This window comes from Anas acuta, chromosome 4 (genome assembly GCF_963932015.1).
Source record: "Anas acuta chromosome 4, bAnaAcu1.1, whole genome shotgun sequence".
NCBI classification, from domain to species: Eukaryota; Metazoa; Chordata; class Aves; order Anseriformes; family Anatidae; genus Anas; species Anas acuta.
Genome location: NC_088982.1, coordinates 33,187,443 through 33,330,342, shown reverse-complemented (window position 1 = coordinate 33,330,342; position 142,900 = coordinate 33,187,443). Strand labels below are relative to the sequence as shown.

At 40.3% G+C, this 142,900-nt stretch overlaps 5 protein-coding genes, 1 long non-coding RNA gene and 1 other non-coding gene across 10 annotated transcripts in view; 4 read left to right on the top strand and 3 right to left on the bottom strand.

The window, feature by feature from the left end:
- Positions 1-35,622, bottom strand: part of BLTP1 (bridge-like lipid transfer protein family member 1) — a 112,972-nt gene extending 77,350 nt beyond the window's left edge. Inside the window, exons 1-18 of the mRNA XM_068679357.1 lie at positions 35,466-35,622; positions 27,534-27,663; positions 23,866-23,982; positions 21,951-22,029; positions 21,203-21,267; positions 17,853-18,039; positions 16,598-16,679; positions 15,875-16,068; positions 10,292-10,371; positions 8,810-8,960; positions 6,899-7,055; positions 6,150-6,228; positions 5,168-5,259; positions 4,407-4,524; positions 3,116-3,271; positions 2,308-2,405; positions 1,120-1,298; positions 871-977 (exon numbers count right to left, since the gene is read on the bottom strand). Coding sequence (XP_068535458.1) covers positions 871-977; positions 1,120-1,298; positions 2,308-2,405; positions 3,116-3,271; positions 4,407-4,524; positions 5,168-5,259; positions 6,150-6,228; positions 6,899-7,055; positions 8,810-8,960; positions 10,292-10,371; positions 15,875-16,068; positions 16,598-16,679; positions 17,853-18,039; positions 21,203-21,267; positions 21,951-22,029; positions 23,866-23,982; positions 27,534-27,630 — 2,038 coding nt within the window. The 5' untranslated portion in view covers positions 27,631-27,663; positions 35,466-35,622. The remainder of the gene's footprint in view (positions 1-870; positions 978-1,119; positions 1,299-2,307; positions 2,406-3,115; positions 3,272-4,406; positions 4,525-5,167; positions 5,260-6,149; positions 6,229-6,898; positions 7,056-8,809; positions 8,961-10,291; positions 10,372-15,874; positions 16,069-16,597; positions 16,680-17,852; positions 18,040-21,202; positions 21,268-21,950; positions 22,030-23,865; positions 23,983-27,533; positions 27,664-35,465) is intronic.
- A 350-nt stretch (positions 35,623-35,972) lies between these two features.
- On the bottom strand, positions 35,973-46,560 carry LOC137855938 (uncharacterized). Its single transcript, XR_011096055.1, has 3 exons — positions 46,298-46,560; positions 42,176-42,404; positions 35,973-39,496 (listed from the first exon to the last, which is right to left on the bottom strand). It is a non-coding gene; the product is annotated as an uncharacterized lncRNA (long non-coding RNA).
- Positions 46,561-70,252: 23,692 nt separating this feature from the next.
- On the top strand, positions 70,253-111,170 carry TRPC3 (transient receptor potential cation channel subfamily C member 3). 4 transcript variants are annotated; one of them, XM_068680646.1, is made up of 13 exons: positions 70,253-70,881; positions 79,293-80,064; positions 89,478-89,663; positions 96,323-96,487; positions 98,034-98,250; positions 99,962-100,195; positions 101,670-101,934; positions 103,561-103,756; positions 105,556-105,765; positions 107,891-107,974; positions 109,088-109,163; positions 110,147-110,182; positions 110,619-110,752. In XM_068680646.1, the coding sequence occupies exons 1-12, from the start codon at positions 70,634-70,636 to the stop codon at positions 110,155-110,157; spliced, it is 2,664 nt and encodes an 887-aa protein (XP_068536747.1). In that variant the 5' UTR covers positions 70,253-70,633; the 3' UTR covers positions 110,158-110,182; positions 110,619-110,752. The 4 variants fall into 4 exon arrangements, with proteins under 4 accessions (XP_068536747.1, XP_068536746.1, XP_068536750.1 ...); XM_068680645.1 differs by lacking the exon at positions 110,147-110,182 and having other exon boundaries at positions 70,254-70,881; positions 110,619-111,170; XM_068680649.1 differs by lacking the exons at positions 70,253-70,881; positions 110,147-110,182 and adding an exon at positions 77,809-77,892 and having other exon boundaries at positions 110,619-111,170.
- Positions 100,297-100,459, top strand: LOC137856577 (U1 spliceosomal RNA). The gene has a single exon (XR_011096597.1). It is a non-coding gene; the product is annotated as a U1 spliceosomal RNA (small nuclear RNA).
- A 139-nt stretch (positions 111,171-111,309) lies between the features above and the next one.
- On the top strand, positions 111,310-129,935 carry BBS7 (Bardet-Biedl syndrome 7). The gene is made up of 19 exons (XM_068680650.1): positions 111,310-111,664; positions 111,765-111,830; positions 111,908-111,970; positions 112,525-112,700; positions 113,331-113,517; positions 114,125-114,197; positions 115,575-115,691; positions 116,985-117,115; positions 117,877-117,961; positions 119,469-119,571; positions 119,783-119,975; positions 121,477-121,551; positions 122,614-122,679; positions 124,774-124,913; positions 125,906-126,070; positions 127,164-127,273; positions 127,358-127,461; positions 128,818-128,941; positions 129,795-129,935. Exons 1-19 carry the CDS (start codon positions 111,629-111,631, stop codon positions 129,929-129,931), a joined length of 2,151 nt encoding a protein of 716 aa, XP_068536751.1. The 5' UTR covers positions 111,310-111,628; the 3' UTR covers positions 129,932-129,935.
- Positions 129,936-130,188: 253 nt separating this feature from the next.
- CCNA2 (cyclin A2) lies at positions 130,189-135,649 on the top strand. The gene is made up of 7 exons (XM_068680652.1): positions 130,189-130,657; positions 130,901-131,016; positions 131,340-131,563; positions 132,148-132,352; positions 133,347-133,460; positions 133,960-134,093; positions 134,542-135,649. The coding sequence occupies exons 1-7, from the start codon at positions 130,192-130,194 to the stop codon at positions 134,591-134,593; spliced, it is 1,311 nt and encodes a 436-aa protein (XP_068536753.1). The 5' UTR covers positions 130,189-130,191; the 3' UTR covers positions 134,594-135,649.
- Positions 135,650-137,357: 1,708 nt separating this feature from the next.
- Positions 137,358-142,629, bottom strand: EXOSC9 (exosome component 9). Its single transcript, XM_068680651.1, has 12 exons — positions 142,460-142,629; positions 142,211-142,305; positions 141,916-142,035; positions 141,711-141,813; positions 141,134-141,271; positions 140,633-140,715; positions 140,222-140,354; positions 139,693-139,781; positions 139,366-139,512; positions 138,969-139,156; positions 138,587-138,665; positions 137,358-138,050 (listed from the first exon to the last, which is right to left on the bottom strand). The coding sequence occupies exons 1-12, from the start codon at positions 142,523-142,525 to the stop codon at positions 137,969-137,971; spliced, it is 1,323 nt and encodes a 440-aa protein (XP_068536752.1). The 5' UTR covers positions 142,526-142,629; the 3' UTR covers positions 137,358-137,968.
- Between the last annotated feature and the right edge of the window lie 271 nt (positions 142,630-142,900).

Genomic DNA, 142,900 nt, shown 5'->3' with positions numbered 1-142,900 from the left:
AACCCTGTTTAATCTCATCTTCTAACACCTGCTCATTGAGGTGTTCAAATTAGCTCTCATTATTATTAGAAAATACCTCTCTCCTTCCTCAGTTCTTCTTTCTTTATTCTCAACCTGAAAGACTTTTATACAACCCCATAACTTCCTGCATACCTCCCTCTCCTGCACTTAAAATACTTGAACACAGAGATGAAAGTAAGGTATTCTGTAGCTTTTTTTTTTTTTCTGCAAGCACATATACATATGTATTTCACCTCTACAACTTCTAAACAAGCATTTTCAAAATTTAAATTTAAATTTTGAATTTTGAAATTACTGTTAGACTCACTAGTCTAACACTCCTACCTGCCTGCCACGGTTCACTTCAACGTTGCTAGCTACAATGAAATCTCAGAGCTCCATATACATAAATGTAACATGATGTTACTGTATCTCATACTTATAGAGAGTTTTTAATATTAGAATGGTAAGACAAATGCCATAATATTCAGGAGGAAAAAAGCTTAGAAAGTTTAAGTATTATAATACTGCCAAAAATGCCATACTTCATATTTAATACACTAAGTGATACTTTATGCAGTAACCCATTTAAGAGATGTACTTTGCTAAGGACAAGGAGAAATTAACTACAGACAGTATCCTCTTTTTCCACAGGGAACTGGGACACTTTCTGAAATTCTGCATTGAAAGAGATGTTGACAGGTTTTAAATCAAAACTAGTGCATTCTAAAGATTAGCATTCTCCCATTTGGAAAAAGAACAGTACAGTTCAAAATCAATTTCTGTAAATTTAAGCAGTTAAACCCAACCCAACAAAGTTGCAGCGCTTCCTGAAATGCAACATGCTAAGAAGAAGGTATTGGCACTTACAGGATTGTTTTAACTGCTCATCTGCCTTTTGAGGATAAATTGGGTGCCATGAGTAGTCAATTGTAAACACAACACTCGGGACTGTCCAGCATTCAACCCATCCAGCCCTTTCAAGGAGAAACAGCATACTTTTATTTGAAGTACAAATAATTTCCCATCAACATGAGGTTGTTTCTTCTACTAACAAAATAAAAAATAACTACGACAAGCCAATATAGATACATAAACATATATCAAAATAAAACTCACTCTTCTTGAGTGATGTTGCGCCACTTGGGTTTGCCTGTTTTCTGACCACTCTGACATTCAGCAGAAATGCAAGATTCGGGATTTATTTTATTAGGCTGACAATCTTTCACCAGCATAAAAAGGGAATATTTACTAGGATGACAATCTGGTAGATACAAGCGAAGATCAACATCTTCTCCCTAAAAGCAAACATTAATAACAGAAGAGTTTATTCACTTTACGTATAATGCTGCTCATGCTATTTGCATGCTCACATGTACCATCATCTTCACTTTAACAGGCAAAGTGATGCACAAATCTCAGTTTTCATATGATTGCTGACTACAGCTCCCTCCAATCTGTAATAAAAACCTAAGAGCTTTGTAGTTCTTAGCAGTTTCAAGTCCAGTAACTTGAACGTAAGAACACATCATAAGCTGTAAAACACAGGTGCATGGCTCTCAGGGATTCTTGTTCTTCTGTTGTTCAACTCATAATGCAAAGTTAGTGACTGGCACAAGACCATCCCTCATCTTAAATAAACCACACTTTTTTTTTTTTCCCTTTCCTTTCTTTCAGAAATAACCTCGCTTACTTTGCTATCAAATTATACAAACTTAACAACATCACCTTCAAATAGTTTTTATTGTTAGTAACCCCACACTGCTTTTATTTTAGGGAAAGCAAATCAAGAATTATAGTGTTCCAAAGAATTTGTTGTGTACGTAAAAAAAACTGTGAAATATCTTGAGGACATCTTTCCAAAATAGCTTCAGTTATCTATTCCAGAATTTTGTTTTTATCTTTAAACATGTGTTGGACTTTCAATCTCTAATGAGAACAGACTTCCAAGTGATAAAATACATATATACATAGACACCCACAATCTAACTATATATAATAAATATACATACTGTATGTGTGTATATATTATATATAAATATTGCATGCATATATATGTGTTTGTATTTTACATGTGTAAAATGAAAAAAAATAAAACAGCCTATAACTGGATGCTTCATGTAATCAAGGCTAACATATTTACTTCTGGGTTAGTTACAGAAAAATTCTATGAACAGAAAGTGAAAGGTACTATTTTTCTTTCAGGAAAGAGTTTACGCAAAAGTTCCTAGCTGAAGAAGAAAAGGAAGTGAAACTATTTCACATTTAAAAGACAATGGGGCTGGGCAATGAGGGAAGAGAACTTACCTTTAAAGAGAATCTAGTATTGCATGTAGTTGGAACAAAGTCAGTGAAAGGCAGAGAGAAAACAATGTTTAATGTTTCTCCACAAGCTGCTAGATAAACTGGGAGAGAAGAAAAACAAGCAAAACACTGTTAGAATCACTCCCTATTTTGTTCTCAGGCAAATTATCAAACAGAGAGGTAAAAAATAAGGAAAAAACTGTTTCTGAACTCATGACAAAGGAAACTGCTATGCATTTAGAGTATAAATTACTATGTTACTATGAAAGTATTTACCCGCCACACCTTGTCCCTTATAAAAGGGACAACGAAACTGTAAGCAGAAGAAAGTCAACTGCAACTAATATCTCATCACTTTCTTTATTGCTTCACACACTGGTTCTTGGACAAAAACAGAATACAAAAAAACAACAAAATACAGGGCAAGTTCCAGGCTTCTGATAAAGTAGTGAGCCATACTTTTAACAATAAGACAAAAATATGCTTTTTTATGCTTTCAGCTGTCTTACTGAAAATGTCAAGATCTCATGGTTTCTGTTTACAAGCCATCTGCTCTATTAAGTCAAATATTCAAAGTGTCCTCAAAAATGAATGCTAAAATGTGATCTAGAACTACATTCCAAGAAAAGCTATATATTTGTACAAAATGCACAAAATAAGTGAGGACATGCAGCAGTAGAAGGATGGATGGCTTATGCATAACAACAGTAGCAAAATGAGTGGGTATCACTAAATGTGTTTCATAGCAAATATCCTACCATTTTCATCACTTGTACATACACTTATTTCAAATTTAAAAAATTGACCTCACCATTTTCTTGTTGTTTGGTGGAACAGTCAATCCAGTTGTGCTGATTTGCTGCCCAAATCATTTCAAATTGATGAAACATGACTTTGAAGTTCCACATATAAGGAACAAATGAAAAAATGTCAGGTGCACTATCACTGGACCAGTCTTGGATCAAATCTGAAATTACATAAAGTAGTAAAGGTAAGTTAGTAGCAATCATGTGAAAAATTTCTTCTTCTAGTTAACCCAGCTTTTCATAAATTTTAAATCTTAACCATTTGTCCCTTTATAGAAAAAGGAAATTCTGTGAAAATTAATATAACTATATGCAGCATCACACCCATTTCTCATGCAGATATTCCATCAACACTTGCTCTGAATCCATCTCTTATTTCTCCCTTGCTTTATAAGCTAGAATGCCATAGGTTTAATTGTGCTTTCTAGTTCACCTTTACTCAGTAGCAGTTACACATTTACCTATAAGCACTGGACTACCAAATAATTTCCTCTGGTTTTCCCCTCAGATACTACGAACATGTACATGTACAGAAGTCATACATCCCTACCACCAGGTCTAATACAGCAAACAATGTTGCTGCAGAAGCTCAGGGATTTGCTCTGCACGTCTTGGTAGACTACACTGTGTACTACAGCACTTTACAAAGGACAACTCTGGCCCAACTAGGAGGATAACTTTATTAGCATGGCACTATGCCTGCACTAATTAATCCTCCATCCAGCAGGGCTAATTAGCACAGGTAGTGCCACATCAATGGGGATATATTCTTTCTGTTACTGCAGCTGGAACATTCAGCATAGTTTGGTGATACAGGGCTGCCTTGAGTACGTGTATTCTTCTTCACAGCCAAAATCCTAAGCAGCAAATTACTTTCCCTCATCATTTTTCAGCCACATCGACATGACCTAAAGCCTGAATAGTTGAAACTCAGTCAACCAAAGAAGAGAAATATCAGAGAAATCAACATCCTTGGTGACAATTATTAAACAAATCAATAGCTCTGGTAAGATAAATTAATTTGAAATTTAGGATCACTTAACAAAACTGCAGATCAAATTTAGTTTAGATGTTAAAAATTAAATTATTCAGTATCTCTATTCATATATATGATTACTGTGCAATTAGACAATAATAGCCCACAAAAGACATCAGGAACTTTGCCCTCAGAAATAATCTGTTGTCCTAAATATGTGAAAACACATCACCTGCCTTTGCATACCTTTGTAAAATTTGAAGAAATTGTAAAGAAATTATATTTAATTTCATCTATAACTTATTTAATACAGCACATACCTGTGAAGAAGCTTTTCTGAGCAAAGATAAAATGATATGTTGCTTTATAAACCTCAAGTTCGCATTGCCATGTCTGTGGCATGTTCCATATCCGGGGATAACTGGCATTAATATGAAACTGTGAACAAGATATTAAAGCATCAGAATTATTTGAAAACATGACAATGCCTGACCCTGTGGCTCAGCAGTTTTCACACATGTACTCTGCTGAATAATTAAAACACTTTTGCTGCTGGGATGAACAGAATGCCTCTCCAGTTCCTTAATAATTTAATCTCACTCTGTCTTTCTGTGTTTGAAGGTCAAGTGTTAGTGTATTCATTTATGTGGAAAGGTATGCTACAAACTTCTGATGCTGCTCAACAAATATACCATCTGTTACTTTAGATGTACCCAACAAATGATATGATGCTCAAAAATTAAACATTAAATTCATTACTTTAGTAAAGTCATTTAAAAACTATTAATAGAAATAATAAATATACAAAACAAGTGATGTGGAACACAATTGCTCACCCCCTACTGACCAATGCTCCACCAGCCCCAAGCAGTGGCTGCTCCCCCAGTTACGTGTATATATATATATACATATATATATATATATAAAGTTCCTTAGATATCAAAGTCTTGTAAAATAAATTTAAAAGGCTTATTTCTGCACTGCCTATGATCCTGAGGAACTTCTCTATAGACAGAAAAACATGCTCTTTATTAAAAATTCTTTGAAGGCTGAAGCTTTGAGCTTAATAATGCAAACTTACAGCTAGCATTTCAGCTTCTAAGAGAGTCCGGTACTGCATGCTGCTGGTCGCATCAACATGTAGAAGCTGTCCTTTAATTGTAGGTGAATAGCCTAGTAGATAAAAAATATAAAATAAATATTCCAATGTAACAGTTACACACATTTTAAGAAATGATAACCAGTGATTTCAACAGTCCCCTAACAAAACTAAAAAATACCACGGTGGAAATTAGCACTGTGATAACTCTATCCTCTAACTTTAGTCAATCAAGAGCTTAACATGTTCTATCTGCATATAGGAGGGATGACAGAAGTCTCGCTGGGTCTGGAAAGGCTTGGATTCTGGAGATCTCGGCTTAAATTGCAGAATGCATGAATGAAAACCAAATATATAAATATACTCTCAATCAAGAGAACAAACACTTCAGCAAAAGGGCTTCAAACCAGCACAAAAAAATGAATAAATCCAAAAACACACCATTAACTTTACATTTATCTTATCTTCATCTCCAACTTTGGAATTTGATTTATTTAAAAAAAACATACTGCTATATTATTAGTATGCATATCTCAGCATGATTCAACAACTACACTAATCCTACGCAAGATGTCTTCCTGCTTTGATTTGACATTGTATATGTAACCTGCTTCAACACACACAGTTTAATTACCAATTTTCTATTAATTACAAATTTTCTTTTGGCTTTCTTAACCCAAATAAATAATGAAAGTGACTTAATTATTTAAATACATAAATGATTTAATGACTTGCAGTGAAACATACAAGGAAATTCTTCTTGTTTCGTTAATTCTATGCATATATTTATATGTGCATATAAATATATTTCTTTGTATATGTATGAATTATACATAACTTACATAAGAACATATGTATCTTACAGTTAAAGGTAAAAAACTGCAAGATGCTCACACTTAGATGAATTAACACAACTGCTCAGGAAAAACATTAAGAAAACAAATTACACTTAGCCTTAACTCACCATTTTCACCTACTGTCATGGGAATGTTTATCTCCAAATATGATCCTGCACCAACATTTACATGTACAGCGTTAGTTTCCTACATGGTTAAAAATAAAAAAAAAAAAAAGAAAAAAAGAAAGAAAAAAGTCTAAGCGTTATTTCTAGGCCATCAATATGAACCAGTGTGTACTTTATGCCTCTAGCTATCATTATCCACACCAAGATTAAAGAACCTGATGACTGAAGTCTTTCTTGTCTGCTGAAAAATTACCAATGAACTAACTATGTGCAATGAAACCAGACTAAAAAGTCACACTAAACCCTATTTATAAGAATTGCAACAAGGAAAAAATTCAACCCCACCACAAATATGCACTTTTTGTTTCCCCCTGTATTCTGTCTCTCCAGTGATATCAGGTATTCATCCAATATCGGAAAAGATAATGTCTTCATCAGTGTGAGCTCCATCCTAATGGACAATTGCACAGGAAACATCCAGATGAAATATTTCCATGACCGTAGGAGCTAGCATAGCTTAAGATATAGGTTCAAGGCATAAAAGAAGCTTATAATAAGCCAACAAACATTGATGCCTTTCAGCCAGTATTTCTCTTTGAAGGGTTTACACCTAATCACAGAAGATTAGTACAATCTCTACCAGGTTTTAAAACATAAACACCTGAGACAACTAAAAATATGTACAGCCAAAAAGCACACTGTAATCACAGTAGAAAAAATGATTTTTCAGACAAGACTTCATTACTCACCCTATTTTTGGTAAAAAGCAAATCAATGGTGGCATCTGCAATTATATTCATCCGCAGCTCAAAAGCAAGAATCTGTCTTGGTTTCCCAGGCTGAGCAATTTCAGAAACTTTCATAACTTGGTAGTCTGGCGGGAAGAAAAATTTCCACAAGCAATCCCTAGTGGGAAAAAAAAACAGTCGTTTTTATTCACAGCAGAAACGCATATACATTTTTGTATTTATTTGGTTCACTTAATGATTTTCCACTTAGTTATGCTGCTGAGTCTTAAGACAAACAGTAGATACTGTTAAAGGGCTGCTTGTTTGGAAGACTTCCTGATGATGAGGCTAACTCATTACCAAAATAAAACTCCAAAAATTCCAAATAGTAAGAAATGCCTATTGGATGAAAGCCATAAGTCACACCTTAAAAAATTTAGAACAAAAATATCCTAACTCAGATGGCAAACTATGGCTTTCTTCTTACCCCTAATCTTTGGTTTACAAATCTACTACAGAAAAAAAAAACATAGTAAGTAATCTGTTTATGATTTGTTTTTTGCACAAATAATCAATGTACTGTCAGAAATAAACAAAACATTAAGATGTTTGGGATTTCATAATGGGAATGAAATGAAGCCTACACTTCCACAGACTCATATCTGAACATGTAATTACATGAAAGAAAAGCCACAGTGATGTAGTACAGACAGCTTAGCTTCTTTGGTTCTCAAGGGGGAGGAAGCAAGTCTTTGAACAGTTTCTGTGCACTCAGCACCTGACCACTAAAGTAATATAAACGTTAAACAACAAAAAACAAACAATACAACACATGCACACAGTCAAATCTAAAATAGTGACGCCTGCCCAGGGAAACCCAACTCATTATCACATGAAATAACAAAAATAAATATTTCTAGAAGCCCTTCTATGAACTGAGAGAACAAAGTCCACAGAATCTCTACAGATTAGTGCTTCTTAAAAGTTCAGGCACTTTCCAAATTTATCTTCTATCCATGTCACAATGACAAAGTTTTCCCAGGTATGTACCTATGAATTATATGCACATGACACAGGCACCAAACTGCCTTTTGGCTAGCCTTTTAAAATCATAAAAATCATATCATCAAAGATCCAGCTTTCTTGGTACTGCTTATTAAAAATATCGGTAATGATTCACTGACTTCATGTTCCTAGCAAAGCACTCCTTCTAGAAATTACAGTTTTCTCTTAAGTTCAGTAAGACACTGTTGTATCTAATGACTTCTCTTTGGTCTGCCATCTTCACACTCCTAAGAGACAGTTAATCAAAATAGTTTCACAAGAGAATTAACAAGGTCAAGAGAAGTATTAATCTGTAATTAGTAAGGGAAAAAAAGGGAAGGCACTGATTATGCCACTTTTACTTAATAGTCCTTTACTCTCCCAGCAATCCTACTGTCTTCAACAGAAATATTCATGTGCGAAATAGAGAAGGTTGAGTGAAGAATAGTAATAGAGCTCTGGCCTAGTATTCTATCACTAAAATATCTAGATAATAAATACTTTGGAGACTGCATCAAGTAGTTGATTCTCCCAAGCAGTAATAAATGATCACACCTCATTTTCATAGCCAGATTATTACTTTCAATTACAAGATTAAACCCTTAAGTATGTAACACTTGATAGCTAATAAAATAAAAATATGAACATTTATAATAATAATATATTAATAATTAATAATACAAATTCACTGGCTTTAGAAGGACAACATCCTAAACAACAATGAATCTATTAATCCTAAACCACCGTGGCAAAACTCTTCTTTTAGGCTCCCTAGCCAAACCCCTACAAATTCCAAGACGAAGCAATCGCATACTGGAAACTCTGGAATGTTTCCTAATAATAAGAGATATTAAGGATTACAATTGAAGATATAAATCATCATAATACCTCTGTCTATCAGCCCAAGGTCCATAGTTGAAGTCTGTTCCTTTTCCACAAACAATGTCCAAACCCCAGCATGGTGGCAGATCCTGTAATTTGCTATCTTCGTTGTTTGCTTCTCCATCATTACTTTCCTCTGTCTCCTCTGGTACAAGACCTGTATTACATAATATAATAAACAGATTATCAAAGGAAGCTGCTTCAAGTTAGCATGAAAAATGTTCGCTAAGCACAATACAATTAAAGTATTCTGATGTCAGTTTTATTTGAGACCACTATAGCACAGAGTTATCAAGCCACAATTCAATACCAACTCACATGGGAAGAGCAAGAAATGACCGAAAATACTTGGGATTTTCTGAAGTACTGCTCACTACTGTCAGTGAAATGCTGGCATAAACAGCAGTTTTATCTGGTAAGTTTCCTTTTTACAGGTACAGGCTTTCGTGTAGCCACATTCTGTTCCCAGTCCTACTTAAAAACCAAGTTTTGATGACCAAGTAAAAATAATTTCCACAGACAATGTGGAAAATTAAAAGAAAAAACATACTACAGTAGACCAGGAATCACTAGTAAAAATTCAAGTAGTTTTTCAGCAATTATCCGAAGTAGCCTCCTATCCTCTACCAATAAACATCATTACTGAATGATTTACTTTTTATTTTATTGAATGTTTTGATTTTATTTGTTTTATTGAATCTGTTCAAGATTCAGAAAATGCTTTAAGTGGATTCACAGTAAAAGCTTTTGCAAAAAAAAAAAAAAAAAACCTGCAAAATAAAGTGGTAACATAATGCACTGGATTTAAAGTGAAAAAGACAGAGACCACAACATTCAGAAAGAAAGGCATCAAATAACCTTTAAAAAAACAAACAAAACAAAAAAAAAATCAAAATATAGGAATAGGCATTAACAATAAACTGCCCTGATCTACAAAATATTTTTGGAAACCTGCATCATTTAAGTTTACAGCTTCAAAAAAACACTTGTTTTAAGTATCAATATTCATTGCTGCACACGGCATATAAACTCAAGAAAGGCACTACTGACAGAGTGCCTACATCTATATAAAAATACTCGTCAATAAAACCATTAGTTCTATATGTAGTTATTTCACCCTTGGAATTCCCCAGGCCTCCTAGATGGACCAGTCTATACACTGACAAAAAACAAACAAACAAACAAACAAACAAAAACAAACAAACAAAGAAAAAAACATGAAAAAGAAAATGTTTCAAAATCTCACAGTCTCCTAATTATGAAATGCACCAGTCTCCCATTTGTTTCAGATAAATTTGGGAAGGTGGGGGATTTATTTTTAAATTTACAAAAAAAATTAAGTACAAACCTAGGTAGTAATACTTACGAATGCTTTTATTCACTTCAAAACATTACAGTAACTGTTTCAGTATGAAAAGAAATTATCTAGCAAGTGCAGATAATTAAATAAACAACCTTCACATCCCTTAAAACTTTAACAGAACGTACCTGGTTCATCCATATAATAATAGATATCAACATCATTGGACTGCATTACCACAAAACCTTCACCCATCAGCCTCGGTGGTCTGTAACGGAAAAAAGCACAAAGATTAAAAATAAAAACACTGAGATTCACTTTTATAAATGCAAATAATATTAAATGTATAAAGTTAAACATAATGGAAGAAACAACATAGGTCGGATTCACTTGTAACTTGCATGTAGTACATATTTAAGTATCACCAATAAAACTGCTAGCTGCATCAAACAAGCCATTCTAAACAAATATTGTACTGAGACTATCTGTATAGACTTACACAAGTCTAATACAACTATTATTTTTAAAACTGAGAAGGTACAAAGGTTTGTGGAAAACCTCTTAGTGATCAATTCCTCCAGGGTCTTTCAATTCAGTGGAATGTCACTGCAGGCCATGTTGCATACGTTTCTGCCTAGTAATGCCAATTTAAAAAAAAAAAAAAATCAAAGATTCCAAAGTATTTTACAGGCTTGAACAAACTGAATGCCAATGCTAACCCACAAGCAACATGTCATACACTTGGAAAAGCCTTCTGATTCCAAGAGATTTCAGCAGCCATGCTAAAAAAGCCACATCATATGTCTACAAAGAACAGAAGGGGCTATACTATGTGTAGTTCTACATCCTCGTGGCAAGTACAAGCACTTGTGCAGTTTTGTCCACATATGAGCAGGTTGAAGAAAAGCCAAATCCAAGCAGGAAACCACAAAGACACATCAAAACCTATTTTCAGAAGTCACCTACGTGCAACTTGCCTTTATTGCTGAACCTCTGACACCCACCAATTACATTTGCTGAACAAAAAGGCCTGCAGCACTGGAGATACACCGTATGCGGTATCCAGGAAAGTTGTGTGTGAAGGACTCCAGTTTGATGCCATCCCAAGGCAGCAGCTCCATGCATCTATGCCACTCTTGGCAGCAGCCTGACTTTAGGGTGACTACAAGAGCCAGAGCTACCTTATCTGCTAGGCTTTGGTGCCAAGGCATGACCAGAAGGGTAGGTGTAGCATGTGGAGGGGCCCAGCCCAGCCGGGGCACACACCACAGGCTGTCTGGATGCAGTTGTTTGGGAGCCCATTCTAAGTGCAGGTTATAATTTCAGTTACTCTCTTTCCCTCCCTATCACTGCTGCTTTTCAGGTCTATGTGCTACCTAAATTAAACGGGCTTCTGAAAATAAACGGTGAACACTCAGTTGGGTCTCAAGTCTCCCCTCAACAAAGGTTGCTGCCACATTGCTGGGTGGTGTCTACCCCAAACTGCAGGAACTATTTGATCATTACATTATTATTACTACATAAAATAGCCTAGAGGTTTAGTTAACTCATGCATTAAAATCACAGGTTCCTCTCTGCACACAGACATTTCTCAAGCGTCGTAACCCACAATCAGCTACTGAAGTTCTACTTTCACTGTTTCTTCTTCATCAAGAGTTCCTTTCTCCTTGTCCTACAACACGTTCTTTCACCTGCTAATTGTTTTCTTACTAAAATAGCACTCAGAACCAGAGGGACAAGCCATCTTCAGTAATTAGACCATTAGTTAAGAGGGGGAAAAAAAAACCTCTCTTCTTCCTTAATAACATTTCTCTCATAACATAAAAGGACCTGAATGCTACAAGCTAATAAATCAAACACTTTCCCTACCACTAGTATGCTAGCCGTACTACGACACATTTCTCACAGTATTACAACATATACACACTTATACATTATATTTTACACTCCTAATAAAAATATTATAAAGTGAAAATTATATTTTCAGTGCAAGACAGATCTTTCTCGCTTTTCAACCACTTCTATATGTTTGCATTTCTTATCAAAAAGAAGAAAACCTGATGACAAAAACAGTTGAAGACTGTGGCCTGCCAGACTGTGGCCTGGCTCATCGCACCGTACCTCATCTCAAAGGCAGGAGAGCTCGGGGAACAAGGCAGGCAGCAGACGCAGAGCCCACGTACTGCCGCTGCTTCATAGGCAGCTGAGTGAGAAAGTCTAAATCAATTTTACTGTAAATGGCAGCAGCGAGAGATGAAATACTTCCTATTCATTTTAATTTTCCAATTAGTTGTTTTTCCTGTGTAAAATTGAATTGGCCTCCCCAATGAGATGCAAATATAGCGAGATCTGGAAAAACAATTGTTTAGCAGTTCCTGAATAGAACAGGGAAGAAAAGTACTTAGAGATTTATAATAATAGCAGTTTATGAGGGGAGCTCAGTTCATGCTGCCTGTGCTCCATAACGCACACGCTCGGGCCAGCAAGGCCAAAAACCTCACGGCTGCTCAGCAGCACCAGGCGGTCACTTCTGCCTCACAAATTTCAAGGAAGCCACTCTGCTTTGTAATGCAGGAGAGAAGAAGCTCACGGGGTAACAGCTGCCTGCCTCTGCCACACAACTAACTCCTCTGAGCAATGCCACAGCTGCTGTTGTCTAGCTGTACCACCTCAGCAGGGCACCTTTTGTCAGGCAAAGTTTGTGTCTTATGTAAGAAACTTCATTTCACCACAAACGTCAACCAGCTGCTGTGTGAGGTGGCCTGTGTACACTGCTAAATTTTACCTTTCTGCTCGATCTGGTACGTATTTTGTTCTGTAAAGTACAGAATAATACACCCCTCTCACATGAAGTGTGCTCCCCACTCTGACAGCACAGAGTGAGTATTTTCATACCACACACATTTACTTCAGACTATACAAATACATTGGAGAAATCACATTCCTGTTTTAACAAACCCAGGTGTAGTTGTACGATATGAATGCACACAGCACACCAAACAACTGTTTACTTCTGCCTTCCCAACAGCGTTCACCTATATAGACTTCGTGTTGAGTTTACAGCTTACAACAAAATTGTTAAGGTTTTATATAGAATTATATATAAAGATTTCGAGCTAAGCTTTCTTCAACACAATCTGAATTCACCAAGTCCACGGCCTACCAGCCACTGCCACTCAGCTGTAGGAGAAGTGGGAAGTGCTGACAGGAAAGCCCTAGCAGCTGAGAGAAGGGCCAAACCCTCCCGTCAGAGACCTGGCCTCAAGCCATCCTCTTCACCTTTGCACTGCTCCACTTCCAGCATAACACCGCTGAGCTCTTACGCTAAACAGGAGTGGAGGAGGAGACGCGATTAGCACATGGTAACTGGACACCTTCCTCGGTCCTCCTCCTCCTCACATTCTTCTAGAGCGTATGTTTACTGGGTCTACATACTCAATTAAACCCTTTTCCTCCTTGCTCTTGTTTTGATCTGTCTGAACTCATTACACTTGTAAACAAAACAAAACAAACAAACAAACAAAACACCTTTTTGCCTGTTCAATATGTTTCTTACAAGCCTTGTTTGTACACAAATAGGAAAGTTCAATTCTGTACTGTGGTGTGTCCATGGTTTGATTCTCTGAAGGATACTATGAAAATACACAGAAGGTAACTCAAGCAGCTTATCATTTTACATTACCAAGAAGTCAGCGGCCACAGCAAACAACACAGTAGCCAAGAAAACCAGTCTTTTCTTTCATAATACCTTTGCTTATGCCAGTCCTAAGAAGTCCTAAGATGGTTAGGGTGACAAGTGACAGGTAGTGAACCCAGAACTGATTCAGATTTAAGACCAACATGCATTTTTCTTAACAAAGATGAATTCCCTCATCACTGTTCACTGCACAGCCACGCAAACAAGACAACAGCACTGCTTCCTCTGGCAGTATTCTCAGCCTAAAGCACACCTGAAACTATCTGCAAATAACTTGGGAGAGGAAGACCTAATGAGGCCATCTGACCTGTTCTCTTCTCCTCCCTCAGCAGGAATAGTTAGTTACACCTCGCCTGAATGAGGTGGCAGAACCCTAAAAACCCCACCACAGGCCATTCACAAAGATGGGTTAGATAACCATCTCCTCCACTGTCATTACCATCATCATCCAAGACTATTTCCTAATACCTACCTGAAGCCTCTGCTTTGAGCATGCTGACTTAGTCACAGATCTCCAAACTCATACTGACCTGCTTTTCCTAGCACTTTTCTTTAACTTGTGTTTCAGAGTATTTATTTGCAAAAAGTGATGGAGGTGTTGAGGTTTCCTTTATAAATCACTGCTCTCAAGCCTGCTTTTTGATGTTTGTATTGATTAGTTGGTGTGCTACAAATTTCACTGTCACTTAACTGTTTTCTATACATATATTGCCTGCAGGAATTTCTGAAAGTTAAGACACGCGGCTTAATTTTTAAGCCAAAGAAGCACAAGAGGGCAGGCTCTCAGGATTCAAAAGCATTCCCATTTTTCAGTGAACTGGGTCATTTGTTGAATCTGCAGTAAATTAGGGCACATGTTTTCTGCGCACATTATCCTTCAGCCATCAGGAGCTGTAGGGATGGTAATAGCATAAAAGGAAAATACTTAGCGGAAGCACGAGAAAAAGCTAATAGTTTCAGTATCTTAATCCTATTTTGTTTTAATGTTGTTAGCTTGTTTTCATTATTAGTTGGAGAAGTTTGCTTTGTCGTCATGTTTGAAGAGTGAGATTCTGTATATAGCCACTGAGTATTATTTAAAACTGAAAAAATATAAAGGTATTTTATAGGTGACAGGATTTGGCTGATACAAATCCAACTAAGGTAAAGTCAAATGAAGCACAGTTTATTTTGAAGCATCATAATTAATTCTCTGATACTGTTGCTTAGAAGCTATACAGATAGATAAAACCATTTAACATGAATGCATACATGCAATTGTCCAAGGATAGTATGCATTATTTACCTTTTGTCGACCAAATAATACCTGTGAAAGACTTTGAAATTTAGCAGCTTTGTCCAAATTATCTGTTGAATATATAATTTTATAAGCATTGAATAAGATGATGCAGAAAATTCTGGCTATGAAATTCATACCGTATCGAGAGTATTAATATAGTATGTACATGAATGTCTATCTGGTTCAAGTGTAATAAAACCTGAAACCCAGTGTCAAAATACATCACGCAAGCACCCCATTTTTTTGGTTGCTTGTGTTAGCTTTATTTAGTTTGTTAAAGCCTCATAAACTTGGCTGTCTAGGAACAGAATATGAAGAGGTAAAAGGATCAGCAATCTGCCTTCAGAAGATAACCTCATTTCTACTACATCACATGTTGTGCTGTTTTTCCCTTTTTTCTTTTTCTTTTTTTTTTTATCATTTTCCAAACTATATGCAAATCACCTCTACAGAACTAAACACCTTAAATCTTGCGTAAATCCTAAACTTCTACTGTTGTCAAAGCCTGCATATAGCTATAATATCCAAGAGAAGGAATATAATAACTAAATACGGAATACTAATCATACAGCATAATAAACAAAAAAAATCTGCAGTGACAGAAAGCCAACTCTTTTTTTCATGAACAGTTTCAAAGATCCAACATTTAATAACTTTAGGGTGTTAAAAATGCCAGCCATCTAAACCCACTAAGAAAAATAAAGTCACAGAAACACAATCAACTTTGTCTTGATTTTCTTAAAATAAATTATGAAATAGGGAATCTAAGCAATAACAAAAAACAACAAAACTTACTCATCATTTTGAAGACCAACGTATCTTGGACTTGGAACCAGCATGACTCTAACATTTTCCAATTTTCCTTTCACGATATGCATAAACTGATCAAGGTGGCTCGAAGGTGGTTTTGTGGTATATGTCAAAAAAGCATCATCAAAATTAATACAAAGTGTTTGTGGCTGATAATGATTCCCAAACGCCAAGCGACCCTAAATTAAAAAGAAGACCCAATCAATTGTAATACACTGCTTATTGCATATATGTATAGATAATTCACTTATAATAATACAGTTTAACCATCCCTATGCAAAGATTAGGGACCAAAATCTTGTACATAACTTGCGCATAACTAAAATACTACCTTGCACAAAATTCCAGGATTTTATATCCTATTATGTCAGTAACAGTGTCCCTGTTTTTGTGAGGCAGCATTAACTCTTAAGCAAAATGGCCAAATACCCCTATTAAAAGATGTATGGAAACAAACAAACAAAAAAATGTGTAACACCCATTACCTAGCTTAATTACGTGATATTCTTGAAATAATTACAAGCCTAAGAAACAAGTACTTCCCAAAATAGAGAACATAACTTTGTTTCTATGAGCACCAAAACTATTATAAATCATGACTGAAAACAAAAATGAAATAGAATGTAAAAGAAAAATGAGGCACAAGCCTGATTTTTATGAGTATTTTTGATGAGATTTTTACGAGTATCAGGGACTTGTTTGACTTACCGTGCTCACATTGACTTTAATGACAGGAATAAGCGATCTCCATGAAGAAGAAGGGTCTTGAGATTCTGTTTTTACTTTAACACTACGGAAAAAATTGTTTTTATTATTTTCTCTTTTCTGCAGAAGAACTAACCAAGCTTCTTTTTTTCTAGGGATCTGCAGTGCACAGCTCTTGGGGAATACTTTTACCCATGAGAGTGCCTCCTCTCAGGGACCTGCTAGCAGCCTAGAGACTCAGAGCCTGGAAGCATGTCCAGTTACACTTTGGTGCTGGTGTATCGTGAGCTAACACAGGTAGAAAACAAGCATGCCATGTTTTAACACAGAGCAAGTTAAATACATCTTCCTAAGGGGAACTTGGTCTGTTCTAAAAACACGTCAAATACTCATTTTGAGTCTCTGGTGAAGGATCTGTCACTTCGCAAAGGGGGAAGTCCTTCATGCACGTGTTGGTAAGGGTGTTAAAAGAGTTATGAAGAGATTGGCTCGAAGGCACAGCCCCTACCCAGATTCAGGACTGCCACAGCATGCTGCAAGCAGCCTACTACATAATTTAGTAACACATACTGGCCTGGCCAGCAGCATTGGAAGGACTCAAGTCTCATTAGAACTTCTGTCCCCTTGCCAATAAATCAGTGTGAGGTGATTCTGCCCATAAAGCAGTGATTGAATAGTGATTGAATACCTGACACCACTACAAATAAGCTAAATAGAGAAACTCTCTACATCCACACCATGCTTTATGGGGTACCCAGAAAGAGGAAAAAAATAATTAAGTTTGTGTATTTACACAGGCAATCATACACCACTAAAAACGTAATGCAAATCAGCCTGAGTGTAACGCTCAAAAACCATTTAGTCCTCACAACACCATATGGATCCTCACATTTTGTCTATTCAGTGTCCTGAGGGACCGTTACTTCTACTGAGCAATGCCGTTATTATTCTGCAAGCATAATCCTTTTCAACACCTCCTCCCTTTCTACAGAGTGCTTCAAATAGATTTTTCAACCTTTCTCTGATCATTAAGCAAGGGGTATTTGGTTTGTTCAGTTGTTTTTTTTTTAATTGTTGTGGTAGGAAGTCTGAGGGAAGGAAAAATATTCAGACTGTCAGGCCTGTCAATGCAATTTCTCTCTCCACTGTGCTTCAACCATTTGGCCTCCAGAGCATATGTTAACAAAACATTACCCAATTAGTTCAGCACTTCGCAGAACAAAGCATCAACAAAATAGCAAAGTGAATAATAATTTACCTTTCAAGATTGGCATGTGTTCTTTGCCTTCCGTTCACTTGTGCTTTTTCATCATCTTTCTTTGCTGGAATTATTGTGGGATCCAAGCCAAATAATTCTTGAAGTTGTCCATAAAGATCAGAACGGTTGTACACATGAAATTCAAAGTCGTTCACCATAATATACAGTCTTGTTTCTGCCTTTGGATCTAAATGAACAGTAGGAAAAGAGTTCCTAATTCTACCCCAACATTTCCTTTAAGTATTTACAGTTTTACAGATGCGTACATTTTGCAAAAAACTGTCTACATGGTACATGATAGTTAACAGCTGCCAAACAACATATTAAGAAACAGTTACAAAAAAAAAATTATGCCATTCCAAGCAAATCAATGAAACTTTGCAAACAAAGCAGTTGTATACAAAGCATAAAACCCGAAGGGAATTTCACCCTTCGGTCACAATGCAAAAATAAATCCAGAAGGGAGCTGCACAAAATGGTAAATGAGGGTTATTCAGTCTCACATATAAAACAAAACAAACAAACAAAAAAAATCACTTGATGCGCAGCACTGAATCCTCAGTGCCAAACCAAGAAGCATCTTTGTTTTATAGAGAAACAGAAAGTATAAATACGGAGAACTAACAAGAAGCATACTTATTTCATGTAGTCAAGCCACATTTTCATGAATTTAAAATTTTAACTGTAGTAGCAACGTGGCTCTTTAATACAGAAAAGTGAGTTTAACACCTGCTGGTTACATACAGAGCTGTTTGAGACATACTTTCACCTTGGATAGTGCGACCTAATTATGTAGTTAATGTGAGGAAAATGCTCACACAACTCCCCCCTGATTACCTAGTTGAAAGAGTGCCCACTACACATTTACTCAGGAGATCTGAGTTGCTCTAAAATCTGATCTGGTCTCTCTAAGCCAAACACACCTTCGGAAACTGAAGCATCAATGGCTATGACAGCAGTCACCAATCTGTAACTCACAGGGATTAAACTGAAGGCAATGTTCCCCACAGACACTAGAAATGAGCACGCCGGAGCTACCACCGCTGCTGTGGTCAGGAGCAAGAGAAGGAACCCAGCAGCCCATTGTGTATCTACCCAAGAGCCAATATTTAGAGATCTTGACTGTACTTGTCAGAGAAAGGGAACAACAGGAACATCATGCAGCTCATCAAGGAGAAGTGCAAAGTCCTGCACCTGGGGAGGAACAGTCCCATAACCAGTACGTGCTGGGAGCCACCCAGATGTAATGCCTTAGGGAGGTCTATGAGTACTTCAGGATCCTTCACTAGCCTTCTCTGAATAAGTAACAACAAAACCCCACCTTGGCCAACATCCTTAAATTTGTTAAAATGAAAACAGACTGAGGTCACACCGTTTTTATACTAACAAGACCAAGTTTATCGCTGCTATCAACAAATTCCCATTCCTGCTCCATTCCTCATTGCACCACCCAGCACTTCAGGTGCAAAACTCCAAAACCAAGATAAAACAGAAAACCATGAACTAATCTTTACTGCTCACACTTAAGCCTTCAAAAGATGTACTTTTTCCAAGCAAAAATTTTAGAAGACTTAAGGTTTGTGTTTTTATAAGAATCTGGTGGCATTTTTAAATACTTAATAGGCCAGTTTCAGTCTATGCATTTTCCTATAGGAACATTTCATGTCTATTTTGTTTTTCCTTTTATGAGGGATCTGAAACAAAGGTATGCATCAGTAATGTCTAGCTACAACAGGTTTTCCAAACACTCTGTGACAGCTGCAAGAGTAATCCTCAAAGAAACCAGAGAAATCCTTAGGATGCAATTTAGCAGCAGCCTTAGTGATTTGGTCAGGTATCCGGGTTGTGATGAAGCAGATTAAAAAGTATGGGGAAGAATATACTACAACGGGCTAAGAATTTCTGAAGATTTAATTTTCCTTTTAAAAATGAAATAATCTCTGATAAATAGTTGCAATGTAAAGTAAGCAGGGTTATTTTTCCTAAGAGAAAGCAATTATTAAAGAGAGCACTTTATTCACATTATTTTGTTGTCAGACCTATAGACCTCTAATCTTCTCAATTACTTGGATTATTTGTCTCCTAATTATGCAGTCCTAAATGCCAGCAGAAATGGTTAAAGTTTTGGAACACTGCCAAGCAAAAACACCACCAAAGACAGACACAGCTATCCTTACTGCAATAAGTTCAATTCGTTTTTCATTCTGTAAGCCACTAGAGAAATATGTTTTAACTAGCAGATGGAAAAAAATTCTATGAAAACCTGCTGGATGATAACCTGTGGTTACGAGAATGTAATTAACTTTAAGACTGGCTTCTACTTCCTGAATTAGTCTTCTTACAACGTAAAGAATTTGTATTGTGCAATGTCTCGATTAAAAACAAAAACGCGGGCAACCTTCCCCATTTTACCTCAGTATTTTGAAAGGTGTCTCATATCTACCTGCATAATGTGTATGCAGTACTCTTACCACTGCTGAGCTGGTACTGAAAAAGCAACAACTGTGTAAGCTTCCTGGCAAATCTAAGAGGCATCATGCAATCAGAGGCCATTCCAAGGGAGAGAGGCATAGCGAGGGGAAAGAAGGCCCTCCAAAGTTCAGTCACCTTCTCAATTAGTGCCCTCCTCAAGCGGCATACAAATGCCACCTCTGGACCTCCCTGAATTAGCAATGGAACTGTGACACTTGAAAAGTCAAGAGAGGCAGCCCTTGAGACACTCATCCAACTAGATTCTAATCCTATAAATGTCTAAGCACACATCACAACGTTATTTATGTTTTCTCAAAGTGTTTTCTGCAGATACAATTAATCTCTTGTATCCAGTATTACACCTCCTTCTTCAGCCATAGATAAGGAAGAAAAATAAATGAGTTTTTCCCCACTTCTGCACTTTTATGACGACAGATGTCATCACGACACAGGGTTATCAAATAGTAAAGAATATCCCTTATTGTAACACTTCTGCTAAAATACTGACAGAACAGCAAACCTGAAAACTAAAATCCAGTTTCAGAACCTCAGAAGTCTCTATTTGTCATGGTTATAAACTTCAATACTGAGTCAATTATGCTCAGACTACAGCTAATGAAGGCTACTATTAAGATTAATAGCGTTGTCTTGAGAAGGCCTTGAGTCCCTGACTATAAATCCTTTATTTATTTCATTGTGTTGTTCTAATCCACTAACGTAGGTGAACTGGTTAAAAGAACTCTTACCTTCTGATGTTTTGATGTACTTCGGGTACATAATAACAATTGAACTACATGCACGCAATTGTGCAGGAAATATTTTTATGTAGATTACCTGTAAACTTAATTTAAAATTTTAAGCTTTTTTAAGATGCCTACCATGCTGCTTCTGCTTAGGGTTGTACATCTTCCACCAGCGAAATATGATAAATCCATCCTGGATTCTAAATTAAATAAATTAGATAAAACAGAAGTTAAAAGATTAATAATCCAAAATCTGTGTGTAGCTGCATGGTGTGCTGCCTTATGCACTGCAGAGATCTGCAGTTTCAACAGTGTACAAGCAATAGTAAGGCACGGAGAAATGTGAGTCTCATAGTACAGTATGATACAATTACCACATTATCTGAACTTGTATAGAACCTACATGTATATCCATTGTCTACTCAGCGTTGTACAACTTTTATTATAGGAATCAAAGTTATAAACTATTTGCTAGTTTGCAGTTCATGAAACAAATTATTCTCACTTCTGGGATACAAATGCCAAACTACTTGGCCCAAGCAAATCTTCAAGACTTAAGCTCAAGAGTGTGGACTGAAAGCCACTAATTAAAAACAGTTCTCCTTTAAACTCTAAAATGTTTTATTTTACACATATTAAGGGCCACTAGAATCTTATTCAGTACTCACTTCCAATTGATAATGCTCAAACAGCAGATCAGCTAACAAAACGTGCATCTCTAAGAATGTCAAAACACTTTAATCAAAATAGTTTATTTTTAACATATATGAGTATACGTACTACTCATTTGTAAAATGGCACTTGGGTATGTGTTACTTCGACATACACATTTCCTGTATTTAACATCAGTATTTAGAACAGTGCCTCCCTTGGAAATCCATACCTGATAGACATGTCTTCTGTGATGAAATAGATTTCTCGAACCATGACTTTTCCAGACAGCACAGAGAACGAAAAGGAACCTAATTTGAGAGAATTTACAGGGTGTCAGCCTGAAATTGTTGATGCTTTAACTTCTGAACAGGAAGAATACAGTGGTCAATTATCTGAAATATGTTTACTTGGTATCTTGAGCTTCAAAAACACATTGACATTCAGAAGAGAAAGGAAGTCAGAGGTTTAGAACACACATGACAAGTACACGGCTCTAAGAGGTGTCAGGTTTAGCATCATCCAACAACACAACTGACCGTCTGAGAAACACAAGTCACTCAGGAACACCCAGGTACCTTGCAAACCTTGTGGGACGACCTAGGGAAGCTATTTTGAACAATTTTCCTATCAAGCTATTGTATGCAAGAACTATGTTAGAGAAATATAGATTCCTGATTGAAGAATTTTTCAAATTTTAAATAGCTATGAAGTTTTCAGTGCAATTGTTTTGACAAATCGTGTTTACAGCAGGAAGGGATTAATGAGTATGAAAAGATCAGCAGGTAGTGCAATAGCCCATAATTTTCCTAATGCTTTTCATTTCACTCGCAAAGTTAAGTAAACCATGATTTGTTAAAGCAAAAAACCACCACTAATCGATTGAAGCCAAGCTGTTAATCATGGGATTTAATTAATGTTACGTTCTTCTTACTGATTAAGTTGATAAAGAACACCATATATTTGGCTAGCTACGTCCAGCTGTCTTAACTTAATAGCAGTTTCTCATAGAAATTATAATAAAAGCCTATAGATCAAGTGTAGCAGCCAGTACGATTTTCAGCTACACTGCTGTTCAAAAAGCTGGATTTGAAGCTAGTTTGGATTACAGTTCTTAAATTCTTGAGGACATATGTAAATTAATGCAGGGGTCTCTTTGGTAGGTGGGTATGGCTGAGGTTTTGTTTTTTGTGTGTTTGTTTTAAAGTTAACACTCCATTTACGATCAATAGTTGCAGAAAAAGTCCAGAAGTAGTAGCCATTCTGGAAAGCAGAGAGAGGAAGGCATGCAAGAATAAATGAAAGTCAGAAGTGCAGTCAGAGTGAGGTTGTGGGATACAGCCCTCTGTGACTCAACATCAGATATTTTTGTAATGTGGGTGAGTGCCCAAGTGATTTGTACTGACCTGTTTTATTCAAAAGTGTTTTAAAATTATAAAAAAAAAAAAAAAAAGAAAGAAAAAAAAGGAAAAAAAAAGGTAATGGATTTTGATGGAAATGTTCTAGCCAGTATAAATTCAACATATCACATTGCCGGTACGGACTAACATCATTAGTTGTCCTGACAGCTTATTTAGAAAGCAAGGACACTGCTATAACAAGGAGCCAAGCCTTGAGACGCCACCATGCTCCTTTGAGCCCAACCAAACTGTTTCTCCGCCTGCTTCAGATGCCATATAACCAGCCCCAGAGGTGTGGGGAGTGGGAAGCTGTGCCCCTGAACACCAAATCACCAGGCAAAGTCAAGCAGCTCATGTAGGCTCCTTGGGACCAACCTTCTCCTTTTAGGAGGCAGACCATTAATGATATAGGGCTTTGAGAAGGTAATGGGAAACATACGGGCTTTACATACATAAGTATAAAGAGTAAACAGAAAAAAGTACACCTGACAATAAAAATCCATCAAGTGAACTTTAATACAAAACAATTAGACAATGAAAAAGAGGGCATTTTCCTACCTACACCAGAAATCATTTCCTGAAGCATGTCATTGAACTTGTTTCTTTCTTGAATTAAAACCATACTGATCATTTCCAAATTACTGTAACAAGGGAATGTGGATTTTACCTCCACTTGGTTTTCAGCAAATCAAAGTTTAATAAAAAACAGTAGGTAAAAGCAACAGTGTTACAGCAGTCTTCACTTACCAATATGGATGTAGCCATGCTTATATAGCCTGTTCAGAACCAATGTTAGAATGAGTCCAATGTTCCGGGAATTATAATAAGTTAGGTAGATAATCCATCCACAAGACAATATTGTTGCTGTTGAAAGATTACAATGAATTAAAATATTTTTAAAGCATTCTGACCTAGATAAAAGCCTTACCTATTAAGACTATAAAACCCTTATTAAAATTATAAAGCATAATGTTCTTCCCACTCTCAAAAAAAAAAAAAAAAAAAGAAACTGATGAGGCATTTCAATGGATGTTTTCAGAAAGAGGGTATGAGAAAGGTGTGAAAAGGGGAAAAAAGCAAAATGCAAAGTTCAGAAAAGTACAGTCTTCTATTCCCCAATTTGAAAAACAGGCCTACCGAGGGCAGGAGACAGGCACCATACATTTCACTGTCATCTCCTATCACCCAAGCTCTTAAATTTCACAGATCAAATGGTAGCAAGCATTATGCCACACAATCATTTTATTTCAAAATACCTGAAGAAAATATGATCTACAGAAGTCAAACTACATTCCTTCTCCATTTTTCTCCAAACCACGAACTGTAACTTAAATTTCCTGAACACAGAAAATTTTACTCTCACACCTGAAACTATTTCCTAAGCTGCTGGACCCCGAGAGAAACAGCCCAGTCTTTGGGATAGCAGAAAACTGTCAACAGTTGGAACATGGAAAGAGGAAAAAGCAATCTCATGAAAAACATGCTAAAAAAAAAAAAAATTAGGTCTGCTAATCCCCAAAGTAATTTTCACTTTAGTTGATTAAGAGCTGGTAACCTATTTCTAACTACAAGGGTTCTCAAAGATTCTAGAAGGACAAACCCAAAAGCAATGGGGCTGCCAGGGAATGGACTACTTCTAACTCTCACTCAATAAATTATCAACCTGCTTAATCCAGAGCTGAATAGGGAATAATGTGATTTTTGTATTTAAGGTACCTCTGTTTGTTATATTAACTGACCTTTATAGCAAAAGTTTTCCTTTTATATCTACTTTATACTTAAAAAACTCAGATTTATTGTGCTTTTTATGGGAAAACTGAAGTGCAGAAAAACACACAGGTATGATGTCTTCACTCTGCAGAGATTTCAGGTAATTGATAAGTTTTACTAAAACAAAAGACTTGTTCATTTACTAGAAACTTAAAATTTTTGCAGTCATCTGTTCCACCACAGTGCCTGCACTTTGTTGAAAGACGAGGAAGAGAAGGGAGAAGAGAAAGACTCGTATGACTTTGTGTTTTTGTTACTGGAAAAGGGATCCAATCTGATCAAAATTGAAGTAGCACATGCACCTGGGCAAGTAAGCTGCTTGCTGTGTAAAACAAATCAAATCTTAGGTCAAAGCTCTGCACGGGTGGTGATTCCACAGGAACAAGGCATGGAGGGTTAAAACTAAACCCCAGAAAAGAAAGTGCTGCTGGCATTCAGAGAAGGCACGCTGCAAGGGCAGCATTTACCTCACCTTGCTTTTAGATGAGTAAGCTGCTCTATCAGTGAAGGAGAAAGGTGGCATGACTCACACTCAAAGGGTCTCATTCCAGTCGTAAAACTTAATTTGAGATTAAAGTTCATCTAGGCACTTAACCTAAAGCCAAGAAGGTCTCCTCTCAAGGTGACATTCTGAAGAAAATCAGCAAACCAATACACTTTCCAGGCACCACGGTCCTATCCACTGCCTATATAAACTTTTCTCACATCTGCCCTAAATTTTACCCTTTTTTTTTCCCCCACTCACCAAATTTGGTCTCCACTACTAAATGACAGATCCTATAAATTCTATTAATCTCATTATTATATTCCTTGATGTTAAAAGCCTCTTCACTGCAATTACATTTTTTGAAATTATATTTGAAACATTTCACTACATGTGATTTTTTTAAAACTGATTGTGCTAGAATTGTGCAACAACTCTTTGAAGAGCATGTTCATTTCTGAAATTCATCACCTCTTACTTAAATCAATATTTAGCTGTTTCAGGATTAAACAGAAGATAAACTGTTAACATCTTTTTTGTTCTCTTTTAACAGGATGCCATAGGTCAGCAGATGAAAGCAGGGAATGAACGATTGGTTGAAACTAGGTCAAGATTAATAAACATTACTTTAATGCCCTTGTATCCATACTTCATAATAACAGGAGGCTACCCAGAATTTTCTGTTTGTGTCATTGTTTTTAGAATACCAGGCACCTTCTTACAAATGAAGAGATCAGCAGCTCCCCAAAACTGCATAGATGTACATAGATCAATCTACCCTTAGAAAAAAGGAACAGACTAGATTATGTCTTGAAGTTCCACCCACTCTTCCTTGGAACATAAATTTGTACATTTAATATGCTCAAGCAAATAAGAAAGCTAAGCAAAGCCTTTGGTTTGATTTATAGTTGTTAAATGGAATTGCTTACGTCCTACATACTTCCCAAGTAGTATTAGTAATTGTTTGTTCTGTGAATCCAGTGCAGAAAGTGAAAACCAGAGGAAGAAAAAAAATCTGCAGACTGCCATTTGACACTTTTATTCTTTGGTGAAAGACCTGAACACCCCTAGGTCTTAATTCAAAGCTTCCAGAGTCAGAATTTGCAGATCTGTTCCATGTCCTTTCCATATTTAATCACGAGCAACTACTGGCACGGTGACTTCTCTTATTTTCATCTGGATTACACTTAAAATTTACGTTGCGTGCAAATTTTCCACTTCAACATATTAAAAGTGAAAATTAATAATACTCTGGAAGCAGCCTCAGCTATCTGCCTATATCCATTTCATTCAACTTGGCCCACTGAAAAATAATTGCAGTGCACCAGTAGCCAACACATACACACCCAATTCTCAAAAGTCAAAAATGAAACTTTTTTCCTCTGCTGCCCTTTGCTCTGGGTCCAGGAATCAAGGCTGAAAAGCAGGTATTGCTTATTCTTGGAAAAGTCACAGTTCAACATACGTCTAACGCCTTCATTCAGACCTGAATGTAACTCAATTGTTACCCACTCGTTCATGTATTCAGGAAATAAGAGTTCCTACACACAAATACAAACAACTGCACCAGTGTTATGAAGAATAACATAAATCTAACTAAGGTACATTTACAAGAACTACCTATAACTGAGCACCCTGTGCCTAAAGGCTTATTGTGACACAGTTTGGTGTAAAAGTTATGTCATTTAACACAAGTGTCTTTATACCATGATTCAAATGATGCATGCTGTATTAAATATCTGTAGAGTGAAGTTACTGTATCTGCCTGTCATGTGCTACAATGCCAATCCTGTCATTGTATTACTGTTAATCAACAGCTTATTCTGGTGTTAAAATAAACTTATTTTGCAGAGTTCTCCCTGGGCTCTTATTTTGCAGAGCAGCAGTTGCAGAGCATCATCCTCTGCACACTGGACTTCACTCCCAAGCGACCCAGCAATATTAGTATTGGAAACAATACTGTATTTTCTTTCTGAATTACTTAAATAGCATTGTTGTACATCACTAAGCAGTTATATGGCAAGTAAAAATCTGTTTCCAATGCTTTGATGTCTTTTGGCAAGAATTTCTCTATTGGTATATAACGTTTTGAGAAGCGTGTTTAAAAGTACACACAAACAAAAGAACAACACTTACCCAAAACAGAATAAATTCACCTTACCTACTAACAGCCAAACAACATTGGAGTCATGTTCTGTTAGGAAGTCCTCCAGCTGTGTGATACTTGGGACAAAACTATCATTTTTCCTTTGATCCATTGCTAAACTGTTGTTGTGTCAGCACCTATAGAACTGAAGGGAAAAAAAAAAAGAGTAGTAAGTACAGCATGGTGTGGAGAACATTAGGAATGTTTAACGTGGTGTAACAGTCTGCTTCACACAAATACAAATACATTTTATTCCTTCAATAGCATCTTTATTATTGTCAGCTACCCTTTTTTCTCCTCTAGAGCAGAAATGTTTCCACCCAGAGCAGAACACTCCTATCTGCTGAAACGAAGTTTCCAGGCACGTGCTTCCCTAAAACAGTGCAGATCAACAAAATCCCAGACTATGCTCTCTAAATTTAGTCCTCCAACTGCCCTGTGCAGCAAATAATAGCAAACAAGTTTAAAAAGCTGGTGTACCATAGCACTGAGTTAAAAGGCAACTGAACATAGAAGTAAAATTGTTAAACTTTCTAAAAATGTAACAGGAGACTAAGTGCACACTGTGTTCGCTTAGTAGAGGTTTGTTCCGTAAGATGTTCCTTTCAGAGCAGCATTAATTGCAGTTTATTTCAAGATAATTGCTCTATTGCGCTTGCGAATTAAGAATCTCTCGACTCCGTGCTGTAACTTAATCCCCCAGTAACTCACGTCTTTTCTACCACTTCTTACATGCAGGATGGCAAACGGATCATTTGAAAACAAAAAGGACACATGCTATTTCTTGCACAGATGCACCACTCCCTAAAGGTCATTTCTGTTCAAATCTCTGTTCATGTACCACTGCATTTCTTAACCAGCTGCGTAATTCCTGTTTTTTTCCCCCGAGTGCTTACATATGAACTTTTCTCCTCATTTTAACGGGTGACACTGGAGAGAAAAGGCGGCAGGGCAGTTCTTCGTACCAACAAAGGGGCAAAAATCCTAGCCCAGGACAACGATTCAGAAGTTCAGGTTTTAATTCCTAAGGGAACAGAGACCTATGGAAGTATTTGTTCACATCTGATGGTTTCTTTAAGCAACTGAGTGAGGAAACCTGATTTCACAGAAATTTACTAGGATGGAAGAGACCTCCAAGACCATCTAGTCCATTTGTTTCTGTAGGGGAGGAAAGCAGTACATACATGTAAATATCTCAGACTCTGGGGGCTGCAGACTGTTTATGGATATATGCAGATGCCCAGGAGTTGAAAGGTAGTTAAACCTGGTACAAAGCTTTCACTCCCCATTTGTGAACTGCACTAAACCAACGTTTAATTCACAAAACAGAACAAAAACAAAAAGTTGAATCCCTTGGCTTGAAACCATCCCAGAGCAGTACAGCTCGCTCAGCAGAGCAGCAGCAGCCACACACAGCAGCCACGCAGCCCCCTGACCACACACCCTCTCCCCATGCACGCCGTAAAACTCAGGGATGATAAATTCGGCTGCCTTCAGGTATCGCTGCTTAACGCAGCACAAGGTTGCCCTCAGGCATTGCTGCCTGAGGCAGCTCTGGGGCTTTGCTCCAGCCATCCCACTGCCATCCCACACCCCACAGCCACTTCTTTGCATGCTGGGGCCCGCGGCGCAGCCCCCTGCATCCCTGGAAGGCAAAGCTCAAGGGTGCACGGCCAGGCAGCCTTCAAGAGCAATGAAATATTTCCATAACCTCTTAATCCGGCATGCCCATTAATTCCCTCGCTTTGCGATGGATTTGCATCGGCTTATAAAAACTGGCTACATCATGTCACTGGTACAGGGAGAGTAGAAACCCAGTCCTTCTGATCTCACGCGCTTATTCAAAACAGCCACAAATCATCTCACAACTGGGTTATATTAATTAAGTGTGATTAACAGGGAGTAGCTCAATTCCATAACATTCATAATCATCCAGCGCTATTTTACTTGCATTACTTTCATTTGAAGTTTTCTCCCTTGGATATCATCTGTCAAGCCTTCTTACAAGGAGATCATTCTGCTTTCTTTCTTTTTTTCTTTTTCTCTTCCCCTCCTTTTTCTTTTTTTAAACACCTTCCAGCTCTGGCAGCCTGCCTGGCTGTCAGCCATCAGCCCTCAAACAAATCCAGGTAGGTTTTGTTTCCTTTCCTTGTCAAGTCTCTGACACTCTCCATCAGATGGGGAACACAAAACTGAATGTCATCGACAAGATGTTGGGTTTTGAGCAGCATGAGCATTCAGCTCAGTGATATGGTTTAGGGGGGGACTTGTTAGTGTTAGGTCGGAGGTTGGACTTGGTGATTTTGGAGGTCACTTCCAACCTAGCTGATTCTGTGATAACATTTCCAAAATAGTCCCTATTTCTAAGCGTTAGCAAAGGAACTAATATTTACCCAGTTCTTCCTGTAATAAATAAACCCGTGCCATCTCTCACAACTGTAACTTGATAAGAAAGCATGGAAGAGAAGCTGAAAAAAACTGGCCTTTAATGCATTTGTCTCTCCTGCCTCTGGGTAAGTAGTACCTTGAATTAGGAGCCCGTGTTTTGAAGTAAAACAAGCGCAGCCCCACTAACAAGCACTAGCGATCTGCTCCCTACCTCTTCTGATAAGAGAGAACAGAATGGGGAGGAAAGATGAGGAAAGTACTAAGCAAAACACAAAACTACAAAAGAAAAACCACCAGGCACTGCCTCCAGGAGTGGTGACAAAGCAGCCGCTACGGTAGCTCCCCTACCAGCAGGACTAAGCAGCATGACACACACATATTTTTTAAGAGTAAGTCCTTGTTTTAAAGGGACGTTACAATGGCAAATTAAATTATGTAATGGTACGGTGATTTGCTTTAAGACATTCTCAATACCCTAATAAAAAACCCACATGCCAGTTTGTATTACAAAGTAGATGATGCTCCGCAGGCAGCCTCTAGGAGCTTTTAACCTGGGAATGGCAGAGGAACCGGGGAAACTGAGACACCAGCCAGTCAGCACAACAGGGGGAGTGTGTTTCTTCCCTTCAAGAGAAAAATCAAACCCTCCTTTTGTGATCACAACCACTGTGGAAGTGTTGCCAAGTGGTCAGGATCACCTCAGCGAACAACACGAACAACCCTAAGAAAGCAACTTGTGATTTTCCTAGAAATTTATCTATTCCTAAGAAATTATCATCAAAATTCCTATCAATTTAGAAAATTACACGTTTCCTAACTTCCTAAGAAATAAGCTAGTGTTATACAACACTGAGGCAGGAAACTGAGTGCTGTTACGGCTCTGTAGGACTGTGGCAAGACAAGACCACGAGCGATGGGATGCTGATACTGACCGGCTGAAACAAAGGCTGCGTTCATCACTTTTTGCCACCACTAGCCCAACCACAAGATGGATATCCTTGGAAGTTTTCTGGAATACTTTTGCTATTCACACACTAATAAACAAGGGCATCGCGCATCAGACAACGTTTGGAAGTTTTGGAGCTCCACCAGGGATCCTTTGAGGCCTGGGCCCGCTGATGGCACCCCCTGCCCTCGACTGAGGCACCTGAGAAGCAGGAGGCAGAGGATGGGAGCCTAAGCTTGCAGGAACAGGCAGCACTACCACCTGCACTGGGTGCACATCTGTCTCAGAGGGCACAGGTGCTTAATCACAGGTGCTTTTGATTATGAAACACCTCGAAGATTTAGGGCAACAGATGGCCACTGCAGGCAGAGACTTCAGCAGGACGAGCTACCGATGTCGTCCTTGGGCATTTACACAGTGTGGAGGATGGAGGGGCAGGATCAGCAGTGTTAGAAGGCAGAGATGCAGCCTTTCCAGTACAGCCATGAGCTACTTTCTGTTGATAGTCCTGCTCCTACCTGCCTCCACCCTCTGTACCCTCTGCACTGTGCACGTGGCCCAGCTCCCTCCACGCAACCTTGCTCACCCCAAGGACAAAGCTCCTCTGCAGTCCGCAGAATCATCTAGGTTGGAAGAGACCTCCAAGATCACCGAGTCCAACCTCTGACCTAGCACCAACAAGTCCTCCACTAAGCCATATCCCTAAGCTCTACATCTAAACGCCTTTTAAAGACCTCCAGGGATGGTGACTCCACCACCTCCCTGGGCAGCCCGTTCCAATGCCTCACAACCCTTTCAGTAAAGAAGTTCTTCCTAACATCTAACCTAAAACTCCCCTTGTGCAACTTTAGCCCATTCCCCCTCGTCCTGTCACCAGGCATGTGGGAGAACAGGCCAACCCCCACCTCCCTACAGCCTCCTTTAAGGTATCTGTAGAGAGTGATAAGGTCGCCCCTGAGCCTCCTCTTCTCCAGGCTGAACAAGCCCAGCTCCCTCAGCCGCTCCCTGTAGGACTTGTTCTCCAGACCCACCAGACAGGTGCCCCACAGGTCTGTCTCCCACTCGCACTCCCTGATGGAGCTCAGGGAGGAGGTGGAGAGGTTGAGGGCCGCCCCCAGGCTGAGCAGGCCGCCCCCAGCTCCCACCTCACACACTCGGTGTCTCCGCCGCCCTCAGGGGCAGCAACACAACACCAGGCAGGCACTCTGCAGGGACGCTGACCGGTGGCTTGGTGTGCCTGTGGGTTCAAAGCAAGCTGCCAGTGTGTTCTTCTGAAGGAACAGCACGCTTGGCAAGTCTTAGGGGTGTCCTCTGGAAAGCGCATGAGTGGACAGGAAGCTGACCCTTACCAGCACACAGAGCACACATCAGTGGGGAAGAGAAACTCAGAAACCCACGTGCATCTCTGCACTTTTTTTACAGTATGTTCTCAACGTCTCTACTGGTTTGTGATGATGATCCCAGAAAACAAGCCAGAACACAGTCCAGATATATAATGACCACTTTTTTTTTTTTTTTATAAAGAACATCTTTACTATTCTGAATGTCACTTGTAGCTTTTATGAGCTGCCTGGCACACTACCACAGAAAGTTGTGTGACTTCTCCTGAGAGGAAGAAAGGAGAAGCAGCAGATTTTGGGGCACTGCAGTGACAGAATCACACCACTCATTTATTTTCACCTCATTCTTTTAAGGCATTGCCGCAAATGAGAGTAAGGAGAAATAGGAGGCCCAGCCCTCGGTTTGTGATGCCCACACAAAATACTTGGGGCCTGCTTTCCAGGTGCATGTTTGGATTGAATTGAAGATGTGAGGGTTCAACGTTACCTAGACTTGCTCCTCCCGGTCAGACAGGCATTCTTTAGAGGAGAAACACACACTTAACAGAAAATGTAAAAGTTTTAATTACTTGACTCATGTATTATTCAAATTTTATCAGTACTAAAAGGATGTAATTGATGGAAAATGAGGGAAGTCATCTGACAGTCCTGGGGGATGTGCTTTATTTCCAGCCTGCTCCCAGTATTCCAACCTGGACCAGGCTCTCAGCAAACACTCTATTCCTGAAAATGCCACTCACTCAGAAGTACCTACATCAAGCTTTTGTAAATACATTTCAGTTACATCAAATACATAAACTAGTGTTAACGTCAGCCTGAAGTGCTAACACTTAGCTTGAGGGAAAAAAAAAAAGCCCTGCTGGAACAAAATAATAAAAAGTTACAGAAGGCACGCATATATAAAAGGGGTTACAACCCCAAAAAAATAAAACAGAAGCCCATCTGAAAGGTGGATGGCCAACACACAACACCGCCGCAGATCCCATATCATGCTTTGGCTTCGTTCAGGCGGCTGGCTGGGCAAAGCCCCAGCACGTGAAGCTGTGCAGAGGCAGGGCAGGAAGATGAGGAGCCGGCGGACCCGCCGCCAGCAGAGGCCTTCCAACATCCCCTCCACCTGGCAGAGAGCTGAAGCCAAGGGAACAGCAACGTGGCCGCGAGGGCTCTGTCCTACACCTGCAACTGGAGACGAAAGCAACAGGTATTTTACTCAGTGCCTGGGAACGTCACAGTAATATCGGTCTTGGGCTGATAGAAAAGGAGAGGAAAAAAGGAAATGCCTTTTTAATCCCATCCTATAGAATACTCTTTTCTTCCGGCACACCTTGCAGAGATGGCTGACCAAAACAGTATCCAAAGATGTGAAAAGAAACTAAAATTTCATAAGGCTCAGGGGAAAAAAAACTGTATACGGTTATGAAGCAAGTAGTGAAATAAAGAATGCTGCCAATCCCCCTAATCTTCTGACTAGAATTTATGGGGGGTGAAATAAATGGGAGTGAAAGTTTACCAGGGACATTCCTCAGAGTTTCAGTTCAGAAAAATCAAGTGTTTACCAAGTATTTGTTAATTGGAAAGCAAAGCAAAATCTGCTTTCTAAAATAATGTCCACATTTCATTCCTTAAAAGTTAACTTCCAGTCGGAGGACACAACTCCCAGTTTCTACAGCGTTTACAAGACAGCGGAGTGCCCAAGACAGAAGATTAAAGCAGAGGAGGTAAACTCCCCTAGTCCAAACAAATCAACTCTGATAACACACACAGATGCTTCACATCACTACGGGAGCCATGCCCACAACAGGTCCTTGAGGCAAAGAAAAGGCATTTCCCTGCCCTACCCACTTGGTCACTTTCTTTCAAAGGGTCTCCAGCAAGAGCTGGTACCAAGTCGGAGCCTCACGTAATTCAGCGATGTTCGAAGGCAGTCTCACAAATGCAAACACAACTCAGCTGAGCTTCCCTCTGAGGGCACACGATGTTATCAGCACCTAGGTGCACATTCAGCGCATTTTACAAAACAAGAAGCTGCCAACCTTGGCGTCTCTCCCAAAATATTCCGGCTAGGTCTGGAGACTTCAAGCCGGTCCCAGACAGCGTAGGAAGCTCGGTGAAGTCCTTAATCAACAAGTATGGTGAAGGGGAAGGAAGAGAAGTTGTTCTCAAAGCATGCACACACACAGAATAAGCTACGGGATAGCACTTACACAGCAATTCTGCTATCTGAAGCGCTGCATGTGCTTCACATTCTACAGCTGACTGAAGGCTGCCATCATTTGCAGCAGAAGAACTGAGATTCGGGCCCAAGCTCCTACCCCTCAGCCAGTGCTTGAAGCAACGGTAGTGGGAAACTGTAAACAAGCTGAACGACTGCGTTAATTGCACTAATGAGGTCCTGCTCAAGCGGACACAGCCCAAGTCCAGGCAGAGCAGAGCTGGGAGCCAGCCCTGTCACGCTGCTGCCTGGGCAGCACCACTCACACCGCATCTGTGCCAAGGGGGCCTGCCTTCGTGAGCAATGTGTGTGCTTAGAAAAGGAGGTAAAATTAAAGGCTTTCTTCAAAGAAGCTGTGAGATGCAGAAGTGATTCTTGCAGCAGCCTACCTGATGGGATGTTTTATCTAACAGAGAAATAACAACTACTAGAAAAGCATCCACATTGCAAATACATATAACGCTCCTTGAGGAGGAGGAAAAAAAGCTAGTTTGAGTGGTTTAGACAGGTACCACTACCCAAAAGGAGTAATAAAACCTTTCACATCTACTGATTCAGGCTCCAAACAACCCAGTGATGCATTTTATCCCAAACCTTTATGAAAACACTGATGCTCCAAGTACTTCAACATTATAATAAAGAAAAAGAAGTTACTGTGATAGGTTATATCCCCTCCTTCCCCCCAAAAATAAAAGAAGGGACCAGTTTTGATCATTTATTTGCCAAAGCGCAGGGCTCGAGTCCCAGCACAGCGGACCCGAAGGGATTCCTGGTGTGGAAGCAGCGCCCAGCCGCGCTCCGGCAGCCGCTTCCTTTACTTTTACCCCAAATTTTACAAAATACACAAAATCGCCCAGCCACGTGTCCCGGCTTCCTCACGGGAGGGGGCTGCTCTGCTGCTAACGCTGCCCGGTTTGGGCTGCTGAGGAGGAAAACCCCCGCGGAGCCGCGCCAGCCCCTCAGGGCTCCTCGCAGCCCGCCCGCGGCCGCCATCACGGCCCCGCCGCCCTCACGGCCCCCCCCGCGCCCCCTCCCCCCCCCCCCCCGCGCCCCGCACTTACGCCATTTTCCTCCGCCGCGGCTCCCCCACGGACCCGGAAGCGGCGGCGGCCCGGGCCTTCCCGCACCTCCCGGTGGGCACCGCCCCCGCCCCGGCCGCAGCGCCGCCGCAGCCAATAGGGAAGCGCCGCCGGGAGGTAGGGCCAACGGGATGGGAGGAGGCGCGGGGCGGGGGGGTGGAAAGAGCCAATCGCGAGGCGCGGGTGGAAGAGTGGGTGGGTGTGTGTGGGGGAGACCACGCCCTTCTTCCGCCCGGCTGTGGGAAGTGTTGCGCATGCGCAGAGTCGGGGGTGACTCCGTGAGGGGGCTGGGAGAGGGCGGGGCTGGGGCTGAGGGAGGGCGGGGAGGGGAGGGGGAAAGGGGAAGGGAGGGAGATGGGGGAAAGGAGAAGGGAAAGGGAAAGGGAAAGGAGAAGGGAAAGGGAGAATGATACGGGAAAGGGAAGAGAACAAGGGAAAGGGATAAGAGAAAGGGAAAAAGGAAGAGAAAAAGGAAAAGCAAGACCAAAATTTGTTCTTAAGCACTTTAATTTCCAGGGCGCAGCGTGTCCCGCAGAGCCACGAACAGCTGGGGCTGGAGGGACCCCCACGCACACCCAGCCCCAGTTCCTCTGAGCGAGGAATTTCCTCCTCAGATCCAATCCAAACCTGCCCTCTTTCAGCTTGAAGCCGTTCCCCCTCATCCTGTCAGTACCCGATGGAGCCAAGAGCTGCTCTCCATCTTTTTTGTGAGTCCCCTTCAAGTGCCGAAAGGCCGCGGTGCGGTCTGTTTTCACAGAAAGGCCAGCCCAAGTCCAACATGCCACTGAGTTTATGTAACGAGTGAACACACGTGTGTATTTATAGCACAGCCTCTCTAACAGCACGCTTCCTTTCGCCTTAGGATGGCCAGCACTACTTCAGTATCAAACATCTTTGGTCCTTTGCTCGTTGCAGCAGCAGTAGGAACTATTTCCAAAACTGACAACAGGAGCAGTTTTGCAGTCAGAGGCAACAGCCTCATTTCATGTTCAGGTTTGTGTGTCTTGGAGCCCATCATTTGGCCCCTACCGCTTCCACACCTGAGAGGCTGGTGCTTTTTTGCCAGCATCCTTGGGCCAGGGGTGGACAAACGCTGTCCCTGCGGGCTCTCTTCTTGCCCAGGTGGGCGCCTGGGGCTGCGCTGACACCCCTTGCACCACAGAGCCGGGTGGCTGTCCTATTTTAGCACTGACTGGAGGTTTGTGGATTCTCACAGCACCCCTGCCTGATGGCCTGCTGCTTTTTTGAAGATTGCATTTTTTTGGATGTTTGTCTGCGTTGCTGATTTCCATCAACAGTTTCATTCCTTCCATTGCCTCCCCTGACCTTTCGGGGGAGTGTCCACAAATGAGCTCCTGATATTTTCCTCCAGCTTTCTGTTTCTTCTCTCTCTCCTTTAAAGAATTTTCCCGTAATTTTCTTCCCCATAAGTAATGATGCTGGATTGCTTCTTTCACCTTTTCCTCCTACATGCTGATGCTAAATGATAAAATATACCTGACATTTGAAATTTATTTGTAGAAATTACATTTGAAAGGGTACACGAATAACCAAAGGTTCAAGATGTGTTATTTGCATAAACAAAAACTCTTGGGTAAGAGAAGGAAGGAGCTGATTAATTGACTTTGCCTTTTATAACCCAGTCAATGAGTCAATGATTCACATCCGAAGCACCAAGAGAGCTTCTCCTGACACATCCAGCCATCCTCAAGGTGCCTGTAGGCTAAGAGATGAAATACACAATGCACTGTAATACAGTTCAATACCTTAGAAGTCGTGCAACAGGGTGATCATCACACCTAGATTCAAATTTCCATGGAGGGGAGGTAGTTCAGGGGGTTCTCTCACCACATGCTCTCTGGGCTGTACCGGAGGCTCAGCTGCTTTGTAGGGGAAGCAGACAGCTTGCAATGGCATCGCGTGCACGCACGCAGCACGATCGGCCCCGGCTTGAACACTGTCCCTGGGGCATAACTTTTCAAGCTTGCCCAGATTTTTCTCATGGTCTAGGAAACAGCGAATCATTCATGCTTCATTCTTTTCAGCGAATGATGCTGCATCTCCGGTTATCAGCATGGGAATTGACAAGAGGTTTTATAAATGTTGTCTCATCATATAACTTTCAAGTTGAGGAAAATTATAACCCTGTCCTCTACTCTTGAACTTATTCTAAATGAGGTGGCATTCCCATTTGCCTCAGAATGTTTATTTTTATGCCTAAGACTCCAAGTTTTTTTTTCGTTTGTTTCTGTTTTGATTTTTTTTTCCACTTTTTTTTTTTGGTTGGTTGTATTTGTTTTTTCTTGAAAGAGGGGTGGTTGAGCGAAAGCACCGTCTCTAAATTATCTGTATCTCTTCTGTTTTTCAACCAAAGACATTTCTCCAAACATTGTTCTGAATGCTGCCAAGTCTGTTAATTCACATTTTGTCTTTGGTTGATGCCACTCAAGGGTCAAAGTCAAGCTAATTTTGAAGTTGTCAGAATGTATTTATACAAAAACAGAAGATCCTGGGTACATGACACTATTTAACAACAGCAAAAATGTGACTGGAAACTTTAATTCCCATTTCTTGGACTTAGAATTTACCTTTTTAAGGCAGCTGGGTACTGCCACCATTTCCAGGGGAAGCGAGCAGCCACTGCTGCAGCTGACGTGACCCTGCAGCCCGCAGGAACAGCTCCTCTAAGGATCAGCACTGGGCACATCAGTACTCCTCCAACAGAAACATGACAGAAAGTCAAAAAGAAAACAAGCAAGCAACACTTCATTGAGCTTCCGTATGCAACTGCTTGAGCAGCTAGGATCTTGAGCCCACTAATCCCGGAGGTATTTTCCCCACAATCCAGGACCCTCTCCCCAAGCAGCGGGCAGAGCAGGCAGGGAGCCAGCCCAAAACACAGCTGCAGAGCCTCCAGTCCATGCATCCTCCTGCCCCAACCACCACCACAACCCCTCCTCACCCCAAAAAACATCAGGGGCCTACACAAGTCCCCTGCCAGCAGGGTGAGCAGGATCACGCACCTGTGGTTGAGGAGCTAGAAGGTGATTCATTGTCATCAGTCGGTTTAAGAGACAATTCATTTAATCAGGAAACTGTAAAGAGCTTTCACAGTCTCTATCAGATTGAAAAGCCTTTGTCAGGCAATCCTCTTGCACTGAGCTCTCTAATGATATATGGTTGGGAAATTGTTTTCCTGATGCTGTGCTCAATATCACAAGAGGCTGCTGAAGTGCAGATGCGGGCATCTCACATCTTGGGTTGGGCTCACTTGGACTGAGAGCAGCATGGTAACCAGCTCAGAATTTCAAACATTTCCTTCCCCCAGCTCTGAGAAAATTATCACAGATCGGTAGGGAAAAAGCAGGAACTGTGCTTTATGAAACTACATTCTTTCTCCAGTTGTGCTTCAGCGAGTGCTTTGAAGCCGATGGAGCAGTGAGTGTATGAACAGAAGTGCTGCTTGGTTTGTGCTATCTCTAAAGGACACCAGTGTTTACTGTACGAGTTCATTCTCAATTGCATTCAAAACAAACACTGAGCTCAGGCATAAATATTGTATAAGTTGTATAAATACGTATCCAACTCCTTTGTACAAAATACTTGAGATGCTGCCTATAGCATAAGCCAAAAGCCAGCAGCCAGTGGCCCAGAAACACACCCATGCCTTAGCTTAGTGGCAAAATCTTAAATTCTTTGGTTCTTTTCATTCAAGGATGAGATCACAGACACTCATTTCAACAAAACAACGAATATTAATACTTTGCATTAAGTACATAATTTGCCAGAGCTGGAAGTCGCTTGTTACCAATTACAGAATTAACTTAGTTTATACTTGACCTTCATCAGTACCTTGCAGGGTTTTTATTTTATTGCGAAGTCGCTTCATTCAAGTAGCTTCACTGAAGGTTGTCTGTCTTTCAGTGGAAGTTGTCAGTCTCCTGTTGTATCTGAAAACTGATTCCAAAACAGATTTCCTTGGAAGAAATCCTCCTAGCTCTGTGCTCCCAGATCTTAAATGAATATAGGAAACACAGTGAAGGTTAAAGCTATTCTTCAATAAATGGCTAAAAAAAAATCTGTAAGAAAATATTATTTACTCCACAGGCTGCCATGTTCCTCTAAACTAAATAATGTAGTTTTAAAGTCAATCAGCAGTAAGTGTGGTGTATTAAAGTTGCTAACAACACATGGCTATTTTACTTTCTTCAAAGAATCATTTTAGCAAACTTTTTCCTTCCAACGTCATTAGTGAGTGTGATTGTAAACCAACACCTATAATAAAAATCTGTATGTTAGACAGGTGCTGTTCAGCAAAATGTGCAGAAAAGATCTCATGCATCTCATTCAGACCTCTGTTGTGCAGATTATTCTGTGAGGAACCAGGCGTCAAACCCTCTAAAATGAACATTGATTTCAGCCACTCCAGGAATTAGCTTGCAGAAGCCAAAAACCATTACCTACAACTTGTTAAAATTCTTCTATCAAAACCATTTTCAGACAGCATTAGAAATCATATACCCATGAAGAAACTGTTACTTTTAATTTCAGAAAATAAAAGACAGGTGAAAACATGCAAACATATAAAGATCCCATCAAACCTGTCACCATGTCTTGGCAATTATTAAAACACACTTGAGTGTCCTTATGTGGCACCTGTACAGGTTTTTCCCCAAATCCTTCATGTGGTATGTTAAAAGCCCTTCTTCCTCAGCTTTCCCCCACATCACTTGCTAGGCATGCACACAGGAAGCTTAATGGTGCTCCAGCTTCCCTTTTTTGGTGCAGATTACAACTTCCTTACTATTAAGGAGATTGTTGCTATTAAGGAAGTTATTGCTGTTATTACGGTCCCTGAGACTTCCTTCATCCCATTGCCTTTTCCTGCAATCTGTCCTCTGAACCCATTACAAACCTGTGTCCGGCTTTGGGTGTGTGTTTGGATGGTACACCGTCTCTCTGCTCCTTGGCATGGCCACCAGCACCACTACGTGCAGTGCAGGCGACATCAGTGTCCAGCGCTGTGGAGTTATGCCTTGAGCCTTTCTCCTCATTTTTGTTTCTGGCTAGCTGTGTTATTGGTTTAGATGGGATTTTATTGGGTGCCTGTAGCCCTACCAGTACTTGTTGGGGAACTATAAGCAGTTCTTTCTTTCACTGTTCACATATCACAGCTCCACATGTCACTTTATTATCAACACATTCTTACTTTGAATATGAAAAGTGGTCTACAGAAATCTACAAACTAGAAGGCCTTCCAGGGGCAAATTATGGCTAGATCTAGCACCTGCTCTAGAGGAAAGGTTATTGATCATTCCCTTTCCAGACCACAGAGCCAGGACACCCCAAGAGAACGTGGAGCACAATTCGGACACCTCTCCCAGCAGAAAGGCATTGGGCTTGCCTGGTTGTGTAGCTCCCGCTGCAATACTTACAGGACCTGGCTCACAGCAGCACAGAAGAGAGCAAAGCATTTGGTCCCTGCTAAAACGGGACCACATGCAGAGAATACAAAGGGAGGAAAGGGAGGAATTTGTTACATAAAAGAAAGAAAAAAGTTGCCTAGAAAGTTGTCTCGAGTACAACTGACAGTGCAGCTGTGTCTTGCTGATTATGTTTTATGCTGTTCTGCTGGTAATAAATTTCATGAGATTGTAGGTTAGCTCTAGTTTTTGTTTTTGCATTTCACTTATTTTTAGTATTTTTCTGCTCTCAAAAGAAGTGCATTGTACCAAAACACACCATTAGAAGTCTTTTTGTGCTAGATGTATAGGCAAATTGTATATGTTTTTTGTCTAAGTAATCTAAAACCTAGTTTGAACATATAATAATCATTCACGAAGTAAAGTTTCTTTTTTAAACTGGAGCCTCCATTACTGGCCTCACTAGTTATCAGGAAGAATGAACTGGCACACAGCAAGTGGGTGTAACACTGTGTTGCCAGAGAAAGAGGAGAAAGCACAGGCTTTTTAGTTGTTCATGATTATTTTTAACTTCAATTTCCTTTGTAATTATTTCCTTTCCTGGATTCATAAATCTGCAGTAGCCTGTTACATAAATCTCATCTATCCCATGTTTACAAATAATTCTGACTTAGACTCTGTGCCTTTTGCACTTTGGAAATTCCCACAGACTTGGAGTTTGGGTGTACAAAGACGTATGCAGGATACCACCCCATGTTTAATACTAGCTCTATACAATAAGCCTTTTGTAAGAACAAATACCCACCTACATTTTTTTTCAACCTCCTCTAGCGTTTTTGTTGGAGAAGCTACATTTCACTTGCTGTCTTAAAGACTGCTGTGTCGCAGGATAATACTGAGACTTTGTGGGGGTTTATTCCTCTCAATGCTTGTTCATTTTTGTTTTTAAGAAAAGAGGAAGGGGTGGGGGAATCCAACAGTGAATTCTTCACGCACAAATATACCATGGATTTTAAGGGGTGATGTACTTGTGCAAATGAGGGAATAATCACATTTAAGTGCAGTTGTTATGAAAATGAGTTAGAGGGGAAAGAAGAGACAAAGAGGAAAAAATAAAACATATACTGGAAGGAGAAGAAAGGTATCTGTGTGAAGGCAATAATCACGGCACTAAGAACCAGACCAGAGGTTCTCAGAATGATGCTCACAGAGAACACGTGAGGCAGTAGATAGTCAGCTGTGCAACAAATTATAGTGCATACAACTTACCCACATTCAGTGCTTGAAATCCTTGTGCCCTGTGTAGCCAGTGGCTTTGGAAATTGCCCGGGAGATCCTCTGACACGCCGTACATTGGTAGTGTCATCTGTTCCTCGTCCCCTGGGACAGCTGCCTGTGCAGTATTGGCAGCGAACACGCTCAGGTAGAGCAGTGCCTGCTCCTGTCCATGGGGGAAGCAATGACCACGCAGGCATTTTCCAGGTCTTCTGACAATCTTCTGGGATAAAAGGGAGAAATAATGGTGAAACATGGTCAAAAGTGTGAGAGCAGTGTCTTAAATTCAGTGTGGGTACCTCCACAAACAAGGGCAGTGGCACTGGATTGGAAAGATAGAGCAGGTCATAGCAGCCACGCCTCTCTGCCCCTCGGAAAGCTTCACGCAGGGTGTAGAGCTTCTCACCTTCAGGGCTTACGGCACCTAAGAATGAGCAAGCTGACTTTCAAAATGCAACTGAAACAGCAAGCAGTGACAGAAATAGAAGAGGAATAGGATGAAGACCCCCTGTGATCGGTGAACTCACTGACCCAGCAGTGCTGGGTGAGGAGAGCGGAGCAGCTGGGGCAGGGCCTGCTCCTGCTCTCGGCAAAGGCCCCGCCAGGTCTGGCCATGAGCTGAGGCAGGGCGCAGGCCCCTCATGTTCCCCGGGCCAAGCACATTGACAGGATCACTGTGTAACCAGACCAGATCCCCACTAACCCCACGTAGTTCATAAAGCAGTCCAAAGAAATATGTTGTTGGTAATACGATGAAAACCGGCCAGTGGTAATGTTTAATAATAATAATCTGTCAACCAGTGCTAACGCTCAGCTCACAACCCTAGGCACACCTAATTTTGAGGATTTTAACTAATAAATGCTTCACAAATTGTGTTTACAAGCAATAAACAATTTATAAATAAGCAACTTCTCAGGTTTGCTTTTGTTAAACTGTCTAGCTTCCCTGCTTGTACCCTGAGCATTGTATTGCACCCTGAATTGTGGTGGTTGCCACTGTGCAAGGCTGGGTTGCTTTTGCTTTAAATAAGGCTTTTTTGCCTTTTGCTCTCTTCATTTTATTTTCCTCACATGTAACTGGAAAACGATAGCTCAACATTTTCTGTTTGCACACTGTGTCCTCTCTGCCTACCTGAAGGTCCTAAGCCATCCTTGAAAACAGCTCTCACCAGCAAGTATCCCTGAACTAAGGGTGAAAGTTATTTAAACTGCCAGTGTTAAAAAGACAAAACTGATAACTGGTTCTGTGCTGTTTCAAAAGCTGTTATCTCAAATCCCGGATGCTTCTTCTGACAGTGGTGAAAACAGTTTTCCCCCTGTTATGACAGCAGGTTTCAGCTCAGGGTGAAAGGGAACCTTTCCGATCACAGGCTAATTCCCCAGCGCTGGAAGAACATAAAACAAAATCGAACAGCAAGCTAACTACATTTATTTGAGAGAGCAAAAGACAGCACAGCTGATCTGCTTGGATTGGGCTCTGTCCAGCATTTCAAACATTCCCACATTTCCAGGTCTCTGAGCAATGCAGCACAGGAGCAACACATCGATGCTGGCTCTGGGGAGGCAGTGAAGTGCTGCCTATCTCCTAGCTAAAGGAGCTGCACCATTTCCCTTTCAGCCTGTGGTTAGCCTCCTTCCCAGGGGTCAACAAGTGCACAGGAAAAAAAGAGTTTGTCTGTACACTTACCCATTGCCCGGGATGCAAAGAAAGCCTTATTTTTAAGCAAGGAAAGAGTCAGTAACACTCTGGGAACTGGTTATCTCTAGGGTGCACTTTCAGGAAATGTTTATGCTTTTTTCCAAGCAGTATATATATAAAAATGTGTTAGGAAACCACCACAGCACTGATCCAGAGAGTTTATAAAGGAGGAGATCCACAAGTTGTTTGCTTTCACCTCTGTTCCAGTGTCCTTCCTGTTTCTTAAGGGTTCTTCACAAACATCTGTAAATTCTCACAGAAATAAATCATATTATTCTTTCCAGAGAGATGTTTTTTTGTACTTTAGATAACACTGTGTTGTGAAAAATGTGACAACAATGTGTCAAACATTAACACATTTTCCCTTAGATGCCCAATAGGTAGCTAAAGAAACAGCCTTTTACTATTTTGTCAGTCAACAAAACAAATCTAGGCTTTTCACACAAGTGCCAACAAATACCAGGTTTGCCACGACTCAAAAAAATAGTATAAAACTGGTAAAAAGTCTGAAGATTCACTTCCTAGCCATTGTGTATTTCTTTAGTGAACTTCCCTTAGAGATGCTACTAGAAGACAAGAGGTGACATGAAGTTTCAGGGAACATAGGAGGTTTTCAGATTTCTGCTTTGAATCCTTTTTGCAGAGTTTACATTTTATTATTATTAAATTTACATTTGCAAGGGACAGGGAAGGAGAGCAACTGAAAAGCAAACTTATTATGGAAACTGTTTCCATTATTAACTGTGCAGTATAAACAACCCTTCTTGTACCAAATTTTACAAGTGCGACTTAAAATTCTTTAGAATTATGCTTGTGCTAAATTGACAGCATTCCTCTGATTTTGACCATATTGGTCGCTAGTTCTGCACACTTAGCAAGAAGAAGAACTGCTTACTTTAGCACCAGCACTTCCACTAAACAGCAAACCTTCTCAATTTTGGCTTCGGTGCACTGTATATGCCAAGTTCATATTTCAATCCAGAATGAACATTTGTGTCAGTCCAGAGTCAGCTCTTGCTGGCAGGGAGCAGCCCTGTCAAAGCTTTACATCAAATGGTCACCCCCCAGATGTATTTGTCTTTGTCACTGTCACCCACAGACACTTCCTCTGAAAGCCAATGGCCCGGCAGCGATGCAGCTGACTGCTGAGCAGGGTACATCATTCAGGCATTAAGATGGTGTTTGACTGGCAGAGCCCCTAGAATCGCCGCTGTTTTTAAGCAGCGCTTTCAATACTTCATATTGATTCTGGGCCTAGCCCCAAACCCACTGAAATCGATAGGGATAGGCTCTGACAGGGTCTGATGACAAATGATGGAAGTGATGGATTTGGTACAACTATCTGAAATCATGTAACCCTCCTGAGGGCTGGGTTTGTTTCTTTTTTAAATTTGTACTCCATTTTCTTCACAGTGTTGTTCTTTGTCACCTACTGCTCTGTCTCTTACCACCTCATCCCCAGCTCCAGAGCCCTGCACATCTGTGGACATAGGCAAGTTTGGGATGGAGGAGGTTGATGATGCTCAGGGAGTGGAAAGATGCAGTGGGAGTAGGGGTGAGGTTTGCCAGCTGCATTGTTGGTTTGTATTGCAAACAATCCTAGCCTGGCACCCTGACATGGCCTTTTAGGGGCATCAAGAGCCTTTCTGCACTCAGGACACACTTTCTTCAAACTAGGTCTACCCAGGACATATGGGTGAAGTCTACCCTGCCTAGCAGCTACGTGTGGTGAGAACCTCCAGCACTAATCTACCAGGCGCAACTAATAAAAGCTGCTAACATCTGTAGAAAACAGCAAAATTCAGTACCTTTGAATGGCTGCTGTTGGGCCCTCTTCATGCAATACCACAAGGTTTGTAGGGCTATATTTTTCTGAGGGATGCAGTGGGGGTGTTTGCATTTTGGGCTCACAAGAGTTTCTGCAACCAAAGTGGATTTTTTTTCTGTGCTGTTTTGCTTTTCTTGCCTTAACTACCAAGCTGTGCATTTTAGATTCAGAAAGTAGAAAGCTCCAGCAGGTACTTCAAAAGGTTATCATACATCTGATGCTAAAACACATTCTTTTACATTCTGTGTAAACCTCTTAAAAACAAACAACAACCACGACAAAAAGAGCAACTCTCTGGCCTGTGCAAGTTCTTCCTCTGTTCTCTTAGCTTGGTTCAAGTAACAAAGTGACTACAACAGCCCTCCTTCCATTCAGCTAGCAGCTTCCAGATGACCTTAAGAAAACTTTGTCAGCACTTTACTCTTGCATAATTCCTGTAAAAGACAAATGCAATACTAAACTACATATATTTATTTTTCCTTCTCAGGTGCAAATGCCAAAGGGCACACTCAGACAAACTGTTTTGCATAATTTCATAGACTGTTTCAGTAAAAGCTTTCATAAAGAATCACAGTATCTGCTGAGTTACCTTGCCTCAAACATCAGCTGTATGCTTCTCAAGCATTTAAGTTGCTGCTTCTGTAAAGTCTCTTTCTTTATCCAGACTGATAAGGCCTCTTTATAGCAACTGCTATTGATTCCAGTCTGCTGAAGGTAGCACCAGCAGCAGCATTAGGCCACCATCACACAACCTATCTTCTCTCCTATTTGTTAGCAGCTATCTGCAGACAGTCATATCCTCACAGTTCAGCCAGGGAACAGAATATATGAGCTCTCCTCACCCACTCCAGCACAAAATCAGCTGAGTTACTTGACACAGCCACGGCATCAGTTTCAATTAGATCAGCTGACTTCTGCAAAGCTGTTGATGAGGAGCACTCAAGTGATTTGTTCCATGAGCTGAACTGTATGGGTAATTCTTGGCAAAGGAGGAACAAGCAGCTGTGGATAGCTATGTCTTAAGCTACCTCCATCTTTCCAGCAATGATTGTCAGTTCACAGCTTTAGTATAGGAAATGCTTAAATTACTGTTGGGAGTTAAAACACAGTACCATTTTTTCAGGAGGACATGATAATATCATGGTTTACCAGAGGTTTCCAGAGCCTTCTCTGACCATACCTTGTAGGTTCATCTCATTTTCTCTGTGGTGTGTGAAAGAGAAAAGCACATGCAGATTTCCACATTTGCTGTGCCCCTGAACTTGTGAATTCACTGGCCTTTTTGAATTGATTTGTTAGTTACTGAAAGTTCAGAACAAATAAAAACTAGAGACAGAAAAAAAAAGAAGAAAAACATTTTTCCACCTTTGTAAGATTCTTAAAAGTTAATTACCAGTTGAAATTTAAAATTAGGAAGAAGAAGGCCAAATAGACTTTTGTTCTTATTGAACCATATACAAAGACCGAATTTTATTATGATACAAAAGGAAAGAATTTGTCATCATTAACTGTAATGTTTTTGGGAAGGAGGTTAGATAGGAGACTTAGCATCATTAGATGTTTTTATCTAAAGATTTCCTGCCTCAAGTAATTGTTCTGAAGAAGTAAACACACAGAGATTATGCGATTTATTCTCTTTAATGAAGTTCTATGATATGTGTTGTTTTGTAAGCTCATTTGAAGAATTTTAACAGAATCTCTGGGTTTTTATTTATGTATTTATTTCACAGATGCTTTGCAAAACTGTGACCAAATAATATGTTTAATGTTCACTGTGTTGCTACTAGCTTAGTTCTTTGAAATCAAATGAAGCCCCAGGTTAAGTGATTTCTTTCCATATTTACCAGTGGCACAACACCACACAACACTGACACAACAAACATGGTTACAAATATATGTTAACTAACAGCAACACCATCCAACAATTCTTGTCAGAAAAGTCAATTTTCTTTTTTTTTTCATTTTTCAACCAAATTCTATTAAATTTGAATTCTCAAAATAGAACCATTGAATCATTAAGGTTTGAAAAGACCTTTAAGAACATCTGGTCCAACCATCACCCTACTACCGGCACTTAGCCATATTGAACCTCATCCCATTGGCCTCTGCCCATCAACCCAACCTGTCCAGGTCCCTCTGCAGGGCCTTCCTGCCCTCCGGCAGATTGACACTTCCCCCCAGCTTGGTGTCATCTGCAAACTTACTGAGGGTGTACTCAATTCCCTCATCCAAGTCATCAATAAAGATATTAAAGAGGATGGGCCCCAACACCTTTTTCTTTGGAAAGTTCTAGTTGTCTCCCCATCCTGCTGCCTAAGGGCTTAAATTTGCCTGGAGATTAGTCTTTGTGTCACTGATGAGCCGTCTGCTTTCTACATTAAAAAAAGAGCCAGATCTCACTGCGTATGAAGGTTTCTCTGGCTGCCCCCAGGCCTGCCACCAGCACGTGTGCCAGCCCTACAGCCCGCTCCCCTCAGGCCTTGTAACAAGCCCTTTGGCAGGGATCCCATCCAGCACCCCAGTATACGACGCCCGTCTCTTCCAAATATTGCAGCTGAGTAGCAGAGACTCTTTCCTTCAACATTTGGAATGTGTTTTCAACTTCTATGGGAAACCATGAAGAAATTTCTGTAGGTACCCTTCCTGTCAGCTGAACTGACAAAAGTGCTTTTATCTTTCTCTTTTTATCTGGTTGTACAAAATTCTATTTTTGAATGCAATTTTAAAGAGTTTTTCCAAACAGATTTATCCTCACATCCTTTAATAAGATGTTTCTCTAAAGGATTCTTATCAGAACTTCTTATCTGTTCTTGTATGGCAAGCATGGCCTATTAGAAATTAATTTTAAACTTATTTTCCTGATTGAAGCAGCATTTTAGCTTTATTGTTAGCTTTATTGGTGCAAGTAGCATTCTGTCACCAATGAATTGGCTGGTTACAGAATTTGGGATGTTCACAACTGGAAAAAAATCACAAATGCTGGAAGGCATGCACCGCTGATGGTCTCAAAACTTGTCTGCCCCAACCACTTGCCCTCCAGAAATCTCTCTGATTAAAGACCACAACATTTGGACAAGTTCTTTCTGTACACACAGAGGCTTTTTCTGCTGAGGAGATAATCTGTCTTGTGAGGGACTAAATAACAAGAGTTTCACGATCATTATCTGTATTTCCTGCTGTTCTTTGTTCTTGTGGTATTAATACTTTCCAATATCTTCTGATAATTTACCTTCCTCAGCTTCCCCTGCTCACTATGAGATCTGAGTACCTTGCAGGGGCTTTCAATCTCCGTGTTCTGATCTGTTTTTCAGCGTGCTTCTTTGCTTTTGGTATGGTTAACCTTTGGTCAATAAATTAAATTTGTTTTGTTTTCTACCTTAAGTGTAGAATCTGATCCTCTACCAGTGATTTAACCTTTGCTATTCTGCCGAGCAAAATGAGACTAGTTTTGACTGTCTTTATGATGATATTACTTTTCACCTGTAGCTCTCAGCACAGTTTAGCAGCGTGAAAAGTGAGGGGAAGTAATCTGCCATTTTCTTTCTCACTAGAAGATTTAAATACTGTTTGCTCTTCTGAAGAGTCGCAGTGGAACTGCTGGTAAGGACTCTGTAATGATTTGCCAATGATTTTTCAAATGCTTCCATCTTCTTTAAATTTTCCTTGAATACTTTTTCTTTTTCCACACTTACGTATGTGGAAAACAGAAGAAAAGAAAAAAAACACAACACTTTTTATAACTTAGGAAAGTATTTGTTTTCTAGTATGCTACTCATTTGAAAATAAATTCTTGCTAAATTTAAAAAATAAAAATAAACATATCCTTTTGCTAGAAATCAGTGTGATACAGCTCAGCACAAAGAACTTTCTTTTTCTCCTATAACTTTATACACATCTTAGGGGGATAACACCAGAATATGACTTTCTTAACCATTTTTCAGCTGATTCTGCAGGAAATATATGAGGGCTCATGCAATGCAATACACAGAAACCGATGCCTTCTGGAGATTCCTAGTCTCACTGAAATGGTATGAGCAGTGAAGGTTTAATGCACAGCATACAAATGCTTGCTGGCCTGGCAATGAAATTCAGTGACTGCCATTTATGCTCCTGCTCCAAAGTGTCTTGTGTAGGACCTGCACTACTCCATGAGTGTGGACTACATGGGAGAAACTTGCACAAGGGTGGCCAAAGAAGCTGTACAGCAAAAGCTATATTCATTCCTCCCTTCTGAAGAGCATAGGGCTCTCTGCTCCAGTTTGCCTCCTTCATTGTTCTCAAAGGCATCTTAGAGAAGAGGGAACATTTGTTCTGTGTCTTTCTGAACAATGAGCAATCCTTTCTATTATCTGTTTAGTGCTTACCAGATAAGTACTTATCTGTAAGATAGCAGATGGTGTGTTTTGGGACAGCTACTCTCAACTTTTGCATCTGGGCATGTGAAGGACAGTAATGGTGGTTCCGAGCACAAGCATCCTCAAGATAAAAACAATTGCTTGTGCAGTGTCTTGAGATTACGTTTGCAGGATCCAAAGTAATACAGTTCCCTGATCTCTGAGGTAAGACTGCTTTGGAAAAATACAATACTTTGAGTTGTTTTGTTAATAGCATCCAAGCACGCAGGTGGGATGTAGCTCTCCTCCTACAAAGCAAAAATACACGAATGATTAATAAAGGGTCTAGAATTCAGGGGATTATTCTGCCTGTGACTTAAGCCTGAGGAGGATCATTATCACCAGCCAGCAGAGGATCTAAAAATAACCCATGGAGCTGAGTTTAAAGCATTAGTTTAGCCTTTCAGTAAAATTCAGTGCATTCTGTTAGTGTGGTTAGAGGCAAATATTATCTTAAAGCAACTTATTGTTTTCTTCACAGCAGCAAGGAAATAAGCATTTCTTATTATCGGGATGACTGACGTTATTTCAGCCCATCCCTAAGACTTGTGGCAGAACAGGAAGAAAGAACAAGGCAAAGCTGCAATTCCCCAGCAAGCATTTTTTCTCAGAAATGTGAAGGAGTGGATGTGTTAATTCTTGAAAAACCTGACTAAAAGTTCCGGAAATCGATTCACACTGGTGAATTGATTCATGGGCAGGTAGAGTAGAAGCAGCAGTACTGCTGAGACCTGCCAGCAAGTTTCCAAGCTGCCTGGAGGTCGTACTGGGAGAAGATCTCATGCTCCAAGTCACTCAGCTACTGCCCCAGGGTTGCTAACAGAGCTGTAGGGTAGGACAGGACTGGGATCTTCGTGAAGTGGGTATTTGCCTGCAGAGAACTAACTAAGCTAACTACCAGCTAGTTTTGAACAGGGGATTCAACAACCATTAGGTGGTAACAACTTCTTGTCACCGAAGTCTTCAGCCAAACTGGAGCAGGTGACAGCCCTCGTGCACTTCCACTTCTAGGTATATGGCGTTCGAGGCAGGCAGTCTCTTCTTCTACTCCAGATTCTGAAGGAAAGGTTTTTTAATAAAAGCTTCTTTTATATGCTTCTGTAAAGGGCCCGCACATATTCTATTTGGCTAAGTATTTTGCATCTCCTTCAGCTAGTTGGTTAGCTAGCTTGTGAGCTTTATCAGATGGTAGAGTTACACTGTTGATCTCCGTGCATTCAACCCCATGCCTGGTAATACAGGTCCTTACATTGTTAGTGAAAAATGTTTCCTGCCTGCCAATGAAAAAATACCATATTTCTCTTGCTAAAACAGTGATATTAGCCTCAAAAATTTGATAAATGCATATGCTAAGGCAAAGCAGTCCAATACCAAGCTGCTAGGACTGCATTCATTTGAAAATAATGCTTTAATAGACTAAATCTTCTGACTTACCAATTCAATCATTATTTACTTATTACTAATGGCTAAACAAATTGTTTCACTGTTCTTAGGAACACTTAAAATCTTTCTGTTTGTATTACTTGTCTAGAGATAGTGAGGCAGCCTGATACTTCCCTACTGCAAGCAAGATGTAAATGAAAAAACAAAACAAAACAAAACAAACAAACAACAACAACAACAAAAACAGAGCTAAGGGAAGAGACTTAAAAACACTTTTTAAGTGTAAAAAGACATATCACTGTCCTTAGATAATAACAGTATAATAGTCCATCCAGTATGAATGTAATTATATATATACCAGCCTATTCAAATATGGGAAGGTGGATAAGAATGAGGCTGTGCCTGAGCCCTGGAGGACTGGGCCCAAGTCGGCGAGTGACCACCCTGCTGGTTTTGTGGTCACCCCTTAGTTTCTGGTTCACCGTCCTTTCTGCTGCTCCTCAGATATTACTTAATATTCGCTGGAGACAGCTCAGGAGAATAGGACTGGAGGAATTACACACCAGTCAGTGGGACTCTGATAAGGGAACAAATTATAAAGCACTCACTCTCCATTCATCCAGAGGACAATAAGGGGATAAAATCAGCCAACATGGACTCATCCAATACAGGTCAAGCCAGGCTTGGAACACCTCATCTAATAGATAAGGGTTAACCTGTAAGCATGCTGTAACTTCACTTTAATTAAGACCATTGGCACAGTCTTACATGTTTAGGTGAGTGTTGAAAGCTCACATTCAAAAGAGTTCCAAAGCTGGGTCTTGACCGTGTCAGACCTGGATGTGGGCTTATTTAATGTTTTAATTAATAACCTAAAAGCATAGGGAGTGCATTTATGTAACACTCTTTCCAAAGAAAAACAGAAGTTTCTCCATGTTTCAGAAGAAACATAGCATGTAAGTGAGATACTCCATTGTACTCGGAACTTGACATGACCTAATTCAGAGCACAATACTTCCACATTTGAGTACCAATCTCAGTCTCAAAAAAGGTTAGGACAAATTGGACTGGTGAATGAGTGGTGAGAGGTTTAGAAAATAAGGGCTACAAAGGAGAGTTGAGAAAACTGATTTATTTTTTTTTTCACAGGAAAGTGAAGATTTGGAGAAAGAAAGGCGACACCAGATGGATAAAAAGTAGTTAAAAGAGCATGGTGACCGTCTGTTATTCTCTACGTCCTCAAGAATAGAGCAAGAATCAATCTGCTTTCTTTATGGCAAGGGAAAAATCCATTTCAAATATTAAGATTAACTTTCTAATTGTGTTTCAGCATTTAGCAAAGAGATTATTTACAGAATGTATGGAATCTGTATTAGTGGACATGCCTAAGAACAGACTACAGGCATCTGTGACAGTTACTACACTTGATCCCAGAAAAAGGAACTGACAGATTGGATTATACCTAGTACTACATTTCTAGGGTTTCTGAGACCTCTATTTAATGAATTAGACCTTAATTTAAATGTGGTATCTTGTATTGCACCTTCTAGCAATGTAGTGACCCACAGGTATCATCAGCTCCAGCTACACTAAATTATTACCTTAAAATGGTCATTGAACAGTTTTCTAGGTAAGAAAGTTTAATGCATAATTGATAAATATCTCGCACTCTAGTGATGGCTATATACTAACATGCATTTTCCGCAGTCTGACTGAGAAACTCTTATCACGTTTGTAAACCTAGTTACCTCACTGCCTAAAAACACAGGAGAGAAAATACATTTTAAAAGTGGCCAGCACTAAGTGGAGTGAAGTGCACACATTCAGTGTTTCATAATCTGAAGGACCAGTTGTATTTACTGTTATTGCAATTACAAGACAGAAACATATTCCCAGAAGTGTTCCCTGGAATAGAGCAGGGCCTGTTAATACAGCAGCAAGATGGCCAATCTGAATTCAGGGCAAAAGAAGTTGGGCAATGACCCAAATATATTTTTCCTGAGCTGTGAATTAGTGAACGAGAAATGAACATTTTGGTTGAGATCAGCTCTCACACGGAGTGCTTTATTTGCCTTATCCCCAGCCTGTCCTGATTTTAATTGTATGTCAGTTATTTTTTATCCTTGAAAATTAATGAAAATAATTTAATTTCTCATGGAGAGATAAAAACTTGTACATATTTTATAGCAACTAATATATATATCTTTGCCAGTGATTTATTTAAAAGCTCATAAAATTAATGGTTTTGTTCTAATAAACAGCAAAGAACAAGACATAAAGCCCTCGAGACCCCATATTCCCTGGCTGCACAGAACTGCACAGATGGCGGCAAGCCTCACATAAATTTCTGCAACCTGAAAGCTGTAGTAAACCTTAGGTTTCACTACAGTCTGGAAGATGGGAGAGGTTTGCAGGCATATGCAGCATCAAGGAATGTAATTCTGCTTACCCACAAGCTCCAACAAAAGAGATTCAAAATGCAGAAGGCATTAGGCCAGGCAATTTGAGAATCAACCTCTTCATGCAGCTGACTTGGCTTATTACCCACAATCATCTCTGTTATCCCACTTTGATCATCACAGTTTTCAGAAGCGACTCAAGTTTGTGCTCAAGACTTCTTTTTTAATTTTTTTATTTTTTCCTGTGGAGGGGATGATCTGTCCATAAACTTGTTATGAAATTAGATTTTGCTTAACATTTTGAATAGTGGGTGCATTGTAGGAATTATTAATGTTCTTTAAACTTTTTGAAAATATAAAGTATTCTGCAAGCATTAAAAATCTGTTTGTATGGCAATCCAACCATTCCCAAGCTAATTCTTGCACAGCATTGAAAGGCCTATAAGGAAAACATTTTTAAGCAGCAAAAATTTGGATACACTTAGGTCTCCTTTTTGTACTTTGCTCACAGGCCTGCAAGTGTTTGCCTTCCTAAGCAATGCCCATTCCTCCTGTCCATGTCATTCCTTGCAAGTGAAGATCTTTGCCTGAGTGTGGTATTAGCAGAACAGAGGGAGCTAAATCCTGCCAGCTTTGAATAGGAAGGAGGAGCAGCTTTGTACTTGGGGCCTGCTAGGAAGTCAGAAAAAAGATGAGAAATTGAATCCAAAATGATCTCTTGCACAATAAATAGATAAAGAAAATTAAAAAAAAAAAGTAAGGAGTAAGGAGTTTAGTTCTTGAAATGAAAGTAAGAGAAAGTGACTATTCATTTCAGTAATTCCAAATTTAACAGAGCATTTTTCTTTAAAGTCAGTCATCAGCAAACCCAGGTGTGATCCCTTTGCAGTCTCCGTGTCCTAAAACAGGTGATTACACAGGAATTAGCCTTGTGCAGATACAGATTTTAGTGGCTTTAAAGCAGATTTCATGCTCCAGACTTCTCCGGACAAGACTCAAATGTATCCCTTTAACACTTGAAGTGAGAATAAATCTTTTCTGCCATGTACAATGGTCTCACAATTAAGCAAAGCTGTGTTTTGTTGTCCCTATAGATATAAACTGTTGTTTATTTCCGTACATAAACACTGAGGACAGAAGTACTTTATCAATAAAAAATAGGATTTTGAAGCTAAGCTCATTGGACTGTCTCTGCATGCTGTGATGTTCAAATGAAAGATTTCTGGAAGTATAAGTCATTGCAAGTAGACCGTTGATACAGAAGGAAAGTACCTGGTGATTTTCTGGTTTTACCATTTTCATGGTGAACAAAAGTAATATTTAGGGTGAGAAGAGACAATTACTAAACATAAGTTACAATAACAAAAAAACACATCTGCCTTCCAGTACGTCAATATAGCTTAGGTGTTGGGTTGTTGTTTTGTTTGCTTATTTTTTGTGTTTGTTTGTTTGTTGTGGGATTATTTTGTTTTGTTTTGAGGACCCTGTAAAAGGAAGCTCTCAAAAGTTTTTCTCTACTACTTGGATATTAGAAGGAAAAGCTGTCAGCTGCTGCCCTGTAAAAGCTTCATCAACTAGATGACCTGAAGTGTCACGTACAGACTTAGCAGTGTTATACAAAGATCACTTCATACCACAGCCACTGCAGAAAAGCTTATGATGTTGGTATGCATTTTGTAGGGAACAGAATTGTTGCCATTGCATTCAGAGGAATATATTTCCAGTTCTCAAATGGTGATATGTAAAGTGATTTTTCTAACAGCAGTTGTTAAATCAGGGAAACATAAAGGCTCCATTTGTTGCCTCTCAGCTGGCTGCGAAACTCCTCTGTTTCTATCCTCATTCAACACCCTGGAATACCTGACAGCTACCGCCCTGAGTGAACACTGGCAGAACAATTCTATCAAGGCAATTTTCTCCTGCCTAAATGCCATCCAGCTCCACTATCTCTGCATCTCTGAACAGCAACAGAATGGTAACTAGTAGTTTAGACTGCATTTTTAAAATGTTCAGAAGAGAGGGGAGGTGTTTGAGTATGATTTTAGTTTGCAAACACACTGTATAATTTTATATTTGAAAGGAGCCACGTACTGAACCAACATCAACAACAAAACACTTCTGAGTGGTCTGATGAAAATTGCCACTTAAAGTGTATTCAAGCACTCTGGAGAGCTTATAAAATAGTATGACACCAGAATCTTCATGCAATTTCCAAACTGATCATTGGAACCTTGTTCTTGTTGTCAGATTTAACTGGAAGTAGCCAACGCCTTCTTGAATTTTCACTATCAAAAAAGAACATTGCGCATTCCATGCAGGGAACGTGATGCTGTGCAACTTCCCCTTACCTACAGCTGACAGATATCTTGCTCAGATGTAAATGTTGAACCAGACGCCACCAGCATTTTCCCGACATACCAGTCAGAAGATGGCTATCTCATTTTTTTATTATTATTATTATTATTATTATTATTATTATTATTATTATTATTATTAATAATAATAATAATAATAATAAATTATATATTATAATACATATAATATAATATAATAGTATTATAATTATATATTTATATATCATAATTATATATTATTATATATTAAAATATTTAGGTTAATAATATTAATAATAGAAATATTATTATTATTAATAGTAGTAATAATAATAATAGAACTAAGTTTGACCCCCCCCCAAAAAAAAAGAACAAGAATTTCCATAACAAGTTCCTCCCCTTCCTAGCAAGGACATGTGATACCAGCTCAGAGGCTGCCAGACAGAATTGTTCTTTTAAAGCCTCTGCATAATTATATATGTATATAATATCTATATATTTAAATCATATATATATACATATTTTTTTAAAGAATATGAGAAAGAGAAAGGAGGATAGCACGGAGGGAAAAGGAAGTATCAAGACTAGCATAAATGTTTGAGTTGCACTTCTTGTCATCTAAAAATAAAACATTTAGGAATAGATACCAAGTGTTTGGAAATTGAGCTCTGGACCCAAATAATTCCCATAGTGTTTCAGTTCTGGCTTTAATTCTGTCGATGTTTCAAGATTTCAAAATATGATTTATTAGTAAAAAGGACCAGGGCACAATTGTAAATTGAGTGTTAACAGTTATATATTATAAGTAGTAGCTCTGTTATGATATCACATAAAATTCACATTAAAATACAGCGACTTTGGCACTTCTTTATTTCATAAAATTCTAGAATTCTTCCATCTCCATTTTTTGCTAATGAAAAGTTATATTCTCTGTCACAGTAAGACAGAGATTGTAAGATTTACAATTCCTTTAAGAGCTTCCACTTAGTCGCCACAATGCACCACCAAACTTTCAGGGACCAAGTGTAGGTGGCTAAATTGGAAAGCTCTTCTTAGATTCCCGAATGTGGACATCTAGAGTGAGCGTTTGGAGGAGACTCTCTTTCTTCCGCTGATATATAAAGAAGCTAGGAAGACAGACTCTTAATTCCTTAAAGTGGATACCAGAAGCTAGACAGTGTAACAGTCTCCTTTGCTCCTCTTACTGCTCACTGCAGGATGTCCACCCAAGCGCCAAAGTAATTTAATAATTATGATGTAAGCGACTTGGAGGCAGATGGATCCTAAAGGCTTTTTGCATTTATTACTATGATAGCTTTATAATTTGTGCCCTGAAAAAATGATGTGCAGGGATCAGCTGTACAGTGCTGTGTTACTGCATGGAGGTGCTGTAGTCACTAGACCACAATGATGGTGTTCAGCAGGGGACCAGCCATGGAAAATGAAATATTTGGGCAAAGGGTTAATATTCTGCAACAGCTTCCTAACAAAAGAGGAGAGAGAAGTGGGTAAAACACCTAACTATTTTCAAGACAGCTCCCTGTAAATTTAGGGAGAGGATTTGGTTGCACCATCTGGCAGGCAGGCAACCACACTAGATGCCCTGCCTTGTGCTTTCTCTAAGGGCACGGACCCGCCACAAAGTAGACAGTGGAGAATGACAGTTCTGAGATGTGTACCTAATCCAGCCCTGCCTTCACCTGCAGAAACATTTATATGTTTGGTGTTTTTTTTTTGTTTGTTTGTTTTGTTTTGTTTTTATTTATTATTATTATTATTTCTTAATGCTGGGTTAATTCTGAGAAGAGGCTTTATGGAAGTGAGCTAAGTAGGTTTGTGGCATTGTACTTCCTGAATGATAATAGAGACACGTGATCACTGAATTGTGTCTCATTTTTTACAGGGCAATTTAGAAGAGCGGCCTCCTCGCCCGATCTTGTTCTAGCGAAGCAGGCTCGAAATGTGACTTAAGTAAAATAACTCACTGGCATCACTTTTCCCTTTAAGATTTCCAAAGAGTTCTTTTTCTTCTCATTCAGTCTCATTAATAAATTATTGTTATTCTGAGGTCATCTGTAAACCAGACTGCAGCACTGAAACCACAAGGTTACACAGAATAAATATGCTTTAACACAAATCTCGCAATTTAAATATATGGAAGTTCAGAAGGACATATACACTTACTTTTAATACCAAATTTGAGCTTGGAACAATGCCCTCCTCCCGTCACTTTTAATAGGAACATGGAATCTGCCACGCTACGTTAAGCCAATGATCCATCAAGCCCCATATTCTCCACTCTGCTTGGCAAATGCAAGATGCTTCAAAGGAAGGCAAGGTGCCCATTGTGCACTTGGCCAATTTTTCAATTTGAGTAGGCCACTGTGCAAAAGCCACTCCGTTCTTCATGTCAAGTCCTTGTCCCATGTGGCTACAAATGTTAAAGTAATCAAGTGACATGAATGACTCAATGTACCATTTTAATAGTATTTAAGGTTACATTTATGCTCTGATCTGGTCTGTTTCTCTTGAACTGTCAACTGGTTTTGTGTCCAAAGCTCCTCTCATTCATTCTCTGTACATCTCCGCTTCCTACTACACCTCAATCCAGCAGCTAAGCAAATCAAGTGTGTTCACAAGTCCTTACAAATTTACATCTACTAAAAAGTCGGCTATGATTTGTAAATAGCAATTAAGGGACATTTCTATTAGCTGCTCGGCATTACAAACCATTATGCAGCAATCAGAGCGTTACAGAAGTGCCCCACTGAAGTTCCTTGATCTGAATTATATTCTAATGCTGGACATGAGTGTCTTTTCATTTCCGAGGTGAGAAAAGGCTCAGTACTTCACAGTTATCACCTGTGCTAGTAAATTGCTGGCTAAGGGACATGTTGTGCTGTGACCTACTAGAAAACACAAGAGGTTTTCGTTATTTCTTTTGATTTTGCTTATTTCTCTATTTATCATTTTATAAACATTTTTTTTTCCATTCTTGTTCTCTGATGTTTACCTTCAGGATTTCGTTTACTGTTTTAGGACCTGGGACCTATTTTGCAATGTTTTCACTTTTCTTTTCCTCTCGCTGTCTTGGACTTTGGTTATAACTTAAGAATCGGGGTTTGTCAAGCCATCTCAGAGACATGTTGGTTAGGTCTACTCTCCTACAACAAGAGTATCTTATATTCTGGGCAACTCACAGGTATCAGAAGGCCATAAGCAGCACTCTAGCAAGTGGCACACTTTCTATCTATATATAGATTATACAAAATAAATTGAATTAATATAATTTATAAACTCTATTGTTGTGCTCTGACTGCATGCAATAGAGGAAAGTGATCGCTATGACATGATCACGGTGTATGCATTTAAAAAGCAGAAGCAAAAATCTTTCAAGATTAACTACATGAAAAGAGACAACAAACAGAAACAATAACAGATTATTATTTTTTTCTTATCTAGGCTAATTGGGGGTATAGCTTCTCTTGTTTAACACTGCTTGACAGAGTATCTGAGGGATCTGATAACTCTAAGGGAGACAAAAAATATAGGGGAGACAAATGAAGAAAAGCTTTATACAATACATGGAGTGGCTGAGAACACAGAAGAGAACAATCACAGCTTTGACTGGAGGCCAGCTAAACAATACATCAAATGCAGCAAGGACTGATCAAAATGCCCAGGTAACATTTCCCTTAGCATCTCCCTTCCCTGTTTCCAACAAAGCTCAAGGCAATGCCAGGTATTTGCTGCCAGGGCTTTGCTGCTGAAGTGAGCTTCAAATGCCTGGGCTACTAATAGTTGTTACTCTGCTGTGTGGGGATGGCAGGGTAGGGGGGAAGAGGAAAGGTGGGCAAAGTAAAGGAATGTAAGGAAGAAACTTACTTGGGTACGGGAAGCTTTTTTTGATTTTCTATGCAAAATTTCCCCCTTACTTTTCTCCTTCGAAGTTCCTGCAAAAATCAAAGACATGCTCGTGCCATTTATCTGGATATCATTTGTGGTTTTCACAAAACTGGATGCTGACTATTTAATTGGCTCAGCACAATCAGACAGTGGGGAATGTAATAGGGCTACAGGGAGGCACTATTAAGGAAAGTGTCCAGAAGCCCTTTCATGATCTAATGAGCTGCGTAGTGATAACTGGGGAGGTGGTTCATGAGGAAAAAAGGAAGAAAATGCCCAGACACTGATCCTTTCTTCCCTCCATTCCATCTCAATATCTACTTCATTTCTGTGGTGATGTCATCTCTGAAGATGACCGAACCGAATATTGCCTTCTCCACAAAATTATTTATTTTTTTCCTGTGCACCTCACTGGTTTTGGAAAAGTCACTGTATCATTGTAGAACTTTGCTTGTGTTCCCAATTATTTCACCCTCCCCTTTTTAAAATGCATTGGTTTATAATTTGGGGTCGTTTTTATCTGATACAAGTATTTTCATTACAAAGCATCAAGAAGAAAAAGCAGGTAAGTGAAGAAACATTTCTATCACTCATACATGACTGAGACACCATTTCTGTCAGATGGTCATGCACTGGTTTGCAGTCACTCCTTTCCATTTTTGAGTGTCATACAGAATGGGTAACACAACAGATTCACTCTTATTAAAAGGTTTGCTCAAATTATCCTGAATTATGTTCAGCTATGCCTGAATCTGAAAATAGACCGTTCTAAATGGACAAACCTAATAGCTGTTTTTAAGTGAAAGTGGTTTCACTGTTAAGAAGTTAAAGGATTCCCCTTTGATGGCTTATGATATAATTTCGAAAATAGGAAGTGTGAGGCTCTTGAAATTATTGCATCTAATACTACAGGTTAGTTATTTTTTGAAGATTGCACTTATAAAAGTGTTTTTTATTAATCTCAGAATCTGATTTAAGCTTTATTTTTATTTCTACCAGTTTTTCAAATAATCCTATATGTCCTTCAACATGGTATTTTTACACCCAGGATGTATATTTGCATGTGTGTTTTTAACAAGCCCTTGAAAAAGCCTTTGGATCTGTTCCATGGCTTTCACATGATGCCCACATCAAAGTCCAAATTACACAGATTCCCAGCTTCACAAAGTTTCTGACTTGCCATATGTTTCTATCAACAACCGTTTCATCTCATAAAGAAACCATTTGTACCACTTTTTGCTCGTAGACTGATATAGATGCTCAAATTCCAATTTTTCAGTGCTTGCCTCTTGCTATTAAGAGAAACTTTATTTGAGCTCTTCAGCAGTACCAAAAGCAGTCCCCTTTAGTTGAATTTAGAAGTCCTGGAGGGGGGCATTCCTAGACAAAGACTGCCTTGTTGCATTCAGTTCACACTCAACTGTTAGTGGGATGAAAAGTACTGAGGGAAGTGGAAATACCTCTACTGTGGACATAGAAATGCTTTCTACATGAAAGACATTTTCTTATGTCTGTCATGCTATTGCAAAATAGTTTGCATTCTACTGCTCTTTTGCTGAATAAGCATCTCTGGTTTCATTTTGAGTTTTAATGGGAACCGTAGTTGCTATTTACTCCTAAAAACCAGGACATAAGGCTCCTAAAAACCAGGACATGTGCCTTTTAAAAATTAATGTGATCTGCAGGGGTCTCCTGAGATTTACTTTTTCTCCTTGATTTGTCTGAGGTACCAGTCTGGTTGAATTTGGCTGTGTTCTAAAATCCTGGGGAAAATTCTTCCATTTTTTTTCATGAGCTTGGGTTACTGTTTTTATAAAAAGAAAAATAGGAAATTCAAACTCCATCGGAAGTGGCCGCAACATTGCCATTGAGCTGAACTCACCAAAAAGGTGACAACGTCCTTCCAGGTTTTCTTTCCTAAATAATTCCTGAAGTTTGAAAATGAAGTCCTAAGAATACCGGTAGGGGAAATGTGGCCTCCATCTCTCTGTGCCAGCACCTGGTCACACATGCGATGGGACACACAGACTGCTGGAAGGCAGCAGCACTGAGGTTCTCTAACCCGTCTCCTACCTTTCCAACCATCTTCCTCCCCAAAATATCTATTAATTGAATAGGACATCTACCTGTTACTGACAGCAGTGGAATTTTGCTAATTTTCATGGGAAAAGATATTGTATCGTCACTAGATTTTGGATAAGCTTCAGGGAATAATGTATAACTACAGTCGTATCTCTCTTTTCTCACACTTTCCCTGTTTGTTGCTTGGAAGACTCTTGCCAGCAAGTGAAGTCTGTTTGCACAGAAACCCGTTTCTTCATTTCTATTTTTTTTTCTGTGATTGAGCATTTCTGAGTTCCTAGAAACTTCGGTGTCTCCTCACTCCGTTTTCTGAAAAGTGTCTTCTCTTACATACAAGGAGGGAAGCTGTAATTAAGGTACATCTTATTTCATTTTATAGCACAGAACATGTACATGGGATCCCCAACCTTGTAGGACGCATGAACTTGGTGGGAGTTGTAGGTACTGTGTGCTACGCAAGAGCAGACAGCTGGCAGCTGGTGGCTGTTTTTATCAGACGTGTATGTAGCTTCATTGTCTCTCATATGGATTCTGATTACTTCCTATTCAACGTCTCAGAGCACATCTTACTTCTGAGATAAGACGTGCCCTCTTCATAATAAGCTTATCACCAGCAGGCTTAAGGCTAATCCACCAGTTGCCATCATCATCTCCTGGTCACTTGGGAGTGATGACATTCAGAGCGCTCTGTGCTTCCCCGTGCTCTGAGCAGCAAACCATTTCAAGAGTAAGAATTATCTGGGAGAGCTGGAAGCCTGATTTTTGCCACACCAGATACTTAACTATTTTCTCACTTAGCCACAAATGACTGGGGAGCTCTGCAGGAGGGTGTTTGCCCATTCACAGCACAGCTACGCTGCTTCATGGGATCTTCCTGCAGTCTATTCCCCTTGCAGTTAGCTGCCCGTTCCTCCAATGCAGAAACAAAGAGGCTCCGATGACCCACTGGGTTGCTGTTACTCACGTGGTTAGCAGCGGTGTGTTATCGCCTGTCCCGCAGCAGTGCATGGAAGGAAGGATTATATTTTCAATCAGCACACAGAACACTCTGCGCTGTGGTTTTTCCTTCTCTTCCAACAAGAGGAATCGAATGCTTTGAGGCACATCAAGTAGTTTGCACCATGTGGTATTCATCCAGGGGCTCTGATGTGATTTAAGAAAATTAGGCAGGAAACTATGACAGAATCAGGTAATCTTCCAATCCCAACCACCAGCCAGCCTGGGCAAAGGAGCTTTCAGTGGTGAAAACCGGGATGGAGGATTTTCTCCTTCTCAGGGAGCAATGCTTGTCACTCAGATTTGTCTTTTATAACAGTAAGCTGCTACTTAACTTTCTTTCTTTTAAGGTGTCACGAGAGTAAATGTGCTCACAAATTAAAATAAATTTCAGTATCAATTAAAAAAACAACTTGTAAAATCCACTTGCTTCTGAATCTAAAACCCATTGTGAACTGTTTTAGTTTGTTACGTGGCCTGTTTGTCACATGCTATTATTTTTATTATGCCCCGCTTCTCCTATTCTCATCCCCACAGTGACTCAGATCCTGCTCCCCCAATTAGAGAAAGATTGAATTGTGTCCAAATACATTCAGACTTAATTACTCGCACTGGACAGAAATCATTGCTAATTTGCTAAAATAGGAGCTACTCTGCACTCCATACATCCACCGTGACACTCAATCTCATTAGTTGTTTACTGATGTGTCCTGCAAACCTGGAGGGCAAGGGAAGCAGTAAGCAGAAGGGGCAGCCCTTGCTAGAGGTCCCTTGCTGAAATATGGCAAAACACGGCAGTGGCCAGGTTTCCCCAGCTGATGCCCTGCATGAGGTTGAAGCAACCACTTCCCGAAGGCAAATGTCTGTCTTCTTTACTGGTACCACAGCACGCTGGAGGGCAAGGTCTGGAAGCCAGAGGTGGATAGCAGACACTGGCTCTGAACCCCATTCCTCTTGGGTTTCAGGTAGGGCTGAATGCCTGACCGTGGTCTGTGCCTGCAGAGTGCTTCCTTAGGGTTGCACACAATAAATCAGTTGTTGTCAGAAGTGGTCCCTCCAGAGCAAGATAAAGTGGGAAGCACGGTGCTACTGCTTCCCAAACAGTGTCCCAAGGATTTCCATGAGACTTTGATTTGGGGCTGCCAATCTAGCACCTCTCCTCAGAAATCTGTGTGAAAAACAGGGTGTGTTCAGTTGTGACTTTCCCAGTGAGCCTTCCTTACTCACACAAAACTCAGGGGTTTTACACTGAGCAGTGATGAAGCGGAACAAAACCCAAGTATGACAGAGCCACCGGGCTGTGTACGTGTGCCTCCCGATAACAGTCTTCCCTGAGCTTATCCCTGCAAAATGCATCATCCTAGCAAAACTCCTGAACTTTACAATTCCTGATTTAACTTTCACATGGGGAGTGGTCTCATGATGCCAATACCAACAAAATTCTATGGGATCACAGCTTGTGCCTTGCCAGATCTACCCTTAATACCTGTATCTGGGGCTAATTTGAGGCATTCACTCAGTAATTCTCTTGTTCTATACTCAGCTCGATGACCTTGAAGAGGAAGGGATGCTAGTCCCACCCTGAGGGTCAGAACACATAATAAACTGAAACACCGAATACACACGTGATAAACTTTTCTCTGACAACTGGCAAGGGCGTAGTAGGATGCATTGTATTCACCCACCCATATTCGCGACACTGTCAAAAAAAAAAAAAAAACATGCAGTAGTTAGAGATGTTGTCCTGTGACAAAAATTTTACTTATCACTTGGTTGCCAGCATCCACTTAGCAACAGGGTAAGGTTCCTGTTTGCATTTGCAGGGAGTATTGAATGAGACAGGGACAGAGAAACTAATACAAGGAAGAAAATCCAGCCTCATATAAAAATGATAAGTAAAGCAATTCTTACTGCACAGAAAAGTGTACCTTGTCCAAGTTTATAAGCTATATACAGTTTTCGGGGCAATGTACAGATAAGGGAATTGGTTCTGCAGTCCCTTTCCTAGTAGCACATTCATTAACTTCCAATTTCTACTAGAATAAGTGAAAGAGAGGAATAAAACTACTCATGTAGGTTCAGGATCCTGTGGATTTGTTCAGATGTGTGCAAAGACATTGGATGTATTCAAAGAAGTATCTGGCTTGCCTTAGAAAAATGTAAATAACAGGTGCAAACATGTAAATGTACACACAGTTGCCACTTTATGTAAAAATAAATAAATAAACAAATAAGGATATTTGCACATTTTGTGCAGATAGACATTTTGCAGGCCTTAGGAAATGTAGCTAGTATCTGTCTAATGGTTTTATTGGCAGGAGACTTCAGTAGCCTTTTTAATATCATAAAGTAGACCACATAATACAACTGCAATACCCAGCTCTGAGAGCCTGGTTTCAAGTGGGTGATTTGACAGTATTTTATACCCCCCCCCCCCACACACACACACACATTGCCTGGGCCTGAACGGCTGCACAGTGTGCATGAAAATACAGGCTCAAGCCTCAGGAATTTATCTTTTCATCTAATTTTAAAACCTTAAATCATAATATTAGCTCTGAGGCTGAGATGTGCTTACAGATCAGTGACATCACATCACTCTTTCTTTTTTCTTCATGCTGATTAACCTGTTTAGACTTTCATAGAAGTCCTTGGTGTAGGAGCTAAATGTCCTTGAAAACACTGGGTTCTTGGCAAGTAGGCAAATTCCCAGTATGAGGCAAAGAAGGCCAATTTTGCTTTCATTACACTGTTGCTATTCCCACCAACTTCCCAATTTTCATGAAAGTAGTACACACACACGTTAGAGAAGGGTTCTGTGTACTGCACGACCTGGATTCTATTTCTAGCATTACCGTGAGTGTCTTTTTGCCTCTCTTTACCCATCTCTTCAAGCAAATAAAGAAACACCGTTTTGTCTCTTGAGAGAAGATACTCTGACTTCTTTATAAAGCTGCAAAACAATCATTTGACATAATCGTATGGCATACAAGGTTATTCTGCAAAGGAAATTGTTACTAGAGGTTTCTTGCATATTGCTGACTCTTAAATCTAAATCACTTTGCTTCAACAAGAAGGTTTTAATGTCAACAATCCACATCTCAACAAGCAGGGTAAATTTATCTTTGAATTAATGTTTTTTAAATGTACCTCGCAGAAAACTTCTGCCACGAGAAACCCCCTGAGCATATTCATTAAACGACCTTTTTTCCCCATTACCTGTCACAGCCCTGCTGATTTGCATCTCCACTCAGCTAGGTGCTTCACAGACCTGAAAAGCATTACTGCTATGCTAGTTTAGGCTAAAATCTGAATGTATTTCCTGATATGTCTGGCTCATGAATGCCAGCTGTGATACCTGTTATTGCATTTCAGATCTTTACGCCATTCATTTGCCTGCTTTAAAGAAACTGAAGGGAAAAAAAAAAAAGAAAAAAAAAAAAAAAAGAGAAAGATAAATTTGGAACTCATGTTTTCAACAGTGTTTCAAGGAAATTTATTACTGTCGGTTCTTTAGACACCTTACTTCTATTTAGAAATGCTGTTTTTGATGACACACTTCCAGCTGAAGAATACTACCAACAGAAATTTTTAAATCTGAATTGTATATTTTTCATAATGTTGAAAACAGAAAAATTCCAGCAGGGAGTAGCTGGTCCATGCAAACAAAACCCCATTCCAATCTGATTTCAACCTGTCTCGATCAAGCCACCCTGGTGAAAAGAACGAGGGCCTCTATTCTGGACTCATTACAATTTGAACATTAAATACTTATGGATTAATACTATGGATGTAATGTCCCCAACAAACAAAAGCATGAAGAATCATCTTGCAAACAGCACCTTTGATAATATTATATTGTATCTGTTGTGCTTCACTGTTTGCTGTAAATCTATCAGGCTTTTCTATCAGTGTCTGTCCTTACAGTAGTATGCTTTTTTTTTTTTTCTTCACTCTGTCTAAGCAACTTCCAGGAAACGTTTTTCTAAATTAAAATGACATCACTTCAAATTCAAGCCTGTAAATTCAAGTCAGTGTTCACAACTGCACAAGGCTGGCATTGACTGTACAGTCTTTAACCAGCTGAGCAACAGACGGCACAAGCCTTCCTGTGTTGGTCTGCCTGGTATTTCACTCACGTTTCATAGCTTGGTTGCACTGACATCTGATACTTTGATAACATCAAATATTTTGGGGAAGAATAATGATTTTGGAACATCGGGACTACTAACATTATTAACATTTTCAAAAATGTGTAAATGGCTCATGATCAAAAGTCCTTCTTCGAGAACATTTGGCCATGCCCTGAATTTTGAAGGTGCAGTTTCACTAGGCAGGTTGCTTGCTTGTTCTGGTGTTTCAAAAATGTAGCTTAATGCATCTTCTTTGTCTGAATCTGGCACTTTGACACAGCAATGATTCTTAAATTCTTACCATCAGGTAAAGGCAGCAATGGCTGAAGTCTAATCAAAGACTCTTATATCCCTGTCCTGATACTGTGTTCTAGTAGCAGCCTGATCCTTCAAACTGGGGTAAATTTTCTGTATATAATTTTAATATGCCTGAGGTTGTTTTCCTACACATTTCAGTTGAGAATACAAAATAATTCTAAGATTATAACCATACAAAGTGCATTTGAGATATATAATGCATTCTCTTCCCATCCTGATTAGTTTTTTGGGTAGGATTTCCTTCAAATAAACAAAGAGAAAACAATCTCCACTGTTATTGGGCAGGAGAGTTCACATGCAAGCAAGTTCTGGCCAAAACTGACCAGAAAGCAAGCAAAGCAGGAAGGGCAGGATGAAGAAGAGCACTTAATCTAAATGCACATTAGGAGCACTGCATTTTGGCTGGGCGGCTTTGGAACAGTATCATGAGAAAGATGATTTGCTCATTTTTTCTTGTATTATCCTTCTCCTTCAATATCGAGACAAAATGTTCCCCTCTATGAAAAACTTGACTGGCACTTCCCCTCTAACATGGGCATTGAGGAGAATAAACACAGTGATGGTGGTGAGGTGAAGTAGATTTGTCAGAAGTCCATGTTGCTAGGGTATTATGCTGTAAAAAAGTTACCAGACTTTGGAAACAGTTCAGGGGAAAGTTCTGTGGGATGAATTATATACTGTAATATGTAGCATTGTAATTGCTTGGAGAGTTATCAGCAATTTACCCCTTAAAAAGGAGGGATGCATCAAGAAGGCTGCTGCAAGGATCCCTTCCAAGTGCAGTATCTTAGTGGCTTGGATAATTGAATAGATAGTAGTCATTAACCTTCACTGTAGAAACAGCAAACCAATTTCTCTTTAGACAATACTCAGATCATGAAAAATACAGTCTGTGGAACACCTAATACAAATTAGTGATATGAAGCACAACAGACAAAGCAGCAGTGTGACTTTCTTACAGCAAAGAACCAATATTAAATAACCCTTTTATCTGTTTCTGAAAAGAAAAGAAAATAAACTGTGATATGTGGGAACCTCACTTTGAGTATATGTTTGGGAAGCAAGAGCATTTTTCATCTACTTTCAGCTCTACTTCTATATTTTGTTCTCAGGAGAAACTGTAGAGGCAATAGAAAGCACATTTGTGTAGCCCACTGTGAAAACAGGAAAACAGAATACAATATGGGCACTATCCTTGTGTAAGCCAAAGGGCCCCTGCCAGAACACAAAGCTTGATGCAAACAGATTGTTGCATGCCTATAGTCTATAATATGTAACACTTATTTGTTGTGTATAACTAGCCTAGACACCTAGACTGTCCTAAAGGAATAACCCCAAGTAGTTCAAAGTTATAGTAGCCGTATAATACATCAGTTCCACAGAAAGCAAAATTTCCTCTTTCCATACATACCATGCATGTCATTCCAGTGAAGCTAAATGGGCTTTTCATGAGACAAAAGACATAAAAACCCACCTCCATAAATAGTTTAAAATGCAAATTAATTACACTTACAAAAAAATCCAAAGCAGTTCTTTCCTCAAAGTTGTAGCAGACTAAATCATCTTAGTGAAAGTCATGGTTGTTTTTTCCTTTGCTTCATCAGTACAAATTTTCTATGTGTGGAAAACAATAAAGGCAAAAGCCTGGCTGATCCTGAAAAGCATACAGCGTGAGGTAGTGAGCATTTTGTACTGTGTCTATTTAGTGCGGCTCAGCAGTGAGAAATCCATCTACGCAGCTGCATTTGGATTTAAAGTCCACTTTCTCTGAAGCAATTGGAAAACCTGCATGAATTTCAATTTCACCGGGATCTGAGTTTTTGAATACAGGTTCATGCAAATTCACGCGGACGGCGACAGAGTGCTTTGAGAAAGTTTAAAGCGAGAGAAAAATGTCACCTCAGCAGTATGCAGGTAAAGCAATGGCTGAATTGTATATGTAAATCAACACATGTAGTTTCTGTGTACCTACTCTTCTGCATAACCCGTGTATGAAAATACCCACAGCCTGCCTTGAATTTAATGGGGTTGCAGTTTTGTGGTATTTTCCCTACTGCATAATGCACTGGAAATCTTGTAGAGATGTAACATCTCTGCACATGTGATGTCTCTGTACAGCAGGAACCTTCACGACGGGTGTCTGTGGAGCACAATTAGCGCTGATCGCATGCAACAGGCGTCCTCACACCTCGCACCGCTGCCGGCTTCACACCACGTAGCCTCAGATCGGTCACTCGGGATACTTTTGGAAAGCTGGACTCTCACCAGCGGCAAGCCCGTCAGAAATCCGCTATTTTCACCAGAAAATCTTCCTTCCACTACCCCTAGCGCGGGGCAAGACTGTTTCTGAGAGGAGCGAGTTAGCTTTTGGGGGATTTTTTATGGGCTGGGCACCGCTGTGGGGCGCGGGCCCCTGAGGCGCGGAGCACCGCGGCAGCCGCCGCCTCAGGGCGCCTCACGGCGTTCCCGCTCGCCCCTGGCTGAGGGGCCCCGGGGGTCCCCCCCAGGCTGTGGCCGCCTTCCAGGGCTCCCCAGAGGCTCGCATCCAGCCTCTTAAAGCCAGGGGAGCCGCTCGGTACCGGGCGGCTGCCGCCCCGCCCCGGGGCGGCCGCTGGGCGGGGGCGTTGCTGGTGGTGGCCGCAGGTGGCGGAGGCGGCCCCGGCCCCTCCTCGGCCGGTTGCCGGTGCCGCCGCCTCAGTAGCGATGGTGCCCTAGCGAGGGAGGATGCCAGGGGGAGGAGAGGGGCAGAGCCGCCGCCGCCGCCGGGAGCCCCGTCTCTCGCTCGCCTCCCCGCTCGCCGGCACGGAGGAGAGGGCAGAGGGGCGGCGGGGGGCTTGCGGGCAGGGTTTGTGCCCCTGCAGGTGCTGTGCCCGGCGCCGGGCAGGGCTTTCTGCCTCCGCCTCCTCCTCCTGCCGCCTTCCCCGGCGCTGCCCGGCGAGCGGCAGCGGCAGCAGCAGCAGCAGCAGCAGGGGCCACCGACCATGTCCAGCAAGAGCCGGAAGAGCAAGGAGCAGGGGAGAGTGACCTTCCCCCCGCAGCACCAGCAGCAGGACGAGGAGGAGGAGGAGGAGGAGGAGGAAGGGGCAGAGGAAGAGGAGCAGCAGCGCCGGCGCCGCGGCTGGAGAGGCGTCAACGGCGGGCTGGAGCCCCCTCCGCCACCTCAGCGCGCCGTCAAAACCCTCCGGGAGCCCTTCGGCTACTACCCGCCGCCGCCCTTCGCCAGCACCATGTAAGTGGGGCCGGGGGGCGGCTGAGCGGGGTGCCGGCCGCCCAAACCCCGGGGCAGCCCCGCTCAGCCCCGCCGAGCCCGGCACCGGCACCCGCACCCCGGCACCCCCGTGCCCCGGCCCCGCCGCGCCCCCTGGCGGCCATTTCGCGCCCCGCCCCTCACAGCGCGCTCCCCCGGCCCCTCTCGTCCTGAGGCGAGGGGCGCGGGTTAAACCCGCAGCCAGGCGCTTTCTCAAATTTTTCTGGCTGCTCGGGAGCCGTGTGGGGAAAGGGGGCTGTGAGCACGCTCGGTTTGCCTCGTGTCCGTGCGGTGGGTGTGTTACACAGCTCCTCCTGTGCTGGGAAAGCCAAATTTTTGTCATGGCAAAGGTCTACACGGCCTCACTCCCCTCCCAGTCCTGTCACGTTGCTTTTGTGTCTTTTAAAATAACTCGGATAAAGATGAACAGCTGACTCCTCACAGAAATCTAGGACGCCTGTGCTGGAAAACCTGTTTTTGAGATATTTTCTCCATCAACGTTTGATGTCTTAAAGAGTTTGAGTTCCTTGGTATTAAAGATGCAACCATATATATGAACAGCACCCACAACTAGGACTTGCTGTGAAAGGAATGAATTCAGTTTTACTAATAGGAACATTAACTTCCTTTTCTCTGATTTACTGAATGTTGCCTGCCTACGGGTTCACTCGTTTTGTGACACACTGCGGTTTGGTTAGGCTCCCCTCTGAGGTCTTGGGTATTTTACACTTGCAGGACAACATTTGATTCTTAATTAAATATCTTGATTAATAAATAACAAATGCTTTGGCTTGAATTTTAAGATAACGTAGTCAGCATGTATAGAAAGAGCCTTAAATAAAATCACCCTAGAGATGACTGTGAAGTACAGGAATAATTAGAGAAGGGTTGAGAGTGTGATAATCGCCAATAAAGTGGTTTCTGCCATGCTGGTGCAGAAATTCTGCACAAATGCCTTGTCCCCAGCAATCTAGACCTCACGCGAAGGAATCTTTCACCTGCGTGTAGCTGCCTGGAAGTTAGTTGTGCTCAAGTTGTTTGTCGAAGCTCCCTCTGTAGTCGAAGAGATGAGAGGAAATGGCAGTGGGCACACCAGCTGAGCCATTTTTCTTCTTCCTTGAGGTGCCTGTCTCTTCCCATTCACCATAATAGGAGCCTAGAAGATTAGTTCAGGCTTGGACACTCAATTTTTGTACAGCTGGAGCTGGGCAGACGAATTGTTAGCCTTCAGTCTTAACTTTCTGGATCTCTTTTTAGTTAGCATTGTCAGAACTGTTGGCATGTTCTTTTCCTTGACAAGTTGATGCCAACGAGGGCTGAACCTGGAGTTCAGATGTATACAGCTGTGTGTCCTCAGCCTGTAGTGAGCTGTGTCTGGTGGAGTTTCTTACCAGTTCATAACCCTTTTGAGCCTGTCCTGGGGGTTGTCACAGCAGTGGCAGCACGCTGCTGTCTTCTGGTTGATGAAACAGCTGTGGCTGAGCCATGCAGCGGAACTGGCAGGGCATTTATGAGAGACCCAGAGCTTATCACATCCCCAGGGTCATCCATGGTATAGCACTGGGCTTTTTCTTCCACGGTAACATTTTGCATTTGCTGCTAAAGCCTAAAAATGTCTGTAAATAGGATGAATGAGCACCAGTTTGCTTGTGATGTGCTCAGATTGATGCGTGTAAGGCTTTGGTGTGTGCAGAGTATAAGAGTCCTAGACTGGAAGAATTTGTGATCTAAATATTCAGAACTGACAAGTGGAAGGAGGCAAGAAGATATGAAGCAGTTTGCGCGGGGAGATACACTTAGATGATGTTTGAAATGTCTTCACTCTGAAAGCTTGTAACTTGTGCAAGGTACCTGTCAATGTACATTGGCTCCCTCCTGTGCCAAATATTGCTGGAAAAAGTAATTAACCTTGGATTTCCACCAAGACTGCAGACTGGATGTAATGCTTCTGTTACACGTGGTACGTTATGTCCCAGAGAGAAAAACGTGGACAAAAATTGCAAATGAAGTGTAGTGGGCATCTCACGCCTGACTTCCTGAGACTCTCTCAAAACCATAGCGAAGTTTTCCTGAGCAGAATGAGGGAACACAAATGAAGGACAGCGTAAAAGTGGCTTTAAAATTGTGTGCTGCCGCAGCCCTGTTTGCTTGGTTCTTTCCTGCTGAGGCCTCTTTGCCTTTTTTGATATGCACGCGGATGCACTCCTCTCACCAAAATGCAGAACTTTTATTTCCACAGGAGTTCAGACAAGTGTTTTTTTTTTTTTTTTTGAGTAATTAGTGGTGAGCAATGGTAGGAAAAAGCTCCACATAGTTTGGGGAGTGGGGGGAAGGAACAAATTAAGTGTTGGGTATACCTCCTCCCGATATCTCATAGGGCTTTGTTCCATTTTTGACTGTAGCTCTTTCCAGTTCTGAGCCACAACCTCTGCAAGCTGACATGAGGGTGTTTTGGATGATGGATTATGTCATTTCGGAGCAGTGGGAGCACATAGGCTGGGGTCAGATTTTGCAGCTGGCCTGATTTATGTTCTGTTCTTCAGCTGAATTACCCTGTCTCTTGCAGACTACTGCCTGGGCTGCCCAGAAGGGAGAAAAAAGCTGTCATTTAATACATTTCACGTTTGGTGTGGAGATTCCCAAATTGTGTGAAACACATGCAAGCTTCTTCAGTATGCAAAGATGTAGGAATGTGGCACCATTGTTACTGGTGGAAAAAAAAAAATAACCAACAGCCTCATTTGGCACGTAACTGTGGCGGGGTTTGGAGGGATGGCCAAGGCCTCGTTTGAGTGAGGCAGTGGTCTGGAGGGATTGCCCATCTAATGCAGCCTGAGGCACTGCATGTGGAGCAGCACAGCCTCTTTGTGGGGGTAGCCAAGCACATGTTTGAGATCTTGTAGTTTAAAAGATCTCTGGAGTAAGGAGCAAAAACGTTGCTCGTGCATATGTGCATGTCTGAACACTTGGTTCTGGGAGTAAGGCAGTTACCCATCTTCAGTCTTAAAGCTGGGATCTCAGAGGTTACTTGTGGCAGAACGAGAGGCACAGTCTGTGTCTGCTGTGTGGCAGGTGACAGTGTATTGCTTCTGAACGCGTGCGTGCGTTGCTGTCTGAGTGATGTGCTCATCTGAGCTGCCTGTAACCGCTGGCTTGTGCTTCCTTTTCAGGGCTAGAACAGAACCAAGACTGCTCGTGTTGTACCGCAGGTTAGCAGTGGGGTAAAAGGCTTCTAAGTCACTGATGCCAGCTTTTATTGCATTTAATAATTCAGGTAGAATAACAGCTTGTTCTTCTGCGTAAATGTTGTAAACTTGCTCTTTAGGTTTGGGAAGGCCCAGAATGAAACTTCTTTCTCTGACTTCTCTTTTTTTTTTTTTTTTTTTTTTTAATGGCTTATACAGTTTGCAGCATTAAAAAGTAGACTTGGAAACGTGATTATAGGTCTTCTCAATTGCTGTTCGTAAGATAAACAGCAGAACACAGGCGAACGTCATCTGTCCCATATTTCTATCCTGCTACAATTCTGAAAGCTTGGAAGTGAAAGGAGATGGGTAAGATGAACAGAGTAGAAATCAGTGACTGAAATAATCCTTGGTAGAAGCAGAGGAATCATAATGCTTCCTGAGTCCTTAGTGTGCTACTCAGGTTTCTACTACTGCACTTCAGAAATAACTACATCCAGAGGAAAAAATAACCAATTTCAGGCATGCTGAACCAGTATCAGGCAACACTACAATGCAGTATGAAGTTGTAGTGAATGTGATGCATGCAAGGCACAAGAGACAGAGAGGTCATTGCTTGCTTAGTGGGGAAAAGAAATGTTTTTTGTTTTTGTTTTATTGCACATATAAAGGTCAGGCTTTTTAGACAAAACCTTTGAGGTAAACTTAAATGTATTAGATACAGGATAGTTAAAGAACTAAAACCTGCAAGAACATCCTTGTTTTATTCTGATAACTGAAAGATTGTGAAGTTTTCAGTACAGTTACTGGAGTTCTTCATCTTGCCAGTGAAGCCATTTGGCTCCTCAGAACAGCAGCAGAGCTGGTGCATGCTTAGGGCCAAGGGAAACATGCCCTGATGGGGGTGAAACTGGTGTGCTTCAGTTAACATCACTGCTTTTTTCCAATTCCATCCTTCTTATTTGTGCTGAGCAGCAAACAAAGGCTTGAGGCTTTATAGACCCCTTTTCTTGCAGTGAAATGTGAAAAACACGGGTGGAGAAAAAATGGGGGGGTTCAGCTGCTGCTTCATGTCAGCAAATGGAGGCTGAACTCTGCTTTTTTTTTTTTTTTTTTTTACCGTTGTGCTCCATAGTATGTAGCATAATCACACAGCCTGGGTGCTAGGACTGGAATTCACGTAATGCTGTGGTGCATCTCTGGTGAAGGATTAAGGTACAATAATTGGACACTTCTCTTGCTTGGTGTTCTGTTCTTGTTTGCCACAGATTCTTATTTTTGTTGTTGTTTTTTTGTTGTTTGTTTGTTTTCAACTACTGGCATCAGGCAGGAAGAACATCATGCTCTCCATCTCTTCTTTCTTTTGATATGAGTTGTCACATCCTTACAGAGTCAGGGTTGAGAAAATGAACTTTAAAAGCTCTAGAAAATAGAACACAATTAATACAAATTTACGTCTATTTTAATCTCAGTTTTAAGCCACTCTAATGATATTTAGAGATATGACTTGACATTTTGTTTTGATTACTGAAGTTGACAAATTCAGCATACTTTTTTTTTATTATTAAAATAGTTACATATTTTTTCCTTAAATAAGCCACCTAAACAATTTTCCTGATCTTTTGGGATAGCTTAAAAAATCCTATTTGTAAGAACAGGAGAGCAGAAAATGGAATAGGCGGCCCTGTACCTGATACTTGCTGCATGCAGTGCTCTGGCCAGAGCTGCGCTGCCTCCAAGGTCTTTGAATTTGCTGAAGGAAGAGGAGGAGGAGACAGAAGGGAGGTACGGATGACCCTGACAGTTTGCTGGCTCTATGTGGAGCTGTACACAATTTTTTGTTCTCTCTTCATTTTTTTCAGAAGGCCTTGATGATATTTTAGTCATGAAAACACCAAGCAACTTTCATCTTTATTTTGATAAGATATTGCAGTCACTTCAAATATATCATTTCTGCAACAAGGTTTATAGCTAAGGAAATCTTCCTCATTGAGAACATCTTCCAGTGCAACACCTTTGGAACCATATATCTGTTTATACAGATGTCAGATGAGTCACCTCAGTCAGACAATGGATTTTGAAAGAAAGATAGATATAACTGAAAATAAAAGTGGCATATTTAAAATTATACTGAATATATAGGGGAAAATGTATTGTTCTGTATTCCATAAAAAGATAAATGAGATTCAGGGTGACTGTTCAGAGTCTTAAATCAAGAAATGAGCATGAGTCTGTCAGTTCCGAGTTTATTTCTTGTTTTTGTATACTCACTTTTTCTATGTAATGTTATAGTAAACAAATATATTTTTGTAGCTATATGTTTTAGGAGGTGGAAGAATGGAAACCTACTAGCATAGCAGGCAATAAGGTCTTGTTATCTTGTTTGAAAGGTAACTATGAAAAGAGTTTATTGTTACACTTCTTGGTTTTGTGGGGGAATAAGGCAGTAGCATACTGTGGCTGTTCACTATAAGCACTCTGGGCTCAAGGCACCACATCTGAATATTCCCAAATGTGAAATATACCCGAGCTTTACGTATTAAATCAATTCCATGTTTGACACAGTCATAAATCCTGTTATGCAAGCTAAATTTTCATAAATTGAAGGAAGGTGGTACAAGAATGAGGAGGAAAAAAAAAACCTGTCATATGTGGCAAAGGAGTTTCGGCACATATTTCAAGAAGTAGTGTGAGTAATGCTAAATGGTACCTACAGTGCCACCCAGGTCATTTCTGGCAGTCTGGAAACACCAACCACACATGGAAATAGAAAATGTAGATCCAGTGCTACATCCCAGGGGAGCGCTGCCCTTGGTAATGGATCTCCTCTCTTCTCCTCTCTTGCTCTGAAATGGAACTTACCATTTGTGCTAACCCCAGTATTGTGTGGGGGCTACCTTTTGTGGGGCATGGAGCTTTGATAAAGTGATGGAAATATAATGTTTTGCTAAATTCGCCATACCTGATGCCGACAGCTGAAAGGCCAGGCCTATTCTTACAATCTGAATGGAATTAGGTAAGCCCAATGAAAACCAGGAGGGCTGACATTGCAGTGTAGAGGGAAATCCAGGTATGTCAATAAATAAATAAAAACATGCATGTGCATGTTGCATTTGAGAGAACGTTGCTGAAGTGGTGGGTTTCAACACATGGCACTCAGGACATCTAATTTCTAAAGCCGTCCTGCACCTTCCACTAGGTTCTGTTAAATGTGTGACCTGTGTGAGCCCAAGGTCTGAGTGCCATTATTTCTCTTGGTTTAGTCTTTTTGCAGACTGACAGGGTTTGCTTAAAAAGCACTGTTTATTATTCTGTTTTACCCTGTGTTTATTTGGATCCCCATTTTCCAATGCACCTTACTTGGCTTTTGCAATGAGGGCAGAAGGATTAATTTCCTCTGCCGTTTTTCTGCATGGCTGTTTATTCTCATATCTGATATTTTTTTCAGTGAGGTGTATAAATTAATTTTCACAGTGCTCCTGTAAAATGGGAGGCAATTGTTCTTTTTCTTATGGATGAGGAACAGAGGCATAGAGGACTCAAGGCCCAAATTGGAGATTTATAAGGCCTGTTTGTCTCAGACTAGGTAGTTTATATATATATTTATACACATGCACACATATATTTGTGTTATATGTATCCTAAGCACACCCTCCATTAACTCATATTTATCAGCTGTGATGATGCCTTTGTGCCCATCAAATCAGCTCAGGTGATCTCTGTCCCTGAAGTTAGTGGATTAACTGAAGGCAGCTGAAGGCTGTCTTCCCAAATGCTGAACTGGACTGGAAAGGACGGGGGACTGCTGGTAGGCTTCATGTTTATCTGCAGGCGGTAGTGAGGGAAGGTTATTGTATCCTAAAGGACTTTTTCAGGTCTTTGACCTGTGCTCTGGCAGGCAAAAATGCTTTTGTTTCTCCCTGCAGCTGTGACCTCTTCAGCCTGATCCCATCTATTCTGTTGTTTTAGACCTCTCCAGACAATTGCTGCTTGTTGTTTTCTCCAGATAGGTGATGTTTGCTCCTCAGTCTCTTAGCCTAGTTTTCATGCCTGCTCCTAGACTCACTTCTCTGAAGCTCTCTTTTCCTCTGTAGTTCTTCCCTAGCTAGTTCCAGCTTATCATCTGATGTGGTTATTTTCTCAGTCTGTTCACATTTGTCCCTGTTGCTATTAGCCTGTATTTTCTTTACTTTTTTTTTTTTTAATTGCCTCATAGATCTAGTTTCTTTGTTTCTTCATCTTTCCCAGTTGGTTCTCAGATCCCTTTCCTAAACAATCTCTCATTACTACACCTCAATTTCTTCTTCCCACTGTAACCTGCCATCCCAGTTTTCATTCAGTAACTCACTTTCCTATTTTTGGGGGGAGCTATAGGAGGTTATATTACAAGAATGCTTTTTTGTTGTTGTTGTTTTGTTTTTAATGTATGCTCCTATGGTGACATTAGACAGCTTCTTCCATTCAGCTCCTTGGTAAGTAGATGCTGTAATAGAGGTGGACCCCACATGGTGTGCAGCACTGCAGAACTCCAGTTGGAGTGAGAGCTGATCCCATCTAGATAGGACAGCACCCAGGGTCTGGAATCTGCAAGCAGTTTAGTTACCAGTATCTAGAAAGTCTGCTCGACATGTGTGAATTTTGGTTCTTCCAAGACTTCTAAGTGGACCACAGTCATCTGTGAGTAGATCTTTCCAGATTGGTTTAACATTTCTAGTAGTAAACACTAAAAGGCATGAGATCAGGCTTCACTGCATGTTGCTCAGCAAAACAGTGGGAAGAAAACTTGTCTTCACCTCTAACTTAGGCAAATACAGCATGGTGAGTATAAATATTGCCTACCTTGAACCATCAGCTTGAATCCCTGTGGTGGAGGGTATTAATTGCTATTGAAAGTGCAGCTTGGTATAGCAGATGTGTTCACATTTTGATTTCTGAAGAGAAGTGACATCTGATGTTGAAGAAAAAAAAAATTGACCATACTAACAGAACAGAAATGGCCTGTGGAATTGAACCTGCAAGTGCCCTTAGATTGCATACAAAATACCTGCAGGCAGAAAGATCCCTGAAAGAATGCTTCTGGTTAATAGGTGGGCAAATAACCCAGGACAGAATGAGCTACGTAGCCATTTTTGTAGCCTCGGGATAGGTGGAAGCTGCAAATAGCCAACACTGAAATGTTGTGACCTTTTCATCTCTCCCGCTCATTAGGTACATTGAAGAAAGTCCGTCTCTGAGGCGTATGACGATGATGAGGGAGAAGGGGAGGCGTCAGGCCATCAGAGGCCCGGCGTTCATGTTCAACAACAGAGGCACGAGTCTAACGGCTGAGGAAGAGCGCTTTCTGGACGCAGCGGAGTATGGGAACATACCTGTGGTGCGCAAAATGCTAGAGGAGTCAAAAACACTGAATGTCAACTGTGTTGACTACATGGGCCAAAACGCCTTGCAGCTTGCTGTAGGGAATGAACATTTGGAAGTGACAGAACTTCTGTTAAAAAAAGAGAACTTGGCACGGATTGGAGATGCCCTGCTGCTCGCAATCAGCAAGGGCTACATTAGGATAGTGGAAGCAATTTTGAATCACCCTGGCTTTTCAGTAAATAAGCGACTGACTCTGAGCCCTTGCGAGCAGGAGCTCCAGGACGATGATTTTTATTCCTATGATGAAGACGGCACCCGCTTTTCTCCAGACATCACTCCCATCATTTTAGCTGCCCACTGCCAAAAATACGAAGTTGTGCACATGCTGTTGATGAAAGGAGCAAGGATAGAAAGACCTCATGATTATTTCTGCAAATGTAATGACTGCACAGAGAAGCAGAAGCATGATTCTTTCAGTCACTCTAGGTCAAGAATAAATGCCTACAAGGGACTGGCCAGTCCGGCTTACCTGTCCCTCTCCAGTGAAGATCCTGTACTCACAGCTCTGGAACTCAGCAATGAGCTTGCCAAGTTGGCCAACATTGAAAAAGAGTTCAAGGTAATGCTGGCTTTGTACTTCTCTCTCTTTGTTATTTTTTTTCAAGCCGATGCTACTTCATAGTGTCCTTAGGTGCTTGAAATTATTTCCTGCCTGAACTTTTTCAATTGCAAATGCTTTTATATTCTTTCTCGCTCTTGATTTTGAATTCTCAATACATAAGCCTTCCAAAATAATTTCTAATAAATAAAGTGCTTTTGTGCCCTCTGTGCATGTGGAGAAAAATGGAGAAAGGCACAGTGTATTCTGATAAACTTGCATAAGATGAAAACCAACTTTGCTGTAGCAGACAAATATTGTTTTTCGTTACAGATGCTGAGTAGCATAATGCAGGGAGCAGAAACATTGTGCTTTTCTGAAGCCTACTGCAGCACTGACCTTCCCATTTTGCTATTTATGCTAATATTTGAATGAGGTCTCCAAATTGTTAAGAACACAGGAAGGATTTTTTAATCAATCTTTTAGAAATGTCACTTGTTCGCAACTGGTTGTTAAGCTGATTAAAGATGTAGCTCTAAAGCAGTAACAAGAGCTACATCTGATTTAGTATGTCAGCATCTTGACTTCTTTTTGATTTGCACTTCTGTTTAGTAGCTTGAAAAGTACAGCTTTCCCCGTGTTGTAAAAATAAAACAAACCCACCAACAAACAAAGGAAACACCCCAAACATCTGAACCTTAGCCCTCGTAGCAGCAGCAGGCTGCATGTAATAAGATAAGCCTAGCTTGGGGAATGACAGATTGCTCTCAGTGAGTAGTGATATTAATAGCGCTGTATCTAGCTGGAGCAAAAATTTTAATGGGGTTCTTCAGGGTCAGTGTTGGGTGCCACTTGTTTAAATAATATCTTCATAACTGATCTGAGAGAGGCAAGAGATGCATTAATCTTTTCAAACAACAGCAAGCATTGCTAATGCTGGAGTACTCAGAAGCAGCATGGAACAGCCTAGAGGAAAATAGGCAGAAATGGGAAAAAGTCAACTTGATCACAGGAGAAAGCATCAGATTTAGATGCCTGAAAAAGAAAAGCTCCAGACAGAGCTAAGAGGAGAAAGGAAGCTCCTGCGTTGAGGAAGATTCAAGTATTACCACTCACTAATAAAGTATAGAAGTCAGCTTAAACCTTTTCTCTTCTTCCTTTGCTGAAGGAACCTCTGGATACCATGCTGCGTGTTGTGTAATTTGGAAAATGGATTGAGTATTTACTGGAATGTATTTATTCAGGAGTATACCAAAATGTCAGTTTTTCCTTATCCTCTGCTGAGAAAGTACTGAACTGGGAAAGCTCTTTGTGAACGTAAAATTGAAGAGTTGGGGGTTTTTATATATGTGGAGCCTGTTGGCTTGTGTGCTTCACACGATGGATTACAGTTACATGCCTCACTTAGAGACCATTACAGAAGGTTAAATCTCTGGTGTGTACAACTCAGTCTGCTTTATCATTAATTTCTTCTCAGCTAGGCCAACAACTGAAGAGCCACAGGGTCTCCAGAAACATGTGCCAAAGATGGAAACTTATGGGGCTTCTGAGTAACGCTTCAGCAGTTGAGGATGCAACTTTTTTTTCCCTCCCAGTTTTTTAGGAAGAACTTGTCTGGGTTGACACCTCAGTGTCTCTACTATCTATTTACTTTCTGATACTGCATATAAGGTGTGAGTGTAGCTGTTCAGAAATGCTGGTGGGCTCAGGCCCTCAACTGAAGCATCACACAACTTTGTAGGCCCCCAAAATACAACCTCTGTTTTGTTTTTCTTTTTGGGGAGGATGTAGATGACAAGAACTGAACAGAAAAATTTCAATAAAATTATAAAGTTACAAGAAACTCACGTGTCCTTGGCACTGATACCATTGACATGAGTTTAGTCTAAGAAGTAGAGTGAAATTTTGAACGAGAAAAAGCATCATGTTTCAGCTGGACTTATTTCAAAATAGAACTTAAGTTGCCTTAATTTTTTAAATATTAACTTATCACAGAATAAAAATATTCTGTTTTTTGTTTGTTTTTGTTTTCTTGAACTGTTTAGCCTCTTGATATTTTGGGAATGCCTAGAACCCAAGGAATTCACTACTCACACAGATTTCACCATTTGTGAATACCACTTGCAGATTAGCCAACCTTCCCAGGTGTACAGTATAATTCTGTTTCAGAACCTATTGTAGAAACTTCCTGGCTCCTTGTTAGTCTGGGTAGTCTAGCTTCTTACCAAAATGACAGCATTCCAGTGGAAGCACTGGTTTCCTTGTTGGCCTTGCATTGATCACTTTTCCCCCTGTTTCTTATGAGTGTCAGGGCATTCGTCTGTTCCCTCACTCCAGGTGGAAGGGGTGCTTGTTTGTCTCTGGCATCAGTTGTTAACTGCCCTTCGTTGGAGGAAGGGGGAATGGAAAAGTGAGGAGGAGGTAAAATGAGCAAGGAATTTTTTTAGCACCACTCAGTCTGGGAAGGGCTGAAATCACACAACTGATGAGAAGGCTGTGTCTTCCTCTGGAGCTGTGGACAGGTATTACAGGGCTGGTGGCAGCATGAATGTTATACAAGGCGCTGTGCTGACAGCTGCAGAGGTAAATTTAGGAGAAATCAAGCAGTGTTTCTGTGTCTGACAGAAGTCGATTGTGAGAGCTTGCCACATTTGATGCTATTCCAATTTGTAGCTGTATGTTCGGTGCTTTCTTTTCTGTAGGTACATCATCCGAATGTGTTTTGCTAATAACTGTGTGCATTTTCACGTCCCGAGGGAGAAGGCTTCTAGTCTGACACTTGCACACCCTGCAAGTGAGAATGACTGATGGACTGTTGGTGCCTTCTCCTTTAGTATCGTCATGGGAAATGCTTAATTATTCCAGTCAAATTCTAAGCATTGCACAACGCTGAGCGTAATTGTTTCAGGGGAGAGAAAAATGGACAAAATCACTTTCCCACAGAAAATGGGTGGATGGATCTACTTAAAGGGACTTCTAATGACACGCATTATTTATTCCTACGATCCACGGCCCATCACATCACCTCTGCATGCTTCCAGCAGCACTGCACTTCCTGGGCATGGAGCAGTCACGCAGCAAATTCCTCTCTAGGTGGCTTTCCCACAGCGGAAGAATATGAGGTGAAGCTGCTTAAAAATGCCTGAGGACAAAGCTTCCCAGTATATGCTTACTGAACTGAACTTTACATCTTCTGCATATGCAAAGTCCGGTCTGCTCCTACCACTTAGCATTTGTTAGTGCAAATGCTGATGTTCACGTGCAAACCAGCATTTGCACAAGTGCATTGAAGATGTGGGAAAGTAGCTGAAGACATTCACTCAGGACAGTCAGTTCTCCAGTGCAATTAAAAAAATTAATTATGCCGATACCAGGTTTACCTCGTGAGAAAGGATTCAAAGAAACCCATGAACCCACATTTTTCTTGGAAGATGTAAGCCATGTAGCTAAAAAGTACTGAAAAGGAGTAATAAAAAAAAAAAAAGTAGATGGGGAAATGGGAGCCCTGAAGACCACTTTACTCTTTTTTTTTTTTTTTTTTTCTGTCCTCAAGCTTCCTTACTTTGTACTTCTTTGTGAAATCCTTAATCTAAGCTCCAGTTGCTTCTTTTGCTACTCTTCATCTATTTCATTGTAGAGTTCCTTCTTGATCCTATTACTTCTTTTGTTCTTGGATTCCACTTACCTTTTTTTCTGCTATTTAGTTACCTTCTCAGATTTTCTTATCTCCCTTGTAAGTGCTCTTCTGATTTTCTACTTTTTTTCTTTTTAATTCTCTAATTAAAAATATATATATATATATCTATCATTCTCCCCTTAGGTTTATTCTTGGGCTTTCTAGTCCTGGTAAAATCAGGATAGCGTGTCTGAACGTGCTGGTGACTCCTCTTTAGGTCTAGAAACTAGCTAGGGGAGCAGCAGAGGTTATCAGTGCCTGGCAGTCAAAGCAGCAAGGTGGTGTTCTAGTGACTGCTGTAACAGCATATCGTACCTCTGGCCAGAGCCAGAACTGCAGCGTTTCTCTTCCTTGCTGATCTCAGTCATCATTTCAGCAGGATTTCAGAAATTCCAGTTTTTGTCCTAGTCAAGACAGCTACCAAATCCTACAGCAAAATCCCTTCACTCCGACGTACCTATTGCTTTTGCACTAAACATCAGTCTATAAAAGGAGCTGATTAAATTCTCTCCTGTCATGTTTTCAGCAATGTTTTATGTGTAGTAGAGGTAATTAGAAAGCAGCAATGCTGATGAAGTTGTGTGTCTAAGATTCGGGACCAGAATTGTGCATCTCTCCAGGCTTCTTTGTTGTTTTTGATGTTTGTAAGTGATTTATAACCAACGTGTCTGCTCAGAAAGAGTCTTCAAGATGTGCTGAAACTAATGGTTTGATTCTGTTCTTTTGTTGAAAAGGACAAAACACATTAAGTTAGAAAATGTTATGGAGTGACGTCCTACGGGTATCTGTCATTACGAGTTGTTAGGGACTTCCAAGGTGTACTGCTTTGTACTTGAGAGACTGGCTAGAAAAGCTCAGTCTGGAGCTAGATCTTGTCTTACTATAAACAAGTGTTCATTATAATGGTTGGAGAATTAGGTTTTTGAATCCCAGCAGCACCACAAAATGCTGCGTGATACAAATATTCCAGTTTTTTGTTTCCTTGTTCTACGTTTAGCAGACTGCCACTGCACTGCTATGGATTCCTGAAGTTAGCTGGTATTTGCCCTCTTCCTTGAGACCTTTGAAAAATGTTATTGCACAGTGATGGGAGGATTTCTATCAGTCGGAGTAGCTGATGGAGCTTTTCTTTGGAGTGACCAGAGAGACGCAGGGCAAGGTGACTGAGAAGCCACGTGATGGTGTGCGTGTAGCAGCTCTCAGCGAAATGCAGTCCTGTGGAGGCCAGCTCAGTTCTGTCAGTGAGAATTGCACTTGCTGATGACACATCCAAATTCAGCCGACCAGAGCAAGTATCACAAAGGTCCTAGCTCTTTATATATCCTATGTATGGGATAAATCCCTGTTCCCAGTTCTGCTGAAAGCTCCCACTGAAACTACCGGAGGATGTGGACGTGCATCTAAAAGCGGCACTTGTCTCTGTTCCAAGTCAATTTACATAGTGTTATCTCAGCTGAACTAACAAAGACTGCTCAAGCTTAAGCTATGTTTAGGCCCAACTTTCAAATGACAGGGCTCAGGTCCATAATCATTAGTGCAATTATGTCATTGATTTGCATATACAGTTCCTACAGTTATATATGCAAACTGGCTAGCGAAGTAGTTGATCTCAAAAGGGCCATTTAATACTTCATGCTAAACATGCATGTGTGAATAATTGTATATGCTGTGTTTGAAATAGTTGTGAACTGTGATGCTCACAGCAATGTGCCTTTTGGATAACAGGAAACAGATACGTACATTTTGCTTCACTACATGAAGTTACTTGTTACTTCTTTAGAACAGTTTGAAATCTTATGGATGAAATCCGCTTAAGGTTTGTATTCATTTGATTCATTCTTTGCACATGTTAATTTCTTTGCACAAAATTCTGCAGGAACTCATGAGGTGATCTTTAATATCGTTAAGGAGAACAGAGTATGCAGAGGTGGACGGGCTGAGGTCCAACGAGTGGTATGTGATGAACTGGCAGTGAGGCACAGCTCTGCAGCTCCACTCGTGAGCAGTTGGCCATTATCCACCGGTGTCAGCTACGGTATCTGCGAGATGTGGAATACAGGCTGCTATTTTTGATGTTAAAAAAATGTCCGCATAGTCATTAATTTTTTGGAGAGAGATCATTTAAGATGATAAAGCTAACAAAACCAGCTGAGTCAGGAGGCTGTGACTTCGTTGAAGAAGCATTTTGTTGATCAGGGAAGCAGAGTCCCCTTATTATCATGAAAAACAGGCAAAAAGCCCCGCTGTATAAGCAGCTCTGTTAGTGCATTACTCTGGTTTGGCATTCCCCCGAAGAGTAGCTCCACTTTAAAAATCTGGCAACTTGTGCAGCGTATAGTAGGGCTTTTCAAACATGGGCTTGGGTGCTTCAGAAAAGGAGTTCTGGTGGCATCATTAAGGACAAGGAAGGGCCGAGTGATCTGGTGGCTTTGTTCATGCTCACTGTCTTCTCAGGAGAAAGCAAAGGTGTGTGTGGATGACTGAGGCCACAGATTCTGCTTTCTGCTATTCATGCAACACCCCAGAGGCAGAAGATTGCTTGAGAATTGGGTCCTGTGATTACAGTGTGGATAACATTTGGCTGTTTAATTCTATGAGGCAATCAAATATCCTGAGAGAAACTTGATTTTACTAATAACTAAGTAAGGACCTGGAGAGGGAAATCTGGCAAGTATTCCTACTGTAAGGTTCAAAGCCTCAGTCAGATGCTAACAATGTACAGACTGGTTTTCAGTTCTCATAACAGCATCTGTAAATATTATAGCCTATATTTAATAATAAAATTCACAGAACTAAGCTTAATCCATTGTACATCTCACCTTGCCTAGCAAAAGCATAGCTTTTACAAGCAAGTGATCTATCCACCTATCAGGAATCACTAGCACTGTTATTTTTTCCAGCTGAAATGCAGGTAACTCTTGTATAGTAGGCAACCAGTCTGTGCAAAGCAGCCTGGCCTCCAGCGAGCAGCAGGGCTGCTCACGGAGCAGGTAGGTGTATTTTCTGGAGTGCCAGATAGCAGAGCCTCAGCTGCGAGGGAAGAAGCTTTGCACCCTCTGCCAAGATGAGTCAGGAAGCCTGATGTGCACGTGGGAATGAGTCCCTGTTTGTGAGAGAGAACGGTGAAACGAAACATCCTGTGGTCTGTTGAGATAGCAGCCTGCATGTGATGCTACTGCCGTCACAATTCATTTCCCTTCTTACCGTAGTAGCGTGATTTTGCAGTGCTTTGCTGTTTGTAGGCAATAATTCACACTTGTAGCTACCGATACAAATGTATTCCGCCTGCTTAGTTCGTACTGATTGAGAAAACTGTTCACTGAGCAGTTGCTCAAAGTGTGTGTGACTGTAGCAGAAATTTACTTTGATGTTCACATTTTATGAAAGTGATGCCAGGTATACTTGTGTACCTGTGCGTGTACGAGATTTGGTGACACCTTACATGCAGGGAAATAAAACTTTATATTGGAATTTGTTGAAAAGTTACTTCTTGGCAATATAATTTCTTGCATGATGTTTCTGTGCTCTTTTAAGGAAAAAGAGGATAATTAAATGGTAAAGAAAACAGGGAACCTGTATCAGGAGTAACTACTTCTCCTGTTTCTTCACAGTTAGCAAAGAAATGAGGAAAAAATATTTTAAGATGGGATGAAGATGCAGCCCACAAATAGACAGCACATATTCATTCATCCAAGGACAAAATTAGTGATGCGTCATAAAGCACTTGAATAATACAAAACCATCCAAACTAAACTTTATTAAACTTTAATGAGATGTCACCTTTGAGCATAGGATAAATAACAACACTAAAACAGAGAGCTCTTTTTCTCTGGTAAATTTACAAGTGCCTGCAAATTCAGGTGAGAAAGAACATAGCTTCTTTCAGCTTTTTAGTTTCTTTTTATATAGTACTGCTGCTGAAGTCAGTGAACTTCCTCTATCTTCCCATGTGCCATGAGTAGTGGTTTTACAGCTGCTTTATAGTGCTAAAGGAAAGTGGATTACCAACCTTATTCCTGTTTGGCTAACATGCTGCATCTGATTATTATTATTTGTTTATTTTTCCTGAACTATTTCATTAAATGCCTTTTTTAGCTGTAGTGAAAATGTGGAAGCAACTCCTGTTTGAAATGGGAAGTTAAAGGGGAAGTTTTCAATCACTGATGCATAGTAATTACGTTTTGAAAACAACTTCATATAAACAATGCTAAGAACATAGGAATTAAGTAAACTTGAAGGCAAGGTACTGTTTTTGCACCTGCTATGGTTAACTTTAATCTCTGCTTTGTCTTCACTGGCAAAAATACTCATTTTCTTTCTGTGTTGTCTTGCTAATATGATGAAGAACCTGTGTGTGCTTTACTTAATATCCTTCACAAGCCTGGCTCTTACGAGTTTATCTTTGTAGTACTTGGCTTCTATGATGATTGCTATTGAGGCCGACAGTTGCGGAGCCCTCCTCTGCAAGGCCTTTAGCTATGTAGGATTTGATGACTAATAATTTTCACATCTTTTACTTGAAAGCCTTCTCTACCTTCAGACCTCCATGCTTCTAAGTATGTGAAACTCCCTTGACTTGCTTTCTTACCAGACTTTGCCTTTTTGAGGTCCTAAATCTTGGATGCTTACTTATCCTTTTGCTGAATTTAATCCTGAACCCTGGTATTTTTATAATTGGTTCTTCTCTGCTATTCTCCTTGATTACCAAAAATTAAACTAAAATAGCTGTGTTGGTTCAAAGTTGTTCAAGCTCATCTGTGACCAAAGAAAATAACTGGGTCCTGTTTGGGTCTATGATTAAGACTGCTTGTTTCCAAGTCTGTATCTGGGATGTCAGTCTTCCATAATATGACAATTCCTGGTAGTATTTTTCTGTATCCAGTAATGTTTCATTTTGATTTGTATCTGAATCTGACTTATGGGTTTGTTAGCTGATTCCTGCAATTACCCTACGCAGCTTCTTTTCCCAAAATAATTTGATGCTAGTGAGAGCATGTTATTTCCTCTATCATGTTTTATAAATGCTAAGTTAAAAATTTAATAAACCTTAGCAGCACAAGCAACATACTTAGACATGGGAAGAAAAGTTAGGTTTTGGGGGGAAGAAAAATAGATGTTTTTCACATGATGAAGACAGAAGTGTTAATGAAGTATTTTCAGGAAAATTGTAGCCACAAAGGAAAAATCAGTGTCTCCAAAAGTGATTTAAAAAAGGTAGTGATTGCAAATGAACAGTTCACTGATGAACAGTGAACACAGGAAAAACAAAGAGAGAGAGGACTCAGAATAGCATTCTGATGGGAAAAAAATGAAGAAAAGCTGTGGAGTAATCAAAAAAGAAGGCTATGCTACTTTGAGCTGGATTCTGAAACATTTGATATAACAGGGTAAAACAGGTACAGTCAAGTTTCCTCCTACAGCTATAGCTTTTTGTGAGGAGTTCGGAGGCTGCATCACATGGAGTCACGGAAATCTGGCTGAGAGGTCACAGATACACATGAAGACAAGTTTCTGCCGAGCTAGATATCAGATAAGAGCTTAAACCTAATGTCACAGTGGTGGTGGAAGACCTACAAGCATAAAAAAAAAAAAGTGCAAATAAAGACTCAAATTTGCATGTTAAACTGTTAGCTTCAGTTTTTGAAAAGTAACCACAAATGTTGCTTATAGGGAAGCAGCACAAAGGTGCATTTTTTTTCCTTGCTGTTGACTCAAGCCTGTTCCTCATGGGCTGTTTTCTCTAACCCTTCTGTTTCAGAATGACTATCGCAAGCTGTCTATGCAATGCAAGGATTTTGTGGTTGGTGTTCTCGATCTCTGCCGAGACTCGGAAGAAGTGGAGGCCATTCTGAATGGGGATTTGAATTCAGAGCCAGTTGAAACGCAGAGACACAGAGCGTCACTGAGCCGTGTGAAACTGGCCATCAAGTATGAAGTCAAAAAGGTAAGTGCTTTCAGACAACATAATAGGAACACCATGTCATCTCACTGGCCCACACGTGTTACGAACTGATGCTCTGTTGCATTAGAGGCAGCCATAGTGTGTGTAATCAAGATTTTCACAAGGCAGAAGGAGGCTACAGTGAAGGAATTTTGTTTAATCCATTTTGCACAGCCGAGAATTGGCAGGAGATTTTAATGACATAAATCAGCTGTGTTAGCAAGGTTATGCACAGTTGATCAGATTCTTCTAGAGATTAAAAAAAAAAAAAAAAAGCAGAGACAGATTTTCACTTAGTAAAAGTAAAGATGTATCTTCCTGCCAGTCTATGATAATATCTACTCAAAAGAGAAGACTGTTGTTATAAAGGAATTGGTTTCAACCAAAGAAAAGACCAGGAATGTTCATTATTGCTTCTTGTTACTTTGCTTTCTGCCTTAAATAGGGCAAGTAAATTCTGGAAAGTAAATTTCTTAAAGTCTGACAGCTTTCTACTAGTGTTCTGTGAACACATACATATTTTTGGAAAGAAAGAATTTCCTTTTACTACTTTGAAAATGGAAAAGAGAAGATATAAGTTGCCATGAAATATTTTTTCTTTCATTTAAAATATGACAGTAAATCAAAGAGCTCACAAACAACTGTGTGGATTTCAAGAAGTGGTATTATGGTGAGAAATCTTGAATGATTTACTTTGTGTATTTTATTTTTTTTTAATAAAAATCAGTCCTGAAAATTAGGGAATATATTTGTGGTTAATTCATCAGTTACTTTCAGTTTGTCATTTATGCACCAGTATTTGTCAGCATTTTTAAGGAATGTGAGTTCATTAAAATTTTATGAATGAGTGTTACGTAAAGGAAGATGGAGCTCAGTCGCACACATTTGATATGATGCGTATCCATTTGTTGTAGCGGTCTCATTATCCTCAAGACCTCACAGCACTAGCACAGAAAATAGTTAATACAGTGTCCTACTGTGAGAAGACTCAAGAAATACAATATCTATGTATATTATTTACAGCTACCTATTTACATAGTTACTATCATTTCCATTCTTAGCAGCCATTATACTTTCATCATCTCTGCAAGAAGTCTTGTGTCTTTCAGAATAAAAAACACTGTATTATGTGGCCACCCGTTGAGCCCATCTGACATATAAAATGAATCGTAAGCAACCTGCTAGATCAAGTGGGAAATGGTGGTGTTTTCATGTCCCCAAAATATGGAAACAAGTTGTAGACAGATTGCAAACAATAAATCCTTGTTTCTGGTATAGAATTGTTCTACAGCTGATAAATGCATATTAATTGCCAAAACTCAAATTAACGTACATAAAGTATTAGATTAATTAAGAGTGGAACAGGGAAAAATAAAAGCACATAAGCATTTAAGTTATCATGTCTAAATAATGTTTGTTTTGTATTTTAAATAATGATTCTTTGTTTTGTATTCCAGTGTGTACCAAACCTTTTCTGAGATTCACATCTTCATTTTCTTGCTGAAGACTGTGAGTCTCTTCTAAGAGTTCATTGTTGCTGATTAAATTCATTGCTGAGCAAAGGGCCACCCAGGTCTGTTAAGAATAGTGGAGATCTACATAGTGCAAAAAAGACAGTTCCACGTAGCAAACTTGTTCTCGTCTCCTGCAAGAGATTAGTTTCTTGTAGAGGAGCTCAGGGTTTTGGCTCCAGTTCCTGACAAATACAGTTCCGACTCTACAAGACTAATGGTGATGGTGGGAGGACATAAACAGATGGTGCAGGGCTGTTACCATATTCATACACGTGCTGTTCTCTCTAAGTGGCTGTTAGAGAGGGCATGGCAAAAATCAAGCCAGGACGTTTCTCTGCCGCGGTGGGCCTTTGATGCTGGGTTGGCTCCCTTACAGCTGTGGCAGATCATTGCAATGCTCTGACCTCAGAACAGATTCAGATATGGGAACTCCACGAGGGGTACTTTGAATCCTGAAACTGTAGGAAGCAGGCAAGGTTTCTTAGGTTGCAGTATTTCTAGCTATGCTTCTGGGTCAGGAACACTCAGGTCACTTCACCATTGCAGGACTGGTAATGCAGCCAAATGGAGCTGCAGTTCATGGAAGGGTTAATGAGCAGCGTGTCCTCTGCGGGGGGAGGAGAGACGGGGAACAGCATATGACAAGTGAGCAAATGCTCTCAAATGTTCACTGCTGGGAAATGCAGATTTTAATTCTGTTAGTAATGAAATTCTTGCACTTAATACCCTAAGCGCTGCACTAATAGAAGCCCATCGTGTAAACAGGCTGTGATTTTTGGTGTTAGGGTTCAGGCTGGAACTGCAGCTCCAACAGTGAACGTCTAAGGGAATCAGAAGCCGAGAAAATTGGTTCCAAGTACTGTGCTCTGTGCTGAATTGTTGCTGCAGTATTGCTTTTAGTGTTGTATCTTAACTCTGTCTGTAGACTGCCAACACAGTTTCAGAGAACTTGCTGACACTGAGCCACATTCTTCATGGGAATGACATTTCCAAGTGAAATCAGTAAAATTTGAGTAAAATTACAATGTTTAATTTTCAAACACTAAAGTTTCTAATTGATAGGAATGAAAATCGGGAAATCTTTGTTATGTGCTTGTGTATTGGAGTATGTGAGGATCTGCTCCTGCTAGGTCCCAACTCAGTCATTAGTATATTAGGAATAAATAACATTCTAATCATCCTTAGTCATACAAAAAAAATATTTACATTACTGATCATTCAGTTCATGGTCATAAAACAGAATGCATTTACAATGTTACACTCAGTTACAGATAAAATTAAAGCAGATAAATTAAAATTGGGAATTCCTTAGTGACCTGATACGGGCCTCATGCATCTTCACTGTACACTGGGGTTTGGATTGGGTCATAATATATTAGACAAATGTAATAAGTAAGATCACCATATGTAATGAAAAATAAGAGACTGCATGAGAAGTAGAATGAGAGAAGAGATGCAGAAGGAAGAAGGTGTCAGGATGATATGGCTGGTAGGTAAAAGGTGACGTGAACTACTGTGCTGTGAAGAGATGAAGCAGGGGGGCAGGTGGATATACAGGGAAAAAAAATGAAGCAGGGGGTCAGGTGGATATGCAGGGGAAAAAAAGCAGGTTGCAGTTGCTTTCAAAATAAATACATAAAAATAAAATAATTTTACAGAGACAGAAGGATGAATTGCTGAGCTATTATGGATGGGACAAGTGACACGAGTTGCTATGAGGAATTGGAAGTGGTGCGTGCTTTTGCAATTACCAGCAGTTAAATACATTGCTAAGATGTTTAAAGAACCCTTAGATTTACTGCCAAAGAAGAGCTCGCTATAACCATTGGCATCTTAGTCGCTAACTTCTCCCTTTTCTGGGGAAAATTATAGCCCAGGCAGATCTCCTCTTGGCATCAGATGAGAATGTTGACAGATCATGAGAAAGAAACTAGCACGCAGCTCTGAGTAGATGTAAGAGGGCCCTCAGGCTGCTTCATAGCCTTCGGCAAGCTCCCTTAAACTCCTTTGCTGCTTTTTCCCATTTCCTCTGGTAACAGGAGGAATAACGTGGGTGTTTCTTTTCTCTCCTCTTCCCTACAGTTTTAAGTCTGCTTTTTAAACATGTCTTTGTAATTTGAAATTATTATTTATTTTTTCTGTCTTTGCCCGCAGTTAATCTGCTGAGGTATTTGTCCTTTGATGACCTGAGTTGAAAAGGAAACGTATGCTCCCAAAGAGGAGACGAGAGTATGTCAGAATGTGGGCTTTACACAAACAGCCAAAAAAGTCTCTTTTTTTCCTCTGGCCAGGTTAGAAGCTTGTGTGGTACATAAGCTTCAAAGGTGACAGCCTATTAAAGAGAATAAATATACAATTCAAGTTGACATCAGTTTCTGAAGGACTTTTAAAAATCTCTTTTTTCTTTGTTTTTTGTTGGCCATGCAATTATAGGAACAAACTGTGTGAACGTATGATCGAACTGGCTACCGAATCATGCACCAAAACACTTAGGGACTTCTGTTTTAAAGAAAAATAGATTAAAATATGAAAATTACTTCCCTGTTTCAAGTACATGCAACAGCCTCAATTTTTTCCTCCTGAGAGATTTAAGGTTCCCTGTTCTCATTGCCAATGAGTTAATTTTATTTTTTGAAGAAGTCTGCACTACTGTATGCACTTATTAATGAGGTTTGGAATATGAATGGGGTTTTGCAGAAAAGACCTGGCAAACAAGGGCATATATAGTACATTATGATCTCAACAGAGTACAAAGCCTGATAAAATTGATATACAACATTTACAGTATTTTTTAACTATAAGTAACTCATGTCAAATCTCACTGTTAATCCAACATGGGGTTATCAGAATTGTTTTCAAATCCTTTTTGTGATACCAATGAGCATTCTTCACTCCAATTTACCAGTGACTGTCAACCACTTTGCCAAGTAATTACCTGATTTCTTCAATGGGCTGTGGTAAGTAGGCTTTTTACCCTTATGCTTAACCAGTGTCCCACATACTCTTCTAATGTGGCAGTCTCATGGGACATGGCATAATTACAGTAATACTGATAACGATGAGTGTGGTAATAATTCAGAAATTGACTTTACCAGAAATGTAAATATAACAGGAGTGCAGGCAGCCATAGCACTGTTCCCTCCAACTCCTTCCACTTCTTCTGCATGCTCTTGGTTGTACAAGATGGGACTGTATGGTCTTTTCTTCGCAAGTATCAGATTGCTTAATCCTAATGAATTGCAACAGTGCTTTAAAAACAGGGCAACACGTGTTCATCCTTCAGCTTAACCACGAGTGTTCTCAGTAAAATTAAGCTTTAAGCATATCAAAACAAGTGCAGTAGGTGGACCAGCTTTTTTTTTTTTATCATTCCATAATTGCTTCGATAAATACATCCGTGCTGAAGTCTTCCTGACGCTGCACGGGAGAAAGTTGGAAGTTGCATGGTTGTTTTTTTGTTCTGTTTATGTGAGTACTAGATCTGTAATATTTGCCATTTTAATACCTAAATGTCTCAGTCAGTGCTTGCTTTCAATTTTTGGACAGTTAGGGAGGAATTTGTGGAAACTAGGGACTAATGAAACTTGTTTAGTGAAGCAATATAAAAGGCTCAGGAAAGCCAGTTTGTTTTGTAATAGCTGTCTTGAGAAGAAGCTGAACATAAATCTCAGGTGCATTTTTCTGCTTATCTGTTTCTTTTCTTGAGTAGATCCTGATAAATGCACTTGAATGCCAAATTTCTTTGTCTTAATGGTCTTAATGTTTCTCAGGCTTATTTATGTGTTTTTCTTTTTTTTTTTTTTTTTTTTTTTTTTTTGGGGGGGGGGGTGTTGCTTGTTTTGTTTTGTCTTAAAACAATGATGTCTTGGCCCTGCTTGGTTGAAGTCAGTTGAAATTTTATCATTGAAATCAGTGGACTTCAGAGTCAGGTCAGAACAGAGGAAGCACATATTTGACAGTTGTCTTTCACGTGTCCATGTTTGAGTACAAGTGGTAGCTGTGCATGCTTTGACTCCTACAATCAGGATATTTTGTTTAAATGCTTAAATATTCTCTCAAAATTAAGTGTGCAGATTTGAAAATATCAGCATTAGGTCTTTATACCAGGAACTATGTTTATTCAAATATTTGTACAAACATACTCCTGTGGTTTACCCAATTCTGTTTGATGCTTGCTATAGATTGTATACACTCAGGATGCACTGAAGTATTAGAGTAGTATAAAGGAACAGTTATCTTTGAAAAATGTGAAATTTGAGTATTTTGTATTTTTTAGCTGAGGTAGTATCAAAGGTATGAACTTAAAATAGATAAAACACAAAACTATGCAATCTATTAGCATACTTTACATTAAAACCATAGGAGCATCTTTTCATCTGACTCACAAATATAATTTCCTTGTGTCACAGAATAATAAGTGTAATCTTCCACAACACACCAAAATGTCTTTGTAGGACCTGGCTTCTTACTATATTTCTGATCCCAGGTGCATCCAAGTAGAAGCGGTACCTAGCACCACTGATGCGGATAAGAGAAGAAACCCTTTCGTTATCCATCTCTGTGCCTTTGTTGAGGTTTAAAATTCTGTGCCATAGTTTTGCTTCATTTATTTCTTTTTTTAGTAAATTTTAGACTTAAAATGTATAGACGGTTAAGGAGGTATTTGGATCCTTTGTAGAAGAACCAAATCCCAGGGCAGTGATGTTTGAGGAAGTGGATGTGCAGAAAGGGAGAGGCTCAAGGTGAATTTGGGGTCCCCCAGAAGGTCTGGGCTCCCATCAGACTCTGCATGTGCCTTGGATCAGCTGGATTTGCTGAGAAATTGTTGGAAGTTAGCACCAAGGCTCAACTCTGACTAGATCCAGTTGGGTATGCAAAGTTGTTCTAATGATGTGTAAAAGACTTCCCTCGGTGATTGCTGTCCACGTGTGTAACTCTGTCCTCAAAATGCTTCTTTTAATGAGCTCAGCAGTTTCTTTTTTACTTGTTAACCATTATTTTAAAGGAAAGAAAAGAGGCATGGTTCTAAAGGTCAGAATTAACATCAGATATTTAAGGTTTACTGACCCTGTATGTAGCAGTCACATAACTCATCCTATAAAATTTAACGTGTCTTGGTTTTCTTTTTTTTTTTTTTTTTTTCTGCAGTTTGTGGCCCATCCAAACTGTCAGCAACAACTACTGACTATCTGGTATGAAAACCTCTCGGGACTGCGGGAGCAGACCATAGCTATCAAGTGTCTGGTTGTGCTGGTTGTGGCGTTGGGCCTTCCTTTTCTAGCCATTGGTTATTGGATTGCGCCATGTAGCAGGGTACTGACTCTTATAAATTGTGTATCCTATACTATTCTGAGTGCTGTTTTTAAGTTTCTGGCATTCAAAATGTAATGATGTGCCTCTAATTCTGTTGTTTCCAATTTTTAGCTTATTAATGATATTTGTAGTCGACAGCTAAGAAATGCATTTCACTTCAAAAAGGAAGTTTGCTCATCTCTTGCATTTTTCAAGGGAACCTGGTGTTTTCTCTGGGTTAAATATTTGTTTACTTTTAAGATAAAAGTGCATGAAATAACACAGTTGTTGTTCTGATTGTTATCTGAAATATTTTCTGTGCTTATCTTTAGTGAAGATATTCCTCACAGCTCCATGTCACAGAAACATATTAATACTTTTTTTTTGGTAGCATCTAATGTGGAAAAGTAACATTTGTCCTCGAGCTTTAATTCTCAGTACCAGAAACACCTGACATTTTTCATAGTTCTCATGTCAAACAAATGCAGTGTACCTCCAGACGGGTTATTTGATATTGTAATTTCAAAATGCTTTCTAAAGGTCATCGGCAGGAAAGGAACCTGGGATTGTTTGCACAGGTAGTAAATGCTGTTTAGCGTGTGCTGGTCTGCTTAGTGCATAGTAGCTGACCCCAGTTTCTGAAAGCCGTTCCTTGAAATAAGAAAGCTACTTACAGTTCCCCACCTGCTGAACTCATTTTTTCTTATTCTACAATGCCCTGAGGGATGGACTTGGCGCTTTTGACGCTGGCTTGCAGGATGAGGCTAGTACAGATGCAATCACAGGCTCTTCTTTTTTGTACAGTGAGTAACAGCAACAGGCCCATTGCTCTTCCCAGCATTGTCTTCTGGAGTCAGCTGCTCCTCTCCTGAGCTACAGAAGGGCTGCCTGTGTTGTGTCTATTCTGTCCTAGCAGATGCAGATGTTGAAATGAATTAGCTGCATTTATCTGGAAGTAATATCTCTGATTCTTTCTTAGTCCACTGTGATGGAATAGTCATTGGTTTTAGTAGACATTTGCAGATTATTTGTTTGGGACCTTCTGTTCTGAAAAATGTTCTGTGGATGGAAAACAGTAGCCAGAGATGAGAAGATGAGTCTGATTATTTTTTTTTTTTCCTAGAGTTAGGTTATAGTCACAGGCAAGCTAATACAACTTTCTTGTTGTTAGTCTTGTTGTTAGTTGCTACTTGGGGCTTTTATTTATTTGCCATAGGCTTGCTCCAGCCCCCCATTGGCATCTGTGGGCATTAGATCAAACTTCTTCTGTGAGTGCCAGTGTACACTTGTAACTCCTTGGAGTGTTTTCCCATAAATATTGCCATTTAGAGTTTATGAAATAACATAAACACACACTAACAGGACAATATAATCCACGAGACTGCCTTCGAGAGAGTTTTGTCTGAAATGGTAAAGCACCACAGTTCAGGGCACTTGGAGGAGTATCCTGTAAAAACAAAGTGTCAGACTGTTCTGAGCACTGAGTGCCATAAATGCTTCTGAAATACTTGACAGAAGAGTTTGTTCCTTTGAAAAAAATGTGACTGCTTTCATTCTGCCTTTGCAGCTTGGAAGAATTCTTCGAAGCCCGTTTATGAAATTTGTGGCACATGCAGCATCCTTCATTATTTTCCTAGGCCTGCTGGTGTTCAATGCTTCAGACAGATTTGAAGGCATAACAACGCTGCCGAATGTCACCGTCACTGATTACCCTAAGCAGATCTTTAGGGTGAAGACGACTCAGTTCACCTGGACAGAAATGCTGATCATGGTGTGGGTACTTGGTAAGTATAATGCCCCTTCCATCTCTGTCACTGTCTGCCTGAAGGTAGAAATCCTAAAAGAAAGGAGAGAAGCCCAGGTCCCGAACCTTCGCTCTAGCTGCAGCACAGTTAAAATTAAGCCCTCAGGGCAGATACCAGCACACTGGAACTGGTGAAAGCTTCTCTGTGCTGCCCCCTCTCGTAGCATGGGGTAAATACTTGTTTGCTGATCGGCAGCGACTTTGCTGCAGTTCAGTAATTCCGGCTTTTGTAACAGGCACACAGGCTTGCTGAAGAGAACACCACAGAAATTTTACTTGGGTTTCCTTAAGTAGGATCAGCAAGCGTGCTGTGCTGCTCTGTGTGCGAGAAGGTGACCTCGGTGTTAATGAGCTGGTACAGCAGCGCTTGTGTGGCTTTGCTGCTTAGGTGGGGTTTGGAGAAATCACCAATTCCACCCGTGTCAAGGGGCTAATGAGTCAGTTCTCATTATTCAATATTTTTCACAAAAGCTAATCAGCTGTTGGCCTGATTGAAGCTATGTATGGCAGGAAGTGCCATTTTCTAGCTTTTCATCAGTTAGGTGCTTTCTGTAGGAAAACAGCTACTTGATAATGTAGCATTCTCAGCTTTTAGAGGCTGCAGGAGAGAAAGGGAGTACTGCTTTGGCTGCTACAAGTTCCTCACTCTGCCTTTAGAATCATTTATATCTCCTGTTTTAAGCACTGCTTAATGTCAAACTCTGTTAGGGTATGGAGATTAGTATACCTGGTATGCTGCCTGCTGGTAATCCTATTACAGACTGATGGAGAGCAGCCTCTCTGTGTGGCAGAAGGCAAGGACTGAGATTGTGGTGGTCTTTAGGACCCAATCACTGAGAAATTTCTTGGACACTCGAGAGACAACCAGCCCCAAGCCAATCCAGCGTGTGGCTGCTGTGCATGTTGGGGTGACAGCAAAATTACAATTGAGATTGGAGAATCCATGGCTCAAGCCTGCAGCAGAGCAGTACTCCTTCCGAACTACATGGCCAGGAAGTCAAGGAGAAAGTTTTTCTTTTATTTTGTTCTTGCTAACAAACCTCTTTGAAGTAAGAGAAGGTCTTGATTCATGACAATTATATCTCAAAGTCTTGATCAGGCTGTGACCTGGATTAATCCCACATGAATGAATTTCTGAGGAGGAGTTTGAGTAAGAAAGCTGAGTTATAGCCAAATTTCACTTTCTGTGCTGAAAAGCATCTTATTCTGTAAAGAGAACCAGTATTGAAACTGTGCCATTTATATTTGGGCATCTGTGTAGTTGGGTTATTGTGCTTCTCTGTGTAAAATAAATAAATAAGTAAAAAAATCCTTCTGATTCATGAGCATTTTCTGAATGTAAATGGTAAGGAAATGAGAGGTTCTTTTTCCACATTTAACTTTTTTCTTCTTTAGAAGCCTAGCATGTTGTCATGTTGTTGGGCTATAGCACTTCCACTGCCAAGTTGTGGCTCTATACTATCCTGTATGGAGACAGCTGAGCTTTATCCTTGCATATTTATTTATGTCTTGCCATTTGATCAGTCCTGTTGAGACAGCCTTGCTCAAGTGTGTGACAACCCTGTGATGCTGCAAGTAAGTGAATTTTTGTTCTGCTGGTGCCGTGTGGTTTCATGGAATGGGAGAACGCAGGAAATTTAAATGGAAATGGTGTGGCCAACTTTGCTGTGTTTTGTCGTTTCTTGTTGCAGGTATGATGTGGTCAGAATGCAAAGAGCTGTGGCTGGAAGGACCCAGGGAATATATTCTGCAGTTATGGAATGTTTTGGATTTTGGGATGCTGTCCATTTTCATTGCAGCTTTCACGGCGAGGCTTCTAGCATTCCTGCAGGCCACAAAAGCACAACAATATGTGGACAACTACATTGTGGAGAGTGACCTCTCTGAGGTCACGCTTCCTCCAGAAATAGAATATTTTACTTATGGTGAGTTTAAATTTTCTGCAACATGGATGTTAAAGTAGAAAAACTAGCATTTGAAGCCTTAAATTGAATTTTTGCTTGTGTTTGTGTTCATAGCACTGTTCATGCTTACCTGGTAGGGGAGACACCATGATCAGGCCAGTGGTTTTCCCAGGGTGAGGCTCATCCCCTGCTCCAGGTGTTCTGAGCCCTGCAATTTCCCCAAATGTGGGAAACTCGACTGCATAATTTGTGGTGGGTGGGGGACTGTGTTTGCACTCTCCCTGGCTTTTTTGGGCCCTCGAGGTCCCTTCCAACCCCTCCAGTTCTGTGACTGTTTCTATCTCCCCATCTTTCATTCTGTACTATTTAAACAACAGTTGTTATGATGCCAATTTTGGCAAGTGTTTACCAAAGCAAACAATGTGCATAAGGACAAAAGTTCAAATGTAACTTCATTATTTAACTGCCTTTTGTTGTAACTATTTATACAGAGCTAAATTTGACTGTCTTAATTTTAAGTATTTGCAAGCTTTATTTTATTCTCAACATAATGCACAGCAGATAAAATTTTTATGTGATTTTTTTGCTTGGTTCAGTTGTTTCAATATTGTAATTCAATATTTCACGATAAAGGAAGGATGCGAGACCCAGTAATCTGTTCAAATAGAATGGAAGTTGGTTATTGGAGTGCAGAAATTAGAGATGTGATGAATTTCTTTTTGCTGCAGCAGCAAAGGCTGTATTTACTCCTGATGGCTCCTTCAATATATTACAATAGCAAATTTGGTTTTGTTGTTTACTTTATTTGCTATATAATCAATTTGAATTCGGATCTATGTAAATACACACTTAGAAACGTGGTATTTTGATATCAAAGGCTTTCAGTCAGCAGTGTTAAGATGGCACAATAATTCATGCAATAAGCAACTTAGGATTCTACATAACTATCTATATATATGATCCAATACAACTATTGTTTCTGTGTATATTGTGGTTAAAAATCATGATCCTACACCCTCTGCAATGTACTTTCATGGCAGTATTGTCTGTGAGTTCAGTGAGGCCTTGGTTATATCCTAAATTATTAACAATGGCAAAAGCTTGGTGTGGTTCATGAGTGAAATTGTTTATCAGCCAACACCGTTAACTTCTCATGAATAAAACCCCTAATATGAATAAGCAATAAAACAGTAATGCTAAGAAAAGCAATAAGGCTTGTTTATTCTTATTATAGTTCAGGTTAAAGTGCAAACTGTAGAAGAAAATGTTGTGTTTTTTCAAGTATAATTTTTCTTCTAGTAAAAGGTAATTTAGTTTATTTTCATGCTGTGTTACTTACAGGAAATAGGAAGAGAGTAGCAGCTGCTAGACTCTCCCAATATTTGTCTTTACTAAATTCAGACATGTGTACAGCAAATCCTATCAAGATTTATTTTTAAACATTGTGATAAAGGAGTAACACTTTGTATTTACCTCTGTATTTTGTATCTTCCAGCTAGAGATAAATGGCTCCCATCTGATCCTCAGATAATATCTGAAGGCCTTTATGCAATTGCTGTCGTTCTGAGTTTTTCTCGGATTGCATATATCCTGCCTGCAAATGAGAGTTTTGGGCCCTTGCAGATTTCACTTGGAAGGACTGTTAAAGACATCTTCAAATTTATGGTCCTTTTTATTATGGTGTTTCTTGCATTTATGATTGGGATGTTCATACTGTATTCCTACTACCTTGGAGCTAAGCTAAACCCAGCCTTTACAACGTAAGTATGCAATAATATTTAAATGAAAAGCAGCTATGAAATTTTGAGTTCCTTACAAAGGTAACAAAATCTAAGATACTGTATGCTCCCTCCTTGTGTCAAAATTAAACTGAAGACAACAGGGGTTTGTGGGAAATCAGATATCTCAAAACCTTAGAAAGCAGAATACAAAAGAATACATTATTCTTTCTTACTTGAATAATGGAAACTGTCACTGCAGTCTAAAATAATTGTACTAGTATGTTGTGATAATCATACAGGCTTGTAGACAACTGACTGCAACAAACTATTATTGATTCCTCCTGCATGACGTTTTCCTAAAGCAATTGCTGTAATTGTAATCTTCGTCTGGGCTCTGTCAGACTTAGGTGATAAACAGAGATTCAGCCTAGGTGTCAGTGGTAGGTCTCCAAATAACACTTCAATTTTTCAAGAAAGGGACTTACTGGTTATGTAGATGGTGTATTTCTACCTTACTTCAGTACTGAAACAAATCTATAAACTGCACTGGATTCTTTTGGATCAGATCTGCAATCTACGTGGTAACTTCTTATTGTTAGGTGAGTGCAGAAGAAGGACAGTTATATCTGTTTTCATGCAATGAGATGGTTTGCTTGCCACGATTTTCTCTGAAGCTTTCATTTTTTCCATTTCCTTATTTATTTTACTTTGTGACACAAAGTGGTGCTGGAAGTGTTATCTACTAAGGGCACTGCAAACCGGAGGTATTTCCACAGCATGATAAAATTCCAAACTCTTCCCTTTTTCCCATGTTCATAGAGAAGTTTTACTAACTTCTTTGAACACTGTTGTATTTTCATGTAGCCAATTCCATGACTTTTCCTTAATTTGATATGATTTTTGCACTTTTTTTTTTTTTTTTTTTTTTACAGTATTTGATATCAGTTGTCTAATATACATAATGTTTGAATGCTTTTTAGAATCTTAGACTATTCTGAGCTGGGACCCTCAGGGATCATCAAGTCCAACGTCTGGCTCCACACAGGACCATCCAGAAATCAAACCATTAATATTAATTGCTTAAACAGCAGCGGTATTTTACTAGACAATATACCTATTCATATAGCTGTGTCCCAGTGATGTGGTAGTCAGCCAGCAACAATGTTACATTGATTTCAATAGCAGCCTTGAGCAAATCCTACGAGATCTCTTTGGATTCTTGGTTTTGTTGCTAAACCTGGTGCTGCCCATTTTGGAGTGCACACTTCCGAATGGACGGTTTAATCAGAAACTATTGAAAAGGAGTACAGTGGTTTTCTTCTCATCAGCCCCATTTTTACCTTTGTTAGGACAGGGAAGGTCTGCCCCCTGCAGAGTTAGACTGGAAAATGAGAATATCTTGAAACCTGAAAATATGATGGCTTTCTAATTCCTTTTCTTTTGCATGCTTCTATCACACCTGTGTTATCTATGATGCATAGATGGAGCACAGTGAGGTAACTGAGCATACTGTGAAAAATATTTTCTTGCATATTTGTTATTTTGATCAGTTCTCTACAAACCTGATTCATGGACAAGTTGCCTGAGATTGTTTATCAATGACTGTAAACACAGTTTATATTTATTTGTGTAGTAGTAATAATGTTGTCTTTTTTTTTTCCTTAGAGTGGAAGAAAGTTTCAAAACCTTATTTTGGTCAATATTTGGCTTGTCTGAAGTAACCTCTGTTGTCTTGAAATACGATCATAAATTCATAGAGAACATTGGTTATGTTCTTTATGGCATATACAACGTAACGATGGTGGTAGTTCTGCTCAACATGCTGATTGCTATGATCAACAGTTCCTATCAAGAAATTGAGGTAGGGATCTTTCTCAAATTGTTCTCTTCTCATGTTGAAAAAGGGCAGAATTATTAAGTATTATTTTAGTGATTGCATCTTTTGCATGATGCAAAAGTATGATCAAGGGATAATCTCAGTAAAAGCGATCACAAAAATCACTGGTTTTGGACTGGCTCAAACAACCCAGACAAGCTGCGAGTCCTTGCAGGACCTGAAGAAGTAGTTGTGGCAAATATATGTGTCTGAGGAGATGGCATCCATCCAGAAGTCTTAAAAACTAAAGTAATGTTCAAATGAAGACTGCTGTGAAGTAGAAGACAAAGCTACTGAGCATAACATTTTAGGCATGGCTAATTCATTCCCTGTTCGCTTAGGATGCTTACAGCATGTTTTCTTTATGTAGTGCGCTTCAATCTTTGATGGATAATTAGGATATGGATTAAATGTATTTTGCTGTGTTCTTTTACGGAAACCTGGTTTTCAGTTCCAATCTTTAACCTTTTTAGCTAAATGTGCAGGAGTTAGACACTTCAGTCCTTACACCACTACCATGCACACTTCATTTATGTAACTGCCTGTAATTGGAGTCTGATGCAGGTGTTTTATCTTCACGGCTGTTGTGACTGAGTCGCAGTTTGCAGTGTTTACAAGCTCTACTTGTAATATGTATTTTTTTTCTGCTTAAGATACAATATCAAAATTTGATTGTAGGTTTGCTGAGCTTTTCAATATGCCCTGAAACACTGCAGCAGTATTTCTCCAAGTCTACCAAACGACTTGGTTGAACAAATATTTGAATTTCAGAATTTGAATTCTTGGCTGCATTGCTTATTAAAAGAGAGATGTTTTATTTGAATTTCAGTATGGTGATAAAGTATCTTAATTTTTAAAGGTAATTAGTTAAAGTAGAGTATTTAGCATACAACTCCACTAAAAGTCTGGGAAAATTCAAATTGGATAAGATACTTGCTTTTAGAAATCAAACCCAAGTTGCTGAAATGAAAATAAAAGTATAATTATAGTTTTTCAGACCATAAATCCTGATATTATTCAGAGTACTACATTCATGCACATGTGCACACGCATCAGCAGGAGAAAAAAAAGAAGAAAATCTCAGACTTAGTTTACAAATTAATATGACACTTCCATTACTTTCAGTGACTTCTGGGGATGTCAGGGAATTCAGCTGGAGAAGGCTGGTTATATTAAACCAGCTTTTCAACTTTGTAGTAGACCAAGTTGAGCCTTGCAATACTTCAGTAAGAATGTACCAGGACAAAACGGGTTTGTAATTTTTTAACAGTTTCTTCATGACAGTGAAATTCCTATTTTGTGTGCTCTATTATAAATCAGCGCTACTTTTCATGCTTTATGTGAAAAGCTGTGAGTACTACCACTTTAAGCAATGTCTGCCTTGGAGCCAGTACTTCATCACTTGTTTGAGTACCAGGTTCATGTGACCAACTTAAAGAAAGGAAAAAAAAAAAGATTTAATTAAAGAAAAGTTTGACTTTAAATAGCAAGGAGTTTATATGGTAGTTCTCACTCTGTGCAAAAATAACACTTGTTTAAATTGTTCAGATGCTTGAGCTAAGTACTGATGATGAGATGTTGACATAAAGAGACAGCTGAAATTTATTTAAAAGTCTTGATAGAATGGTTACATTTTTGCAGAGCTATTGGGATTCTTATTAGCAAGCAAATAAAATTTACATAAGAACAGAAAGGGTAGATATTTAAAAGAAGTTTTATTTGGGAGGAAGTTTTTTGCATTTCATTTTTTAAAAAGTATATACTTTTTTTCCTCCTTAATACAGGATGACAGTGATGTAGAGTGGAAGTTTGCTCGTTCTAAACTTTGGTTATCATATTTTGATGATGGAAAAACATTACCTCCACCCTTTAGTCTTGTACCAAGCCCCAAATCTTTTTTCTATTTCGTCATGAGGATCATTAACTTCTCTAAGTGCAGGAGAAGACGGCTACAGAAGGACATCGAAATGGGAATGGGCAATTCCAAATCTAGGGTAGGTACTGAAATCTTTTCATTATCATGAAGGAATGTATTTCCATTCCAGCATTTTACTTTTCTTTAACTTTCAGTGTGTAAATTGTACTTCTGATGATAGTACGGTGATAAATGTAGCAGTTATATTTATAAATCTGTAATTCAGATTGTTTTGAACCAGTACGTCTAGGCAAAGAATGGCAATAAATTTTCCTAGGACAACAAGGTCCAATGATTAGAAAAACATGGTTAAATCATAAATAACTGACTCTTCAAAGATGCAATTAATTCCCACAAGGAATGACCTAAATATTGAACAAAGATGCTTTCATCCTCCACTGGAAAGATTTTTAGTTCAGGAAGGAAAAAAAAAAAAAAAGAGATGAAACTTTTTCTTTCACTAAACCAGGTAAACGGAAAATGCTGTATGATAGGTACTTCCTGCTGCCACAAGCTATGTTCCCAACAGAGGACAACAGGAAAGAGGCAAATTAGGTGGCAATAATTTTTAGCACTTCCATGACATTCTGAATTTAGGTATCTGTTATTTTTACAAACATTAATGAATGCAGTGTTGCAACACCCTTGTGAGAATCGGATAATTTCTCTGATTTTTCAGGTAAAGGAGGTTTCATTTGGCCTTTTCTTTTTTCTTTTTCTTTTTTCTTTTAATACATGTAAGTTAGGCTAGAGGTCCTGTATGTTAGAAGGACTCAAAACAATATTTTTGAAAATACATTTTGATTTGGTTTACTGTAAATTACCAGAAATGGCAAGTCCAGTTATCTTTTAGAAAAGATCTTTTCTAGAGCCTGGATGTTTTGATCTGTTGGTACTACTGAATCTTCAATAAAGAAAATATTTTCTCTAGTTTTCTGTAGGCAGTGAAAGTAGACAGATGTTTTCTAAAGTTTCAATGTTAATCAGTTTAACTGAAAGCACTTTTTTTTTTTGGTATTAACTACTCACTCACCCTGTTGTGCTCCAAAAGCCTGCTCTGTGCTCCCTGTTCAGAAGATGTCTTAAAAATAACAAAAATCCTTGATTCCCTAAGATATGCCATTATAACAAAGAGTTCAGTAGTACTTCCATATCATACGGCAGCAGCTTAGACTGTAAGTCACTAAAGAATAAAAATTCTGTCTGAGTCACTGCTGAGACAAGTCAGGTTGAGCTAGTTCTGTTAACTACAAACCAAATAATCTTCCTCTGGGAAGGCAGCTCACAGCCTCTCATGAGTCAGGCTGAACTGGCACAGTTTTACGCTGTGTACAAAGATAAATCCTGGCCCAGTCCATGGATTGCCTGCAGGAAAGCGGGCAGCCTGGAGTAGGTAGAAACACCCCACTTGTGGCCCACCTTAAGTGACAGGCTGTGTGCATTATAGGCACAATATACGTGACACAGAAAGCATCCAACTTACTGTGTAGGTACAGGCAGACTTCTCTTTGCTCCTCTAGCCCACCAGAGAGGTCAGCCGTCATTTAATGACTGGTCACACAGAAAACTAATGACAGATACCGATTAGGGCATTCTTCTATGGATACACGATTTTACTTCACTCTCACCAGTGCATCTGAAGTAAGAAATAGGTCCCTGAGTTGGTAGCTACAAACCTTTGGCCCTAGTCACAAAAGCATCTTGTCTGAAGTGATTTTTTTCTTGTTTCTCACTCACTGGTACAAAAAATAATGAATTATTTGTGACCTGATGACTTTGTGGTGGAATTTGCTAATCTGTTAATAATTGAACTCTGACTGTTTTCTAGCTGTATTACTATTCCTGATAATTGTGCTTTAGACGAATACTTTGTACTGAGCAGGAAGGGTTTGGAGCATGTATTTGTAGTGAAATATATGCTCAAGTGTGCAGATGTTAAACACAGAGCACAACAGCTCTGTTAAAGCCAGACTCTCTCTTCTTGCTGTGGTCACTCATCCTGACCTCCAAGTCATAAGTCATAGTTCATTTCCTCAGCTGTGTAAACATAATTGTTTTGGAGCTGTGCTGTGAACAGGGTGGCTAAAATAATCATTTTTTTCAATTTATAAAATCAGACATACCAAAGTGGTGGGGGGTCAGAGGGGCTGACTTCTAAATGTCAATTCTAACATGCATATTAACTTTTCCTTATTGTTTCCTAGTTAAACCTTTTCACTCAGTCGAACTCCAGAGTTTTTGAATCACACAGCTTTAACAGCATTCTCAATCAGCCAACACGCTATCAGGTAAGTACATCCACTGGTCGCTGTTTTGAGTAATAGAAGTGTGTGAAGGTACTAGCACAATGATTTTTTGCCTTCATGAGATGAAGAAAACATTATGTAGACAACAAACCCCAGTCTACTACTTAAAAAAAAAAAAAAAAAAAAAAAGGTTGTCCTTGTTCAAGCCTGATTATTGTAAGCATTTAAAGAAACTGACGCAGACAAAACTTAGATTTTTCTTTGATGTCCCAGTTCTGAAAGTTCAGGAAGCAAGTTTTGGAAACTGATTTCTGGGAAAGAGCTATGGAAGCATTGGTCTGCCTAGGTTAGCGTTACTTTACCTTCCCTTCTTCTCATGATGTGACATTCAGAAATTCTGCAGATGGGAATATTCCTGTCTGTTAAGAGGAGCCTGCTGGATATTAGCTTCCTGTGTTCTTTCCTGTTCAGAAATAAAAGAGTAAATAGAAGCTCTTGTTCCCCTAGCGAGCATGCGGAAGGTACATAACCCACCTGTACAAACTCTGTAAGGCAAGTTACATTAATTCTGGTAGCACAGTACAAGAGTATTAGTAAATGAGGAATCCTGGCAGTTGCATATTAAAAATACAGTTTTCATGGCTGATGTTGCACTATCATACTGCATTTTTTTTTTCTTTTTAAAAGGTAAATAGCTATTTATTACTGTTTCAGACAAATCCAAACGAAGAGTAGACCTATTCTAAATTAGGTATGCTTAGATACCATGCTACCGTGCATGGTCAGTTTGTAGCCTGGTAGTGCATCTGATGATTTCTTAAAAAGTGAATTGGTGACAAAAAGCCAAATTGTCTGGTTTCTACCTGATAGCTGCATAGAAAGAAACAAAATTACATTCTATATTTTCCCTGTTGTCCTATTCCATCCCAACAGTTGTGATATTTTGTAACTTAAGAGGTAACTGGATGAGAAAGGTGCTTATTTGTAATGGTTAATGTCTGCATGCCACCAAAATAAAAGCACATATGAAGCAATTGCTTTATCTGGGGCTAGTCATTCTTTCACTTGCCTACCTCTCTCACAACCTCAGAAGGAAAAGTGAATAGTTTCATTATGTGTGCTTAACCTGATCATATAACTGTTTTAATCTGGCAGCAAATAATGAAAAGACTGATCAAACGTTATGTTCTGAAAGCACAAGTGGACAGAGAAAATGACGAAGTAAATGAAGGTAAGCGACAGCATTTTCCAAATTGCAGAGAATTTTTGTTTTGCTTACTTGGAAGTATTACAGTGGTGCGTGGAGGCTTCAGTTAAAATGAGTTTGCCTACTTCAGGGGCACTGAACTCACGTAGGTAGTAATGGAGTTACCCCTGTGGCAACAAAAATAGACAATTAGAACTGAAGAAGTAGAACTTCTGAGAAATATTATGGGCTCCATTGGGGTGGAGAAAACTGGGGTACACACATGACACACCTGCAGTCACAGAGGAAACTTGTGAGGAATCACTCACAAAGTATTCACGCTTCCACAGTCCTTGTCAGAGCTACAGGATATCTTTCTCTCCGTTTCTTTTAACTGAACACACAAGTAACCAGACCATGAACCACTTGTGTTCCCATCTTTGATAAGCTGTGTGGAATACTCATCTGTTGTTGCACATCATTTTGAGAGGTAAAAAAAGCTGTGTACTTACCTGTAAGGTGAGGAAAAAATGAGAATTGTAGCCACTTTTTTTAGTGTACAACCACAGATCTTTTGAGAGATGATGTTTCTGAGCTTTGTGTCTGTGTCAGCACTGCAGGTGCTGGTGCATGCTCCCACTGAGCTAAGGCACACCCTATCCTTGCCTGGGCAGGCCCCCAGGTGAAATAATGAGGGTGCAGGCAGCATGGAGCTGACTGCCACCAGTAAAACACACCTGCTTAGCATGAGCAGTTCTAGTCTGGGTAGCTGGGATGATTTCAGTGTACCAGAAACACTTACCAAGCTGCTCAGCTGGCAGGTGTGTGCTGTCCAACTGGGGGGAGTGATGAACAATGTGGGACAAGAACAGCTTTTATTGGCACAGATGGATCAGGCAATTGCACGCATATATGATGTGAGGGGTGTTACTAGCCTGGCCTCCACTGTTGTATCCATTTAAATGCTGTTTCTGTCCTTGTGTCAAATTCTAACAATTTTAAATCGGTTGACTCTTTCTAATTCAAAGGCTATTGGTAAGGAAGAGGAGAGAGACCCAGAAGCTGTGAGTTTATCGCCAGCTCTGCCACACTTTCCCTGTGTGATCTTGGCATATCACTTCAGAAAAAAATCTCCTTGCCTTTTCTCTCTAAAAGGGGGGTACTAATATTTACCAGCTGTTCAGCAGTGTTGCTGTGATTAACGCATTAACCTGTGTAAAGGGCTTTTTTTGAGTCTTTGGAGTTTTGTATACATGTGGAGCACAACACTGGAGTTCACTGGAGCATCAGAATACCTTTGGTGCTCTCTAGGGGCGGACATGTCTCAGAGAATGAGGAAGAGGTAAAGCCTTCTGCCCCACCCCACCACCTGCTCCCACGGACATTTCAACGAGCAGGGAATAATTTGAAGCGGGCACTGATGTGACTTAACATTATTTAAAGAACACTAAACAGACTTTGCTGACAAGTGTTTGGTTTTGTGTTCTTTTTCCACTACAGGTGAATTAAAGGAAATCAAACAAGATATCTCCAGTCTTCGCTACGAACTCTTGGAGGATAAATCCCAAGCAACAGAAGAGTTAGCAATTCTAATACATAAACTCAGCGAGAAACTAAATCCTAACATGTTGAGATGTGAATGATTCAACAAATGAACCGTGGCTTTGACTACAGCACAACTATTTATTGGCAATAATATTTCAGTATCTTATACTTGAAAAATGTATTGTAGATTTTTAGCACTCAATAACTTTATGTACAGCTTCTCTGGAATTTAGTCTTAGGACATTTTATTAACACACCATAAAAAGATTGCTGTCTTAATTTTAATCATCTAAAAGCAAGAATTGTCCAACTTTTTTTTTTTTTTTGCACTTATGCATTAAGAAGGTAATTTTATGAGTTGCTGATATTTTAACAGGTTTCTGAATACATACTGAAACTTCTTTGCACTAAATTTGCAAGAAACAATTAAAATAATGGCTACAGTGTAGTATTCCGTTCCTTGTACCAGTAGGACCTTTGATAACACAGTAAATCAAGTAGAGAGCAGCCAAGGGTTACTCGCAGTCTGTATTCTTTATTAGCGATGCTAGTCGTGTGTAGGAGCTGAGACCTCACGGTGTGATCACTAAGAGTTTAAGAAAATCGGGTAAGTGTGCCTGGAAGTGCCGTAGCACCGTGTAACGCCTCTGGACACACCCGTCCCTGCCCTCCCGTTTCTCCGTTCAGCGCCCTGACTTGCACCCGTGTTTTTTTAATGCCTTCCCCAGTCGCCGCGCTCTCGGTCTCTTCACGTGCTAGAGCTGATTTTTTAAGACGCCCCACGCCTCCGCTGCTTCCTTATTAAATAAAAAAAAAAAAAAACTTTTTTCCCTCACCCGCGCCGCGGTCCCGCTGCTTTGGCACGGAGCGGGGCGGCCGCTGTGGAGGCTCCTCCCGGCGGCGGCGGGGAGGTGCTGAGGGGCGGCGGCCGGCGCCATGTCGGGGGTTGCCGGGGTGACGGCGGCATGGAGCTGAGCCTGGCTCGCGTCGACTACCTGCAGGTAGGGCCGGGGGGCTGCCCCCTCACCCACCGACCGCCTGCGGGGGTCGGGGAGGTGAGGGGAGGGGACGGGAGGTGAGCGAGAGCCGCTGTGTTTGCAGGTGGGGGTGACGGCGCAGAAGACGATGCGGCTGCTCCCCGCCTCCGGTCGGGCGGCCACGCAGAAGGTAGCGGGGAGCGGGGGGCAGCGGTTTTGGGGGGCTGTGGGGGGGGTGAGGTGTAACGGTGTGCTCTGCTGCTCCAGGTGGTCGTCGGAGATCAGGACGGGGTCGTCACCTGCTTCGGCATGAAAAAGGGAGAGCCTGTGGTAAGTGTAAACGCGCCCGTTACGCGTACCTTTAACCCGCCTTATGTGGTGTCAGTTCGGTTCTTTTTCCCTTCTGTGACCCGAGGCTCAGCTTAATAAAAAAAAAAAAAAATATCGTCTTATTACATACATATTATTCCTCTATTGGGATTGGTAGCCAGTTTGCAAAGATCCTACAGAAACAGGAAGAAATCCATGTGTCCTCTGGAATAAGAGTGGAACACAGGAGGAGGAGAGAGCTCGTGGCTGTTTGTTTTTAAGGAAAACAAAACCAACAAAGTGCTTTTTACAGCCGCCAGCTGTCCTACAGTTGAGAAATGCTAACAATAAATCGTAATTTCTTCCTTTCTACAGCTTTTTATGCTTCTTAAGTTAGAAAGTGGTTGATTTATTTGCGACGCTGAAGAGAAACAGTTGATTTTTCTCTGTATATACTCTGCAGTATCCGTAGTTTTGCCAGAAATTTTAAAGCAGTTTTATTACCCTTTTTGTTAACAGATGTCCATAAATACAAAATTGTGATTGCTTTCCATTTTTTTTTTTCTTTTTTATAGACAGTGTTCAAAACACTGCCAGGCCAAAAAATTGCAAGATTGGAGTTGGGAGGAGCTCTTAATACACCGCAGGAGAAAATTTTTGTGGCTACGGGATCTGAAGTTAGAGGTTTCACAAAGAGAGGGAAGCAGTTTCTTTCCTTTGAAACTAATCTCACTGAAAATATCAAAGCTATGTATGTATAGTATTTTGTATTTGTTTCATACCTGTAGCAGATTGTCAGCTTATAGTTTTATGATTTTTTATAACCATATTATGTACATGTAAGTAATGCTACATGTCAGTCCAGCTTTAACTTGTGCCTTGACATGAAGGAGAAGGAAGTTAGAAAATTAGTGTTAAGCTGAAGAAGTTCATGCAGGCTTGGAACCGTTCGAGAGGCCCTCTAATCAGTGCAAATGTAGATGAGCATAGCTGGGGTTATTGGCTTTGCGTATTATGGTCCTGTACCCTTGCTGTAGAAGACCAGGAGCTACCTTTGTTGTATTTTTTTGTTTGTTTGTTTGATTGATTCTTTGATCTTGATTTAAGATGCTTACCATATAATAAACAGCTTGAGAAAAATTAGTAAGAGTGTATTAATGGCATTTCTGTAAATATATTCTTAAGATTTTACATGAAGATAAAATATGTAATTTGAGAGCTATAGAAATTGCATAATCTTAGCGTTTGTAAGAAACTTTTTGTTTTGATTGAAATAGTTTGCAGGGCTCAAAGCAGTAGTGTGTGTGTATTACTATACTTAAAAGAACATCACTGCAAATATTCTGGCAAAATGCTACAAGAAGTGTTTTCTTTTTCTCAGGCATATTTCAGGAGCAGACCTCTTTCTTTGTGCGAGCTATATCTACAACCATTACTGCGACTGCAAAGACAAACACTACTACCTATCAGGAGATAAAATCAATGATGTTCTCTGCCTTCCTGTAGACAAAGTGAATTCCATTACACCAGTACTTGCATGTCAGGATAGACTCCTCAGAGTTTTACAGGTTACAATACTTGTTTGTTTTTGTTTTATGTATTGATGCTGTATCACTGGATTAATTCTTAAAGGAATCAGCGTGGTTTAGATATAAATATATGCATGTTGCATCCTATTTGGCAGTGTTAGTATGTATAGTGCAGGTACTTTTTTATTTCTTTTTAATAGAAAATCATGACAGTAAACTTGAAAAATGAGCATTGATACAACTCTACTACGAATAGGCTTTGGAAGTCATAATGGTAGTAGTTAAAAAATGGGTCCGTATTACGCTTTTACCTAAGAAGTGATTACACAAGGGAATTAAATGTATAATTCATTGGCAACTCTTACTTGCAAATTACTTTTGTAGCAAGTCTGCGTGGTGTCAAGTGGTAACACAATTATTTCTTACTGACAGACATGCTTAGATTTTGTCATAATTTTTTTTAATGGTAACATATTTCAAGATCTAAATAAAAAAAAAAAAAAACACTGTTTTATTTATATAAACTTTACTCTACTTTGGTTTAGAAATGTCTTTCCCACAAGGAAATTGGTAAAAATGAAAAACAGATATAAGACTGTTTTGCCTTTGTGTATTTTTACTTATTCAAGATAGTTCTTGTCTTTAGGGATCTGATTTACTGTATGAAGTAGAAGTTCCTGGACCACCTACTGTTCTTGCTTTAAACAATGGAAATGGAGGTAATGGAATTTTGTATGTATATTCTACTAAATAATGTTCCTTTAATGTGTTTTTGAGATTTAAAAGCTTCTATTTGTTAATGACATTTTTCCTGGATTTTGAATTTGATTTTAAAAATGTAATAGAAAACTATGTGAGGCCATTTCTTACGTATGTATTCTACCTATAGAACAAAGATACAGGATAGTGGTATCTATGTAGATACAAACCCACTTTTAATAATAGTATTGACTTTTTTTGTTGTTGTTCTTGTAATAGAAAAGGTTCATACATGGAAAATAGGATGAAAAGTGTGTTGACAGTAACAGAAATTCTGAATTTGAAGCTTCCTTTTTCGTGCACAAGATCACTGTTTCTGAGCCAGAGTTGCAGTATTTCTACTCATTAGGCAAGAGGTTAGATTTGAGACGCTGAGAAAGGAGTAGTACAGTAGTTTTAGGTTGAGATGCTGGCAAAATTGTTGTGGAGGTTTGGAAGTAGGGATTACTTCTGTTTTTATCTGTTCTGATTTTGATTCTCTTATCGATACATATGTGTGTGTTTATTTATAAACATACACATAAGAGATACACTATATACATATATACATGGAAACATGGAATCATTCAAGCTGGAAAAGACCTTCAAGATCATCTGGTCCAACCAAAAACCAAAGCTTTGTCAGAGCTATTTAAAGAACAGCTGTCTGAATCCAGTAGCACATGGCTGTTTTAATTCTAAATGTTATTCACATTTGAAAGCCTCTTAGTGCAGCAGTGAGATTGTGTAAAGACGAGAACTGGACTTCAGGGGTCTTGCCCAAGTGCTGGGATTGGGTTTCGTGTACATGTGGATTTTCATGACTAGAATCACTACCTCCATGTGTCCCTGGATTGATGAGAATATTGAGTAGAGTTTACATCAGCTGAGACTGTGGACGGATCAGGCTTAAAATAGTTTGATCATCCTTTTTGGTAATCTGTTCTAACCTGATATAAATCGCTTTAGTGTGTTAATCTGGTGCTTAATTTAGTTTCTGTTAGGTTATTTGACAACGTTCAGGTCTAGTTTTGGAAAATAGTTCGTATTTGCTTAAGTCTTGGTACAACATTCACAATTAGATGTGTGCTCTGAATGAGCAACTTCTCTTCTGTAAAGGCAATTAAATAGTCTGTTGTTCCTTAATTTTAAATTATGGGATTATGAATGGTTTTTAGGCAAAACTCCAGTACAGGGGCACCATTTCTGTTAAAGCCCGACAATTCCATTATACCGTACTAATATTAGTATTTTCTTTTTCCCCAAATGGGATACAGAGTATAATTACATGATATTTTCAAGCCTTTTAAATAGGTGTGCTTAATTGTATTGATTCTAAATTTGATTTATGATTTTAGGTGATTCCGGAGAAGAAATTGTATATGGAACTTCTGATGGTAAACTAGGTCTTACCCAGATTACTGGTTCTGCTCCTCTGCATAAGTGGGAAATAGGAAATGAAAAAAAGAGAGGAGGTATGTTTCTCAGGTTTCTCAGCAGGTCTGTTTTCAGGCACAGCTGGGGCTTCATTACAATATAATAATCAGGAAATATAATATATAGGTCTTTAGGAGGTATATTATAATTTTGTTAATATGTGATATTAATGAATAAACTCTAATTTTTCTGATAATCTTATAAATAAATCTAATCATTTTGTCTTGCATTGAGTTTTTTGTACTTCATAATTTTACTGTAGAAATCAAAATATACTGAAGTGTCCTTTGTAAAACAGTGCATTTGTATGATCACTTGAGGTTTTTATAATTTTGGTGACTATTTTGAATCCTAATATACCTGCCATATTTTTTCAGATATTCAGTGGCCTTAGAAGTCCCTTCAAAATTCAATGTTAGCATCTTCTCTGGAAGACGTCCAAAAAAAAAAAAAGCCATTATTAGGGTTTTTGTCTGAAGATGGAATAAGGCTCTCCTCACAGCTCCATAATGTGATGTAACTTGTTAGGGCATAGTACAATATTTTCCCTATTTTAGCCTTGATATGCTGCTTTTGCAGCATGTGTTACTGCTTACTCCTTTATAAAGGAGAAGAAGAGGGATAGATGTTTTTTCTTAAATTTAGTGATCTCATGAAAGATATTGCTAACCTGTTTTCTTGAAATACCTCTTAGTATGTCCTTGCTCTTCATATGAAATGAGTCATAAAAGTTGAATTCCATCTCAGTTTTTGTACAAAATCTTGTGCTGCGTTCTTCCAGACCCTATATTTGTGTCCAGTCCAGCCATGATTAGTTGTTGTTGTAATGGCCTGCTTGTGGGTTTTTCCACTAAGATGATGTGTAGCAGCACAAACTTGATCTGTGTCCACACAGGCCTGAACCCTGTGTCTGTCTCTTCAGCCAGAATTAGAATTCACAGCAGTCCATTTACGAGGGGCTTTCTGTCAGCTGTAGGAGACTGACTGCTTGCCTCTTCAGCTGGCAAAGTTGGGCAGACAAATACTGAATCCGGAAAAATTTGAAAGTGAGGAACTGAACCCTTCAGAAGTGAGCTGTTTGAACAGTAGAAGGGAGTCGGTTCATTGCTTCTCGCGGGGGAACTGTAGTAGTTTTGGTTGCCTTAAAACCTACTTCATTATCATGAACCTCAGGCACTTAAACTTCAGCCCTCTAGTGGACCCTTTCAGAAATAGCATCGATAAAGCCAACCAAGAATTTCTGTGTAGTTCAGCCGGTGTCGTAAACAATTACTTTTACTGTGTCATAAACAATTAAGGCAAAATAAACACTTTGTTTCCTTTTCCATTAGGTATCCTGTGTATTGATAGCTTTGACATTGTGGGAGATGGAGTTAAAGAATTGCTTGTTGGGCGAGATGATGGAGTGCTGGAAATCTACAGCTTTGAGAGTGTAGATGAGCCTGTCCTTCGATATGATTATGTAAGCCCACATTCATTATTCTCTTCTTTGCTGGAAAAATTAATTTCAAAACTCTGTGTTTCAAAACTTCAAGATTACTACTGCTAAAATGTTTTTTTTTGTTGTTTTGTTTTTTGCTTTTAATTTAATATGCTCTGTAATGCTGAAAGCACAAACTTCGTAGCACTATGCTAATATTTAAGAAACAGAAATGGAAATGGTCTTGATTACAGCAAAAATCAAAGTTGTGTGGAGGATATGTTAAAGCTCTGGCTCTCCTAACTCCTGAAACTACTGAGTGAAACCTAATATGGTGCTTCTCTCTCAAGGGAAAAAAAAGTAACACCATATTGCATGTGGTCTGTTTTGCTTATAAAATAGTAAGGTGTTAGCTGTTAGGACTTTACTAAAGGTCATTTCTTTGGTTTGAATTGTTGAAATACTGGATTTGATCCACAGTGATGACTTCAGCCTTCAGTCAGACTGCTAATTTGTGCTGCAAAGATACTGTCCATCAGGGTTTTGTTTTATCCTATCTTTTACTGTCTGTGTCATGCAGAGTACAATCAGAATGCATTTCTTAAAACATCTAGATTTATCTGTAATAGTTATCAGTTAGCGTACTCCTTGTGGATCTAGATACTCTGCATCCATGTAGGTATTTTGTGGTGCAGCTAAAAGGAGGAGAGAAGCCTTTAAAGTTCCCACAAAAAAAAAAAAACCACAAACTTCTAAATCAAGTGCAGTGATATTTCTCTCTGCTTGAATGTATTTATTTGAAGGCTTTATCAGAGAGCATTGCGTCTGTCCAGGGTGGCTGTGTAGGAAAAGATGGGTATGATGAAGTTTTAGCATCCACGTATTCAGGTAAGCTTCATATCATTTACTCCAATAAGATTTGGATTTGGTGATGTGGTAAAAATAAAGTAAGCTGTGTCATTAGTGCAGCTCCTATCTCAAAATTCTGACCTGATGGGAACCGGGATAATGTTTTGTTGGAAAGATCTCTCTGGTTTTAATATTTACACTTCAAAAAATGTTTTCTTCACTTGAAATATATTTCAAGATATTTATAATGTGTTCTACACTGTAACACGGTGATTATTTATTCTCTAGTGTAGACTGCTCCTATGATGACATAAATGTCATATGTCCAAAGGATTCTTTTTTTTTTTGTAGTATTAAAAATGTTGATAGATACGCTTTTTTTTTTTTTTAAATTTGTCATCATTTTCCATTCTTGTCAGCTTTTTGGGGCTCTGCATAGGATTGATTTTGCTTTTAGTAGAAAGTAGAGCTTCTGCAGGTGAGGCTTTTCAGCAGCCCCTCCCAACTGTCGACCTGTCAGAGGCTGTAATTAACCAACTACAGACGTCAACTGCTGGGAGCCAAAATACTCAGTTCCCTGACTTTAGTTATTTTCAGGGCTAAAAAAATAGCCTACTGAAACCTCTCAAATTCAAAATGTTGTATTGTGTCAGGATACAATTCTCAGTCATTTATAGAAAACTAATGGTATTCAAGTTTTTTGTATTTTAATAGTATAAGTAGGATAAAAAGGCGTTTCTGTGTGACCTGGTATGGATTGTTTTGGTATGAGAGGCTGCAGCAATATTGTGGCTGAAGTCCTTGGTGGCTTATCTAGTGCCTGTGGGAATGTTCTAAAAATCTGTCAATCACAGAAGAAAAACCCAGTGCTCACCTCTGGGTTTTCAGTGTTAGGCTTTCGTGTTACTTAAACTGGATAGCTAAGGACTGTGGGCATATGAGCTTTTAGGATGGGTTTTATAATAAAGCTGTCTCTCTGTATTCATTAGAGGAGGTAACTGGAGCTAGAAACACCTATTTGATCAAGTCAGCATATCGTATCTGTGGTGTCAGGACATAGTCAACTAATTTTTGCTTTTGTAAGTAAGTGTAGTTAAGAAAATCAAAAGATTTTTTTCACTTCACCCAGTAGCATTCTATCTCAAAATGCACTGTGCAATGCGTAGTTTGCTGTGTTCACATTGCACATCTTTTTTTTTTGTTTTATTTTCAACAATAATACTGATTAGCAATAGCAAATTATTCAAGGTATTAGAGAAGGTTTTTTCAGAGGTGAGGAAAATGAAACATTAAAAAAACTGCTATAGAGGTATTTATTGTTCACAATACTTTCTGAAAAATAAGTTGTATTTTCCAATTTGTAAATTAAGACTGACCATAAAATTCTTTACTTGTTGTCTAGATTAATCCTCCAAAACAGGGTAAAATTAAATCTTGATTCTCTCTACCTAGTGTCAGAGACAAAAATCACTGTACGTGTACAAAAGCTGAGTGTAGACTTTTCTTTATAGCTTATAAGGAATATAAATTTCTTATATTGGTTTAGGCTGGCTGACGGGACTGACTACAGAACCTGTCCATAGAGAAGGTGGATCAGGTGAAGAACTAAAATTAAGTCAAGAAATGCAGAGCAAGATTTCATCCTTAAGGTAATTTTACTAGAAATAAATTTAAATGTTATGTAGTCTGTTTTATCTTCGATGTTATGCATGTGGAAGGGGAGTTACCAGTCACTCTGCTTGGAAGCAATAGTGGACAGAAAAGAAACATGGTTGCCTTGCAAGCATAATATACTTAATTTCTATTGTAGCTCTTTTTGCTAATTTTTTGAAGACGTGATACCTGATTACTCTTTTCTAGGAATGAACTGGAACACCTACAGATGAAAGTACTTCAGGAACGTGAAAAGTACCAGCAGTCTTCTCAGTCCAGTACTGCTGTTTCTTCAGTACCTGCATTTAGCGTGAACGATAAGTTTACTTTAAATAAGGATGATGCTAGCTACAGTCTCATCTTGGAGGTGCAGACAGCTATTGATAATGTCCTAGTACAGGTGAGCATGTTTCTATTCTTTTTGGCTTTCTTGATCTATAAATAAAACAATCAGACTTCCTGGTTAAAAAGCCAGGTGATAATAGGTTAAGTATGTGTTTGTGTTTAACTATCTGAAGAGTTATAGGAGGGAATTGATATGAATAGCCTTGCAATCTTGAAGTAACTTGTATATTCTTGTTAGGGAACACATCCGACTTAAATCCTTAATGAACAGAACAGCATTTATCTGCCAAAGTACATACAAAGTACAAAACACATACAGTACTACCAGGTTTATATATGTAATTTTTGTGTTTACTCTTGCATGTCCCTTCTTATTTAAATAGCAATTAGCTCAGTAACTCTTAAATGAGGGGTGCAGCTTCTCACTAGCTTTTTAAGTACCTTCTGTAGTAGAAAATTAGTTTTGAAATGGTGTGGGCCGTGTGTGCGCTTCCAGTGTGGAACAGTATTTGATCTATATGTTATCTGTGACAGATATTTCTGGCAAGTCAAGTAGCTGTAACGAATCATCCTGCTGCTGCAGCAGCTGAAATAGATGTTACCTTTGGTATTTAGAAAGAATAGTGGGACTGAATTAACTTCTTTGGGGATATGTATGGAGAGAAACCTGCAAAAGAGGAATTTGTAAGGTGAAATTGCCATAACAAGTGTAAGGGAAATACTGTATGCATGTATTTTTAAGTTTTTAATTAAAAAAAAATAAAGTTACTTGAGAAATGCTAAACTACAACTAATTTGCAGGTCTGTAATATCTGCAGTTTCCTTACCTAAGCAAGGAATAATGAAATTGTTTGATCTAGGCTTGAACTTATTATAGGTTTTAAAGCTTGGGGCTTTTTCTTTAAAGAAATAAAAAGTTCTGCCCAGTATTCTTCTGCTGTTGAAGAAGGCAATAAAACTCCTTATAATTTTTTTTTTTTAGGAAGTATGTTGTCTTTTTATCAGTATTTCCTGGCACTTCTGTGAAGTTACAAGGCAGTACTGAATAAAGTAATTAATCATTTGTAATACACTTCAATCTTGTTTTCAAAACAGTGTTAGATGTCATTGTAATTCCAGTAAAAACATACCTAGATAAGAAGTGGTCTGTGTCAGAAGTATTAGTGTAAGTCAAAGGATTGTTAATAGTTATCTAACATGATCCTTAGTTTCCTGAATGAGCGCTGTAATCCCCTGGTGAAAACAGAGAAACACTTCAGTCCTGAGTATACTTCATGCATGTCTGAAAGATGAAGTTGCACATCTTATATTGACATTGCTGTAAGCCACCCACACGAGAGTTCAGGACACCACAAGAATAAGAGGAAGATCATCATGTTACTCTGGGATTAAATTTTCAGGAGTAAGCTGCATGTCTACTTAGCTTTTATCACTTGCATATAGATGATGAAACAATCACCCTTATTAAAATAACTGCTGACAGTTAGAGGATAAGTGCATTAGAAGCTATGCAAGAACTTAAGCTCTTCATTTTTCTTTCTTCATATGTTCTGCAGAGTGATGTCCCAATAGACTTGCTGGATGTGGATAAAAATTCTGCTGTTGTTAGCTTTAGCAGCTGTGATTCTGAGGTGAGTGAAACGAGAGAGATAACCATGTCTATATAAATGGTATGATGAACGATCTCAATACAGTATATGGAAAAGAGAATTTGTATTTATATGTTTGTAACTTAAAATACATGGAACAAAACCCCTTATTTGGTAATTTGGGAGATCTTAATTTGATTAGAAATATTGCAGAATTAGGTGTTTGTGGCAGGTCTTGACATAGGACAAAGCAAAATATGCATGAAAGGATCTGGGAGTGACTGCTGTTGCACTTTTTTCTGCCTACTTTGGAATCTTGAAGGCATGCTCAGTGTTGTTCTCCAGTCTTTGTCATTTGTCAGTATCCTTTATGTTTATTTCAAAGCAATTTAGATGAAGATCATCATATTTTTTTACTTACTGTATCACATAAAAAAAAAAAAAACACTTTAAAGCATGAAAATTTTGCTGTGAAAAGAGTTGTGTGTTTGAGTGAATTTTTAATATAATTATAAACTAAATTACTTATGGAATTATTTATGATGCTTCTTTGGGGAGAGGGGGCAAGCTGGGAATTGAGAAACTACCTTGGTATTATGAAAAATCTTTCCTGATGTCTTCAGTAATGGTCCATTTAAGTGTTCTAGTTTTAAGAACTGAATTTGCACATCATTGGTCTACACTGGAGCTTTCAGAAATCAAATTTTTATTTTAAGTTTCTTGTCATTCAATTTAGCTTTTTATTTATTTATTTTCTATTGTGCTTTCTTATTGATCTTTAGTTTTTGGATGTTGGGCTAATACTGCAGATGAGTGGTAAGGATGACAGATGCATTCTTCAGATGAGAAGTTTCTATCTGTATAATTTTCGTGGTAGTATTTAGGAATAAAAGAGACTTCAGATGATTTGTGTGTATACAGAGAAATTTTTGAAACTCTGTCACCATTAAAACTAGTTGGAATTTTTAAGGGAACTGAAGGTTACATTTTTCACTTTTTACTTGTGTAAAATAGCTGTGCATAAATACAAAAACTTTACAGTACATCTTTGTTTATAATAGACCTGTTTTGTATTATCTTTCCTCTTTTTTTGTGTGTTCACAGCCCAATAGCAATTTTCTTCTTGCAACTTACCGATGCCAAGCAAATACTACGAGACTTGAACTTAAGGTAAAGTGCTCCAAAATGTTTTCCATAAGAAATTCTGCTGTGGGATGGAGAGATCTTCACCTGGATTGACTATTTAACCTGAACAAATGATCTATCCAGTTTTTGCTGCTGCTTGTTTCCTGAGAAGTTTCTAGTCTGGGGCTACTATTCCTTTATATTTGTGTATAGAGTTTCTAAAGGCTTCTAAAAATGTATTACTTTAGAGGACAGCCTGAAATCTTTCAAGTGTCCCCAGAAGGAAAGCAGTTGGGAAATCCCCAGTAGTGAAAACACTTGATTCTGGAAACTGGGTGGGACTGAAAGTGGAGAAGTGTGGGAAGGAAAGCTCTGGCACTTCTTGTCCTCAGAAGTGTTTGAGGGAAGTTACACTGACCAGGGAATATAAACAGCGTTTATATTTTGCAGAAGATGCAAATCCTGTAGTTCTGTGCTTATGCTAAAGGTATGTGGGTGTTGAGTTTCTTTTTGACAACACAACAAATTGAAACTTTTTTATGGCTTCCACTAGGGAAAATAAGAAAGAAAATTATGCTTAGTAAAGGTAATCTTCAAGGTGCGCACGACTGTAGGTTTTCACTCCATGCACTCATCTGACTCGTCAGCCTCGTAATCTGAAGTGCATTTATGCAAAATCAGCAGTCTAAAGATTTTTAGAAATTCAAGCCTGTGTAAGAGGCATCAAATCTAAAAGAGTTCGTTTGGTTTTGTTGAGGTCACAATAACAGACCTAGTAGACAGAATTAAGGCACTTATTTTCTGGGTCCCTCTCTTAAGCAATGCTGTTGGGTGCTTTTTGACTCTGAGCAGGTCACTTTATCTGCCCATGTCTTCGTTCTTTTAATTTAGGGATATGACCCTGGCCACTTTTACTAGTAAAAATAGAAGCTGAAGAGTAAATGTCACAAGTTTTTTTTTTTGGTTTGTTTGTTTTTTTTAAAAAAAAAGCTTGCTTACCTTCCCACTGAAAACAGTTATAAACTTGCTGCAATGTGTCGTCATAGTGCAGCCTGTTGTCAAAACACTGAAGTACCGCTCTTGCACTTGGATCCTGTTGTGATGGATCCGCTCTGCACGGGTTCTCCTGCCACCTCACCTCAGTACACTGTGGATGCCCAGGGAATTACTTACCCAGCACCTGCCACATGGTGTTTATTTATTTATTTATTTTATTATTTCCCATATACACATAGAAGCAGTACAAGAACTTGGTTGTGATGATTTCCAAAAAGGACTCTCTTTACTAATGTATTTTTACTAAAACATATTGAAGTGGATGTCTCCCAGGTGACGTAATCCAGGTTAGAAAACACACCTGTACTTGAACTCCACTCTGGTCTTCTGCTTGTGTAAAGCTGTTTCAGTAGCTCTTCTGTCTGGTTTCAGAGCTACCCAGATATATGGGATAGTATTTCTTGTTGACTCTGCCTGAGTTATTGGCAGGTGACAGACTTCTTTGCGCAGCCTGTGCAACTGGTCTCTGCACATAAGCAGTTGTTGCAGTGCTGCCTCTTCAGAGGTACAGACAGTGCTTACTGTCTTGGATGTGTTCACACATCCTGCTTAGTGGGTATTCTGAGAATTGAATTTAAATCCAATCTCTTCGTTTTCCAAAATCAGCTCATGGGTAACTTTGATTGTTAGGATGAGATGAATGGTGTACAGACAATACCTTTAAATTCTGTTGACTCTTTAAATTTCTTCTATCTTATTCCTTAACAGCTATGATGTTTTTATTTTTTCTTAAGAACAAAATAAAAGACACGTAATAGTAATGGGGCCACCGAAGAATTAAAAACAAGTCACAGACTCGTTATTTTAACTAACCAGAAATTAAGAAAATAAAACCCACTGCGTTCAACTATTATGACAGAAATTCATTAGACACCACTTTGTCTAGTTTTAAAACATTCTCGATCTGCTCTTTATGTAGTGGCCCTATCAAGTAAATGTAGTACTTTAAACATTCTTGAAGTACTGCAGAAAATCTACAAATTTTCTTTAATATGTTTTGAGTAAGTAACAGTTTTCCAAATCTTGGTAAATCAATCTATTTCCTCTTGTTCTTTCTTGTGGTTTCTACTTTTTCCTCTACAGATCCGATCAATTGAAGGACAGTATGGAACACTTCAGGCATACGTAACTCCAAGAATTCAACCCAAAACCTGCCAAGTTCATCAGTACCAAATTAAACCACTTTCACTTCATCAGAGAACTCATTCGATTGACCATGACAGGTATCTGCAAAGAGAAATTAATCCCTTTTTGTGTTGAAAAACTAACACGGTCCAGTCGAAACACTTAACTCTGTACACATAAGTGTGTTGTTCCTAACCTACACTTTTGAGCCTGTATTGGATTTTATGGGTTTTATGGTTGTTGTTTTTTCAGGAAAAAAGAAATGCAGATTTAACAGGTTCCTGTTTTTCTTGCTGTTCTTAACCCATTTTCAGATTATTTTTCACTTTGCTGACCTGGGCTGCAGTGCAGCCCCATGGATTAATAGAGCTGAGGGCGTGGTACAAAGGAAACCCTCCTGTGATAGTAACCGCAGTCTTTTCTGTTTCAGCCTCAGTCTCCCCTCCACCCCTTTCATGTAATTTTTTCCCATAGTTAATTTGACTGCAAAATTGAGCCAAGACTTTTCTTCCTTATCCTTGTGTTTGAAATCTACTATTTTATGCAATTTCTACTTGATTTCCCTATCAGTTAACATCTTGTATTGCTGCCAAGGTATTGCTAGCATTAGAACAAAACTGAAAGATTGAAGGACTGATACCAAATGCATTGACTTGAAATGCAAATGTGTTCTTGACATAAATGTTACATCTGTGGTTTACAGCATGGGAAACCGTTGAGGCTTAGTCATATTTTCTACGTTGTTAGTTACTTACCTTTGACATAGGTTTCAGGTTTAGCAGTTTGAAACGGGATATGCCAGAAGCTTCCAACTGGTTTCTTATCCAGTTCTGACATGCCTGCTGTGAGATAAAACCTGCGTGTACGCACAGCTCTTAGTCTTGAAATACAGAAAACTGCCTGTATGTCCAACCTGTGCTACATAACTGCTTAGCAAGATTCCTGACTTCATGCCCTGTATTGATTTAAGAGATAACCACTGGGAACTCAACTGTTCTCACGTATGGGTTATCAATGCACTGACAATGCACATCCTTTGTAACTAATAGATTTTTATTTTATTTTATTTTTTACTTTCATGACGTCATAGACCAATGAACACACTGATGCTCAAAGGACAGTTCAGTTTTGCTGAAATTCACTCTTGGGTTGTGTTTTGCTTGCCTGAAGTCCCTGAAAAGACTCCAGCTGGAGACAGCGTCACATTTTATTTTCAGAACACCTTCCTGGGAACCCAGCTTGAAAGTTCTTACAGGTAAAATACAATTAATAAAGCACAATGTGTCTGTGCTTGGCTTTTTGTGTTTCTCATTCTTGACCAGTCTGTGAGTACCATTTCATGGACATGCTGCTGTTACCCCCTCCAGCTCCTGCAAAACTATTTGTGAGAACAGGAATCTTTTTGTAGAAACCGTCGTCAAATATTACTGGGGTGAGCACTATCCAGTAAGGTTGCAATCTTTAATAGGCTTCTCCTGAAGTTGCTCCAAACCCAAAATTGCCAGGGAGGAAAGGCTTGATATGTTTTTAGGATGATGTGGTTTTTGTTGTTTTTTTTTTTTTAATTTTGAAGAACATAAATGGTTTAGTGAAGTTGTTTTGTGATGCGTATTGTGTTTTTTTGTACTAAGGAGCAGAAATAACTTGAAAGGCATTTAATATTCATGCAAACAAAAACATTAGTAAGTATTTAGCTGAAAAATTATTTTTGCAACTTAGATTAGACTGATACTTCATGTGTTTAAGGCTAACACTCTGTTCACAAATTGATTAGTTATATCTTCCTTCTGCAAATTATATACTTCTGCCTGGAAAGGGAGCTGCAAAGTGGGGAAAAAATAATTATTGTACTTAAATGGATTCCAGCCTGCATCCAGTTAATATGTGTATTGTTTACTCGTAACGTAGAAAGTTGTTGGGCAGTGGGCTTTAGGAGGGTGATATGTTTCTGATTGATTGTTTTCTTCCTTTCTGATGTTGAAGCTTGCCATTTGTCTTCAAAGTATCGCAATGATAAAACTTGGGAGGAATGAATACCATCAGAAGTCTTACTTGTGTAACCTTAGTGCCATGTGTGAAAGATAAAACTGCTTTGTCTTTGTGCAAAGATACTGCTTTGTCTTGTGTCCTGAAGCAAATGACCTCCGAGAGGATTACAGCCTGAGTAGGAAAGAAAAGGCTAGCGTAGGTGTATACAGCCACCTAACGTATGGAGAGTCATTATGACCTCTGTAGAGGCTAATTAATATGAGCATTCATTTGTAAATCTTACATCTTAATATAAGGACAAATCTAATGCATGTATGTGCTTGTAAGTTTGTTCATATGAAGTTTCTCTTCCCTTATAGAAAAGGTGAGGGATGTTTCAAGTCTGACAACATTTCTACAATATCCATCCTAAAAGATGTGCTTTCCAAAGAGGCTACGAAAAGAAAGATTAATCTCAACATATCGTATGGTAAAATTTGCTTAGGTGTTTTATTATCCTTGGTTTCATTTTATATTCTCAAAAATAATTTTATTTTTCTTGACTCCATGCTAGATATAAATGAAGAATCCGTGAGGCACACATTAAAGCTCATCCACCCCAAATTAGAGTATCAGCAGCTGTTGGCCAAGAAGGTTCACTTGATAGATGCTTTGAGAGTAAGTATCTGAACTCCTGTGGAAGGATTTTTGTGGGGATTATGTTGTCAGATATCAAGCTGTATAGCTAAAGTCAAATGCATGTCATACGGGTATCTGCTCTGTTTCTATTCCCAGGACATGTACTTTAATTATCTGTGAGACTGCCTTCTCAAAGTAAAACTCCAATTTATGCCATATAACTAGTGAATAACATGTAGGATTACTGACTAATGGTTGAGGATGCTTAAATCGGAGAGCAGAAGGCAGCCAGCTTTGCTATCTAACATTCTTCTTGCTTGCTGTTATTTTCCAGTTCAATCTTTGCCATCTGCTTATTAATCTTTGCTTAATTCTGTCGTCAGTGATTAGTCTCTGGGAGGTACCACTTAGGCAGCTTGTCGGAGTTCTCCAGCAACCAGGATTTTATAGTCAGAAACTTGCTATCTCTTTTGGTGTATTATTGGGTGTGGGTGTGAGAGAAAACGGACAGCCAGTTATCTCTTGTCTTTTGGTGGAATCAGATACTAATTGTCAGAACTCTTTAGTCTGTAGGAAAAAGGACTACCAATGATCACTGTGTGTATCTTTATGTTATTATGGCTAAAGGTATTTTACTTAAGCTTGATTTGACCAAGTGGAAAGATAATAGAGAATTAATTTTTAATGCATGTTTTGCTTGTGCAGTAATAGTGAAGTTGAACATCTTAGAGAAAGTGTTTAGTGCTTGTAGTTTCTCTTTTAGTCAGCAAATCTTTTTTTGTCACTCATCTTTTGGATAATAGGCAGTAAAATAATCTAGTGCCTGATGAAAGCTATTATCCAAGTAGACTCGAGGTGCGTAACCTTTAGTTTAGAAAAGAACGGTATTTCTGGGTGTGGCAGCAGGACTGCCCTATTGACTGTCTTAAATTGATCCGACAGTAGCTAGGGGCATTTTAGAATTAGTCTTTAAAATCTCTTGCTCTCATGAGTTTGGTGATGCTTCCAGAGATTACTTTTACCTTTGGACTTTTAACACGTGTCACGCATTCCAGGAATATACTTTGCCTAAAAATGAACGCACGGTGCAGGCTTTGAGCCTTCAGTAGGTGTGATTCTGTAGGGGCAGAGCTGTGGAGCGATGCTGTGTTTGGCATGAGCTGGAAGCTCTAATACATGGAATTTTGCAAATCTAGTGTATGAAGTGACAAGTAACAGCTGGCGTATCATTAGAAGCCCTAAAAAATGAGGCTCTTTGAATGTAACTCTTGCTAGTTTAGAAGGGGATTGTCTTGTTTCTGAAGTACTTCCTCTTGTCAAATCAAAGCTTCATTTCTTTTTTACTTCTATGTTCTTAACCACCTTTTGATATTTATGATTTAAAATCTTTTCAAGGAATTACAAGTTCATGAGGGAAATGTGGACTTCCTGCTGCCAAAATACCGCAGTATTTTGGAAGAGGCGGATCAGCTGCTTGAGGAGTACAAGAAACAGCCTGCACATCTCGAGAGACTTTACGGTTTGTTGATCAGTTTGGCTTTTTGTTCTAAATGCAAATTAATGTCCAGAGAGCATGCTACCCATTGCTGAAATAGTTACGAAGTCAGCATTAGTAGAATTGAAGTAACTTAGTAAGTGGGCTTACAAAGCTAAGCTAAGGCTGCATGTCTGCACAATAATGAAACTCCAAAGTTAGAAGTAAGGCAGCAAAACACAGAATGTATTAAAAGTGGTTGTTTTATGCCACTGTTAACTTGGAGGAACTCTCTAAAGTTCTTTAAGAATTGTTCTCCTGAGAATTACTGAATTGATTTGTTACCGTGAGCATAGTACTGAGAAGTGTGAGGATTATTTGCTGTTACAGTTCCTACTGGGCAGCATTTTTAATGTGTATGATGCTTGGCTTCCTGGGCAGGATCAAGGGACAGGTGTGAGTCCAGGCTGGCATTATGAGTGTCCACAAGTTAAATGAGTGATGAAGGTCTGGGTGGTGAGGTGTTACAAAATAGCAGAAAGGCAGAACAACGCAGGTGGGATGGGAAGTGGGCATGTTAGAATACCAAATTTAGTGAAGGAAGTTGTGACCTTTTGTGGTGGTCTGCATTCAGCTTTCAGTTTAGGGAACCTCTGGCAGATGCTGCCTGTAGGAAGCCCATGTCTCTGGTGGGAATGCAGCCCTCATTGCGCACCCTGTGAGGTGGGCTCCTTCCTCAGGGTCTCGGATAATCAGAAATCCCGATTTGGGAACTTAGCTGTTTGGGGTTTGTTTAAAAGGCAATCGTTGTTTTTAAAGTGATGCAGTTTGTGAGGCTGTTTCCGAAGCCCCGCTGAGGCGGGGCAGGTGCCATGTCCCCCTGCCCGTCCCGTTGCAGGCATGATCACCGACCTCTTCATCGACAAGTTCAAGTTCAAAGGCACCAACGTGAAGACCAAGGTGCCGCTCCTGCTGGAGATGCTGGACGGCTGCGAGCAGGACGGCCTCATCGCCTTCTTCGAGGCGGCGGCCTGAGGGGCAGCGCGGCTCGGGGGCCGCCTCCCCCGGGCCAGCCCCATCCCCATCCCATCCCTTCCCTTCCCCTTCCCCCCCCCTCCGCCATGAAGCGCCTCAGCGCCCGGCCCCGCCCTTCCCGCGCCGCCCCCGGCGCCCATTGGCCCGTTCAAGAGTCGCGGGCCGCTTGAACGCCGAGCGCGGCGCCACTCCGGGCGGCGGCGGGAGGCCGGGCTGCAGCCGCCCCGCGCTCCCCGCGCCCCGCTGCCCGCGCTGCCGCCATGCTGGCGGAGCAGGAGCCCCGCGAGGACCAGGAGAACGTCCCCCCGCTCCCCGCCACCGCCAAGGGGCCGCTGCCGCCGCCCGCTGCCGCCGTCGCCGCCGCCGCCCGCGTGGCGCTGGGCCCGCTGCGGGGCGCGCAGCTTCAGGCGGGCGGCGGGCGGGCGCCATTTTGCGGCGGCGGGGAGCTGTCAGCGGCGGGCGGCGGGGAGCAGGGCACCAGGCGCCGCCCGCCTCAGCCTCAAGCCCAGCAGCCGCCTCAGCCGCAGCCCTTCAGCGTCTACCGGGATGAGCCCGACGGGGAGCAGCGGCGGCGGAGCGGCCCCGCGGCGCAGCGACGGAGGAAGGAGGAGGATGAGGAGGAGGATGAGGAGGCAGCGCTGGGTGCCGGGCTGCGGGCCGCCGTCGGGGCCCTCGGGGAGCGGCGGCCGCTGGCGCCGCTGGGCAACGCCATGGAGCTCAGCTGCGGTACGTGAGGGAACGGGGGCAGGGAGGGGGCCACGGGGGGCCATCCCCCATCCCTTCATGCCCAGGGGAGCACAAAGCGTCCTGCAGCAGCCTTTTGGCTTCCCCACGTTCTCCCCAGCTCCCGGTCCGGCTGAGTGACAGCCCAAACGCTGGTGGAGCCCCCGTCCATGCGCGTGTTGGGGACAGGGCAGTGCCCTGCGCTGCCAGGTGCCTGCTCTCACGTGGCTGTTGTCTTCCATGTAGATTCTCCAAGTATTATGGATATTTCGATAACATCAGAAGCGGAAGAGAAAAAAACAAACGTTAACAATGTGCCAGACTATATCACTGATATCCATACCTACCTTAGGGAAATGGAGGTGAGATGCTGCCTGTTTCTTTACTGGGGGGAATCTAAACGCTAGTTACTGCTCCAGTGACTAAAATAAAGCTTGGTTGAAATAGCTAAATGCTGTGCTTATTGCTGTGAACACAAGACCAGTTTCTCATCATACAGTTGACTGCTATGCACTCAACACAAGTTAGGAAGATTACAGAAACTGAAGTAATTGATGCTGCATTTACCATTGCTCACTTCTGACCTGTTAAAAATCTCTTTACCTGTGGTAAATGGAGCATAAATAAGTGTTTCCCTACAGGCACTTTGTCCAAACTCAGTCTTGTCTGTCATCTAAACCTACAGGTGAAGTGCAAACCTAAAATAGGCTACATGAAGAAGCAACCTGATATCACAAACAACATGCGGGCTATTCTCGTGGACTGGCTGGTGGAGGTTGGAGAAGAATACAAATTGCAGAACGAAACCCTGCACTTAGCTGTAAACTACATCGATAGGTTTCTTTCTTCAATGTCTGTTTTGAGAGGAAAACTCCAGCTTGTGGGTACTGCAGCTATGCTGCTTGCATCGTAAGTGAAATTCCTTAGTTTAAAAGTCTTCCTGCTGGTTTCATACAGACAGAAATCTTGGGGCTCTCACATTATTGATGCTTGTAGTCAGGTTGAATACAGAGGGCTTCACACTAGGTGAAAAGGCAGCAGTTTTCTACCTCAAAGCCTGGCAACTTGTGTGAAGCCCTGCAAGCATGGTTCTGGGATATCTGCGTAGATTGGCCTGATGCAAGAATTCATGCAAATGCAAGGATTCTAGCTGCAGCAGCAAAGTGCTTCTGAATGGTATTTGAGGAAATGCGCACAAAGACATAGGATTTTTCCTGCACCAATTACTATTCTAATGGGTTCGTCTGGAGTTTTAGTAACTCTTGAGTCCCCAGTTGCTTAGTCCTACAAAAGCAGCCTATTGTAGCACTCTCTAATTTCAAGTTCTGGTGATTCAAGACCTACTGAACTGAGTGCAGTAAACTTACTCAGTAACTGTACCTGGCTACTTCACAAGTCAGAATTCAATTTGCCATGCTGGTTTTCATTAAATGTTGCTAGTTACCTGATTCTTCAGTACCTAAATATTTGCTCTTAACTGTTTCTCATGGCAGAAAGTTTGAGGAAATCTACCCTCCTGAAGTAGCAGAGTTCGTCTACATCACGGATGACACCTACAACAAGAAGCAAGTTCTAAGGATGGAGCACTTAATTTTGAAGGTTTTGTCATTTGACTTGGCAGCTCCAACAATCAACCAGTTCCTCACTCAGTATTTCCTGCATCAGCAGACAAATGCTAAAGTTGAGAGTTTATCAATGGTAAGCATAATTAGCAGCTTGGTCTGTGCAACTTGAGAGTCACGTTATCATGAACGCACCTCACAGGATCTGTGTTTGTAGGAAACCAATGGCACGGGGTTCTTCTGTCCAGACTTTCTCATCTGGTATTTTTACACGTGTGAGTGTGCACAGTGTGCTGTGTGCTCCTCCAGAAGTGGTGCTGCACTCCTGGAGACAAAGGTCTTGTTGCTACTGTTCGAGGCGCTCTGTTGCTGTTGCGGTCTGGCACTTGGCTGGGCCCAAGCATGAATGCTAACTCAGAGCAGGCCCAGATTGATGAATTTTAATCCAGGGTTTGTTTCACGGCCGGGTACTTCCCTCGCCGGGTACTTCCCTCGTTCCTATCTAACATTGCCACGCCCACCCATTTGGCAGAAAGGACTTCTGTTTTTCCTCTTAACTCAAAGTGAGCTCTAAATCCTGAGGCCAGTTTCCCAGCAGAGCACAGACTAAGTCTCAGCTGAAGTTACCTGACATCCTAACTGTATTGCAGGTACCAGAGCTCCTAAAAATGGAAGCCTTTGTCTCATTGTGCAGAGGTCAGACCAGACTGCACCTTTCCCTCTTGATCCTCTTGATCGTAGATGCCTGTAAGAGAAGATGTGGTGCTGGAAAAGCATGCTTGAGAACAGTGTTTGACAGTGGCTACAGTAGATGCTAGAAGTGAAGTATTTGTGATTGTACTCATCATGTTTTGTTGCTGTTTAGAGATGCTCAGAGCCAGAGGTGGTTCGGTGCACTCACTCTCGGTCTGTGCCACTGCCTGCTTTTGTCAGTGTCAACCTTGTCTTGAGGAGAGTAGTGGCATTAATTGAAAGGAGCAAACCTGTGGGCCAGCTCTGAGCGGAAATTTGTAAAAGCTGCTCCTCCATGTGGTGGCAGGACTGGAAGCTTAATTAATGGTCCTAATGAAGCTGTTGAATGCTCTTCTACTTCCCTTCAGAAGCAGACGATTCTCGCTCTTGTCTTGCAGTATCTAGGAGAGCTCACTCTCATTGATGCTGATCCCTACCTGAAATACCTGCCGTCAGTTATCGCTGCTGCAGCGTTTCACCTAGCAGGCTACACGATCACTGGACAAACCTGGGTACGTAGTGCTGCGCCCTGAGCCTTCGCACGCCTGCCTGGTGTATTGTGCAAAGTTCTGAGCGCTGGGCCCAAGCTGTGCGCTCAGTTTGGGCTGCAGCAGTCGCAGCCCCTCTGCAGCCAGTTAGTGAGGGATTGCTTCCCATGGTATTGGAAAAAGGGGGGGGAGCCGTTCTGGGAGTGCAGAGGCATCTGTGGAGGCGCTGTTCTGGGGAACCTCCTCAGAGCTGTAAGCAGCTTCCGTGGGATGAGGAAGTGGGCAGGACAAGGAATCCTTCAGCTTCTGCCTTGTAAAGAATACGAGAGTTTCAGGATTGCTGTAAATCTACAGGAGCTGCTGAAGTCAGAGCAGCGGGTATCAAGCTACTTGGTGCTTGGCAGAGCCTCACTCTCAACCTGCTAGGCCAGCGCAGTTTTAATAGGAAGCTGAAAACTGCTGCCAGCTCATCTGTGTGACAGAAACATCTTCAAATGCTCCTCTTGCCTTTCTTTTTTCTCAGCCTGAATCTCTGTGCAAAGTGACAGGCTACACCCTTGAACACATCAAGCCTTGCCTCATGGACCTACACAGGACCTACCTCAAAGCAGCACAACACACACAACAGTCCATACGGGAAAAGTACAAGAGTACGAAGTAAGTACTGGTAGGGCCGTGCAGGAAGCACGTAGTTATGCTGGAGTTGCTCTAGCACGTGATGGCCTAACGAGGGCTGGGGTTTAGTTGAAGTAGAACCAGGCCTCCGTAAGTGAAATGGCGATGGGACTGCTCAAGGCTTCTGCCCAGCGCTCTCCGAGCAGTGCTTCCTGTTCAGCAGGCCTGCAGGCACTGCCCAAAGCGCTACCTGAGCAGTCAGGTAGACACCAGAGGAGTTCTCGTGAAATTCCTGCAACTGGTGGGCAGGAGCTGGTACCTCATGCTCCTAAAGATCTGTGTTGGCATGGTGGCTGAGGAGCTCCAAAATGTTTCCTGCTGGCTGTGCTGTGTGAGACACGCGCTTTGCTGCAGTATCTGTGTTATTCTTTACAGCAGAGAGCACCTGAGCGAGATTACATCCTGCATCTTTTTTTTCCCTCCTCTCTAGGTACCATGGAGTATCACTTATTGACCCACCAGAGACACTAAATTTATTGTAATGATCAAGAGACTGATCTTTTAGAGAAATGTATATTACAAGAAAATGATGTACAGTTTTAAAAATGGTTCAAAATTCTAGGTGTGATCACTCGAAATATTAATACAGGTTCTGATGAGCTTAATTATGAAGTTAGTTTTATGTGGTTTTAATGTAAATCTTTTGTACATGCAATCTTGTTAAAATACTTCGCTGTGTTGTAATAAGAATGTTGTCTTCAAGCACAGGATTAACCATGCAGACCAAGTGAAGCCAGACGGCTTATCTATGTAGAGATTAGACAGTACCACTAGCAGTGCATTATTATGATACTAGGGCTTTTTCTCCTTCCAAGAGTGACTTGGACTCCAGAGCAGTATTTTTGTACTGTCTAGTTTATGTTGAGACTTAGTATAGATCCAAAATGTGGCCTGACAGCTGTAATACTGGAAGAAATGCTATAGCTACGAGGAGAACACCTCCCTGAAAGTGCCTTCTGTGAGACTGCCTAGGCTGTGCCGTGATTTGTGTTTAATGCTTGCCAGCTCTTCATCTGCTTGGGTGCTCTGCTGCAGGGACTGCACGGCTAGGACTAGGGTATGCAGAAAACATTCCTGCTAATGTCTCAGCTGTCCCCCCAGCCCGTCCATGTCTAGTAGGAGCGCTCAAGCCATCAGCCTGCTGAGCTTGCGCCTCTTCAGAGGTGGTGGAGCGTTACAGCTGCAGGGCGTGAGCTGCTGCTCTGTGCCCCTGAGAGGAGGCGATGTCCTCAGGGGTGCAGGCTACATGCAGGAGGGTACAAATTCTGTACAGCCTTCTCACTGGGGAGTGGCTCCTCTGTGGCGTGCAGCAAAAATGTAAAGCAACTGGTCTTACTCCTTAGTTACTGGAACTGTTACATGAGCAAAGTAGCACATAATTGTCACTAGATAAAATGGACGTCTACCTTCAACCTGTATCAATGGAGTGAGTGATGTGCCCCTACCCCTGTTCTTTGTGTACCTACAGTAGTGAATGCGTGGAAGTGGGTTTAACAGAGCCATTTCCAGGCTGGCAAATAAACAAATTTTACATCTGATATTAGTGGTCTTACCAATACCTTAAAATCACTGTTAGTGCTACCATCTTAAATTGGAATTCATTTCTACAGCTGTGGCAAGGGCTAAAAGCTGTGCCATTTTAACCAGGAGTTGATTCAGCACTGGGGATCCGCACACCTAATGGTAGTAGTATGAATTCTACTTAGGTGTGAAGCGGTTTGTGAGGGCTATATTAAAAAATAGTAATTAAAGAAAAATACCAACCTCTATCAAGCAGACAGGCATGCAGTATGGTGAGCCAATGTACACGCCTTGATTTGGTAATTAAGACCCTGCTGTCCTGCCACCCTCTGTTCTGCAGCCTGAGCCCTTCATGGACCAACTCAGCTGCAAAAAAGTGCTCTAGCCACGGGGCAGCCGCTCATTGGGTTAAGGCAGACGGGCGCAGCAGAGGCTGCCTCTTTGGCTAATCTTAGCTTCTTAGGGTGTGCTTTGTTCTAATGTTTAATGAAGAGCCATATTTCATTGGGCTACTGTGTTCTCCAGTAGTCATCAGTTAGCTTAGTTCAGTACCTTGCTGCTGGAAAAAGCTAAAAACTAGTTGGGAAAAACTGCACAGTGTATCATGTCCGGTGCTTGGCATTGGAAATGCCCTAACCTTGCAGGAGACGGAGTGTGTACATAGCACAATGTGTGTGCCATGGCTGTGACAGCAGCTGGTGACCTTGGAAAGTCAACCTAAAATGGTGGCTGGCCATCTACTGGTAACGAACTGTGGAAGATGAACAGTTTAAGGAACGCTTATGAACCCTGGCAAAGAGCACGTATTAGTACTGAAGTGAAAAGGCTTCTGTTCATGGTATTAGTATTTACTACTTAATGAAATGTTGCCTTGCTCTGTTTTGGATGGAAGCCATTCAATTAGTGTCCCATAGCACCGAGCAAAGTCCTCCCCTGCTCCCTAAGCTTTGTTTTTAGCATACAGTGTCTGACACAGCTTCCTCTACAGCCTTAACAAATAAAAATAAGCCTCAGTCCTAGGCTGGCCTTTTTGCCCAGTGTGATTATGTCCCTTCATCTGTATTGGCTGCTCTTGTTGCTGCAATATCATTCTTTACAGCTTTCATTTTCTAAACCTAATTTTAAAGGAAATTCTAGCTCTTGCAACTAAGCTTTGTCCAAAAAATCCCAGGCTGTGCTGTCCTAGTGTTTTGCCTGTACCCTATAAGTCCTCTGCTTCTTTTCAAAATAAAGCCTCTACGGATGTAGGGTATAAGCTGTTACGTATGAAGAAGAGAGAAAGAGTAGTGGCAAAACACACCGTTCTTTTTCCTGAAGAAGTTTAAGGTCTACAGAACCAGAACAGTGGTGCTACAGAAGAAGAGAATCTTCACTCATTCTCATGCTCTTGACAACAATTTTGGATTGGAAGAACTGACACTAAGCAAATGCACTGGATTAGCTCCTGGAGGGGCAGGGAACAACAATTTTTTTTTTTGCATTAAGTTCTAAAAGTAACTCTGGGATATAGTATATGTGACCGTAACTTTTCTCTTGCCTGTATTTCATAAAGATCAGTGGTTGTATGTAAAATAGTCCTAACTGCTCTTGTAAATATGTGCACGTTTCTAATGTGACTTGGTCTTCAAACAAAACAGGCAGGTGAACTACTGTGGAAACCTCTTCTGTTTTGCCTCATTTTAAACTCAGCACAAGTCTTTAAATATAGTTCAAGAAGCATTCATGTCCGTTGCATGTAATATTTAATTAAACTTTTTATAAAACTTACAAAAGTATGAGTTGCCTATATACAGAAAGCATTACCAACCTCCTGGGATTTGGCCAGATGTCCTATGCTGTCAAGCACTTTTGTTTCTGCTGCTTTTTGTACAAAGCCTTAAGGTATGGAGTAACGGGGGAAAGGTCACAGGCACAGCACACCACTTCCCCCATATGAAAACCGTTCCACGGAACTAAACAGTTCCACACTGCGTTAACACCTATACTAATCCAAAGCAGCTCTTCAGGGCGTTGAACCAGAACTGTAATTCCTTTTACCAACAGAACTCTCAACTAGCTACAGCTCATTTCAGAATTCAGTAGTTGCTGAGGCTGTTTTGTGCAGAACACTATGCACCTGGGACCTGGGTGTTCTGTGCTGCAGCTAGGTGCTACCCAAGAATTTCACTTCCAGAGACTTTTTATTTTAACCTGCATACAGTAAGTTTATAAAATAGACATAGAAGCAGGACCAGACTGGGGGGGGGGGGGGGAGGGAGAGATTGATTATCTACAAAAATAAGTTCAGTAATAACAAATGAGATTATTTATTATACATTACTGAAGGAGAGATGACTTTAACGAGCAGCTCTCTTCTTTCTCCTCCTTTTGTTAAATGTTTTCTTACTTGTATTTTCTTGTTTCGAGGTGGTCTGTGTTCTGTGAGCAAACAACATTTTTAATCAAATAAACGTATTGTTTTATTTCAAAAGAACACAGGTTGAGCATCTGTAACCGTGCAACCACTCACCATGCTCAGTGCAAAGTTTGAACACTTCCTAGAAAATGTTCTAAATACAAGTGAAGGTTTAGGCTAGAGTAGAGATACAGCAGTAAAACTAACTTCTCTGAGATACAATTTTAAGTTAGCCGTAGCACAGCCTGTAAAGTCTCTACAGCACCTGTAAGGAGCAGCTGAATCAAATCCACATGTACACTCCCATTCTCTTTGGAGGAATTAACATCAGTTACAGAGATGTGACTACCTCAAACAGCTGCAGGTCAGCTGGGTGACTGGCCTCCAAGAGGGGAACAAACTAGCCCCGACTTAAAGCTCCTCACCCTGCTATATAATTCCCTTGAACAACTGAGACCCTTCCTGGCCTTGCCAAAGTTCTCAGCACAGACTGTCAGCGTTCTGCTGTCCGGCATTCCTTACCAGCTCCTTCCCACTCTTAATCTCACATGACGGTTACCTTGTTTTGTTTGGTACTTCCTGTGGTTCCAGGATGACAACTTCTTCCTCTTCACTGTCAGACAGCACAATAGGTTCATCTGGAAGGGGGAAAAAGAAGATCAGTTTCTGTAACAAGTCCCGTAGCTAATAATCACAGCATTTCTAAAAAGATATTGAAAGGGGAAAAGCAGGCTCACAATTGCTAGTGCTTAACCTGGCAGACTTGCTATAGTACAGAAAACAAGTTTTCTTTTGAAGAAAACAAGACCTGTCCAGGTGAAGTCAAAGTAGCCCAACTCTCACTCAGAACTACAAGAGAGACATCTTGCACTTTTTAATTCTAGACTATTAACAAAGTAGTGTTGTAAGTGTATGCAGTATTGGGACAAATGAATACTCACCCTTAGCTTTGCTTATTGTACTTGTGTCCTCCGTTTCCATTCTCTGGCACTCAGAAGTGGCAGCCTCACCTTCACCCTCCTCTTCCACTTCCTCTTCCCTCTCCGATTCTTCAAGGTCTTCCCAGGAGTTCTCTATTCCTTCCCCAATTTGGGCTGTCCCAGGAGCGTGCAATATTGGTGTGGCAAAACTGCAGTAGTTAAGAAAAATTTTGGAGATACTAAGAATTAAGTTACCTAAAAGCAGTTAGAACCAAAACCAATAAGGTATTGAGATTCCCTCTGATGGCTATATGGCTACCCTGAGCTGGGATACATCTTGGGCATTTAGCTGCTAGTGGGACTAACACGGGGAGGGGGAAGCCTCCTTTTTTCCCCAGACAAGAAACAGAAAACATACACTTCTGAAGGAGGCTCAGCTTTAGTTATGATTTCTTCTGCTTGTTCTTCCACATTGTTGGTGTCTACAGCAGCACTTTCCATTTTGAAGGCAGTGATCTTTTGGTTTGGTATAGATTCTGCAAAGCCAAACTTCCCACCTTCTTTCCTAGTCAATAACAACAGACACTATTTCAAGGTTATGTTTTCTCTCAGAGTTCAAATACACAAATACTTGCTCTATAAAACAATTTTAAAGAAAAACAATTTGCTGTTCATGTTACAAGTTAGCATCAATTTTTAGCATATTTCTTAAATGCTTGTCTCCATCCCTTCCCAAAGCACTCACCTAACTTTCTGGTCGTTCTCCAAAGCTTTCTGAATTAGCTCTGTTATTTCGGCAACCTTAACAGCTGTTATTTTACTGCATCTCAGAACCTGTTATATACACAACAACAGTTTACAATGATGAAAGCACCGGATTTTTAACTAGAGCTGTAGGACAGATCACAGGAGTAACACTTAAAATTAGGTATCTAAGTAAAAAGCATACACGATGAGGTGATCCAACAGGTTATTACAACGACCTCTAGCTGTGCATGAAGACACAGTCTGAATTTGTTTACAGCCTCCAACAGCCAAATCACAGGGAAAAATATGCCTGTCTGACCAAGCAATGGCCCTTTTCTACATCTGTTCTTCAGCACAGATGCACAGTAGCACGCTCTTCCACTGGGTCTAAAAATACTTGATGTCTTCCATTGAAATCTGACAGCTGTTTCCTTAGCTTCAAAATATTAAGGATATTGCAATATCAAGATTACAAGCCAGGAAGCAGTTTATACGTGAGACAAAGACCGGTCAAGGAAAAGATTTACCTGATCCATCACTAGCATAATCCCTCCACTGGACTGGATGGTACAAATTTCACGATGTTTATTCATGGCAATTACAAGGAGGCCGTCCATTACACGTTCTTCTCGTTCGCTTGGATCCACCAACAAATATGTGCTAGAATCAAGGTTTTAAATACAACACAACAACATAAGTTTGAAGCTGAGTTTGACTCCCCCAAGAAAGTGTTCTTATCACCTGTGAAAGCAGCTGGCTACCAGCACTACACAGTACACGTGTATGTCTGTGGCTCCTCACTTTTGATAATTTCTTTAAGAAATCTGTCTGCCAAGTCACCTTTTTTTCCTACAAAACTCTATGTTTAAAATTAATTCTGCAGAACTGACAATAAGTTGTTTCTGTCAATAAGGACTTAAGAAAAAAAATCACCTTACCCCTGCTGGAAGAAGGCAAAACTGACGCAAATAGGCATGTGGTGGATACTCAGGGGGACAGGATCACGCTCCTCAGGAGAGTACTTGGAAAAGAATTAGCCCAGAAGACAATTATTTACAAAATTCATTTGGTTTTAAAATGATGTATTGCACAAGAGGTATTTAAAGATATAACAAGCAAGAAAAAAGGCAAACATTCATCATCTAAATATTAACAATCTTATTGCTCTTCTTGTATAATCCTGTTTACTACCTACATAGGCAAATTCAGCACACTCATCACAATTTTTTTACAATTAATGTTGCCCTAAATTGAAGTTGATACAGTTTTACACTCAGCAGGCTTGCTTACTACCCTTTTACATTTTGAATAGGAACACATGCACTCCCAAACTCTATGTATCCTGGAGTTTATCTGCTTACATAAACCTTTAATTCCTTCCTTTCAGACAGAAAGGAACAGCTACCCAAGATACTATACCGGCATCTAGTACGACTTACCACTGTCACTTCCTCTCCTTGCACAGAGACATCTGGTCTGCGAAAATGACACAGGGCTACGATTGCTGCTATGCTAGCAGCATCAATGATGTTACCGTCATGATTTAACAGGTGCAGGTCCACACGGATTTGCCAAACCTGAGAAAAAAAAATAAACGTAACTGCTTGGTAATGAGTAAATGTGATTCCAGAGAAGCTATTGCTTTTCAAGACACTTTCTGTTTTTGAATCATAAAAAGGACCAGTGTATATTCTTTTTGTCTTTCCTTGAGAAATTAGGATGAAAAAGCTTGGTATATGCAAGACACCAAGCGTGCTAGATTGAAAACATGGTTAATTTGACACGATACACAACAGTTAAGTACGACTTAAGATTTGTTTTGCAAAGAAATATTCAAGTGTGGAGGATCCCAATTATTTCAAAAAGTCTATATAGATCTGTAAGTTAAAAATACCTACAGTCAGATGGGTCCTCCTGAGGTCTTAATTTCTGTTTTTTGAAACAAAACAGACCACCTGAAAAACTGACTATACACACCCTTTAGTTTAAAACCATTTGAAGTTTAGTTTTTCATACCTTTTCACCAGCAACAACGCAGAGAGATTCAGTATCTATACATTTGGAATTTCTCAGGCATCGCTCTATCAGTCTGTTCAGTTTCACCAGCAACTCAGACTGCCTGTTAAAACAAAATTAACCCAAACTGAATATAATTATTCTGCACACTTACATGATTCTAAACAGTGGCCCTTTTATAAGTCTTTTTAAGAAAACTACATACCTGCCAGGCTCAAAACCAGGCGCGGCCATGGGCGACAGCTCGAGGTTAAAGAACAGTATCCCTTCCGTAGCCCGATTTGGCTTTGGGGGCACAAGTTCACATGATACTTGGCCAAGAACCCTGCGGAGGGCAACAAACCACTAAGCTACAGAATTAGGCAGAAGATTTCTGCATAAAGGGATATGAAGTTAGGCTCGTTATCCACCCGTACGATATAAATTATTTGTAATTTATGGCCTACCCCTAACCCCTGCCCCCCGTTCCCCGCGGTGCCCCTCTGGGAGGCCGCAGCCACCTGGTCCTGCCCAGCTCCACCACGCAGCAGCCGCGGTCGGGCCCGAAGGAGATGCGCACGTTCCGGTAGTCGTAGCATTGCCGCCCGTCCAGCCGCTGTGGGGAACGGACACACAGAGAGACACAGGACAGGGGGTCACACACACACACAGACGGGCATGGCGGGGGCCGGTTACCGCGGGGGCGGCCGGCCCCGGGGCGGCGTGAAGGGGCAGGGGTAGGGGTAGGGGTGAGGGCAGGCGGCCCCCACCTTGCCCTCCCGCACGGCGCGCAGCAGGAAGCGCCGCTCGCAGTTGGACAGCGGCGTCTCCCTCATGGCGGAGCGGCCGTTGGGTCGTGAGGCGCGGCCGTTGGTGCCGAGGCCCGGCCGTTGGGTCGCGAGGCGCGGCCGTTGGCGGCGCAGCGCCACAGCGTCATCAGCGCGCGGCGACCGTTAATGGGGGGGGGGGGGCATTGGGCGGGCTGCAGCCGCCTGGCGCCCCCTAGGGGCCAGCGCGTCCCCGTCCCGCCCGCGCCTCAGGCGGGGCTGAGGTGCACCCGCAATCCGTCTTTTCTCACCCAAAATGGTTGAAAATGTCTTAATCACACTTTCTGTTCAAACCTTGTTGACACGCAAAGCTCTAGGCAAACTAAAAAGCGAGGCACACCTCAGAAGCTTCAAGTTTGTGTGAGCGAGGACAAGTGCTGCCAG

What these genes read in the sequence shown, in the direction of transcription:
- TRPC3 (XM_068680645.1), top strand. Translation starts at nt 70,634, where the DNA reads ATGTCCAGCAAGAGCCGGAAGAGCAAGGAGCAGGGGAGAGTGACCTTC. An exon ending in ACATTGAAAAAGAGTTCAAG is followed by an intron (nt 80,065 to 89,477) that starts GTAATGCTGGCT and finishes CTTCTGTTTCAG; the next exon opens with AATGACTATCGCAAGCTGTC. An exon ending in GTTCCTATCAAGAAATTGAG is followed by an intron (nt 103,757 to 105,555) that starts GTAGGGATCTTT and finishes TCCTTAATACAG; the next exon opens with GATGACAGTGATGTAGAGTG.
- BBS7 (XM_068680650.1), top strand. Translation starts at nt 111,629, where the DNA reads ATGGAGCTGAGCCTGGCTCGCGTCGACTACCTGCAG. An exon ending in TTTAGCATCCACGTATTCAG is followed by an intron (nt 117,962 to 119,468) that starts GTAAGCTTCATA and finishes ATATTGGTTTAG; the next exon opens with GCTGGCTGACGGGACTGACT. An exon ending in ACTTGATAGATGCTTTGAGA is followed by an intron (nt 127,462 to 128,817) that starts GTAAGTATCTGA and finishes AATCTTTTCAAG; the next exon opens with GAATTACAAGTTCATGAGGG.
- CCNA2 (XM_068680652.1), top strand. Translation starts at nt 130,192, where the DNA reads ATGCTGGCGGAGCAGGAGCCCCGCGAGGACCAGGAGAACGTCCCCCCG. An exon ending in CCTACCTTAGGGAAATGGAG is followed by an intron (nt 131,017 to 131,339) that starts GTGAGATGCTGC and finishes CTAAACCTACAG; the next exon opens with GTGAAGTGCAAACCTAAAAT. An exon ending in GAAAAGTACAAGAGTACGAA is followed by an intron (nt 134,094 to 134,541) that starts GTAAGTACTGGT and finishes CCTCCTCTCTAG; the next exon opens with GTACCATGGAGTATCACTTA.
- EXOSC9 (XM_068680651.1), bottom strand. Translation starts at nt 142,525, where the DNA reads ATGAGGGAGACGCCGCTGTCCAACTGCGAGCGGCGCTTCCTGCTGCGC. An exon ending in GCGCCGTGCGGGAGGGCAAG is followed by an intron (nt 142,306 to 142,459) that starts GTGGGGGCCGCC and finishes CGTTCCCCACAG; the next exon opens with CGGCTGGACGGGCGGCAATG. An exon ending in AAGGAGAGGAAGTGACAGTG is followed by an intron (nt 140,716 to 141,133) that starts GTAAGTCGTACT and finishes TTCTTTTCCAAG; the next exon opens with TACTCTCCTGAGGAGCGTGA.